Source organism: Centruroides vittatus, unplaced genomic scaffold (genome assembly GCF_030686945.1).
Source record: "Centruroides vittatus isolate TY-2023 unplaced genomic scaffold, ASM3068694v2 contig_551, whole genome shotgun sequence".
Lineage (NCBI taxonomy): Eukaryota > Metazoa > Arthropoda > Arachnida > Scorpiones > Buthidae > Centruroides > Centruroides vittatus.
Genome location: NW_027122328.1, coordinates 36,501 through 150,678, shown reverse-complemented (window position 1 = coordinate 150,678; position 114,178 = coordinate 36,501). Strand labels below are relative to the sequence as shown.

The window sequence follows — 114,178 nt, the reverse complement described above, 5'->3', positions numbered from 1 at the left end:
CTTTCTCATTTTGAAACCTGAACCCAAAAAGTAGAAAAACAGAAAAATTTCGTGTATGCGCGCTCGTTGTGTCTATTTCATTTAATATCTCAGAATGGGGTAAACATTAAGTAACGAAATTTGACACGGTAGCTTGTATGTAAGTGGCATTGATGCTAGTAAATTTTGGACATTAAAGGTTAAGAGGGTGGGAAGATAGAGGAGGTCACGTATGTGAGACCGCGGATTTTAGCGGGAAAATTTGTGTAAATGAAAGAAAACTTTCATTTTTTTGTTCAAGAACTTTGTAAACAATCAGCAATAGAAAAAACTCCTGCGGAGAAACGGAGCAGAGGTCTGCAGTAACTATCAACAGTTAGGTGGGAAAGTTGACACTTAGCTGTCAAGAATTCGCAAGTCATCGTCAACAACCGACCGCTTTCCACACTAACACTATAAAAGCTCCCGCCACCAGAAACGTAGCGCGCTCGCATAGGAAGTTATTATTGTACTCCGTCTCCATGCCCAGGAACGAAGTCCCGTCGGAGAAGACCTACAGCAACTCTTTCATATCGTCGGCGACCGCCATTCATCGAATTATATCGTCCAATCTCACACCAAGAGGTATTTTGTTAGGACCTTTGTAAACTCTCTCTCCCGCAACGGCAATAGGCTTAGCTTATAGCCACCTGTTTGTTTAGAACTTGTAGAGCTTTATATCTACTTGCATATAACCGCATAGTATCGTAGAATCGTTTGTAATCGCCTTGTATGTTATTCTAGTTATTCAATAAATGTTTTATTTGTTCACCTGTCTCCTGTCAATCCAAGACGCCTGTCGACTTACCGACGCACCTCCCCACTCACTTTTTTGCCCTCCTAGCCATCCGAAACGACAACGAGATCGGGTTTTGCCAACCCGTGCAGTGTAAGTGGTCAGCGAGGATAAACCCCTGACCCTCTGCATATCTCACACGTATCATATCTGCAGAGGGGTCAGACTTAATGAAGATTTTACTGGTTTACATTAACATTAGCATTTACATTAAAAAATAAATAAAATAAAATAAAACTACACTTTCCATATAAACCGAGAAAGAAAGAAGAAAATAAAACTCATCACTACTCCAAAATTAAAGTTATCATCATTTTATAATAATTAATGATATAAGTTTTTATAACAAAATCTCACAACAGATGGTGCCACATGCAACTTTATTCATTATAATTAATAATATAAAAGTTATTTTTAAAATAAAGTTTGATAACAGCCGGAAAGTTACGCAAAACGTTTCTGGATATTTTAAAATAAATTTTGCACTTCAACTTTCCAAGTATAGTGATGATAGTCGCGCGATTACGTCATCATCCTATTTGTAAAGCAGTTTCAATACTGAATACAATTTTTCTGTATGTTTGATATATTTAATATTTTCAAATTGATACAATAGTTTAGTTTTAGACAATTTTTCCTTATTGTGAATACTCTCTTTAAAAGCTGATAAATATTAGTCAATGCGAATAGTACGTTTATGCCATAATACGAGAACAAATCAGTAGTGAAAGCAGCTAGTCAGACTATTTATAGCCAAAAAATAGCCGACAATTCCAGCTGATAAAAATTTCTGCGGAAGTTTTCATAAAAGTTTATTAAATATTTTTTATGAAAGCATTGGAGCTGTAATAAAAAAAAAAATGATGATGGCGAATGGTGTGAAGTAGCGCCATCTTTGAGAAAGAAAAATAAGAAATGAATCCACTAACAAACAGACTTTAGTTATATTAATAATAATAATAATACCATTCATACTGACATTAAAAGTCAATCGTAAAGTTTGTAAGAACATATTATGGTGAAAAGTCGCAGTAAGAGCAAGGGAAACGAATAACGAGGTTGCGGCCGAAGTTTTCAACACGAAAACGTGAACGTCGGACGTTCACGTTTTCGTGTTGAAAACTTCGGCCGTAACGTCGTTAATATCAGGCCGGATGGCCGAGCGGTAAAGGTTAGCAGCCTTCCGCCCTGGGGGACCCGGGGTCGAATCCGGGAGAGTCGAAAAATCCCCAGGAATTTTTCGGGGGCGGTCCGTCCGGATATGTCGGTCCCCGTCCCTCACCACCCGGCCGCCCCATTGTGGGCCTGGCCAAATCCTTAATGGGCTTGTTATAAGAGGCCCTCTTAATGCCCACAGGGTGGAAAGAGTTACATAAAAAACCTTGCTAATATCATCGTATTTTTGCAAAAATTTTTTTTTGAAACGAATTAATAGAAAGTTTGGGTCATGACCAAAATACTAAATCACACGCTTTGTAGAAATATATAGATTGTAAAGATCTGTACGGTGATTTATTATAACCAAGGAGCATTACAGACAATATTGTATTTATACAGTTCATACTATCACGATGATATCAATTACGTAATATTTATATCGCAATAATGTAAAGGATTTGTTAGAGGTGACAACCGATGTGACTTTATTTGTGAGGAGAGCTTTCTCATGTGACAATGAGTGACACGGGAGAGATGTGGAAATTTAGCGTGACATGATTACTGGATGGACCCCTACTCCAAAAACTCTTCTCTTCACTCATTCTTCTGTTTAAGTCTCAAAAGCAGCTTAGAAAACAAACAAACGCAATTCGATGCAAACAGAAATATTAGTTTCCGGGTATTTTCTGATGGAATCATATGTTATTGTTAAGCCCCCTAGGCTCAGTCAGTAGTGCCCATATGCAGTACAGTATATATATATATATATATATATACAGTAGAACCTCTATTATCCGGACTAATTGGAGATGAAGGTAGTCCGGATAAGGAAAAATCCGGATAATCGAAAAAAATAATAATTGACAGTGCATATAGTATAAATAATTTTTATTTGTCTAGATTTACATATAGCTTCAATATTAAATTATTTTTTTATTAAGAAATTCAATTAACGATTTTTGTTTAAAGCTAGCTGCTCTTTTTGAAGCTGCTAAATCGCGAATACTTTTAAGACATATAAGTTGTCCTGAGTTACACTTTTCTTAGCTCTCAAACCACTTCATGGCGACATCTAAGCGCTGAAAAGCTTCAGAATGTGTAGGACCAATATCTCTTACTTCGCAAATCTCTTCGTCTTTTCGATCTTGTTCATCTGAGGCAGATATTTCTTTAATTATTTCCTCATCATTCAAAATTTGGAATCCAGGATCGTTCGCATCGCAATTTAACCAATCGGTTGCATCTTCTTCGTCACATTCACCACATATTGAAATTTGTGCTATTGCTTCCGCAAGGTCTCCTATACCACTTTCTACTTAGAGCCCTATATAAACAGAGTATGGCCACTCTAACGTATGGACGCCATTTTGAGGCCAAAGTTGCAGTGTCACAGTACTGCTTAGCATTTAAATGAGCAATGTTAGTTAAAAACAGAAATTCGATTCAGAAAGAAGTTATATTAAGTTAAACATTTTTAGAAATAATTTTTAATTATGTTCGGAATAATTGTAGTTTATAAGTGATAGACAAAATATATAACAATAACAGGGCTAGAAGCAAAAAAGTGAATACATTAAAAAAATATATTTAGTGGATCACATTTATTCACAGCACTATTGCAATATAAATAATCTGAAAAATATGTATTTAAACTTAAAAATATAATAACTAAAGACAAAAATTATAAAAAAAATCAATAAAGTTTATTTTTCAACAAGAAAAACTCAAGTAACATAGTGTAACATAGTAACAAATAGTGATTCTCTGCATTTTTTGCAAGGAATGCAAATAATTACTAAATATCAATCATTTATTAATTAATAAAAAGGTTAATTTCCCTGTTACAGGGGGTGTTCTGTAGTCGTCTTTACAATGTCCGTAAAGAGGGAAGAGGCAAGCCTTGTTCAATTAACATTTCATAGCCTGATCTTCCACAAGCAAATTTTAACTGCAGAGCCTTTCTTATTGTATTATTTTGCCATTTTATTTTCCGTGTTGACACGTTTCCAAGGGCTGTTATTTGATCAGGATTGAAAATTAATTTTATGTTTGTACTCTGTGTGTCGACTCTAGACTTCAATTTTCTTATCTCATCATAGAGATACTTATTCTTCTCTGCACTCTTTTAACTCTATGTAATGCATTATGCAATTGAGATTACAATTCATTAATTTGTTTTGATTTTGGTGACAGTGGCTGGCTAACAAGATTACCGGAGTCTTGAAATACTGGACCAGATGTCTCATTGTCTTCATCTTCATTCGTGCTTTTACATTCTTCAGCATTTTCTTCAAAAAGAATCAAAGTATGCAATAAAAAAATAAAATATTTAATAAGAATATTTTAAATTTATATTATAAATATACCTGTACTGGGCTGCATAGATGTCATAGGAGATAATTTGTAGCATAACTGTGGTCCAAGGTCGGATCTATACGCTCACAATTGTTTCTATGCCCTGTTTTTGATTCAGAGCATCTTCTCTTAGGTGCAGGTCTGTGAGAAAAAAGTGTAGGACGGCATCAAGCTTCAGAAATCTTCTTCCATCCTTCCTGTGATTCTCACACTGATCTTTCTCAAAATGAACCTATGAGAGTTAATTGTAAATATTCACATCACTAAACCAATATACTTATAAAGGTTAAAATGTATTAACAGACTTAATACTCTTTAGCTTTAGTTTATTAATGTGCAATGTACAATTAAATAGGTAGGCAAAGCAGAAGTCCTTTCTCATAAAAATTCTGATTCTTTCTCATAAAAATTCTGACAAAATAATGCATGTTTTCCAGGAATCCATAATTTCTTATTTTCATCCAGCCTGTTTACTTTAATCGCCAATGCTTTTTTTCCTAGCTTTATCACTTAGAAATCGATGCAGTTTGAATTTAGGAGCTCTATTTTGAGCAATTAATGGCTGATCAACCCGGCATGATCTATTTTTATGTGGTAGCTTTAAGAGCGATATAGATGTATAGATAGATCTAAAGGCTAAAATAATAATTTCTAACGTCAATATAGCAAAGTAAGAACTAACTTGATGTTTAGAATCTATTTTAGATTGGAACTACCTGGTATATAAAGTTTCGAATCCTGTTATTTATCGTAATAAATAGCTGATTGACACTCACTTGACATAAGCGGATCGGAAGCTGGCCTCATAATGGCGTCCACAAACCACGTGATCGGCAGTGGCCAATCATATTTTGACCCCCCAGTTGACCGTACTCTGTTTATAGAGGGCTCTATTTCTACTGTTACTGGAATTTACTAATGGTCTTTTCAAAGTTTTGTTCCATGCATTCCATCACGTACGTACATAAACAGTGTCGCAATTCGACAAGTGCAAATCAGCAAATTCGTACAATTTTTGTTTATTTTGAACAATCCGGATAATCGAGGTTCTACTGTATATGCTTCGCTTTTATCGTGTAAACTTAGGAGGTTACTTTTTTACACTCGGACTGTAGCTAATGGCCTAGTGTTAGTCGGGAAAAAGAAAAATACCAGTTATTTTGTTACGCTCGCTCCTCTAAGTCCTCAATGATTTATACCTGGCTACTGAACCGCTCGATAGACAATAAAAAATGATAATATCTGTATATGTAATGTGAAATTTAATGTCCGGATAGCCGAGCGGCTAAAGTGCCAGCAATCTCCGAAAACCCAGGAATTTTTCGGTCCATTGTGATATGTCCATTCCCGTCATCTCATTATCCGGCCGCTCCACGTGGGCTTAGTCGAATCCATAATGGGGTCGCTAAAAAGGCGGAAAGGGTTATAAATATATTCTTTACATAAAAATCCAAAATCAATTTTTATTTAATGCAAATTTATTATAGGAAATAAATATTAAACTTATAAGTTATTTTAAAAATCATAAAAATTTTGCATTTTCCTTACGTAATAATTAATTGGGAATTTTACAGTGACGTCATAAGAAGGTAAGTAAACAAACGTGTAAGCCAAGTGAAACGAGAGAGGTAAATTTAATTTCTCAATCGAACTGTGGAAGATAATAAAGTCGTAAGTAGAGAATTTGAATATGTTATAATCTCTCTTTTCGTTTCCTTATTTAATATAACAATTTTAAATTTTTGAGAATTATTACTCCTTGTTTTAACCTATAAATGTTAGTATTCGTATGAATGAAAACTTTACAAATTATATTTGATGAATCACGTGTTTACAATTCATTAAGTAGACTGTAATGAGTAACAGAAAATTCATTCATCTCAATGTTTTTGTATCAAGAATTTAGTGTTTAAATTCATAATTGCAAAATCATATAATGTAACTTGAACTAGTCTCAATGGAATAGAGAGGAATTTAATGTCTTCGGTTGAATTTCCTTAACTCTAATTCCCTCCGTGTTGAAGGTTTTCGTGGTCTCCTGGTGGTGATTTATGTTACTTTCAAAATCTCTGACTCTAATTTTGACATTTATTCTATCCAAAGTGATCTTAATTATTGGATTTCCACAAAATTTTCAGAGAAGCATTCCCTTCACTCCAAATGCAGTTGAACCTGTCTATGTGGTAGCAAGAAAAATATTTGAAATAAACAGGTTTTGAGATTTAGAGGTTCCTGCACAGTAAACGATAATAGGGTTGATTACAGATATGGTTTTTTTTATTAATACAATAGCAAGTACAGTACATACCTGTATTAAGTATAAACAAAACATTTTTGACATATCTGAACAGAAATAGTTGGTCAATAGTTTCTAATGCCTGACTTTCTTTAACCGATAAGAAGCAAACCAAACTTGTAGCCTTAGCTGACCAGTGGCTGATTGGATAAAACTACTGAACACTGGTAGTTGGTTGTGGGTTTGTGCCTTGCTGGCAGACTGACCATGTGGAGTTTTCTGGATTTTCTTTACGTTTGTAGCGTCTAAATAGAGACTAGTTTCCCATAGAAAGTCCTCCCGGGAGACATCCCCTCAGCAGTCACCCATGTGTCGCATTGCCAAAACAAGTAAACCAAACCAAGCTTGTAGCCAATCATAGAAAAACAGCATTAATTACAACTATGTACAGTATTGTATTGCAAGAGATGTTTCTCAACTACAATTTATGCTATTAAAATGTAGTCGCTGAGCTTTAAAATTGTAATTGACACTTCAGTCCGTAATTTGAGATATAGAGATTTTGGGAGAAAATTATTTGATTATAAACATGGAAAAATATATTGAATTTAGACTGAAAATGTGGAAAAAATAAATAAATTTTGAGATAAACATGTTTCAGATACAGATTCAATTGTATAAAGTACCCAGGTAATCCCAGCTTGCAAAAATTACTGATGATATATTCACAGACATGAAAGAAAATATTTGAATAAGGTTGAATATATAACAATTTCTTAGACTTGTGAACTAAGGTGATGTTGGATCTTTTTTGGCCTGACAACTCATTTCATCAGGAAAAAACATCACAAGAAACGTGGCATGCTACTTGCTGCCTATTTCTTTGAACATCCTCAAACTGGGCTCAGATTTGTGAACTGATTGAGAAAATTCTGGAAGAGTGATCCATTTCTATTAGGAAAGTTCTTTGAATTTTTCTCGATATAGTAACGCAACATAGTAACGGCTTTCAAGAATGTCCATGACGAGACTATAGTGATGACTTTAACTCTGAATCTATAGTTGTTGGTTTTGAAGAAGAGAATATGATTGTTTGGAGTTATAATATTTATTAGCATTCAGAAATAGCACAATTTAAGTTGCTTTGATTATTGCTTAGATCTGGTGGCTTGCAAAGCAGATCTAGTTGCATGTTATATGCAGCTCTTAAATAGGCTGAGAAAGCAGTAAAAAAACCAAAACCATTTGTTGAAAGCTAAAATGATGCAGAAGAAAAAAGCAAGAAGAGTTATAAGAATGCCATGTTCCACATGTCTACTCAAAGTACAGGTAGGCCTCCTACAACGTGGTACTTTTACAATGCGGTTTTGGGTATTTAGAAACGAATTATCTTTTACATAATAAAAAAATTGCAACAGATCACATAAGTGCAGTGGAACTTGATGGAACAAGCTCAGATCTTGAAATAAGGCCAGTCAAACATTCTCGAACAACTATAATAAGTGACGACGAGGACTGAATTTGAGCATAACATTGTTTCTTTTTGATTTTGACTTGAAATCATAATCTTTTTAGTTTTTATATGATGTTGAATTTTATTGAAGCTTTTTATGTACATAAATTTAAAAAATGATGAAAATGTTACACCATAAAAGGCAGTTTTTCTCTTTTTAGAACTGAATCCCAGTTTTTGTATTAAGTTGGTGTCGCCTATAACGCGATTTCCCACAACGTGGTATTTTCAAGGAACGTATCTACCGCATTGTAGGAGGCCTACCTGTATCTATTTATTGAGTCACTGTTATCAGTAAAAAATGAACTTCATGAAGATTTTAATGAGTTAAGATGGAATTGACTGTAGCAGAGTGAAGTATACAAGGTAGAGAACTTCAAAACGTTAAAGCAGGGGTCACCAAACTACGGCCTGCGAGGTCAGTTTATCTGACCCATTGCCGCACTGTGCCACAAATGAGATAAAATGTAATTATTTATATGGAAATATAGTAGTTTATAGATAAACTTACTATGTAGAAAAAAATAAAAATAATGTAAGTAAAAATACCAGAAGTGGTCCAATATGATTTTTGCATCTGAAAGTAATATAATTTTTAGGGAAAATCAGTAAAATAAAAAATTTGGCAACTTTTTGCGAGTTTGGATATCAGAGTGCTTTTTCTATAAGTACCTGCAATGAAGTTTCTAAGAAAGAGCTTACAAACTGACTGCAGCAATTGTGTTTCTGTATTGGTTAAATAAATATGTTGTTGTGTTTATTTTTTGTGTATTCACTATACTATATTGATCAAAATGGTTATGTAGCCTGTGCTCGTCATTCTCTCAGTTATCTGGCCTGCCATAAAAAAAGTTTGATGACCCTTGCATTAAAGGAACCATTTGCTATTGTGAGCCCGCAGGTTTTGAGGGCATGAATTCGAGAGTTAAAAGGGGGTTCATGACCCGCAAGTTCGATAGGAAATCGGATCTTTCTGATCAGATCGGATGTGTAATCAACATCCGATCAGAAAGAGAAAACAAAAGTCCTAGTCATCATGAGTCAGCAAATTAGTCATCGAACATTGAATAATAGACTGGCTCAGTGCCAACAATGATGGGATAAAAACACTGATCAACTCTGGAAAGGGGGCAATCATCCAGGAAGGTCTGCATCCAGTGTCTCCAGTCCCGGACATAAGACTGATGCCAGCTTCCATCGTCCAGGAGGTCGTCGCATACGGTCACCAGACCACATATTAAGGTATATTGACTTTGTAAACTCTCTCCCACTAGAAGTAGGCATGTAACCACTTTATTGGTTAGATCGCGATTAGCGATAGGGATATTATCCGCACTTTAGCAGTAGTTATCTTTATATCTTTATTGTATGTGTCTCTTTATTGTATGTTCGCTTTTGTTGTTTAATAAACCTTTATTGTTATTTGTAAACCCTGTCTTCTGTCCAAGTAAGGATGCCTGTTGACTTATTGACGCACCTCACCACTCACTTTTGCCCTCCTAGCCATCCAACGACAACGAGGTCAGGTTTTACCAACCCGTGCAGCGTAAGTGGTCAGCGAGGTTTTCCCCCTGACCCTCTGCTTATCTCACACTATGTACACCCATCACTAAAGGTGAAACATGAACTACTATTTCACTTGTCTTGTCCAGTTGCAGAGTTGAAATATCACTTACAGAAACTGAAATCTGTGCCAATCTTAAAGAATTTGTTATAAACTGGAAGATGACAAATCAAAGATCCCAGGTCTGGTAGGAAGAGAAAAATCCTGCATTTGTTCCTGTTTACATAACTGCAGTAACTCTTGACCCTTGTTGATTAAGAGCTGCTGCAGTTATGTTGAAAGATTCCCATACAAACTGTGAAATGCCTTAGTAAAAAATTTCATGTACATCAAACTAATTAAAATTATAAAAGTTATATAAATTTCATGTTATTAATCCCTCATTTCATGGAGATAACCCACTCTGATCTAGGTTTCCTGAATTCCACAATCCAATCAGAGGATGGAACAAGTCTAGTTCAAAATAATTCAAGTTTCTGAAACAATATTGAAGAAAACTAAAGAAAAGGCAGATAAGAAATTCTGGAAAACTTGAGATATTCAGCAGAATTGAAATTCCAATGATATCTGGATACCATGTATGAAATAAATGATGAATTGGATCCAACATCCTTCTGGAAAGATCAACAAACAAAGTTCTCTACTCTTAGTACTCTATCATCATTAGTGACATCATTAAGCATTCCAGCCAACTTAGCTAGCACAGAGCAGATTTTTTCTAGTCAGTTTGGCTTGCTCTTGCCAAAGGAACAGCTTGACTGAAGAAATTTTGAAAGAGGTTAAGCTAAAAGAAAGCAACCTTTATATAAAAGTGAAACAATAGACTGATTTAAGTTTGAAGGAAAAGCAAAATTTAATCGGGTAAGATGGATCACCAAATAAACATTATGATTATGTAATTTAAATTTTCAATTGCTTTTTGTATTTAAAGCTTCTTAGAGTTGTTAATGTATTTATATTTTCTATTTTGGTATAATGTTATAGTAATAAAATACAGCAACGAGTTGCATAACTTTTCCAGCAATATTTAAAATTGCATGTGTGGTGCCATCTGTTATGGTATTTTATTTTAAAAATTTTTTATATTTTTAATTTTTATAATGACAAAAACCTTAATTTTGAGGGTAGGGATAGGTTTTATAAAAAAAAGTATAAATGTTAATAATGAGTAAACTTGTCATTAAGTATGACCCTACTGAAGATACACATGACCTGCTTTATTTCCCCATCTCCTTGACCTTTAACCACCAAAATTTAACAGTGTCAATGCCCCTCACATACAAGCCACCATGCCAAATGTTGTTACTTAATCTTTACCTCCTCCAAAGGTATTAAGTGAAATAGATGCCCCCACACAACACACACACACAATGAGTATTATGTGAAAGAAATATACAGAGGAAACTTGACAGGACCAGGGATATTTTGGATAATTCAGAAAGTCATTGGTTTTGTGATTTAGGTTCATCAAGCACTGTGCATTTAAAGTTTCGTGAACTATAAATAATGCAGTTACAGTATTTGAAAGTAAATTAATTTACTCAAAACCTAACATTTGTATGTTAAGTTATATATGACCTGGTTTTGTAGTGCTACAATTAACAGATAACTTACTAATTTCCAGTTATGTGAGGAATTTGATCTCTGTGTACACTGATATATACAATGCTACACATTCTAGTTTTTCTTTCTTTAATCACTTCAGCTAATTGAGTTTCTACTGTATATAGAAATTAATATAAAATGCATACATGCATTATAAAACATTATGTCATACTAATATATTTCATAAATGACCAAACTTTGAAAATGAATAAAGAAAATTTCCAAAATTTTCAAAAATATGAATAATAAAACTAACAACATAAAAGTATTATTTGCTTTTGATGAATCATTTTGGTTAAATATTTTTAATTTTGTAATTTGAGATACCGTATTTTACGTACTATAAGACGCACTTTTTTTCTTCGAAAAATTGCCTCCAAAATTCAGGTGCGTCTTATAGTCCATAAAATACGGTAAATGAAAAAATTTAAAATACTACTATTTTTTTTTATTATTTTAGATGGCGCATTTTCAACCCCCGTCTGCCTGCAACGGGCCACCACCTACAATGTGTGTAACTCAAGTCGAGATTTTATGCAGTTGCCGTAATTTACTGGACAAAGATATTATGTCTAAATCTGATCCAGTTGTAGTTCTTTATTTGTATCAAGGAGGTGGATATATAGAAGTGAGTTTTTTAGGTTTTGAAAACTATATCTTACTATTTATAAGAATAAAATAACTAATCATTTAAAGAAGTGGAATGATATATAATATAATGTTTTCATTTAAACTAGCTTGGTGATTGTTTTCTATGATAAGAACACACAATTAGAAGCTTAATTTTTATGGAATGTCTTAAATATTGCTGAATTTTGATGTAATTCCATTTCAAAAGTGAAATGCAATTAAAAACAGTTTAGTATTAAACTAAGTATATATTTTAAAATATTATAAGATATAAAAAAATAAATTGCATGCTTAATGAAAATTTTTAGAATTATTCTGTAGTGAATAATTTTCCTAACCATATATTTCTAAGAATATAAGCATACCATACAGAACATCTCAATTAATATTAATATTTTCCTGGTAGATCATTTTTTGGGTTTTAATAGTCAAACTTCATAAAGTGTATGTATTAATACCTCTAAATATCTTTCAGTCAATGTTTATGTAGGAAATATTTATAGTTACATCCCAAAAATCCTGATACAACATTTCTAATAAAACAATGTACAGAAAAAGATACAATTGATAAAACATCAGAATCAGATGTAGACATTTTGAAAAGTTGATTATCAACAAAATAGATATGTATCTTGAATGTTGCTACTACTGAGAAGGCATTACAGCATCAAGCCAATTTATATAACAGGCCAACATGCTTTTTTGTGATTTTCATTAACAGTAGTCAATCAATTCTACAATTTACAGAAGTGTTAGAGACAATATAACTCGTTAATGTTCTTTAGCTTCAGCTGACGGCTTTAGTTTTCTAGATGGAATACTTTAAGAAATGTTCTGTCTAGGAAGCATTTAAGATGGCCTTTAAGAGGTTGAAAATTTTTTGATTATATGAGTTGTTAGCTGAATCTAAAGGTATGTTATAAATATACGTCTTCAGTTTGGAAAGTGTTGACAATGTTGGAGATGGTTTTTAAAATGTGTTTCTATTTATTTATTTGTTTTTTTTTTTTTATACTTTTTCAAGAAATTTTTTTCTTACAGACTTTAGGCTTTAAGCCGGGTAAGTTTCAAAATATGCCATCATTGCCAATACACTAGGTGCTAAAATAATATAAGCCCCTGATATGAAAACTAGTAATATATGATTTATTCTTATCTATTCACTAGTGAAGTTTAGTTCTTCATCGCGAGTATCAGCTTAATAAAGGTTACATAATGGCAAGAGACAGAAAGTAGGAAAATAAAATACATTGCCAAAGCTCCAGGGCACATTAGGACCTCTTAGGTTGTATGTGATCCAAGGACCACAGATTTTTCATGACTGATTTAATGTTTTTAAAGTTGAAACTTCAAGTTTAGAGCTCTGAAGAAAATTAACTACTACACCAAAAATTTTACATTGAAAACTTACAAAGTTAAAGAAAAGAAAAAATACAACTATATTAAATACTAAAAGCTGTTTTGATTTAACCTTTGCTTTACAAACAAAGATTGTCAATACTGCTGTGCAAATTCTATGTTGTGTCATTTAGTTCATTATGATTATATATTTTGATATAGTCTGATATTCTGTAGAGTTTAGAAAATAAAAATTATGACTTCAAAAACATTAAGCACATATTTTCAGATTTCTAGGAGTTGTATTGTTTTTTTAATTTAAAAAAGCCAAAACCAAATACTTAGTATTGAACTAGCAACTCAAATTAGAGAGAAAAATATTGCAAGTAATGAAACAACCTTGTCTAATTCAATTATAGAAAAAATGTGTGTAGTTCTTTCAATAAATGAAAATCTACTTAGTTTCCAAATTTCTTCATTAAAAGTTCAAACTCTTTCAAGTGTAACTGCCTGCCTTCCTAAATGTGACAACATCAAAGAAAATATTTTTTGAATCAGTATAATTGCAAATAATATATATATAATATATTTATTATAACAAAGTTACAAAGTAAACAAACCGAAAATATGAAATAAAATAATCAAAAATTAAAAACTAAACTTTAAATAAAAGTAATATATAACAGGATATGATTTTCACATTTGTATATATTATAAAACAGACACGTTAATATTATAAACAGATTTTTAAGTTTTTGTTTGATGATAACATACAGGCATCTTTGCTTAACATCAGTAAGATATTCCTGAAAATCAGACATTCTGAGAGAAAACCTTAACCTTAACTGGACGTTAATGATGTTCTCATTTATTGTAATGAGAATAATTGTAATATGTTACAACAGTCCAAACTTCCAATCGATATCCTAAATTCTAACTTAAAATATAGGATGTCTCAAAAATACACAGCATAAGCTCAGGAATGAGTTCCACATACATAGATACTAAAAATAGTTTATGTGAACATACATCTGGAAATGCTTGGTTTCTGGGTTTCTGTCTATGACACACAACTTCGAAGCCAAGCATTTCCCAGACTTGTTTTTATATAAACTATTTTTAGTGTCTACATATGAGAACAAGGACATCGCCAGGGGGAGGGGCAGAGGGGCAGCTGCCCTCCCCTAGAAATTCGAAAAAGTTATTTAAATGCTAAGTTTTAATTAAAATAATCTTCTTAGGCTTCTTGTAAATTAAAGAAAATGTTTTATTTGAGATATTTCTTTTCCAGTACATAGTAAATGATTAAAACTTTATGAATCGTTTCTATTTTACCTACATACAATTCATATCCTCTATCAATTTACATCATCTTGCCCCCCCTTACCCATTGGCTGGTGTCGTCCTTGTATGAGAAACTCTTTCTTGAAGTTATGCTGTATATTTTTGAGACATCCTGTATAGTGAACAGCTAATATGTAACAAACTATTATATTAGAATGTATAATGCTTAAAATGTCACTTTATGATCATCAAACAATTAAGATGATTGCTAACAAACATTTACTTTGTATACTGCAGCCAATACAGTTTACATACTGTAACATGTTATTCCATACAAAACATGTACTGTTTAGGGCACAATAGGTAAACATTACAACAGAGCACAGAAAATAATACATAGCGATAAAAACTGTGCAGTTTCTGTGTGTTTGTATGGTTCTTGTGCATCGGAAGCCTACAAAATTTCTGTGTGATTCACATCCAGAAAATGTTGCTCATCACTGCATTAAATATGTACTTTATTATTTTCAGTTTTCTGGAAATTATATTATTTTTTTTACTTTTTTCATTCTTTCTTATAGTCTCTATAGGACCTTTTATTATATTATGAATTAATATTCTTATATAACTTTGGTTGTTATTGAAAATTTTCATTTTATCCCTTATTATATCATGACATTACATTATTTATTTCGTAAATGTCAAATCTTTTATCATAATTTTCAATAAAGTTTAATATAATTTCAGTTAAATAAAGTTATAGTTTCTAAGATATTAGCATAGTTTCAGTACTAAAATTAAAACTTGGGAAGTAACTAAAATAATAGTTTCTACAATTAAATTATCACATATGATTATCAGATATTAACTATTATGATACTGAGATAGATAGATTAATTATCCTAATAGATAAAATCTTAATAAAAAAAATATAATTATATAAATCTAAAACAATAGAATTTTTTATCAGAGAATATTATTGTATATATTGGCCATATGATTATACCTTATTTATTTATTTTCAAATGATAAAAAAAATAAATTATATTATCATGTACATAAAAAAATAAAAATTATTGTTAAAAGTAAAAATAGTAAAAATAAATTATAAAGTTGTTTAAAAATTCATACGATTATATCAATTTTTAATTACTGCATTATGCATTTATAAACGTTTTTATCTTAATTTCTTAAGCTAAAATAAGAATGGTAATCCAAAAATAAGTGTGAAACACTTATCAATCATCAATCAAGTTATGATGTGATACCAGGATGGAACCAAAAAGTCATGTGCGTTCAATCAAACTATTGACATTTTAACAACATGAAAGCAAAGTCAATAACAAAATCAATGTCGTTCAATTTAGGCATTTTATACAAGAAAGTTAAGCAAAAAATTAATAAAATTTTCTTCTTTTTTTAGCATACAGTACATAAGATGTCACACGAGCATAAACTGAAGTACTGACTGATGATCAGTGCATCAGTCAGTACTTCTGAACCAGGTAGCTGGAATTCAATCTCCTGTACTTAGCAACATAATATTAACTGCTGCTCTGGGGCCCACTCAGTTTTCATTGTAATGAATACAGTACCTTCTCAGTAGTAAGAACAAGTGGAAGGTGGTGACAGACTGAACAGCAACAGCTGGCAAGATTTCCAACTTTGATATCTGATGCCAAAAACTGGCCAGTATCAATACTTTAAGACCAATATCAGTATCGATATTTTAAAATTACTCATAATTCCGATATTGATATTTTTATGGTATCAGGACTTCCCTACCCTTGTCACCAATGTGGATCTGGCCAAACCCATAATGAGCTTGAGGAAAGGCTCTCTCGATGTCCACAGGGCAGAAAGAGTCAAATAAAAAGTTTAATGATGATCTGATTAAAAGAGCAAAATCTTTTTATATAAAATATTATTATTATATAACATAAAACTATATTATTTTTGATATTTACTTTTTACGTTTTATAAATTTTAATATTTAATACTTTTTTATATTGCAGAAAGGAAGAACTGAAATAATAAAAAACAGTTTAAATCCTGATTTTTGTAAACCAATAAAAGTAGACTACTTTTTTGAAGAAGTACAGAAACTGAAATTTTGTGTTTATGACATTGACAATGAAACAATTACATTAGCAGATGATGATTATCTTGGAGGTTTAGAATGCACAATGGGAGAGGTAATATCAATATAATTATTTTAAATTAAATAAGAATAATTAAGTTTTCAAACAGATGAGTTTTACACATAAAATTGTTCTTGTAAGTCAATTGTTGTAAGTAAAATTGTTATTCAGATTTTGATTGGGCTGCAATTTGAAAAAAATTGTAGACTCTTGAATTTTCACTGTTATCTGTCTGCCTGATGTCTGTCCTTCCTTAATCTTGAGAACAGCGTTAAATGAAAGACAAGATCAGACATGGAAAGCTTAGGGGCAGGAGGCCTCGATTAACTATATACAAATTTCTGCTTTGGGTCAGAAGTCATGTTATTTCAATTCAAAAATTTTCTCTTGAAAGGAGTTAAATAGATGACAGGTAGGACTTCATTGTTAACAGGAATAGTATGATGTGTTGGAGCGAGACACCATTGAACTTAAGTGCATAATGAAAAAAAATTGCAGCCTGGCATTGTGATAATGTCACAGTAAATAATTGCTCATTACATATTACATAAATTGAATAAAAAATGTAATGTATTTCATAATATAAAGAATCAAATATAAACGGATGGAAGAAAAGTAAGAAATATGATTTAGATTAATATTAAGAATTATTATATCTAATTTTGCATTTTTATTTATTTAAAAAGTGCATGCAGACTATTGAATGCTAATTCTAATTAAGAAAGGGAATGAATTAGGTAGATAAAGAACTTTGGAATTTTTTATGGGTGGTCTGTTTCAGACTAAAACCCAAATAAAACAGTTAAAGGCTGACTTTTTTTGTCTGAAGCTTAGTGAGTAAATAAGCATTAATGTGTAGTGACATCATTTTTGATTTTTAGGAGTAACTATGTAAAAACATAACGTGAAAACACTAATATTTTTAAGGAGCATGCTTTAATTAAGTTCTAATGTGATAAAGATGATTCCCATTAGAACTTAAAGAAGTGTATACTTAAAAATTATGCACTTGAAACCAATATATGGTGTGATAACATCAAAAAACATTGAAAAAACAAATGTTTTCGAACCCCTTCTGCGCTCTTCTTCAGGTTCTTAACAGTTTTTTACATGGAAATTCTATAAACAAATGCCATTAACTAAGAGTTTGATCTTGAGTTCAAAGGATTTACAAATACAAGTGTATACTGTTTAAAAAGTTTAGTGTTTTTATGTTATGTGATTATTAGACAGAGTTGATAACAATGAACTAACTGTGCAATGTATTAGTAATTAAATTTGTTTATTAAGCACAGTTTTTGTATTAAACTTTTCATTTTTAATTAATTTTTTAATACGTCAAGTCAAAAATATTTTTTCAGCTGTTCAACAGTGTCTTTGAGAAACAGAAAACTTTCAATAGTTATCATTGATAAAGGAAAGAATCGCATGAACAAGAATATGGCAGTGTGACTTCTTATTGCTAGAATTGTTGAGGATCCTAGTATGAGTGCAAGACAAATAGCCAGATCAAGAGGCACCACTCATTGAAGTGTATGGTATATTATTTGTAAATATCAAGTGTATACATACCATTAAAGTGAATGCAAGTACTTGTACTATTCAATTCACAAGTATAATTTTGTCAATGGTGTTTGTAAGGGGTATTAATCATCAAAATGATGATTAATACCCCTTGCAAACACAAATGAGAAATATACTTTATACAGTGAAATGATATTCAATTGAAATGAACTGTGAACTTTCACAGCAAATGTGTGTGGGATTAGGAAAATCCTAAAGCTATTAATTAATCTTATTATCAGCAATAGTTTAGTTGAACCATTTGGACTAGAATAATTGGTGATTATTTAATTGGCCCATTTTTTCTGCATTACCACTCACAGACCAGAATTACAGACATTTCTTAAACGAAGAACTAAATATTCTGTTAAAAGATGCTCTATTGGATATTTGACACTAAATGTTCTTCACACATGTTGGTGTTACAACATATTTTAGTCACCATGAACAAGAATACTTTGAAATAGATGGATTGGAAGCACCGTTAATTTGGTCTGCATGATCTTCTAATTTAAATTGTGATGGCAGAGAGCATAGTCCTGGTGAGAGGAAGGTTAGCAACACGAAAAGAAAAAAACAATGTCACAAGACAACAATGACGCTTCTCTTACTCTGACTTGAGGACAATGGATGCAAGTCATGTGTTTCTCCCCTTTTGGTGCAGAACAAAAATCTAGATGCCTACACCGATGAACAGGGTTTACGCACTTCACTCTTTGTGTAAATGATTCTTCAGATACCAACAAACATATCACAAAATTTAGTGAAGAATTCACTTCAAAGAAATAAAGTTAGTTCTGAGTAAAGATTAAGTGTAGTGGAAATCTTTATTGTAATAATTGAGATCAATCCCACTTCAAAATCCTTTAGATGTTTTCTTACGGAGCATTTAAAATCAATGATTTGTGAAAATCTACTCCTATTATCAATGTACAAGTTTTAAGACCTTGTTTGTCGAAAGATTGGAAACAATCTGTAATACTCTTGACATATTTGAATGTATTTGACAATCAATGATGTTTACAGACCTGTGTGGATGCTCATGGGGAATTATGAGCACTTGTGGTGATGTTCACAATTTGGATTTAATAAATCAATTTCTTGATAAATCATTATATCTAAAAAGTAGAGATTAATTAAAAAATGAGCTGAAAAAATAAGAAATTGTGATTAAAAACAAATCTAATTACTGATACATTATATAGATTTAAAAAAATAGAAATGATATCACTGTACATTGACACTAAATAATTCACTAATTAAACTTTGGGTCAAAAAGACTTCGAATTTTTTTATATGAAGTTTTCCTTCTATTAGCCTGTGAAATTTGGTTAAACACATTGTATATTATGCTAAGTTGTAATTATATTATATATGTATATCATTCTGTACTCATTTTTTCATAATAATGAGTTAAATAATTATCAATGTTCAATTGTGTACTCACATTGCTCTCACATCACTGGTTCTCAATCAGTATTGCTGATTTGTTATTCCTTCTGTTTACCATTGCTTCAGCAAATAGCTTCTCTGATACTGTGATAGACCCAGCTCCTTTCTCCTGTTGTAGTGGTCTGCGGTAGCCACTGACTTACTTCCTGCCTCCTTCAACTGGGCTAAATGATTTGCAAATGTTCTCTTAGTTTTGATTAGTTAATTTTAAATTATATTGTTTTTTATTTGGATCAAAGCTGAAGATGGAACCAAAAATGTTTTTTTTGGCATAATTAGTAGCCTGCTTGCATTTTTATATAATAGTGTCAAGATTTGTTCTTTAAAAAAAAATTTAAGAATGACAAGACATTGTCTATATTTAGGAAAGAGTTAAAAACATTGGTTTATACTGTGTTGGAAAAATTTTATATCATATCAGTTAGATGATTTTTATAATGTTCCATTATTAACAAGCATTTAAAACTTAACAAAATATATAAAACAACAGTAAAATTTAAATATCCATTGTATTTCTTCTTAGCATCACTTTAATAGAATGAAATAAAGTTATTATCTATCATTGATGATGCTAGTATTACTATTTACTAGAGAATTCTTGAATATTCTTTTGCGAATCAGATAAAAATGTATTTTAAAAATTACTTTCAGAATAAAAGTGCTAAAAAATGAAAAGAATCAACAAATTTATAGTAAAAAAGATGATAATATTAAAACCAGAAATATTAACAATGACAGATGTTCATTACAACAAATCATTTCAATAAATAGCATTTAAAAAAGTGTCAGCTATTTAGGTTTCCATTTTATTAACAGAATTCTAAATATACAAATATAAACATCCAAACATATTAAAGTCAAACTAGTGCCAAATTATATTAGGTTATATTAGAAGTAATATAGCCCAATATAATTCAGCAATTGTTTAGCTTTAAGAACTCTAAATTTTACTTGATATATATATACAGTGGTGCCTCATATAACGTACTTAATCCGTTCCAGGTGCACGTCCGTTAAGTGAAACGTCCGTTATACGAAATGCATTTTCTCATAGAAATACATGTTAAAACATCTAATTCGTTCCACAGCATAAAATAACCGTATTGTATCATAAAAAAATGAACATGGGGTGCGTTCTTTTATTCCCCCGCGTAACTCTGCGTGAGCGACATCCATTTAAAAATTCCTGTGGAACGCGTTTCTAAATTCCGGTGGGAGTGCACGCTGTCGAACGGCAAAAACGGTCACTTGTAGCAGTAGTTTACGGTGGAAAGCGACATGGCGTCTTCCGTGGCTCAGATAGTTTCGTTTCCAGGTCCATTACGTGGTTTTATGAATGAGAATTTAGAAATTGTGAAAGCGCGAGTTAGCGCACGCGGTGATGTAAGTGTCTTCTTTATGAATTTTTTTTCGAGGCTATTTTGAATGCTCTTTCAACAAATAATCCATTTTATGGTTAAATTTTACAATTGGGACCCTTCTTTTGCCTTTTAAAGCTCATAGTATGGTGATGGAGGAATCTATAATTCTATACTATCGATAGTGCGGGCACCGCCATCTTTCTTTCTTTCACCGTCGTTTCTAAATGCCTACAAACAGCAGCGCACTCTCGTAGTAGCGGAGTCACATTAAAGAACGCACCCATGGAGCAGTCACCAATTATGCCGGAAAGTCCGTTGTTCGCAGCGTCCGTTATTCGAGGCGTACGTTATACGAGGCACCACTGTATATATATATATCAGATTATTTTTGTGTATACTATTATGATTATTTTCTGGTTATTTTTGCTTTGAGATAAATTTATATGCATTAAAATTTATAACTATTTATGAAATTTTGAAGACTGTCTTTGAACTTCCATAAAGTTACTTAATTTTTAAAGAACTTTAATAACCAAATATTTTTTTAGGTTGTTTCTTCATCTCCTTTTACAAGAAATTTAATATCAAAATTTGGGCAGAGATTGAAAAGCACTATAACAGTAAGCTTTGTTGTTATTTTATATTGCAAAATAATAATAATAAATGCAAAAATTGTAATGCTCTACATGGAATGTAATGTAATTAGTATGGATCATATTGCATTTACTTCATTAATGTTTTTCTTGGATTTACAACTAATTTTTTTGTTTTATTAGATAAGAGCTCAGGAAGTAGGCAAAGAGGGAAAAGATCTTCTTTCACTCTCCTTTCATGCAAAAAATCTTGATGATAAGGTTTGCTTAATTTTAAATATAAAATCATCCATGAAATAATAATATAAACTAGTTTAATATAAATTTCAATTATTAGGATTTCTTCAGTAAATCGGATCCATTTCTTGAATTTCGTGTGAAAAGTATAGATGGAAACTGGCATTTAGTTCATCGGACAGAGGTGAGCGATTTACCATTTTTAGACATTTACCGTGAGAAGTAATGTTACAAGATTTAAACAATTAGAAATATTTCAAGAGTTAAAATGTCTGTCAGTGCTCTATTTAGGCATCAGATGTATTCCTGAGGTTATTGAATAAGTAAAGGATTGTTTAAGTAATAAGTTAAAGATTGAATCCTGAGCAACTTTATTTCAGAATTTGTGTTTGAATGCCAAATTGTTCAAGTACCAATATACCACTGTATTTCATTTGTCATTTTTACGAATGAAGTAAACATTTGTAAGTGATGTCTGCAGTTTAAAAAAGTTTTAACGGCATTAATCTTCATATTTGGTAAAGTTTATTAATCTATTAAAAGAAAACACAGTGACATTCTTAGAGGCTAAAGTCTGAAAACAATGACAACAACTGGTTGATAGGAAAGTTAGTGCAATTTTTTTCTTCTTGTCCTATCAGTTTTCATTGAAATAAACCTGTCAAAAAGCACAAAATAATTTGAAAATTTCAATATTCTAAAATCTGAGGGAAAATTTGAGACAACATACATGCTTACTTGAATGAAAAAAATCAATAACAAAGTTTACACTTAAAAATTGTGAAATTTTATACAGGGGATTTCCCAAATTGTGTTGGAGTGAAACCGGAAGTTATGTTGTACGGGGATTTCCTCAATTTTCAACTGTGTTGTATGGAGGGATACCTGTATATGCGGACTATGAAACAAAGCCAAATGATAGACATATCTTTACATTTCTACCATGGGTTTTGTGATGTTCCTTCTTTTCTTAATTAGACATGACTGCCTTAAATGAAATAAATAAATAATAAAAGTTAATAAGGGGTTAAAGAATCTGTGGGTCTTTTGTATAGAATAATTTAGAAATTTTAAAATAATTCAAACTAACTAATATGAATTATTTTACTGTTTTATTATTCAAGCAATTATCATAAAAAATGTTTTGTATGACAAATAAAATAAAGTTGAAAAGATAAAATATAGGAAAATATTATAACAGTGATTGCTACAATACATTAAAATGAATTTATTTTTAGCTCAATATTTTTTTAAAATGTTCTATAATGTATAATCTGTTATATTTATGGGTCTAGTCATGGTAGAAAAGTATGTTATTGCATATTTGGTAGAACCACATACTTACTTCAATGACATCACACTCAGAGTATGGTGCTATTCATTATAAATATACGAAGTAAATTTCCTTTTCTGACATATTTAGAGTCATAAAAGAATTATTAACATAATTTTATGGTACTTCTATATATCACTATACACATTTTATTTTTAAAAGTTTTGTTAAACAAAATTTAACTGTTAATAGCTTCAATATGTAAATTAATTAATAGGTGATCTCTCAAATTAATCATTATGATATTTATATCCTACACTAATGCAATTTAATGTTGTAAAACATTGATGTTAACTACTTAGATGTACTTTTAAAGAAATTAATCTAATTCTTAGGATATTAACTTTAATTTAACATCCATTGAAAGTTACGATGTTACTATTTATAACTTTTAAACTTAATATTTGCACAAATAAAAAGTAACTTTTGCATGTAATTAAAATATTAAACATTTAAGTGTTAAAAAATCAACAGATACAAAAAATGAATATTTCGTAATAAATACATATTTATTAAGTTAAATAATTATGCTTAAATCAGAAAAAAATAATTAACTTGTAAGTTTATTTTGAATAAATTGAACATTTGTATTGACTACATAAGATTATGAGAGTTAACAAAATACAGCACAGAAAATATACTGTATTATTATATATCAGTTGTGAAAAGTAACAATCAGATTACAAACATTAACCTATAATGATCAAAATTTAACTTTTTTTCTTTTGTATAATGTGTTATCAGAATTATTCAAGTAAATTAATCAATGGATTTTATTATACTTGAATTGATTTTAAACTTTAAATACAATAAAAACTATAATAATGAAAAGTTTAATTAAAAGAATGAAAGTATGCAACTATATTCTATGTTAAAAATATCAGCTTGTCAACAAATTTTAATCCACTTTTTTGGTCATGGTCAAATTTTTATCCTTTTGATAGCTAAAGTATCTAATTCCTGTTCCTTTGGTCTTCTTTGAATAATTTAAACATCCATAAACTTAACAACCAGGCATATTTATTTTTGAATGTACATTCAAAACAAACTCAAAGCTATTAACTCTTATGGCAAATTCTACTGTTCTACTCTGAGTATGATGTCGTGTGCAAGACTATGAAATAAAGTCAAGTGATAGACATATCTTTATATTTCTACCATGGGTTTTGAGATGTTCCTTCTTTTCTTTTATTAATTAAATGTGACTGCTTTAAATCAAATACATAATAAAAGTTTAATCTTATAAGGAGTTGAAGAATTTGTGGGTCTTGTGTAGAGTAATTTAGAAATTTTACAATAATTATACTTTATTTAAAAACAAATAAAATATATTGTTAATTTGATTTTTAGGTAATTATGAATAACTTAAATCCTGTTTGGAAGCCTTTTCAAATTAACATGCAGAGTTTTGGAGGAAATAATGTTGAAACGTCAATTTTGGTAATGTCTTTCAAATAAACTATATATTTAATAATAAATAATATTGTTTTTAAAATTATTTATTTTAAAACGACTATTAAAACATAGTCAGTTTTCATTGCTATTATGTCTTAATTTAAAATTAATTTTAAAATGTAATATTTTGTTTTTAATTAAAATAACAAAACAAATTATCATTCTGAATTGTTGCGGGTAAAAGTAATTATATAAATGTAGGTAATTAGGTAAGTTTTATATTTATTTGGTATAGATTTAAAACTTTTAATAAATGCAATATTTTGATTTGACTTGAATTTTAGATAAAGTATTAGTACATTATCTGATGTTTCATCCATTATGGATAATTCTGACCTGCAGTTGATCAATACAAATAAAAGATAGCAATAATGCCAATTAAAATTGCATGAGTGAAGATCACAAAGGTCTATATAAATTTTCTTGCAACAGTAAGATGCATGATAGAGCAGACTCAACATATATAAATTTTGAAGATATAGAGAATTTAATATTAATATTTAGAAGTTGAAAACTAGAAATTTGAAAGTTGCTATTTCTGAATTTTTATTTCTGGAAAAACATTCATATTTCTTGATATCAAAATATTTGCTATAAAATTTATATGATGTTTACAAACTTCAAATATTTTGTTAATTTTATTCTAAAAACAACAATAATTTTTATTTTAATACAGTTAATTTTCTGTTCTAAAATAAACTTAATCTTGAATACATTGATCAGATATTGTGATAATTACAAAATTTTTAATCATGTACACATAATAAGATATACACATAATTATAAATTAAACCATTTTGTTTTTTATGTTTGAAATTTCTTAATCTGTTCTTTATTATTATAATCATTAGAAAATGTATATTATTTTTATTGTTTTTTTTTTCTATTTTACTTTTTCAGATCAGTTGTTTTGATCATGAAAGTGATGGCAATCATGATTTTATTGGAAAATTTACAACAACTTTTGCAGAAATTTTAGAAGCTCAACATCGTCAAGTATGATATTTTAATTCTTTAATTTAAAAGCTGATTAATAAATTAGTGAAAACAAAAAGCATAATAACTGTTCTATATTCTATATACTCAAATACTAATAAATTTTCTTTGTGGTTGACTACACCTAATACACTATACTTATGGAAATCAAAATCATATATAATCACAATGTTTGTGTCAACTGTGCCATATAGGTGTAGTCTAACCACAAAATACTGTGACAATTCATTTATAATTAGCATTTATGGAAATTAGCACACTTCCGTTCATGCCATAATCACCTATATTATAAACTAATTGCATAAAATACTATTAAGATATATTTATTTCATTTTCTCACAAAATAAATAATCTGTTCCAATTTAACAATGTGATATATTTTTAAATAAGTAATTAAATTTTAGATTTTTACTATATTAAAAATAAAAATTTTTCTATCAGTTTCTATACAATGATACATAAGACTAGGGATGTTAAACTGGTGGCCCCAGTGGGATTTTTCGTGGCCCACGGCCATGATGCTCTGAAATTAAATAAAATGGCTTACAGATTAAGAGTAACATAAACATCTGTCTGCCATAATGATTGTTTGTTCTCAGTCTTTAAATCCAGATTTTGGAAAACTAGGAGGAGAAAGATAGTGCTGGCAAGTTTCTGGTGAAAACAATTAATTTTAGTTTTATAAATATGTACATTAAATAAAATAAATGTTTAAATAAAAGTAATTCTATAGCAATTACATATTGTTGAGTTGTATTTACTGAACTACATAATGTGTTTTAATTGCCCTATCTCTATTCCTGCATTCTCGCTTCAAATTATAATTTTAAGAAAATTTGTGGCCCGTGTGAATTTTACCAGTCACATTAATGACCCATTGCTTAAATGAGTTTGACATACCTGCATAAGACTATCTGTTGTAATCTAATTGTTAACTATTTGTAGAAAATTATTCTGGTATTAGTTTTGAACATAGTTGATCTGATATAACATATACAAACAATTTCGTTTGTATACGCAGCCTATTTTGTTGTAGATAAAAGCCGAAACGACCCCAAGAAGGTATGATGGAAGAATAGAAAGACGTCCGTATATCACCAGTAACTGCTTTTTAAAAATGTTTATATTTTTAATTACTTTATATTTGTGTTTTTTAAAGGAATGTTTGGCGGCCAGTAGCCTCAAAGGAAAGGTCAGTTGCCAAAAATGTAATGTCCAGAACACAATGGTGTTCCTTATTTTGGGAAGGACTTTGTCTTCAAATAATTAATCATAATTATCGCCATCGGACGAAGATTTACAAAAACAAATATACAAACAAATTTGATTATTTATTCAAGATTTTTTCTAAAGGAAATGACATTTTAAAATATTTGTATTTTTCAGCTAGCATTAAATTGTAAAAAACTATTGTATATCTTTATTTATAAAATTTTATTTAATAGCAAATACTTTTCAATGTATAAAGTAAATCTCTGGCATTCTGTTAGAATATGTGCTATTTTGTTTCAGTAAACTTTTTTAATCATTGAATATAATTAGAACTGTTTCTCCAAATTGAATGTGTCTGTTGATGTCTCATAGGTGACATAACTGTTTGATTAAAAAAAAAAAATGCTTATCAAATATTGAATACCAATCGGTTTTATTCAAAAAAAATTTCGAAAATTCTTAGTAGTGTAAAGAAAAATTATAATTTCATATACCGTATATCTCTGCGGATAAGACGATGTATAAATTTTCGTCGAAGTTTTATAGTTTTAGCATATATCTGTCCTATAAGACGACCCCCAAACTATCAATGGCTTGTGAATTTAGTTTAGATCAGCGATCATCATCTGGATAATAATACTGTATAGCGTATAAGCGTTCGTAATTTTTTGAATGAACAAATTTTATTTTCTTGTATCTGGCGATTTTTGCAAACATTCATACTAATTCAGACATTCGGGTAATGACCATGACTATTCACTAAAACATTGTATGGACTATCCTGTTTTGTGCACATTCTGTACTCTCTTCTAGTAAATAATTATGGTTTGTCTGTCTTTTTATAATGGTTTTAATTTATATAAATTTCAATCTAATTTTTTTTGTATCTGTCCTATAAGACGACCCCAGATTTTCGGGGCCATTTTTTATGGTTCAACTACCGTCTTATCCGCCAAGATATACGGTATGTTTGTTTCTGTTAGAATTCACCAATTGAAAATTTATAAGTTGTGACCAGTGAGTTTGAGTTGATATTAACATATTCAAATTCACTAACTACTACAAAATTTGTGTTAAAATTAGGTGTATTTCTGCAAATATGAAACTGGTTGTAATCATTCATTTTATTGTTTTAGAATTTTTTAAAGAAAAATCAACCTAATAAGTTAAAGTAACAAGATACCTTTTAGAGATGAACTTGGGAAACCTTTCACCATCTAGTGCTCAAGTGCTGTTGAGCTGGCCAGGCTCATCTTCAGGGCTTCACCCTAACTGTAACTTTCAGTTTTGAATAAATGCTTGAGGAATTGATATTATACTTGTATCAGTAACATTTAATCCTCTGTGTGTAGAAGATGAAAGGTTTTCTCAGGTTGTTCTCTGAAAAGTGTTTTGTTACTTTAATGTATAAAGTTCGTGTAGAGACTGATTAAAGATTGAAATATCAACAATTTGCCATTCTTAATGGTTCCATTGGTTTTGTAGTGATTGTGAACAAACACATTCCATTATCTTTCAAGTTGCACAATGCTAGAAATATATTAATCTGAGAGGTGTGCAGAAAATACGGAATGTTTGGTTATAAAAAAGGAAAAACTAGAAATGATAAGACAAAAGTTTTATTAAATAATTAGTACAAGACCAGTTACTTTTCTACATTATCACCATTATGATTAAAGCACTTGGCATGGCACTAGTTTTTGAATTCCTTTGTTGTAGACTTCCACTGCCAGTTCTTCCAACCAGCTTCTTTTACCTCTCATCCATTCCAAAACATTTTAAATTTACCCAAAAACTTTTTCAGCTTGGGAAAGAGATGAAAGTTATGTCAGGACTGTGTGGTGGGTGATTGAAAATGTCCCAGTCAAATTTCTGAAGCACAGCTTGACTGGCTGCAGTAGAATGTGATTGTACATTATCTTCCTTGATTAATTAAACATTAAATACTATTTTCTCAGACTTCTTTCATTCATAATGTGATCACCAACTTTCTTTGCATTTAGAAATTGAATAACATTTTACACTTTGCACAATTTTCGATTTTTGTACACATTTTAACCCTTGTCAAAACAGCCAATAATAAGCCTGTCATTGAAATTTTACACATGCTAAGCTAACATATCAGAGAGCAAATTGACTTTGAAGCAATGGTGGTAATTTATCTGCACAGAGTGCTGTGCATAAACATTTTTTATTTTCTGGACATCTCTCGTAAATTAAAGTATTAAAATTTGAATAAATCTTATTTTTATAATATGTTTGGCATGTCTGTCTTCTTTAGGACTTAAATTTTGATATTAAATATTCGGTTTTTGTGAAACTGACAGAAAACCATTTTTATATTAAAATATTACATGTAAAATACTGAAAGTTTTTATAGCAAGTATAAGTTATTTATTATTATTTTTTGTAACAGGCAACAAGTTTTATATTGAAATATATCTTAGCTGTTACATATGTAATTTTTTTTATTTATAAATTTCTTATAAAAAAACACTTGAAGTATTTATATATTTATTTTTGTGTTTACAATGGTATAAATGCAGTAAATGAAATTTATTGATGATAAAGCTATATATTGTATAAACATTTAAAGTGTAGTTTTTTTATGTGAGCACCACAACTAAACTTTGTCAGTGTTCATAGCAGGCACACCTTGCTGTGCTGTCAAAAAACAATTTTTTTTATCAAAAAACTGCAGCTAATAGTAATAACAAATATTAAATGATTAATAGTACTAGTAATAGTAATAATGATAACAATCAAGAGATTAATTCTACTAATAATAATTAATTAATTTGACAATAGTTTATCAGTACACCATTGTGTAATGGTTGTTACTTCACAATTGGTTACAAACAATAATTCAAGGAACAAATAAACAATCAAAAAAAGTACTTTGTCCAGGTTTTACAGTTCAAACTCCAATCAAACAACTGGTAATGCTAGAATACTCTTCAATTTCAGTTGCTAATTTAAATGGCTTGTCATGTTATTCCTTTTGGTATAGCAACATCACAGCCACCTACCTCATTTATGCAATCTTTTGGGGCTTACAATTTGTGCTTTTCTTATTGTTAGTAACTGTAATTCTAACAAATTGTGATATTAATTTACTGATGAATAAATTAGTTTTGTAGTACTTTTTATCTTTTTGATATTATTTCACTTGTCAGATGATTTACTGATTGTCTTCCTTCAGAGATTCTATGGCCCGCATAGACTAATGGTAAAATCCTTTTTAATGTTGTTTTTCTAATAGTAGTTCCCCTAAACTAAAACTTCCCAAAGTAAACATAACTAAAGAAAATAAGTGGGCAAGAACAAAATGAATTCAGGTTTTCCCTCACAAACCTAACATATTTTTTAGGTTAAAATTTTGTTATTTTTATAGTAACTAACTGTTTTTACACTGAAAAATAATAGTATTTGTAGTCTCATAATTTTAAAATTTAATTAACATATTATCAATTTATATTATTTACCTTTAAAAATAAAAATAAGGAAATTTGTTGTATTATATCCTATATGAGACAATATATTTTACTTTTATTTTTAGGTTGAATGGCCATGTATTAATGAGAAAAAGATGAAAAAGATGAAAAAGAAAAATTATAAAAATTCTGGAATAATATATTTATCATCTTGTAAGGTAACTTTTGATACCATTTTAAATAATTTTAAACACTGAAATGTTTTTATACGTACAATATGAGAGATTAATTCTACAAATAAATGAACAACATTCTAAAGCCTAACATTTAATTCCTATTATATTTATTTATCTATAGAAACTAAGACTATTTTTATTTAGTTAAATTAGTACAAGGTTTTTCATCAGTGTATGGGGAATAAAGCGATATAAAATAGACTAAAAATATATTTAACTTAAGTTAGAAGTTGTATTAGAATAAGCATAGGGTATCCAAAAAATAAGTTTTCTAGTTTAGAGCAGTCTCTTTTCGATCTCTTTATACAGAGTGGTCTACATATAAAATGCTATATAGTTTCAAAGAAATTAGCATATAGCACTTTACATGGGTTACTCTGTACATAAATAAATCAGTTATCAAGTAAAATATTTAAATTAATACATATTAAAAAATAATTTACTAATTACTTCAATAAAATTTGAAACCTCATTATTTCCCAAGCAGAGATGAGTTTCAGGATAAAATGTAATATTCTGAGTTGCTTTTATCATCATCATTGTTGTTGTTATTTTAAATTACAATAATTAATTTTTCTTTTTTTTTTTAGATTATCAAAAATTACACATTTTTAGATTATATTTTTGGTGGTACTCAAATAAATTTTACCGTAAGTATACAAATATTTTTATAATTACTTTTATATAAAATTTCTACAAAAACAGCAAATTTCTCATATAGGTTGCAATTGATTTTACTGGATCAAATGGAAATCCAAGAGATCCTAATTCTCTACATTACATTAGTAGTCACCCAAACGATTATATGAAAGCAATTTGGGCTGTAGGAAATGTAATTCAGGATTATGATAGGTAAGCTAATATGGATCTTTCAAAACATTTATTTATCCAGTTATTACAGGTATTGCTTAAGAACATTTGTTACCACTGGTTATAACAAACTTTGATATATTAAAAAGAATAATCAAATGAAATACATTTATAAAAATATGACAGAACAAATACGTTGAAAATGATAATATTCTGTAGGTGTTTTTATATTTACAAAATTGTAGATGCAGTGCATCCTCAAGCCTTTCCATTAAAAATATACTATGATAAAAGCAGGTTCTTGGGACAGACTTAAACAAAAAGGAAGAATGTATAAGCAACTAGAATTCTGTATAGTTCTGGCTGGGACATGGTGACAGAGTCTGAAATGATAAAAACTTAAAATATAGAATTATTTTTTTTTTACTATTCTGAAACCGTGTCATTAATCTTATTTGTTTCTTAAACACAATGTAGCGTAATTAATCGATTACTTGGCATTTCTTCGTCTCTCTATTTCCAATTCAGTTGATACACATTTTACATACATGTTTTAGGCTCAAATTGCTCCTCTTCAGTCAACTCTAGATCACAATATTTTAAACCAGATTCTATTATGTATGTACATACACAATAGATATATGACTTATTATTTTTGTCTTCATGTATTCTTCCTTTTGGACTACCATAGTTAATGCACATGAAGGGTAAGTGTATGGCTATTACAGAATTTTATGTCAGCCTGATTTAGCAGTTTTATACTCATGTTGTTAATGTTCTTTTATATCCTTCTTTAGAAAAGCATTAGAGCATCTAGAGAAAGATATAACTTTATTCTGATGTGAAAATTTTATTTTAAAAAATAGTATTTCAATTCTAATTTTTAATTCATTTTAACTTTCTTGAAAATTTAATGTTAAAAAGTTTCCTTAAGTTAAAAAACAAAACATGATGATTGAGATTTTGGCTAATGTCATTCATGTTCTATAAATTGAACTTAGTATCTGATTTCATTCAAAGCAAATACATTTTGTAGACAAAGAAACAATTATCATAACTGTTTACAAAGCAAGCACAGTTATTTTATTAATATACATATGGCATTCATAGTTTCAGTTTTGCTATTAAAAATATAAAATAGGAATTATAATTGATTTATATGGAAAAAACATTTATATAATTTATTTCATAGTTAAAATATTGATTTAATACTTTATACTTTAATTTGTTTCAGTGATAAAATGTTCCCTGCCTTAGGGTTTGGAGCAAGAATACCTCCAACATGGGAAGTGTCACATGAATTTGCTATTAATTTTAACAATAGCAATCCATTTTGTTCAGGTATATGACAAAAAGAACATTTAATACATATGTCTAAATTATATTATTATTATAAATTAAGTTATTAAAGACTATTTAATCTACAAGTTTAATAAGCAATTATTAGCGAGGTTGAGGCCGAAGTTTTAAATGCGAAAACTGTACGTCAGACGTTCAGCGCCGCTTTCTTGTAAGCCTGGAAGTTTGACAATGGTGTTTGGAAAGTCAGTGGAATCATGTTCGACATTCCAAATGCCATTGTCAAACTTCTAGGCTTACAGGAAAGCGGTGCTGAACGTTCGACATACACATTTTCGCATTTAAAACTTTGGCCTCAACCTCACTATTAAAAACTTATTCTGGTTAATCATTACATAATAAGCATCTGAAAGAATTCTAATATCTGTGTAAGAAATGTTTGTGTAATCTTAAAATTACAGTTTCACTTTTTTAATGCAAATGTGAAGTTTACATTTGCATTAAAAAGGTGAAACTGTTTAATATTATTTGAATAAAAAAAATAAAATTGTGAATATTACTTAAATTGTTCAGAGATTATAAAATTATTCATAAAATTTAGCTTTGTTAGCATCTTGTGTTATTTTATTGTGCATCAAATGTAGGCAGTTAGGCTGAATCTTGTATTAAACAAATGATTTAGTCTATTCTTATTTTAACTCAAAAGTATTTGTCATTATACACTACTGGTCATTAAAATTGCTACACCAAGAAGGCAGCACGTCACACACGTGAAATTTGGATGACAGGTAGAACTTGCTGTGATATGCAAGTGATTAGCTTTTCAACGCATTCATGCAAGGCAGGCAGCAGTAGTGGCACCTACAATGTGTATAAAAGAAGCGATTTGACAGCAGGTTTCTCATACAGAAATTGCATTTGAATGTTGTTTTCTGATAAGAACATTGTTGTTATGTCTCGTGTAAGAAGAAATGCTTACCAGCATGTGTCTGACTTTGATTGAGATCAAATTGTAGCCTACTGGGATTGGGACAGTCGTAAGGAATGCCATGCAGGATCTCAGCGGTCCCCCATCACTAACAGCCGAGAAGAGAGACATATTCACATGGCCTTAAGTGATTGTACAGCCATGTCACAAACTCTTAGACAAGAAATGGGGTCATTTGCAAGACAACAAGTGTCTGCACGAGAAGTTCGACAACATTTTCAGCAGCATGGATTGTCAGCATGGCAACCATGGTTTCAACTACCCTTGAAGCTGCATCACAGACAGGAGTGCCTCCAATGGTGCGTCATCAATGACGATGTGATGCCATTCCTGCATCAATGGATGCAGGAATGGCATCACATCGTCTTTTCAGACAAATCCTGGTTCTGTTTAGAGCACTATGATGGCCGCATCCGTGTTTGGCAGCATCATAGAGAACACACATTGCCAGTATACATTCGACATCATCATACCGGCCCATCACCTGGAGTGATAGTATGGGGTGCCATTGGATACATGTCTCGATCACTTCTTGTTTGCATTTCTAGCACTTTGAACAACAGCCGTTTCTGATGTGTTAAGGCCCGTGGCTCTGCCATATCTTCAATGCCTCCATAACGCTACATTTCAGCAGGACAATGCACGACCACATGTTGCCCGTATTGTCCTAACCTTCCCTGATACAGACAGAACATGTCTGACTGTTGCCCTGGCCATCACGTTCTCCTGATCTCTCATCAATTGGAAATGTCTGGTTCATGGTTGCCGAGCAACTGGCATGCCACCACTCGCCAGTCACCACAGTTGATGACCTACGGCATAGTGTTGAAGCTGCATGAACTGATATACCCATACATGTCATCCATCCCTGTTCAACTCCATGCCCAGGCGGATAAGTGCTGTTATTGCTGCGAGAGTGACTGCTCTGGGTACTGATTTCTCAAGATCTGTACCTCCAAATTTCCTGAAAATTTAATTACTTGTTCTTCCATTATGATATATGTGTCTAATAAATATCAATCTGTTATTTGCATTCCTTCCTGATGTAGCAATTTTAATGGCCAGTAGTGTAATTTAGTATAAATACATGTTACAAGATAAAAATAGAGAAAATAAAATATTGCTTCTTGTTTCAATCCTAATTTCTTGCTGATATCTAATTTGATATTTCTATATTTTAAGATAACTGTCTCTAACAAATATTTTTATTGATCTCTAACATTGTATTTTATATACAATGCTTTAATTAAATTACCATTTATGATTTTATAATTATTTAATGATGATTTTCACTTGAAAAACTTAATTCAAAATTATGTTTTCTATTTAACTGTGTATATAGTACTTAATTCTTTAACATGTTTAAATTTATATAAAATAATTGTATATATTTATTTAGGTGTTCAAGGAATAATTGATGCCTACAGAAATTGCATCACTCAAGTACAGTTGTACGGACCAACAAATTTTTCTCCGGTCATTAATCATGTTGCCAGATTTGCTCAGCATGCTCATAATACATGTGGTGTATGTAATTGAATAATTAAAAATAATAATTTTGCTATTTAATAACAATTATTGCATATTTCGTAATTTTGATTAGTCTGATTTTCAGAACTACTTTATTTTGTTAATTTTAACCGATGGAGTTGTGACCGACATGAACGAGACACGCAGAGCAATAGTTCAGGCTTCCAGACTTCCAATGTCTATCATAATTGTAGGGGTTGGTCGAGCAGATTTTGAAGCTATGGATTTCTTGGATAGTGACAACCAGAGACTGTGTGCTCCTGATGGGACTTATGCAGAAAGAGATATAGTTCAGTTTGTCCCATTTTATAAATATGAAATGGTATTTTTCATCTTGGCTTTTTTTTAAAATTAAAATTGACTTAATTAAAATATTTTAAATTTTTTACATCATAAGTATTATACAGTAGAGCATCGATTATCCGACTCAATTGGGGACTGGGGTTGGTCAGATAACTGAAAAGTATGAAAAATTACATTATTAGTATATCCCATTTAATTAGTATATTAGTATATCGCTATTAACCTACTTCGTGTTGAATTTTCGTCAATGTTAAGCCTAACAAAATTTTTTTTTAAATAATTGTCGCTATTGTATCGTTAAAAATTATTTCTTTATTTTGCACAAAATAAATACAGTACTGTACTGTATATTGAAAAATATAAAACAAAAAAAAAATATATATTTGGGTTACATATTTTACATAAGGTAAGCCTATACATTCAGTGGCATAGCGTAGTGGGGGCGGCAGGGGCGGCCTGCCCTAGGCGGCACTTTTAGGGGGCAGCAAAATTTCACAATAAATAATAATAATACAATACATCTGTACAATACACAATAATGATGATTGTTCTTGCCAAAAATTTCTTTAGAATTACTGTATATTTTAGTCTTTTAAATTGAAATACCTAAATAAGGGGGTGGCGAAATTTTCCTCCGCCCCGGGCGGCTGACACCCATGCTACACCACTGTATACATTAGAAAAAGAAGTCCAAAATTTTCTTTTGCTTCACAGCTGACACTCGTTTTTATGTCACTAAATCTTTCACATGTTTTAAAAACACCAATTGGATAGCGTCATTAAATAAAATTAAGTCTCGTTTAAATACTGGCCTCCCTTTCATGGTCGAGCCAGTGTTGCCAGCTAAAACACGCAAAAGTTTAACAAAAATAATATTAAAGTAGCCAAGACATAGCCAAATATTGTAGTACCACATCACTAGCGGACATTTGAATTTGCCGACTAGAACGCGGTCGGTTAACCGATGTGACGGTTGATCGGGGGTCAGATAATCGATGCTCTACTGTATAAGCATTTATTTTCTTATTAAACATATAATGTTAATACATTAGATTCTTGTTTTATGTGGGATTGATACTTGCTGATTCATGTTTTCACAGAGTGCAATTGGTTAGGTTAACCCTTGGATGTACAGTACTTATTTTAGAAGAAAAAATTAAAATTCTAGACTTAAAAAGAAAAAGTCTGTTTCTGAAAAATTTTTAAAGTTATTTTTATGATTTATAGTATTATTACACTATTTATTATTAATACAGTGTTTATTTGTCTTATTTATGCAAAACATGTATGATAGATATGTTAGTACAAATGCTAATGGGATTGCTATTTTAATAATTAATATTTCATACTATTTCCCTATTCTACGTAAATTTTCATTTATGTGAGAAGTCTTGGAATGTGTTGGTTGTGTATAGTGGAGAACCATTATGGTGATATTTTTATTACAATATGATATGAAATTTTATAGTTAGGTTGATGTGGATTTCCTAGAGTCAAACAAAGCATATTTTTCAGATGAACTTGCCTTGTTTAAATTCTGGTCACTTGCTACTTTATCATAAAACTTATCACATTATAAGTCTCAGTTTTGTTTTATAATTAGCTTTACTTTCATGGCTTCATTTTGATTTCTCTTTTGACTGCAGGGAATTCATGAGTGAAAATACTCTTTCTACAGAAGCTGTCTTTCCTGATAAAGAAAGGACTAATTTTATCAAATTAAAGTCTTGGAATTCAAGATTCTTTTCATAAATTTAGTTAAATATTTTGACTCATCTGTTAGCTAGATTGATTTTTCTTTTCTTTCATTTTCTTCAAGTGTTTGGTTATTAAGGAATATCCATTAATCCAATTTGTATATTAATGTCAAATGATTGCCAGATTACATCAGGCTATAATAATGCTACTGTATTAAAAAGTAGCAAGTAATTTGGCTGAAGATAGATAGGCACCCTTGATAAATTTAATAATTGTATCCAGCAATCATTTGGCATTGATTATTAAAGTCTTTGTTAGTGCCCGTCAATTGAATTGTTGAATTTCATCTGTTTCTGTTCATGTAATATGTTTCTTAATTTTGTTGAAACTATTCTGTAAGCTATATTTCATTCCATTTCTTCCTTAGCAGCATTCATTCAGAGAGTATTATTTTTTAAAAATAGACACATTACTGTATTTTTGCAGAATGACCAGTATACTGGTCTATCTGGAGAAGACCACAAAATCAGATATTTCTGTATGATAAAAGGTGGCATGCTGATTTATCTGGGGGAATGCCAGCATGCCAGTTTAAGCGAGGTTATACATCCCTCTCTAGAGAGTGCATTAAAAAAAATGAATGAGTTACATCATGTAAAAACAAACCAGCTTTTATTCTAAAACTGTGAAACTGTCAGCATTACATCAAATACTATGATTATATGTTTAATTTCTTCATTTTGTCTTCTTTCTAATGATTTAATACTTGTGGAAGTCCAAAAGTGCTTTTTTTGTGTGTGTATTTTGTTATTTGATTCAAAAATGCAAAAAATGAATGTATTATAGTTAAGAAACTCACTGTAAATTATCTCATCTTACACCTATTAACATGGGCTTTGTGTGAATTTTAGAAGGTGTTATTTTTAAGGTGGGGGTAAATGGTTAGTGTAGCCCACACTGACTAACTACTATTTCAAATATCAATAATTGTTTTGTTTTATATCAATAATATCGTTAATTGTTTTATTGTCTTGTAAATGAAAACTCTCTTCCTGATCTTAAGTTTATATTTACATTTAACTCACAGTTAGAGGCAGTTGCTGGTTTGATTCCCACTCTGGACCAATTCTTTTCTTCCAGTTTAATCTAAAATCATTTAATTAAATTATAATTATTAAATTTAATATGAGATGGCACCTAACACCTCCCTCTAAGGTCAAATTTATTAGTAATTTATAATTATTATCTCCAAATTATAGCCCGATGTTATACATCAGTGTTATTGAAACTCCTCATTTTTGTAGAATATTCCATGTAGAATGCCCTTTTCATTGATATCCTCAAGATGATGGCCTTGTGTCTTGGGATGGGCTGTGTAGTTCCTTAACCCTGTCCTTTCTGCTATTTGTTTTTGAAAGATCTTTAATTTCTCCCTCATTTGAACCTGAATTGCCACTCACCCCCTCCTCAGCTTTTCACTGCTTTAATATCTATGTCCATGTCTTTGGAATTTAGATTTGTTTTTAATGTAGTCTTTGTTTTCTCAGAATAATCTGTCCTCTGTGGGATCAACAGTGATAACTTCTGATTTAAGTGGGGATGTTCTTCCTCCCATAGATTTGGCAAAACTGCTTGCTGGTCTAGCCACTTGCTGTACCAGCATTTTATCAGATTTCTTATTACTGTTTGTTAAAAGTCTCTTGAAGTGAATTATTGTCTGCTACTCTAATTATATTAATTAGTTCTTTTACCTTCTGCATTAATAAGTTATGATGTTCCTTTGTATCAAAGTGCCAATTTGGCATCTTCCTTATGTACTCACTCCGTTCAAGTCTAATACTTTCAGCCAGATCGAGCTTTTCTTCTACAAGACTAACAAATTTCATTTCTTCACAGCAAAACACAACTTTTCATGGCTTGATCAAGCCATATGGCAACACAACACAGCTCTTCAGTATGATGTGCAAATGACTGTGTGGTGATAAAGAGGAAGAAAGTATAAATTTGCAGAATTGAACAGGTTACTAAATGTGGATTTGGATGAGGAAACAGTACTACTACTTACTCCTCAAAACAAAGCAAAGAAATGCAAACAAAAGTGTAGATTCTGTCAACATATAGCATGTCAACATGATGTGTCCCATTTGCACAGCCTCTAGACACATGCCTCTAGCAACAGCAAGTAAACCTCTGCCACATGGCAGAGTTTTACTTGCTGTTGCTGTGGCTCTTGTGTGGCTAGGACCTGGTTATTATGCTTGGGGATGGAATATTCATTGCAAAGTGCCACATCACCACAAAGTGTCCCATGTGTCTTAATCAACATAAAATTGTATCAACAGTTTTATTAAAGCTACAATGCTTGGGCCATTTGTCTGCTAAAGTATATGTATCTACTGAATCTAGTATAGAAATACAGTATTCACTGTATGGCAAAGTTAATATTTTTGAAATTAGGCAATAGTATAACCAATAGTAATTATTTATTTATCTTTAAGCTAAATTTGTCAAATTATACAAATAAATTAACAATTTGAAAACATTAAATCAAAACTGAATTATTACTAATTTTTATATATATATATATGTATATTTTCATAATTTACACTTATATTTTTTTCAGTCATCACCAGAGGTTTTAGCAAGAGAAGTGTTGGCCGAACTTCCTCAACAGGTCACTCAATATTTCATGTCAAGAAATATTCCACCTAACCCACCCCGTCAGGCATCTGCACCATTGCCTATGGAACCAGCCGTATAGTTATTTCAGAATTTATTGCATTTACCAAGATCGTATTTCATTTTGTTTTGATGTTATTGGCATTACAAAATCACATTCTTCTTTTTAGTTAAGAAAAAGAGTTTTATCAATTTTATTCTGTAAATATACTCTTTTAAAGTGTTACATTTTAAAGATTTTTTATAAAAAGAAAAGAATATATTTACAAAAAAATTTATGTAGAAAATTTTATTGATACATTTTAACTGAGTATAATATATTTTTGGTTACATTTTATATTTTTATCAATCTTAAAAAAAACTTTAAAAATTATTTAATAAAGCTTTGAGGAGGAAAATTGTACACAGCTCCTAAATAAAAATGTATAGATTAGAATTCAGCCATCAAAACAAATATTTATATAAATTTATCACTTCGCTATATTGTATAGTGTCAAATTTATATATTTTTACTACTGTAAACACTTTAAAATTTAAATATTTTATATTTATTAAACAATACACCTCAAAAACTAGATAGAATTTTATCTTCTAATGGCAAATTGTTGGAGTTAGTAAACATCTTGTCTTATTATTCAAAACTCATCAAATTTATTGATATTTGCTAATATTAACTCACTGGGAAATTTATTCATAGCTTTTCTATTCTTATAGTTGTTAGAGATTCAAATATAGCTTATAAAATATCACTCAACATATTTTTATGATGATATAATTGAGCTTCAGAACAACTGAAAAAAAATCATAAACATATTTAATTATACTTTATCTAAATATAATTTAAAATGCAACAAGTGTTACTGTATTGGATTTTATTTACAGATTAATTTTCAATTTGATACTATATTTATATATTATAATTCGAAATTATATAATATAGAGCAATCAAAGTTTTGATAAAATTATTATTACAAAACATAATTGATAGCTTTAACAATAATTATAAGTGCCAAGTTTTACGGTAGATTATAATAAGTATACTTCCATATTTGCATAAATAGTAAAATGTAAGATATCCACTATATCTTGAGATCATTAACAGTTCATGAAAGTTTAGGTTAATGTGTATTATTTTGTTGAAACGCTTACAAAAACTATTTACTTGCAAAAGTTGTATCTTTAAAGCCATGTACAGACCAAAATTAGAAGTTTGAATAGTTTGAAAATTGTTTGAGAGCTTAATATCTTTATCAAAAGATTTGTATGTATTGCTCTTGGTATTTTATTTGCAAGTTTATCAAGAGTTCAAGAACAAACTTGTCAAAACCTACTGCCTTGAGAGTGAACTTGCTATGAATTCTAGAGCCATTCTAGAACTGTTTGCGAACACCTGCTACAGTTCACCAGGTTTGTGAATTTTTCGGCTTTCAAATTTGTTTTGTATGTGGCTTAAGATTCCACGCAGTCAAGCAATGAATCAATTCACCGTTTTCAATTGTTCAAAAGTGTCAACTTTACATTTTTTTACCCTATGCTCCAAACTCAACCATGTCGTAAGAACAAATTTATAGACTTTTATGTACTCAAGTTATAGTGGATACATGGTGTATATTATTAAATCATTTGGTAATAATTAAAATTTAATGAAATTATGCAAATTTATACTCTTTATAAAAAATAATTAATATTTTAAAATTCAGTTGTTATATTTGGAAGATTAAGTAAAGCTTTATCAAATTAATTCAATATCTGACAGCTGTCTGATATCTAAAGTGAAGAATTTTAAGTCTATTTAGTATATAAATCAAATTTAATCATTCAAATGTATTATTAATAATATGCATAAGATTACGGTTTAGTTTTCTAATGATAATTCCAAAGATTTTGAAGTATTCAAAGAATTACTTTCAAGGTTCATTTTCATCCTCTTGTATTTGTTTTCCATAATATCTTCGAGTCGTGTTAAGCTGATTTCTGACTTTTACAAATATTTTAGTGTTGTGTGATCCACTTACATATACGCATTTGTAGTTTTTGTGTATCCGAACTGAAAATATAAATTGAATATTTCCATTTTTATTTAGTTTTAGTTTAGGGCAATTTTTATTGCACAAAGCAAAATTTACAGTAAATCAATTTTATAACCTTATATATACACTGAAAAGCATACTTAATAGTTAAGATATGCATATATTCATTCCATAGATGACTTATCTCTTTGTATTATATTATGAATGAACTGCCACAAGCTCTCAAGTTTGTCCATTTATCATGTTAAATTGCCAGTTGGTGTAATTCTGCATTGTGTGACCTTCGTGCTGCATCACACGAATTGTGTGTTAAATTGATGAAATTATAAAATTTTAATTATTATTAATAAATATTTATATAAAATAATTGATAATTAGAATAAAAATCTATCGAAAGTTGGTAATTACATTTATTTTTCTGTTGAGACTGTGTGTTCTAGAAAATTTTGTGGATTATACATAAGAAATTGCAGTAGATTGTCTAAATAAATTTTTGTACTGAAGCTGTTATTTATTTTACTCAATTAAGTATTATTTAGAAAAAGATAAGCTTTAGAATATGTCAAAATGAAAAATAATACAGAAAATTCAGTTTTTTTACATTTATCAAGTAGTAATATATTGTATATTATTACTACTTATTATTATATATATTATTATAATAATATTATTATATATATGTATATTATTATATATTATTATTATATTATATATTATATTTAATATTATTATGTATATTATTATAATATATTAACAATTCTTCTTAATTAGAAAAATTGTCTTATTTTATGAAGTGAGTCCTCTAAGTTTAATTTTTTGTAAATGATTAAATAGGATCCAAAAAACCTAATTATTTGATGGTTTCTAGAAATTGGCAAAAGAATTAACCTCATTTATAAGTAAATATCATTTTTGAGGGTTTTACACAATATTATTTTCAATAACCAAACTTCTTTGATACAAATCTAATTATTTAATTCTGTTTAGTGTGTTTTTTCATCTCAGGTTTTGTATATTGTTGCCAATCTTCCAATTGCTAAAATTTTCTAAACAAAACTTCAATAATATTAATAATAATAATAATAATTTGAAATGTATTCTTTCAGAAATTTTAAAATTTTTGTTAAATGGTTGTGTTTTACAGAAAGAATTAATAATGATAAATGTATATTAGTATAATTAATATGCTATTTTGTAAATTGTTATACTGCTTTCAAAGTGGTACACACAAATATTTCACATCAAAAAGCTATATTTTCAAGTATAAATCAAATTTTATCTGTGTTATGCCATTTGTTTGCACAGAAATCTTATAACAATTGTGTTTTGTTAGTTTTTCAATTCTTTCCTCTCCCTTGGGCATTACCAGGGTCTTTTTTCATTCCCATTATGGATTTGGCCAAGTGGCGAGGGTTGTGGCCTTACATATGGGGACAAACCACCCAGAAAAGCTTTGTGAGGTCCTGACCCAGATTTGTCGTGGCAATGGGCTGATTCTTTAAGCCATCTGCTGTAAGATTGCGAAAATCAGAAGATATACCATGCGTACTAATATCTCCATACACAGAACAATGCACATGTTGATATTTATATTCTTGTGTTATCCTGGTAATTTTGGCCTTACATATGTTTTCAAAACTGTTTTAGATGAATAAACTTTCACTACATTGTAACTTTTTGGCAGTGCAAAGGCAGTTCATATTCTTATTCAAGAATTTCTCTGTTCCAGGACCTAAGGTTCTGGATGCTGAGAAGACTATAAGTAAATATTCACTAATGAATAACAAATTATGCAAAGTATTCATTATTAATGAGTTTCTTAATAATAAACACTTTGCTTTTCTCTAAGTTGGCAGGACCTTTATTGGGTTTAACCGAAAGAATATTAATATTTAAGAAAATTCCAGCACGGAAGAATCCCACAATACATTTACTTTTCGAGGCCGAGAGTCGAACAATACCCTATATTTAAATGTTGATTATCGATATATTGCATAGATTAATACTGTATTGAGCATAAAATAAATTTATTAATGTTTACAGAAAAATTTATATCTTTCATATTTTGAAATTTTAAATGTATTTTATTCCTAAGAGCTGAGTACTTGAGGTAATATTTTGTATTGTGAATTTCATTCATGTTTATAGAATATATTTCACGTTGTATTAAGTCAGTGTTATGTTATGATGTTTATATAACTTAAATGTATATTTATGAAAAATAATGAATAAAATGAATCATGTAAACTTAAATGTAATTTTAATATAATTTTCAAATGAAATGATTCTTTGGAGTAGGAATGCCCTAGTTTTAAGGACATTTGTGCTAGATAATAGTGGAGAGAGTAATAATCTAGTACAAACCTTCTTAAAATTGGGACTTTTTGCATTTCAAAGGATCACTTCAAATAAAGTGACCAGATCCCAAAATTTAAAAAGTGGGACCTAGGCTGGGTGTTTCAATGTCATGTTAGATGTGTGATCAATTTATTTGATCACGTTATCATTTGAATAGAATTAGGAAACAGTTCAAAATCGAGACAGCGTATTAAAAAGGGTGAGCATCTCAGCTAATTTGGGCAGTCTGGTCACTTTAAATATAATTGTATTTTCACTTCCATCTTTTGACATATTGAACTCTTTAATATATTCAAAAATCAGTTGTGAAATGATAGTTGAGAGATAAATCTATCAATTCATACTGAGAAATTTATATATATAGTTTGTATGTTCAGGAAATAGAATATTTTATCTGTTAACTTTGAAATCCTCTTCCACTATGAGTGTTCTTCAGCCATTTTGTATCTTTATTTTAAAAAAATGTAACTAATTAACAATACAGTATTTTATTTCCTTGTATAAGGGCATTGTATTAAATTCGTTAGAACTTTACATTTATTTACTTTTATAAATATAATACAATTAAAGCATAAAACGATTTAATGTAGCCTTTGTGTGTTAAAGAAGTCACATAATCAGTTATACTGAGAGTGATTTCCAATGTATTGGCAATATAGTAGTGATGTTTAAAATTGAAATGTTGTTCGTTATGATTTCATTGTATATATTGTTGATTATTTTAATTGTTGAATAAATATATAAAAATATTTTGTATATGTGATTAGAAGTAATATTACATTGACATTCACCTGCCTAATATACCGAAGTGAATATTCGTGTTGCACTTTATTTTCTACTTCACAGCAATCTTAAGTAATGAAACGTTGTATTTTCCTCCCTATAAAAGTTGTGAAGTTGTCAAGGGGTAAGAGGAAACACTCAAGTTTCTTAGCGAGGGTATTTGATGACCCATGAAATACTACCAAAGGAGGACCAAAAATTCCCAAATTTAGGCCAAATGGATTGTGGATGGCCTAATAATAATAATGATTCACCTTTCCTGGTAGGATGAACGGCCATGTTTATTCCATTAATCCATTCAGTACTTGCAGGCATCGAAATCCGTTTTCGTTCGTTAGAGCCTTTAATAAAATTGTAAATTATATTTTTATATCTTTATATTATCGCGTTATAGCAATATGTATTACAGTACTTTATAATGTCATATTAACACTTACATTTTCTAAGTGTTTTCTGTTGAGTTCGTAACACACACTGGCTTTATTGAAGAAATCACTTACCTAAAATGAAAAAAATATATTTAAAATTATATATATTTTTTATAAGAAATTTAATAGACATATATAAATTAAAGTCTGTAAGCAACCTCTCCGACACGAAGCGAGCAGATTTTTTCAAAGTAGTTAAATGAAGACGATAAATCGAGGCAATTTACATAATTGTGCATCTAAAAATGAATAAACAAAGAAGATTAATTAATGCTATTTAAATTAAATAATAATTAAATAATGATGATGTCTTACAGCATTTCTGACTTCTTCACCCATAGATTCTTCTATGCAATCCGCAAAGTCACTTAATTGGTTTGTAGATAATCCTGGAGTCAGCAATTATTAATTAAAAGTGAAAATAAATTTAATTTAATTTATTTTTCACTTTTAACATTAAAACTAAATTAACAATTTTCTCTAAAACATTTGTATTTATTAATTTTAAGCCCGCCTATCAGTTTTTTAAAATTGTTATATGTATTTGTGGTAGGACACTGAAAATTCTTTCTCAGAACCTGTAGTATCTGGAATAATTGCGTCGATGCTGACTTAATTTTTAACCATGCCCAGTAGCTTCAATAACCGCATTATGCCAGGTTGTGCGAATTGGGCAAGGATACAAACGAGTAAGAAGTTTACACAAGTATGAAGTTTTTCTTCATAAACCCTATTATTAAAGCCAAACGAACTGCCGAATTATCGGGCTATAAGCTCGATACTGCTATTAAAGCAGCCGAGGTAGACAAATCAAGAATACTAGAGAGCAAGAAGTACTACAAGTCATCTCGAAAGCAAACTAGAAATCTTCGAGGCTACGGATGAAAAAACACGTAACGTTTATCTTCTCTTAAATGCATTGAAGATGATTCCACCCACATCAATTGAACGGGAAAGGGCATTTTCGGTAGCGGGACTTTTCATTAAAATAATACCCAGATTGGGTGATCGGAGTATCGACCGTCTTTGGTTTTCAAAATCTTACAAAATATTATTGTAAATTTTTGTATCATGTTTTATTTAAAAAACCAAAATTAGATCAAACTTCTAACTTAGAAGGTAAGTTTATTTTCTACGTAATTCAAATCTAATTTTTAATACATATTTTACACAGCATAGTTAATATTATGATTTTGGAGGTTGCAGAACGTATTAAATTACTTTAAAAAGTGAAAAATAATTATATCATTCGATTTTAAGATTTATTTTATATCTTAAAAGTATTTAATTCTATCCCGGGAAACAGTTCACTTTTATCCCGGAAACCCGGGACAAGCAAAAGACCGGGAAATGAGAAACACTAGTTCTATGGTTTCCATTGTCAGCTACCGCCGATCCCGATCGGACATGCTAAAACACGTGACTCCACTAGGTATCTTACCCCGACAAATGGGAAAGATGCCATATTTTTCTTGAGATAACATGCCTATTTTTAATAAATTTTTGTTTTTTTTTTTCGTTGTTAAACGTTGTTAAATATCCCGCAATAAATTTGTTTTTTATTGTAGGATATGCTTATAAATTATATAAGGACTTCTAAAAAGGTTTTTCGACTGAAAAAAGCTTTCGGCTAGCTATAGAGCACGTTAGAACGGGCGGGAGCTTAACAATACTTATATACTGTGCTGTTACACTTACTATAAAGTACTTTGTACGACACATGCAATAAATTAAATTTGGTTAAGATATTCGAAAATGATTCTATGCAATTATATTTGTTATTTTACCCCAATGGCATTTGGCATCTCACCTGGATACTCGGGGTGAGATGCCTAAAATGCAGACAGTGAAAAAGTCGTCATTGCAAACACAATACATAACTATTTTTGATACATTCCAAAGTTTTATTTGAAAAACATGCTCAGGAATATATTTTCGTTAGAGGCCCCCAAAACCCAAATTATCGCTATAATTTCCTTCGTAAGCAAAATGTTAGGCATCTTCCCCCGATCCACTCTATTAGTAATGAACGTTTGTAATATGCATAAGTATATAGTCTTATAAAAACATTATTGTTTGCATTAATTATAAATTCATTACTCGCATGACACGCAATTATAATATTGTCTTCATAAGTATATTTTGGAAAGGAGACTTAAAATAGTTTTAGAAAAAAGACAGGGTTTTTGACACTAAAACTCCTCTCACTCATAGGCAATAATAGGCGGAGGGGACGTAATGTTTGCTAGGAAGAACTAAATTCAGTACATATTTTAAATCAGAACACAATCTCTAAATTCAGTGTGTCTGGTCACTTTAGCTCTTTTAGAAGTACTTTAAGCCTGGAGGAAAGCCTAACATAAAAACTAAAAACTGAGGGAAATCCAGTTGCGCTGTTCTCCGTAGAGGCATAATTTAGAACTAATACTCGCTCGGGGGCTGGACAATAGTGTTGTTTCGAGGCATCATGCTTTTAACAAAGTCTCTATATTTATTAAACTCTTACAAGAAAAACAATTAAATTGCTTAATTGGTACAATCGCGTTGAGTCTATCACATGGTAAGTCATACTTTAAGATCTGTTCGATTATTGGAATAGAATTTACGTAAATTTGACATCATCCGTTACAATATTTCATTGTCAAACTGAAATATTGACGTAATAATGTATCCCATCCCGATCAATCGAGCAGATCCGAAAATCATTAACTCTAGCTCTCTCTTGAATTTCGATCACAATAATTTAAATAATCTTATTTTACAAAAATTCGATAATAATAGTAATAATACAATATAAAGGAAACGAAGCTATTAATCTCATTAAACTGAATTAATATAAAGATATAAACTGCACTCACCGCATACGATTTCTTCGAAATTTTGCCTTTTGCTAAAGGACTTAGCCGAAATGCAAGTAAAATACGCTAGAAAAATGGCGGACATTAACATCTTACTGGCGATTTTCTCGATTCAATAATGTATAGAAGTTAATCTAATAATTGGATGCGAATGGTAAGTGAACAAACAGCCACTGGAAATCGACAAAGATGAGTAACTGCATATACACTTGCAGTCTGTATATTAATAAAGCAACGAACTGAGGAAGTTTTTATCTATAAAAATAAATTTCCTTCCTTTAATTTAAGTTTATCTCGAATATATCTATTACCTCTTAGGGGTGGAAAGAGGCTTGGCTCGCATACTATTCGAGGCCTGCGTAAATGCCAGGTCCTAACAAAATGATCCCGCTGGACCCCTCGATAGAGTTTGAATTAATCACCAGATAAAATTCGGTGAAAAATTATTATTGCTGCGTTTTTAATTCATTATTGGTACACTTAATTTCAAAATACAGTGGGCACTCCGATAACGCGATCGTCGCGTTATCGGAGTGCCCACAGTATTTACGTTGTTATTACGTCAGAAAATACTAGTCTACGTAACACTATAGTTTATTGCAAATAATACAAAAATAGAATAGAAAGTTTTACGTGGAAATGAAATTTATATAATTAATAGTTAATCGAGGATATAATGGATTAGTATTGGATTCAATTAGACGCTTTGTAGAACCAAAGTAGACTATATTAACGAAAAAAATCACTCTTTAATTTATCCATTCTGATGGTCTGATGACTCCTTTTTTTTCGGCAGAAACAACCAATCTTTTAATAAAAAACAGAATTTGTAAACGAAGATGGTGTTTGAAATATATTACAATCACGGTTAGTGATAACTAACGTATTTTCTTTAGAGGAGATCGAGGGTTCGCACCCGATTCTGTCCTCCTCCATAAGTTTTGGCTGGCACACTACTCCATCCCATTGTGGATCTGGCCTACCTGCAATGGGCGTAACTATAAACCTCCTGCAAACTCGTAATGCACCAGTAATCAATCAATCTTCTCATAAAATATAAACTAAATTAGCTTGCGTTGTTTTAATGAATTATAAAGAAAATCGTAATAAAATTAACACAAAAACATTTTAATTAAAACTTGAATTACAAGAGACTTTTTAAAAAATCAACAGTTTTTTAAAATGTATTTTAAAATTTTCGAGGAATCGATTTTCCGTGCGACGTAACATTCCACTGTCGAAAAATCTTCTTCTGTAAACATAAAAAACTGAATTTAATAACTCTATTAGGACACTAAAAAAGAGGAAAATTTTATAAATTACGTAAAGAAATAAATAGTCGTAAAACGTTATTTTTGAAACTGGTTTCAATTAGTAAAATATAATTTATGAAATTCATATGTAAAATTGAAGGTGAGATGCTTGGAAAATATTTGGAAAACTTCTGGAAGATGTCCTCCAGCACTTTTTAAATGAAAAATGTCATTAATTAATATAACGTGGAAAATATTGGACACTGAGGTATGACACCGGTTTGGGATCTAAACACATTAAAGCCGCCATGATCGCTTATGTCACGTCTGTAACTTAATTTACTACTAGATTTATTTATCTTGATTGTACATTGGGCCGTAAAAGATAACGAAAAGAATTATATTTACCTCTAGAGATTGTAAAAGTTCTTGTTCATTCCACTTTTCCGGCTCTCTCCAGGCAATTACGTTCGTCTTCTGCCTTTACACCCTTTAAGAAATATAATTACGCATTCTTTGTGTTATTTGTGTATATCTTACTATACTGTAGCATTAAGCATCATTAACACTTACAGTGTTTAAATGATTTCCGTATTTCTCAGCACAAGACAGGATTTTTATGCCCATATCTTCCGCCTGAGATTTTAAAAAAGTATATAAAAATTTAATAAATTAAAAAAATATATCATTTTTAAAAACTTCTTTACGGCATCTTGGTTATCAATCGCGCAGGTGGCTTCTAAATAATCGAAGGGCGTATAGAAACCGAGGCATTCTATAAAATCACGCGCCTAGAAATAAATATTAAAGATAATTAAATTTAAAAAATAAATTTAATTGATTTAATGAGACAACTTACAACGACTCTGATTTCGTCACTCAAGGAATCATCTAAGCAGTCGGAAAACTCGGACAACTGATCTCTAGGTAATGCTGGAGTATTCACATTTTAAAGATTAAATTCTTTAAAAGTTATAGATTAATTAAAGTTATATAAATATCACTTCTTATTCACGCTATAATAATTAGAACTTGCTGCCTGAGTGAAGCCATATAACAGTAAAAACAATTGTAACGTGTATAGGGAATATATTCCTAAACTTCGAATGTGGTTTAAAATGGTTTCGTTCAGGAAAATTGGATTAAAGGATACAAAACGTACGGGGGTACTCAAAAGGTGTCGACAAAGAAAAATTGCAGAAAGATATTGTTGAAAATCGACGAATAACACATAATACTTTACATGAGTAAACACACCAAAAATAAAGCGAAAAAAGCACCGAAAACAAGCAAGCATTACGCAATTTTTCAAAGCGGGCCGCATACAAAGAAAAAAAATAGAAAGGTGTAAATTATGCTTACCGCATATTTCGATAAGTGATCTTTTCACAAAGGAATTAGCCAAAGTGCAACTAACATACACCAGAAGGATGGATATTACGATTTTCTTCATGTTTTTTCGACGTAATAACACAGAAAAACTATTTTAATAATTGGAGACGAATTGAAAACGATGAAAGAATCGATGAAAATTATCCTCTTTAAAAAACAAAGAGTAAAGCAATTATATATATACACGAATATGTTAATACCGATAACGAGTAGAGGAAGTTTTTATCTTAATACGTTTCCTTTCCTCCTTGTAGTTTATAGTTAAATCTGTCGTTTTATACGAATTTTAATTGTAATCTATAATTCTGTTCTATAAACTTATTTATTAATAAAACAACTGTGACAACTTGTTAACTGTGACGTGTAGTAAGAAGTAATCGATAGTAAGACAGAAGAAAAAGTTGTCATTTAAAATAATGTAGAAAAAATTAATAATAATAAACATTTCAAAATAGGTAAATACTACTTTAATTCGACTGTTGGCGTAGAGTTTTGTTCTGTGAGTTGTGGAAATTTTTGATTTTTCTAATACATTTGTCATCGTCTTTCGACTGTACCATTTCGTGTTTTTTAAATTAAATTTCCTATACATTTCCTACCACCGGTGAGATAAATGTACAATATATATATACATTGTATAAAGTATATATTAGACATATACTACGTATACTATATATGTTTAATTAATTAATATCTTGATATAACCGCATAATTATGAATTAAAATTTAAAAAGAAACCGAAAAGTTTCTATGAGTAATTTTTTTGATCAATAAACATCTTCGCATATTATTTTTAAAATCCTATTTACATTCAGGAAAAGACATTTAATTAGCACTTTCGATTTTAAGGAACGCCCAAATAAGTCGTATATATTTATCTAAATAATTATCATTAGCTCTATGGGAACTTTGACCTATCGACCCGGAAGTTTCGCCAGTACCTCACCGATAACGGGAAAGGATTAAGTTTAAAATCTGAGCTTTCTAGACCCAGTAGTTTTTCTCTGCGTGCCGGATGAAGAAAAATGAGAAGAAAATTAGCTTTTTTGCAGATTTTAGCGCTTTTCGATTGCTTGTGTTTCGGCAACCGCTTTATACAAAATCTTGAAATTTTGCACACTAAAAATACAATTTTCCTTCGAACGAGACGAGATATTGAAAGTTACTATAGATATTCGGGGAACAGAGAAATCGACCCCGAAAATTGGAAACTTCGATTCCTGTATATGTAGTCATAGTCAGTCAGTGTCATTTTTACTTCCCGAGGAGTCACTACCGTGACTCCTGATATAAGACACTAGTTTATTGGATGAAATTTCGTCTGTTATTATTAATAGTTGTCAAGTATGTAATAAGTTCGCAAGGTCTTTACTTTGAACTTCTCTTTGTTCTTCTAATCGTTTGATTCTTTGTACTGTCAGAATGCAGTCAGATTTTGGAGTTGCAGATACAAGTAATCCAAGAAGTTAAGTCCGCATCGGATGTAGTTCGAAGGATCGTCGCTCGGGTTCCGGATGCTGTCGATGTAGAAGATCCTTAGCCCTGAGGCGGGTGTGAGAAAGTTGCAATCCCACAAACTAAAGTGGGTGGCGTCAAACGGTACTTAGTGTTCACAGAGAGTTGGAGCGAAGCGGGGGGCGGGGCGCGGCTCCAAGAGTAGCGCCCAGGTAACAGTTTCACAGTTGAGTCTCCCGATTTTGAAATCACAGTTTTTATTGTTAACAATAAAAGTTTGTTTCATTGGACAGATTTGAATATATGGTGGTTATACTTTTAAGTTAAATTTGTTTTCTGGCCAGAACTGGTACACTGGCCAAAACTGGTACATCTACCCTATTCAGTAGTTTTTCCAAAAATCTCTAATGGATTGTTTATCTGCTCCATCTGTTTTATCAATCAGTTGTCGGAATGTCCGCCACAGATAATGAGCTTTAAAATTTGATATTACGTCTTGATCCATTGGTTGGATTAACGAAGTTGTATTTGGCGGCAGGAAAACAACTTCTACTGCTATGCATGTTGTTAAGCCAGACAAATGCGTTGGATGGCTCGGAGCATTATCGATCAAAAGTAGGGCTTTCGGTTCTAGCTTTTTAAATTCGCAGTATCGTTTAACAGACGAGCAAAAATGTTAACCAATTCTGAAAAATTTTCATAGTGATCCAAGATCTTTTACCGGACTTACAAATTACTGGTAAAGATGATTTTGAAATTTTCCTCATTACTCTTGGGGTTTTGGAACGATAAACAAGCAGAATCTTTAATTTAAAGTCTCCATTAGCGTTACCACCCAGTAGAAGTGTTAAACGATCTTTTGTAGCTTTAAATCCTGATGCTCGCTTTTCTTCACGGGATAAAAATGTACGTTTGGCATTCTCTTACAGAAAAGGCCCGTTTCGTCAACATTGAAAACTAATTCAGGAGGATAATTCCCTCGTTCAATGATTACTCTTGATATTGCTGGAAATACTGCAGCTGCTTTTGTATCTCCACTTGCCGCTTCTCCAGTAACCTGTATGTTATAAAGATTGTTTCTGTTTTTAAAATCGATTAAACCACCCACGACTAGCTACAAAATTTTCACTCGTGTCGCCTTTTTCATTCTGAATATGGTGGTTTAAAATATTTCTCGCTTTTTCCATTATAATTGCTCGACTTAATGGCATATTGCGTTCAACTTCATCGTCAATCCAGATGGAAAGTCGTTTTTCCATTTCCTCAAACACGTTGCTTCTGGTACGGGTAATTTTTGTTGCCGAAGTCGTTGTGGTTGTAGTTGCTGATGATACGATTTTTTGTTTATTTTTTAAAATTGTCCGTATTGTTGAAGTTGACAAATTTAATGCAGTGCCGATATTAGATTGCCGTTCACCTGCATCTAATCGTCCGAGCACCTGCGTTTTAGTTTCCAGCGAAATGCTTTTTCTTTGCAATCACCCATTGTATAAACTAAACCAATGCCGTATTTATCACAATGAAATAAAATAATGTTTATATCTTCATACACACAATAAAGTTGATGACCGATCATAAATCAACTGTGACGTTCGGGGAATTCCAACGCTGCGTGCAATTTCGGGAATACCGCGTAATACCGAAACAGCGTTAAGCGGGGTCTTACCGTAGTTAGTTAGTGGTGGGTTCGAGCGAGGCAAAACGGCTGGAGTTTCCGGGTTTTCTTCACGTTAGTAACACCTAAATAGAGTCCAGCTTCCTATAAAAGGGGAATGATTCCCAGCTTCCTGGGATGAATTCCCCTCGGCAGATCGCTTACGTGTCGCGTTACCCTAACCAAATAATTCAAACTAATTCTAATGAGCGATTATTTTGTGAGATTCTGAATATTTGGAGATTAATTATTATAAAATATTATAACAAAACATTTTATTTCTTTGATAAAATTTTAACAAAAAGGATGTACATTTTTCGTTTCCGTAATAGGGAAGAAGCGAACTTCCTTTTTGTTACTGACTAAAAATTACTCACTGTCCTATGATGCTGAGTCAGTCACTCAGCCATCCCTATAAAAAGGAATAGATTTCCCGCCTTTTCGCGCAGTTCTCGGAACCCGAATTAGCCACATAAGCGCAGTTCTTAGAAGACAGAGTTTGCCGCCGATCCTCGAGAAGAGGAGATCCATTCCAAAGCGGGAAGTCGTCACTCCAGTCCGCTGTTGAAGATATCCGCCGTTTCTCTAAAGACTCCGACTGAAATTCCATCGGAGTCTTTAGAGAAGATCCATAAGAACATACTTCATAATCATAACATTTTGATGAGGTAGTAGTAGTATAGGTTTGGGCCATACTGATCACAAAATTAATTTTTTAATCACAAATTTGAAGTAAATTAATTTTATTTTAACATTAAAGCAAAGTTTTTGTATTAATTATTAAGATTACAAATAATTCTTAAAATCTAATGAAATAATTTTTTTGAAATTATGTTTTTAAATTAATTATTTTCTCAACTCATATTTATTATAAATATTTATTGAGTATATTAAATTAAGGTTACAAATAAAAATTTGTCGAATAGATAAATTCAATTCATTGCTTCAGTTTTGACATTTAGAAAACTTTAAAACTAAATATGAAAACTGAATTGAATATAAAAGTTTTTTAAAAATGTTAAAATAAATTAATTTAATTCAAATTTATAAAAACATTTAATAATTAATTTAAATTTGTGATCAGCATGTCTCATAAAATTAATTTTGTGATCAAAGCTTCTCAAACCTGTACTACTAATATAAACTAAATTAGCTTGCGTCGTTTAAATAAATTATAAAGAAAATCGTAATAAAATTAACACAAAAACATTTTAATTAAAAATTGAATTACAAGAGAATTTTTAAAAAATCAACAGTTTTTTAAAATGTATTTTAAAATTTTCGAGGAATCGATTTTCCGTGCGACGTAACATTCCAATGTCGAAAAATCTTCTTCTGTAAACATAAAAAATTGACGTCGTTACATAACTCTGGATATCTTCTGTTTCGAAGTTAAGACAATGAAGAAAATATACATTTTCAAGTCTATGTTTTAATCCATTTTTTACACCAACCACAGAAGTAACAGCTAAAAATACATGAAGATAAACTTCACGAAAAAACAAACAGTAAGTAGTGTGTGAATTTTCTACTTACTGTTTGTTTTTTCGTGAAGTTTATCTTCATGTATTTTTAGCTGTTACTTCTGTGGTTGGTGTAAAAATGGATTAAAACATAGACTTGAAAATGTATATTTTCTTCATTGTCTTAACTTCGAAATAAAAAAATTGAATTAAATAACTCTATTACCACACTAGAAAAGGGGAAAAATTTATAAATTACGTAAAGAAATAAATAGTCTTAAAACGTTATTTTTAAAACTGGTTTCAATTAGTAAAATATTCAATATAATAATAATAAATTCATATGTAACGTCTGTAACTTAATTTACTACTAGTTTTTATTTAACTTGATTGTACATTGGGCCGTAAAAGATAACGAAAAGAATTATATTTACCTCTAAAGATTGTAGAAGTTTTTGCTCATTCCACTTTTCCGGCTCTCTCCAGGCAATTACGTTCGTCTTCTTCCTTTATACCCTTTAAGAAATATAATTACGCATTCCTTGTATTATTTGTGTATATCTTACTATACTGTAGCATTACGCATCATTAACACTTACAGTTTTTAAACGATCTCCGTATTTTTTAGCACAAAACACGATTTTTACGCCCATATCTTCCGCCTGAGATTTTAAAAAAGTATATAAAAATTTAATAAATTAAAAGAATATATCATTTTTAAAAACTTCTTTACGGCATCTTCGTTATCAATCGCGCACATGGCTTCTAAATGATCGAAGAGCGAAGAGAAACCCAGGCATTCTATAAAATCATATGCCTAGAAATAAATATTAAAGATCATTATTATAATTAAATTAGAAAAATAAATTTACCTGATTTAATGAGACAACTTACAATGACTCTGTTTTCGTCTCTCAAGGAATCATCCAGGCAATCGGTATACTCGGACAACTGATCTCTAGGTAATGCTGGAGTATTAAAGATTAAATTCTTTAAAAGTTATAGGTTAATTAAAATTATATAAATATCACTTCTTATTCACGCTATAATAATTAGAACTTGGTGCATGAGTGAAGCCATATAACAGTAAAAACAATTGTAACGTGTATAGTGAATATATTCCTAAACTTCGAATGTGGTTTAAAATGGTTTCGTTCAGGAAAATTGGATTAAAGGATACAAAACGTACGGGGGTACTCAAAAGGTGTCGACAAAGAAAAATTGCAGAAAAATATTGTTGAAAATCGAGGAATAACACATAGTACAGTCAAACCTGTTTTTATGCGCTCTTTTTATGTGCGATTTTTATTTGTGCGATTTTTTTAATGCGAATTTTTAATTTGTGCGGTATAGTTGGCGACTAGTCTCGTGCGATTCGTCATGTCTTACGTTGACTTATTATAGCTAAATAAACTTATTATAGCATAAATGCACTTATTATAGTAATATTATTGCATGAATATGCGAAAAATGAAATAATTTACTTTTTAAGTCAACAAAACACCACCTTGACAAAAATATGTAAAACAGACGATAGACCAGACGATGCAGTCAAGTGCTGACATCTGTTGTCAATAAATTCTATTTTGTACGGTTTTGAGTTATTTTCTATGTGAGACTTTTTTATGCGGTCCCTGTTGACCGCATAAAAAAAATATTTTTTTAATTGTGTTGCGAAAACTATTATTTACAGCCATTCGTGAAGTTTCGTGAGATTTTTTTATGCGGTTTTTTTAATGCGGTCCCTATCCCCCGCATAAAAACAGGTTTGACTGTACATAAGTAAACACACCAAAAATAAAGCGAAAAAAGCACCGAAAACATGCGAGCATTACGCAATTTTTCAATGCCGCAAAGTGCGAACTTCGAAGCATCGTTCGAAATTCTGTCGAATTTTGCGTTCGAAGTACGAGGTACCACTGTATTGCAGTGTGTCTTTCGGGAGAGACCACAATTCAGTCTCCTCTTCGGCCGAATACGACACCCTTACATTTTTTAGATACCTCCGTTTTATTTTTTACTCGCTTCATTTATACTTGTCTTTTTATGAACTGTATTCTATTTTATATATTTGCATTCCGGGGGGAGTTGGCAGGTAGTCGGCGCTGTTGGTGACTTTTTGTCAGAGCTCAGTGGTACAGTTCGAGTGTTTCAATGCTTAAGATTAAAAGGATGATTTATCAGATAATCTTGATAAACACGAATAGACTTTGTTTTAGGCTAATTAGATGCTTGTTGATTATCGCTGGGATAGAACCCAATCCAGGCCCCTTGACTAGATCACCTCAAGCTACAGAGTGCGAAGATATGCAAAAACGAGGGCGTGGAAGACCCCGAAAAGGTAATAAGAGTAATAATGATAAGAGCAATTTAATGGAATTTGTAGAAGACCACGAGCAAGATGTAGAATCCTTGTCGAAAGGAATAACCAGGACAAAAAGGGACGCGAATATCCAGGACTATTTTGTGAAGACTTCGGAACTGGAAGAGCATGAATCTGATGAGTCGAAGTATACCATTAAAGCGGTTTACGACTTGATACAGGAAAAGTTTAACCAACTAAATTCTGAGTTGTGTACAATTAAAGCCGAAGTAATATCATTGAAGAAGGAAAATAAAGACTTGAAGGAGGATTTGAATCGGGTTTCTCGAAGAATGGATACGCTAGAACAAGATATCAGGACGGGCAAACAACTGAGAGGTATGTTAGAATTTCAGATCGATAAGTCTATTAATGAAAGAAAGTTAAACAACATTATAATTTTGAATTACCCGTTTGAGACAAATGATCTGGCCGATGAGATCTCCCATTTTATTAAGAATGAGTTAGATCTGACAGATTGTTCCTTGGAAAGTTTAGTTAACATTTCAAGATCTGATAATAAATCAATAGTCAAAATTACGCTTAATTCTATAATTGAGAGAAATTCAATTTTACGAGAGTTTTGGAAAGCAAAGTCAAAGAGACTTAAGAAGTTTAATGGGAATTTGGTGTTTACTGCCGATTTATGTAAACGGTCTAGGTTTAGGAGGAAAAAACTAATACCCATTATATCCCAAGAAAAATCTAAGGGATGCAAAATTACTGTTAGAGATGACTATTATATAAAAGAGGGTAACGTGTTTACCTACGATATCAACTCGAATGAAGTTATCCTGGTAGATCATTTTTTATAGGGAAACAATCTTCTGGCAACTTTGGGCCTACATTGGATGAGGAAGATAATAATGAAAACTTTGAAACGACTATTAATAATAATAGGTTGTTGAGGTGGAACTTCCATGCCCACGCATTAATAGTACCTGTACAGTACAAGATTTAATAAAATATGTGTGTCTCTAAAACAGTCAGATACTAAATGATAGGGTAGCTGGAGATTTCCCAGCTAAATATACATTCATAAGTCATGTTGGTATTTCAGTAATGGATTACTTCAATTGCTCAGAAGAATTGCTTAGATTACAAGTTAAGATGACAGTGCTTGATCTGGAGATGTCAGACCATTTCCCAGTTCAGCTGGCTCTACTGGGTTATGGGGAGAATAACAATACTTCACAATTTATTATACAAAAATACAATGTGTCCAGCGTAATAAGGATCAAAAAATTTAATACACGGAAACTATCAGAAGAAATTCCTAATATGTTGAATGTAATATTATATCAGGAGAGAGAACTTGGTCCGTTAAGAAATTATAAAAAATTAATTGTGATGTTAGAAACTTGTCGCGTCAACTATTGCCCTGACAATTTACGACAGAGATACAATCAGTCATGTTATGCCAACAGATGTTGTTATTACAAGATTACGAAACAGAGGAGATTATCATGTTTTAGGAAAACTAATCGCCAATCAGGTTGGAAAAGATATGTAGAAAATAAAAAATAAAAATCTATAGAAGTTTTTTGAAGGCCAAAAGAGAAGATTTTTTCTGATCTAAATAACAATCTGATAGACAATAAATTATATGTGTATACTAATAATTTGTACCCAAGATGTAACATGGTCTTCTCAAAATTTCATTTGTTATGTGTATGTGAAAAGGCTAACGATATCAGGAAAAAATTTGATCTCGTGTTTAAAAAAATGTTGTACGGAAAGTGCGATGTACATTATGTTTCATATGGCAACATTAAGTATAATCTAAAATTTGTATAATTATGTTAAAAAATTGTATTGATTAATTGAGAAGAGCTGATTGTTGACAACTTAACCCCCTTTGTAACAGGTTATGCCTATTACGATTAAAGAATTAAAGGATAAAAAGGATAAAGGATATATTTGCATTCCACTGTTAAGCGGGGAAGGAAATTTTACTTCGTATACATGGCATTTTCAACTGTAATTGTGATAAATAAATACATCACAAACTTTACGGATATTCCAACGATATTATAAAGCAAGTACCATCAAACTCGCACACTGTAGTATTTGCATATACCCAAAAATGACTATAAACACATCTATTAAGTACAGTATTGCATTAAATATTAAATTAATCAAATTTAAAAGCCGATCTGGATAGTTCGTACGTTTTAAGGAATCGTTAATCTTATTAAGTTATTATGTGTTATACATGGGTTGGTATTCTTGATATCTAATGACATCATTCTAATTACGTACACAGAACGCTATTTTCGTTAATTAATAATTATTAATAACAATAATAATATAAATAGACTGCAGGCAAAAACAGTACGCATTCTGTGAGAACCTCACGGGTTTCCAGATAGATTTTATAAAAAGTAAAGCGGAATTCCTCGAAACGTACCCTAGATTATTTTTAAAGTGACCCAAATCTAGTATCGTAGAGCCCTACAAATGTCTGGATCTGCTAATCTTAGCCCAGCCCAATCTCGCAATCCCGAAACCAAGCCGCATTTTACGAGATAAGAGAAAAAAGGGTAGTCCGTATGTAAGGTGACACCCGAAAATGTGTTAATGTAAAAGCAAAACCATATTTACCAGATTAGAGTTGTTCTTGATCTATTGTTCTATTATAGTACGAAGGCACTTCGGTGTAAACGAACCAGTTAACATACTCTTATCTCGGTTGGAACAGAATTTTCACTTCGAATTTCGAAATAGCCGAATTCCTTAACGCAGGGATGGGCAACCTTTTTCTATGTAAGGGCCGCATTTTAAAACTTTTGAACTGACGCGGGCCGCATACAAAGAGAAAAAATAGAAAGGTGTAAATTATGCTTACCGCATATTTCGATAAGTGATCTTTTCACAAAGGAATTAGCCAAAGTGCAACTAACATACACCAGAAGGATGGTTATTACGATTTTCTTCATGTTTTTTCGACGTAATAACACAGAAAAACTATTTTAATAATTGGAGACGAATTGAAAACGATGAAAGAATCGATGAAAATTATCCTCTTTAAAGAACAAAGAGTAAAGCAATTATATATATACACGAATATATTAATACCGATAACGAGTAGAGGAAGTTTTTATCTTAATAATACGTTTCCTTTCCTCTTTGTAGTTTATAGTTAAATCTGTCGTTTTATACGAATTTTAATTGTAATCTATAATTCTGTTTTATAAACTTATTTATTAATAAAACAGTTGTCAACTGTGACGTGTAGTAAGAAGTAATCGATAGTAAGACAGAAGAAAAAGTTGTCATTTAAAATAATGTAGAAAAAATTAATAATAATAAACAATTTCAAAATAGGTAAATACTACTTTAATTCGACTGTTGGCGTAGAGTTTTGTTCTGTGAGTTGTGGAAATTTTTGATTTTTCTAATACATTTGTCATCGTCTTTCGACTGTACCATTTCGTGTTTTTTAAATTAAATTTCCTATACATTTCCTACCACCGGTGAGATAAATGTACTATATATATATACATTGTATAAAGTATATATTAGACGTATACTGCTAGTACCATATATGTTTAATTAATTAATATCCTGATATAACCGCATAATTATGAATTAAAATTGAAAAAGAAACCGAAAAGTTTCTATGAGTAATTTCTTTGATCAATAAACATCTTCGCATATTATTTTTAAAATCTTATTTACATTCAGGAAAAAACATTTAATTAGCACTTTCGATTTTAAGGAACGCCCAAATAAATCGTATATATTTATCTAAATAATTATCATTAGCTCTATGGATAACCCGTGAACTTTGACCTATCGACCCGGAAGTTTCGCCAGTACCTCACCGATAACTGGAAAGGCTTAAGTTTAAAATCTGAGCTTTCTAGACCCAGTAGTTTTTCTCTGCGTGCCGGATGAAGAAAAATGAGAAGAAAATAAGCTTTTTTGCAGATTTTAGCGCTTTGCTTGTGTTTCGGCAACCGCTTTATACAAAATCTTGAAATTTTGCACACTAAAAATACAATTCTCCTTCGAATTTCACAGCCTGCACAAATTATAATTTGTGCAGGCTGGTAAAGTCGGAAAGACTTCGTATGAATTGTTTAAATAAAAAAAATCTTGTAAAATTGCGAAAATAATTGGTCTTATGTGAGCCCGTAAAAAACCGTGAAGCCAGGTCGAAAAAGTAAAGCTCAGCGAAAACATCCAAGTAAAGAAAACTTTTGAAACTTGTGGCATAAGAATAGAGGAAGCAGATTTGATAGTAAAACTCAACGTGTAAATAAAGTGCACATTACACAGACTACAACTACAGGAAATTTTGAATGAAACAATGTCGCCACGATCGTAAATATAAAAAAATAAACATCGGCACAGCAAAAGACTTCGAGCTGTACTTTGTGACTTAATTTTACTAAAATGCGTTTCGTGTACATCTGAGATAAAACGGTCATAATTTGAAAAATATTAATCTACGCGTGCTTGAGGGCAGTTTCTGTACCTGTAAGGCTTACAGGTATGTCTTCTGGGAATATCATTGGTTTTATGAAAAGTTACAACATTGCATTTTAAGTTTATGTAAAGGAATACGGCTATTAACTTCTAGTAAGAACACAGAACGCGGTGATTTTGCTAGGACGTTGTCAAAATGGAAGAAAAAATGCAATCTTATATATTAGTTTCCTTATCTTAATTAGCAGTTGGCATACAGAGATGATTTGAGATTAGTTTGTCTCTAACGGCTGACGAAATACGCGGTGTTTTATATGTTTTAAACGTAGACACTCTGTAAGAGTTTAACCTATCATTCAAAGCGAGTGTCAAAGGTTAAATTATTCCAACATCACCTTTAAATGGTATCTGAGGAAAATTTTCTAATTTATACGAATTAAATATTTTCGATAAATGACAGCGCATTTGTCCGCGGTCATATCGAATCGTATTGTGTTTGATACCAAATGTTAACGAGACGGCAAATGCAATTACATATACACCGCATGTCGTCGTTGTTGTACTCTCGGAAAGCTCAAAGATCTATCAATATTAATATCGGGATACAACGTCTGTTAAAATATTGTGTTCCGTAGATATTTCGTCATAATTCACAATACACGAATGTCTTTTGTGTGGTAATATGAATGAACAAATCCAATAATCATTGCTACACAAAATTTGTATATGATGAATATCGGGGCTTACAGGAAAAATAAGTGGTAACGTCGAATAGTAAGTGAACTTTTAGGGCGAAACAAGTCATGTGCAAATCCTCTAGTTTTCCGTTACAACCTGTGGTGTAATTGCCCTTTAAATATAAACACGTTGTGATTCTTCGTATGAAGAAATCAGTTATAGAACAATAGCTTTAGTCATTTTTCTATATATATATATATATTATTTAAAATACATTAATTAATATCTTACAGCATTAAGTGGATGCAAAATTTAAAGAAATAATTTCCCAATTCGTCTGTAAATACACACGCGATTTTTAACGTTATATATTAAAGTTTCTTAAAAACTTTTTAGACGCTTATTTGAGAAGATCTTAAAATAGCCGAAGAAATGTTTAATGTAGGATGAATATCATTTTGTCATTATTCTCGACTGGAGATAGAATGAAATTTTTGTGAGAAAAAGAAACAAACACCCATGTAAAGTAAACGAAACTTTAATTTTATTAATTATGTTTAATTAATTTTGTACTTCATTAGAAGATTAATTTATATCGATTGAACAAATCATAAATTTTAAAAGAGGATAATTAAATTTTTGTAATAAATTTAAAATAAAATTATTTGACAATTGATTAATTTGTCAATTTCTCGAAATGTGTTCGAGTGTTGATTCGTTCATTCGAATCTTTTAGTATCAACCGCGTTAGTTTGGCGGTTTCAAGCAAGGAACGACCCAAAATGGCAGTCGGCGAAGAAACTTCAGCAAACTCTGCCAACAAGTTCGTCTTTCCTAGAAAAAGTAAAAGTATTTTTAAATATATGTGATGAAATATTACACATAATTTCAATTCTAAAACAATAATCAAATTAGTGAAAGGTATTCAATGTAAGTTCTTTAATTGGGATGCAATTTGAAAACCTTGTAGAACTATAAATAGCCACTGTCGTCCGTCGACGTGTCTGACCGTCCTTCCTCGATCTCGAGAACGGCGTCAGATAGATAAAAGCCGAGACCAGGTATGCAACGTTTGCGGGAAGCTGGATTAACTATACACAAGGCTTACGGTCAAAAATGAGAGTAACGTGCTTTCAATTCGAAATTTTTCCCACAATGGAGTTACATAGATGATCGGCATGATTCCCTCATTACAAGGAAAAGTATAATGTACAGGGGCAAGACACTACTAATTTGAGATCGAGAAAATAATTTTTAAATTAAATAAATTTCAATACGATCAAAAACGGCATGGCAACATTGTGAATAAGTCGCGATAATTTTTGCTCGTTTTGAAATAAATTTCTTCCGGAATAAAAACCTTTGAATGATGGATGACAAATAATAAATGACATAAATCAAGGAAATATTAATTTAATATTTTTCCGAATCGCACGAGTAGAAATGGTGTATTTAAACGAAAATTTAAAAAATTCCGATTAAAAAGAGGTAAATTGTCGTCTGCAATTGCCTTTAACACGTTCACTTCTAACAATGAATTCACAGTTAATTTAATAAAATGAATAAGCAATATTTAAAACATTTGTAATTTTACAAATAAAATTTAAATATTTACAACCCGATCAACTGTATTATTAATGCTTACATTAAAACTAAAAATTTATTTTGCTAATTTAAAACATTATTTCGTCCATAGTATAGAAAGTGTAAGTCTTGGCGTCAGAATATGATTGTGAGTGAAAGTTTAATACGAAATGTTAATTATATTTGTTGTATAATCCGAAACCGTCTCTTCTTTTCTTTGATTAATTTGCTATCGCTACTAGGTGCATAGTTGCCAAGTGTCTGTATATGCACCTAGTATTGATAACAAATTAATTAATTATATTATAAATCTAAACTAAGAGAAAAATAAAATATTTTCTAACCTCTTTTTTATATTCCGAGGTGAATTCGTCTCCAGATGAACATTCGTAATCATCATTTTTCCTATCTTTTGATTCGATCAATTCAATTATGAATTCTGTTCTGTCGGTTTTCTTGTTGTTTTCTAAAAATAATAATTTCATAATTTAAATTCTACTTTTCTAACTAAAAATATAATAAATACGCCATTAACTACAAGTAAAAACTAAAAATATAGCGGGTTATAAATATTCAATTATATTTCCTCTCACAAATTAATACAATAACAAATAATTGATGTATTTCAAGCAGTAGTTAGACCCATAGATATTAAAACTGCGATGAGTCATTCAATTTAAACTATACAATTATCATTTTATGCAATTATATCAAAACTATAACCTACAAAGAATATCACAGAGCAGTACAGATATGTAATTATAACATAACTGCTATAAAACTACTTAGAACACTGATTCCTGTCCACAGCGACCGGATTAAAGAATCACAAGTATAATTCACTTGCTATTAATATAAAAATGTATAGTAATTTCCTGATATATTTCACGGATTGTCTGCTTTCAACCATAGTTTGAATTCAGATGCAGAAAATCCGTTCTATTAATACTTTGCGAATTATGTACCAGACATTAGTAATACGCTGCTGAGTTGTGTGCACAAAATTACTTTATTATTCTGAATACAAAATCAAGTAATTTTTCCTTCTAGTTCATGTCTAATATGCATTGTAAGTAAACACTTAAAAATAAAAATAGAATGGTGTCGTGTCTTTTTTCCCATTGGACAAGAACATTCGAAAGACGTTGTGCTGGAAAACAGGAAACCACGCTGTCATATTACTAAAACATGCGTGAATAAGAATAACGATTGACCATAGTGCATGCTGAATGTTTATTTCTGAATAAATTCTAATTATTTAACACTAAATAAGTAATGTCGAAAACCAGAGGCTATCACAGTGACTTGTCATTTGTTTCTGTCCAGATACGTGAACATTTTCAAGCATTTTTCATTGAATATATAAAATATTTTCGTTAATAAAACAATATTCGGAAATTAGTTCTTTATTTTGGGTTTTTATGAGAATAATAAACATCAACCCACTGAAAAACTATGCATGGAAAATTAATGCTAAACTCGACAATGTACTAATAACACATCGGAGTGACAAATATCTGAATATAATTGTATTTTTTTAACAATATTTCAATAAATTACTTTGAAAATTTAATAATTTTATTTGTAACATTACCTTCATCAGATTCTGTTATCACTGTTGATAGTTCTTCGAGCGTCATCGATGTAATAACAGACGGATCACAGTTTTCATCTTCAATATCGTCTGTCATGGAAGATGTTGACAGATTAAATTCAAATCTTTCCTCTTCCAATTCATTTAAGTAATGAGACGAAGAGGCGTTTTCTCCCGATAATGTCGTTGGGTAACCGAGGTTTTCGTCTTCGGATACTTCGTCTTCCTCCTCTTCGTAGATTATCCCCAAATTATGAGAAAGAACGTGTAAACTCATCAGATCGTCTTTTAATGAGCGGTAATTTTCAGTTTCCATTGCCGAAATTTGTCTCGGGGACAATGGAGCATAAATATCCTCCTGGTGAACAGAATTATGAGAAATAAGATATTGAAATGTTTCTTGAAAGTTACGTAAACATAAAACAATAAAGTTAAATTTATGTTTAAGAGTTTTATCATAAATGAACGTAATGCTAATTAAGATTTTATTACACGTTCAATTGAAGACAGAGGCGATAGAAAATGAACCCGATTGCCATCACAAACTTCAATTGTTTTCTCTTTATTAAGCAAGACTAAATTTATGTAATAATATAAAACATGTAGAGCAAATTTAAATAAACATTTACATCTGTGCATTACCAATAATCAGCTTTTAAGCGATGTAAGGATTAATAAGTTAGTTTCAAACAATTTAATTGAATTTAAACTTACGAGTGAGAACAATTCCGTTTCATCTGAGTCGTCCTCACACATTATATTTTCGATTGTCTTCGTAATATTAGAGATCTTTTCTTGTTCAGTATTTTTGTCTGATTCTTCTCTGCTGATGTCATTGAAATTAATTGGGGACTGTTGATTCGTATCACGAACACCAGTTTCAGAATCAAAAGCTAAAGTATAAAAGAAAAGCCATTCAGTTAATTTTTAACACAGTGAATTCAAGTGTTATATAAAAATTTGAATGAGTAAAGCTACAAATAGATTACACGAAATGAACGGATCAAATGCAAACTGACAAGAAATGTATCGAAGATTTACTTAAAAATATTGCAGTTACGTTTAATAATTTTACATTTGAATTTATTTCATATGAAATGTTCAGAAATACAATAAGTTTATGTTTACAAATTTGTTGAAAATTCATCAAGACATAAAAGCATAAATGATTTTACGGTAATTAATGTCTCGAGTGCAAATTATCAAACACATAAAGTCAACTTAAGCTATAATATTACTGAATGTTTATTGTGTGTTGACGTGAAATGTCTGCACGTTTACTAATGCATAATGAAAAACGCTTGAGTATTGATAGAATTTAAAGAAAAAAATCTATATGAAAGGTGCTATATATATTGAATTTAAATTTTTAGCTTAAAAATTATTTTGCTTTTAAACAAAACGTTTGTTTACATATTAACATGAACGATGCGATTGCTCGTTGCTTTGTTCTGTCTTCTCGTTTAGTCTCTCTCTTTATCACATTGGATTTTAATCTTTATTTATACGCTTTAAGTATTTGTATTTAAATTTCTTTATGTATATTTTGTCTCGGCTGCTGTACAAGACCGGACCTCAGGGGTAAAGCCTCTGCTTTTTTCCCTGTAGTGGCATAGATGTTCATTTACGGAGATATGTAAACATTTTTGTTTTTAATATTTTTATTTGTGCGATTTGTTTTGTGCGGTATATGAAAATTTCAATCAAATTGGAACATAATTGACTCCTGTAAAATTTTTAAAAACTCTATTGGTTGTTTTCTATGACATCAGCAGGTTTTTTCATTTTTTATTCAGTAAAATTTTTTTCTCTTACGTTTATTTCGGTCCCCTCTTATTTTAATAGCATAAAAACCATAAATATTATGTTATATTTGAACAGATGCGGTAAGTTAGCTCCCCTCCAGCTTTAGACTGCAGGTGTGAAATTTCACGCCTTGTTAAATGAAATAACACTTCCTGCAGCTATATTTATCAAATAAAATCATTATTTAACGATTATTTTTAACTTTTTAATGTTAGATTCGTATTTAAGTGAAAATAATTAATTAATATAAAAATTAAAATTCTTAGAGGATTTTTTCCCCATTAGGTGTTGCAGAAAAAGGCCCAAGGAGTTAAAAAAGCAATTCCTAGTTATTTCGTACGGTTTCGAGTTATTTTCTACGTGAGACTTTTTTTATGCGGTCCCTATTCACCGTATAGAATTATATTTTTTTAATTGTGTTGCGAAAAGTATTTTTTATAGCCACTCGTGAAGTTTCGCGCGATTTTTTTTATGCATTTTCTTTTATGCGTTCCCTATCCACCGCACAAAAACAGGTTTGCCTGTACTAATAACACATCGGAGTGACAAATATCTGAATATAATTGTATTTTTTAAAACAATATTTCAATAAATTACTTTGAAAATTTAATAATTTTATTTGTAACATTACCTTCATCAGATTCTGTTATCACTGTTGATAGTTCTTCGAGCGTCATCGATGTAATAACAGACGGATCACAGTTTTCATCTTCAATATCGTCTGTCATGGAAGATGTTGACAGATTAAATTCAAATCTTTCCTCTTCCAATTCATTTAAGTGATGAGACGAAGAGGCGTTTTCTCCCGATAATGTCGTTGGGTAACCGAGGTTTTCGTCTTCGGATACTTCGTCTTCCTCCTCTTCGTAGATTATCCCCAAATTATGAGAAAGAACATGTAAACTCATCAGATCGTCTTTTAATGAGCGGTAATTTTCAGTTTCCATTGCCGAAATTTGTCTCGGGGACAATGGAGCATAAATATCCTCCTGGTGAACAGAATTATGAGAAATAAGATATTGAAATGTTTCTTGAAAGTTACGTAAACATAAAACAATAAAGTTAAATTTATGTCTAAGAGTTTTATCATAAATGAACGTAATGCTAATTAAGATTTTATTACACGTTCAATTGAAGACAGAGGCAATAGAAGATGAACCCGATTGCCATCACAAACTTCAATTGTTTTCTCTTTATTAAGCTAAACTAAATTTATATAATAATATAACACATGTAGAGCAAATTTAAATAAGCATTTACATCTGTGCATTACCAATAATCAGCTTTTAAGCGATGTAAGGATTAATAAGTTAGTTTCAAACAATTTAATTGAATTTAAACTTACGAGTGAGAACAATTGCATATCATCCGAGTCGTTCTCACACATTACATTGTCGACACTCTCTGTAATATTACAGATATTTTCAAGTTCCTTAGATTTTACAGTTATGGTATCAGTGTCTTTAACTGACTCTTCAGCGCTGATGTCCTCGAAATGAATTGGGGACGATTTGTTCGTATCACCAACACCAATTTCAGAATTAGAAACTAAAGTATAAAAGGAAAGCCACTCAGTTAATTGTAAACAAAGTGAATTCAAGTGTTATATAAAAATTTGAATGAGTAAAGCTACAAATACATTACACGAAATGAACGGATCAAATGCGAACTAACAAAAGATATTTTGAAGATTTACTTAAAAATATTGCAATTACGTTTAATAATTTTACATTTGAATTTATTTTATATGAAATGTTCAGAAATACAATAAGTTTATGTTTACAAATTTGTTGAAACTTCATCAAGACATAAAAGCATAAGTGATTTTATGTCAATTAATGTGTCGAGTGCAAATTATCAAACACATAAAGTCAACTTAAGCTATAATATTACTGAATGTTTATTGTATGTTGACGTGAAATGTCTGCACGTTTACTAATGCATAACGAAAAACGCTTGAATATCGATAGAATTTAAATTTTTAATTTAAAAATTATTTTGCTTTTAAACAAAACGTTTGTTCACATATTAACATGAACGATGCGATTGCTCGTTGTTTTGTTCTGTCTTCTCGTTTAGTCTCTCTCTTTATCACATTGGATTTTTGTCTTTCTTTATACAATTCAAACTATATTAAGTATATTTTGTCTCGGCTGTTGTACAAGACCGGACCTCAGGGGTAAAGCCTCTGCTTTTTTCCCTGTAGTGGCATAGATGTTCATTTACGGAGATATGTAAACATTTTTGTTTTTAATATTTTTATAACAAGTAATTTGTCAACGTTTTAACACGGGCATTCGAAAAATTTTATTATGTAGCAAATTTTCTGCTTTATCAGACACCCTCGGTCCGAATCAGTACGTTAAATCAAAATTTTACTGTATTATATTTCACTAAATGAACGTTCCGATGTAAATAGCCAGAACTGTGAACATCGGAAACAGAGTGACTTGTGTCCACGGCTCTGCCTATTTATACCGTTTCTCTATACCTGTTTTTTTCTATTGATGGCTACGGTGTATTGCTTTTACTTTTAATCTATATTTATGTACTTGTAATATATAAATTACCTCGGCAGCCTTAGCTGTAGAGATACAGCCTCGGCTTTCTTTTCATTCAGTTATTTGAATTACAGCTGTTCATACAGGTGCATGATCATTAACATATAAGTTTGTATTATATATTTAATATGTTATTATTATTTTTATTATGCATTTAACGTAATTTACCATTAATGTGTGGATCCATAGAATTCGATATAACTTGACATGTTTCAAATGAGGAATGTAATTCGGGCTTAGTATTTAGCAACACATTTGGTTGCTCCGAATTTTCTGCTATAGAAGAAAATTCTGATATGTGTGTTTGCATCTCATCTTCGAGAGGTTCACTTCCGTCCATTTCTGTTTGTGCCTGATGCTGAGATGCCTGCAAGCCGTAATCCACGACTCCGGATGGCGGTCCATAAATACCATCTTCAGTTGGAACTCGATAAGCAATCATTGTGGGGGCTTGCTGATGTGGAAAATATTGAACGTATAGTTCGTATCCTTGTGGCAGGACATACTAAAAAATTAAACATAGATTTGATTAGTTATAAAAATATCAAATATTGAAGTTATTTTTAATTTCTAATTGAAGAAATCTGATGTCACTTGTATAATTTATTTTCAATGAATTGAATATTAATTTTTTGCTGGGCAAAAGAATAACAAGTGATAATATTTACTGAAAGAATTATTATCAGAATTATAATATTTCTAGTTTCACGCTTAGAGAATTTCTTATAATTTGTTTTTTGTCAAGTAATAAATAAATATTTGTCTGAGTATCTTTTACTAACAACAGTTATTTTTGGATTGCTTATTTTATTTGCACCAAAATTATTTCGGCAAATAACCTGAAAATTTGCTCTATAACATTTAATATAACATTTAGATTGTTGTATTGTTTTATAAGCAGTTTAAACAAAAAGAAGAAACACTGTAATCTTGATATTAAAATCGTCCATTGAAACACTATTTTTAACGGAATCATAAGTTTTAATTCATTTTAAGCTTCTGTATCTAGAAAATACTTTGTCTAACTTAAATATTGTTATGTTTAATCTTTGTGTTTTGTTGCATGAATTTTTATGTGATTAACCCAAAATTAATCAAGAATTTCTATTGAGATAACATTATAATTGCTAAATCATGTAACTTTCTGCACACCCTCTAAATATTTCTGCATTCGCTGTTGTGTGAATAATATTTAGAGTATTTCAAATTTCTCTTTTCACTTACCTGATAATCGTACGTTACGTAGAAACCATCTTCGTACGGGAAAACAGTTTCGATGCAAAAGCAGTCAATATCTGTAAATGGTAATTTTATAATTATTAAATGTATTTAATGGCAGTCGGTCATTTTCTTTTTTTAATCAATTCATTGAAATGAATAAATGTATTAAAGATATTCATCGTAGTTTACAACAGAATATTTTCATTTATATTAGCTACCTGCGGTCATCTAATGAATACAATTATAATTACTGTATATATAATAGAATAAGGTAAACTTACTTATTGAATTCATATTATTAATAAAATAACTATTTCGCATTAAATGAAATGACATCGAATAAACTCTTCGAAAATTTGCTTAACTCGCTTCGACAATGGCCAAAACTAGAAGCATTTATTGTTAACGCGACAATAGATAATAAGTATTGTTGCGCGGCGCGTCCGACGCGCGTCACGCGCGCCATAATTAGTTAATTACTTATTTCAATATAAAAAAAACTAATATAAGGGATTGGAGGTTATTACTACTTAACATTACTATATTTGCTGCATTTTACTGGTTTTTTTGTTATTCGTTCGTCAAAGAATTGGCTACGAATCTCGATTTAATGTTTTTCTTCGGCGTGTCGCGTGGAGTTGCGTTTCTTTATTACAGTAGTTTTTATTTATTACAGCTTTGTGTCCACCGGGCGGAAAGAGTAAAATAAATTGCAGACAATAAGAAAAATTAAAGTAATGATGTCAGAAAATAATTTCCAAACCATATTCCTTTGGCTTATTACGTTGATATGTCGTATGTTGAATTTGTATGAGACAGGTAAATTATCTGTAAATTTATCTCTTTACTTAGAATCGTAGAAAGATCATATACTTTTTTTCCCTGCTTGTTTTTAATCATTAAAAATTTTAATTGATGACGTAGAATCTTTTTCAACAAAACGGATTACGAGGTAATAGTTTTGAGCGTAGGGAATCCGTTAAATATATGGTTTGGTGCATTGGTGAGGCACTGCTGTTTCAACACGTTTTTGAAATTTCTCACGAGGCTACTTCTTCAGCTTGTCAATTGAGAGTTTTCTTTAGTTATTTGATTTGAAATTCTTTTTCATACTAAGGCTATAAGTAATTCTCTGCAAAATAGCACATCCACCTATGCTAGGAATAGAAGCAATAAACGGTTGTATTCTGTTTTTAGTGAAATACAAAGAAAACACTTTCGAACAATCTATTTCGACTGCTACTGAACCTGCTAATCCACTAGAAGTCGAGCCTGAAGTGTGAAAAGAATAAAATATGATAACTTAGCATAATTATGAAAGAAAAGAAAATACACGAGACAATTCGAAATCGAATTTTTCAATATATTGCTCGACACAAACGTAACGTCCAGTGGCGTGCCGTGACATTTGATGATAGGGAAGCTGTGTTTCTGTAAGAAGCCGACTTACAGGGGCAATCAATTAATTGCGCGTCAGGGTCCGTTCGTATTCGTTTGTTCTATAAGCCAGTAAAAACCGTATACTTCTTTAAATGTATTTTTAATAGATTATCTGACGTACTTAATAAAGTTCAATATAATTACCTCCGTTATTAGATTCAATAAATTCCCCATGCCCTCTAAATGCCAATTCTCGCTTTGAGAAAAAACACATAACGTCTATTAATTTAGATATATCTATTAATCGTAATTATCTTGTTATAATTTTCAATATTTATTTTATATTGAACATAAACGTACTCAGCAAAAATATATATACTCCAATAGTCACCACCTTATAAGTTGCTGAGGGAATTTTAATTAAGAAAACTAACGTTTTCGATCTATTCCATAGATCATCCTCAGGTTCGAACTGACGAACAAAAACAAAAATAATTCCAAAGAATGGAACACAAAATATTTAAATTCAAAAAACCGACAACGAAGCAACTAATTAAAATTAGAATTGAAGCGCAAAAAATACATAAATATAAACTAACAAACATAAAACAATACCAAGGTTATTAGTACACGCTAACATCATTTAACAGATAATAAAATATTAAAATCCTCCAAATATGAAACACATCGCAGGTCATGAGCCATTTGTAAGTCTCTTAATTGCAAACTTCCAAGCCGACGGTAATCCCTCAGCGTCCTTGGCGTTAATGCATCTGTTGTCGAGTCTACTCTTATATATTTCTATTTTTTCCGCCATCCTTGCTAAAGTTGCAGAATATATTTGCTTGACGATATCCGCTTCTTCCCATCCAACGACGGATCCTTTGGCTGGGCCATCTGGGCCAGAACAGTTGCGTTAGAACTTTTCCTTACATCATATTTATGCTCTTTGATTCTTACACCTAGGTTTCTCGTTGTAACCCCTATATACTCCTGTTTTAGACCTAATTGCTGGTTTTCATAAGAGATCCTATAGACCCCAGCTTTATCCTCTTTCTTCATTTCCTCTTTATCAGTTCTTAGAATTTTGTAGAGGTTCGGGGCTCGTTTTAAGATCAATGTTGATTTTTTAATGTCGGCTATCTCCTTTATAATGCCCCGTGCATTTTTGTTGAATGTAAACTTAGTATATCCACTAGGCCTTTGTTTAGAGGTTCTTGCATCGTTCTTTTCAAACTTCTTCACGATACCATTAATTACGCTTCTTCTGTATCCCAAGTTCTCAGCTATTTGCATGATCCTGTCGATTTCGTTAACCCTGTCCATAACGTTATCGCAATAAGTAAAAACCCTCCTGACTAAGGTACGAAAGGCTGCCAATTTATAACGAAATAAATCATTTGACTGTGGAGGGATGTAGAGTGGGCTATGCATCGGTTTAGTATACACTTTAGTAGATAAATGCTTTCTCTTAATAGGTCTAAAACAGGAGTATATAGGGGTTACAACGAGAAACCTAGGTGTAAGAATCAAAGAGCATAAATATGATGTAAGGAAAAGTTCTAACGCAACTGTTCTGGCCCAGATGGCCCAGCCAAAGGATCCGTCGTTGGATGGGAAGAAGCGGATATCGTCAAGCAAATATATTCTGCAACTTTAGCAAGGATGGCGGAAAAAATAGAAATATATAAGAGTAGACTCGACAACAGATGCATTAACGCCAAGGACGCTGAGGGATTACCGTCGGCTTGGAAGTTTGCAATTAAGAGACTTACAAATGGCTCATGACCTGCGATGTGTTTCATATTTGGAGGATTTTAATATTTTATTATCTGTTAAATGATGTTAGCGTGTACTAATAACCTTGGTATTGTTTTATGTTTGTTAGTTTATATTTATGTATTTTTTGCGCTTCAATTCTAATTTTAATTAGTTGCTTCGTTGTCGGTTTTTTGAATTTAAATATTTTGTGTTCCATTCTTTGGAATTATTTTTGTTTTTGTTCGTCAGTTCGAACCTGAGGATGATCTATGGAATAGATCGAAAACGTTAGTTTTCTTAATTAAAATTCCCTCAGCAACTTATAAGGTGGTGACTATTGGAGTATATATATTTTTGCTGAGTACGTTTATGTTCAATATAAAATAAATATTGAAAATTATAACAAGATAATTACGATTAATAGATATATCTAAATTAATAGACGTTATGTGTTTTTTCTCAAAGCGAGAATTGGCATTTAGAGGGCATGGGGAATTTATTGAATCTAATAACGGAGGTAATTATATTGAACTTTATTAAGTACGTCAGATAATCTATTAAAAATACATTTAAAGAAGTATACGGTTTTTACTGGCTTATAGAACAAACGAATACGAACGGACCCTGACGCGCAATTAATTGATTGCCCCTGTAAGTCGGCTTCTTACAGAAACACAGCTTCCCTATCATCAAATGTCACGGCACGCCACTGGACGTTACGTTTGTGTCGAGCAATATATTGAAAAATTCGATTTCGAATTGTCTCGTGTATTTTCTTTTCTTTCATAATTATGCTAAGTTATCATATTTTATTCTTTTCACACTTCAGGCTCGACTTCTAGTGGATTAGCAGGTTCAGTAGCAGTCGAAATAGATTGTTCGAAAGTGTTTTCTTTGTATTTCACTAAAAACAGAATACAACCGTTTATTGCTTCTATTCCTAGCATAGGTGGATGTGCTATTTTGCAGAGAATTACTTATAGCCTTAGTATGAAAAAGAATTTCAAATCAAATAACTAAAGAAAACTCTCAATTGACAAGCTGAAGAAGTAGCCTCGTGAGAAATTTCAAAAACGTGTTGAAACAGCAGTGCCTCACCAATGCACCAAACCATATATTTAACGGATTCCCTACGCTCAAAACTATTACCTCGTAATCCGTTTTGTTGAAAAAGATTCTACGTCATCAATTAAAATTTTTAATGATTAAAAACAAGCAGGGAAAAAAAGTATATGATCTTTCTACGATTCTAAGTAAAGAGATAAATTTACAGATAATTTACCTGTCTCATACAAATTCAACATACGACATATCAACGTAATAAGCCAAAGGAATATGGTTTGGAAATTATTTTCTGACATCATTACTTTAATTTTTCTTATTGTCTGCAATTTATTTTACTCTTTCCGCCCGGTGGACACAAAGCTGTAATAAATAAAAACTACTGTAATAAAGAAACGCAACTCCACGCGACACGCCGAAGAAAAACATTAAATCGAGATTCGTAGCCAATTCTTTGACGAACGAATAACAAAAAAACCAGTAAAATGCAGCAAATATAGTAATGTTAAGTAGTAATAACCTCCAATCCCTTATATTAGTTTTTTTTATATTGAAATAAGTAATTAACTAATTATGGCGCGCGTGACGCGCGTCGGACGCGCCGCGCAACAATACTTATTATCTATTGTCGCGTTAACAATAAATGCTTCTAGTTTTGGCCATTGTCGAAGCGAGTTAAGCAAATTTTCGAAGAGTTTATTCGATGTCATTTCATTTAATGCGAAATAGTTATTTTATTAATAATATGAATTCAATAAGTAAGTTTACCTTATTCTATTATATATACAGTAATTATAATTGTATTCATTAGATGACCGCAGGTAGCTAATATAAATGAAAATATTCTGTTGTAAACTACGATGAATATCTTTAATACATTTATTCATTTCAATGAATTGATTAAAAAAAGAAAATGACCGACTGCCATTAAATACATTTAATAATTATAAAATTACCATTTACAGATATTGACTGCTTTTGCATCGAAACTGTTTTCCCGTACGAAGATGGTTTCTACGTAACGTACGATTATCAGGTAAGTGAAAAGAGAAATTTGAAATACTCTAAATATTATTCACACAACAGCGAATGCAGAAATATTTAGAGGGTGTGCAGAAAGTTACATGATTTAGCAATTATAATGTTATCTCAATAGAAATTCTTGATTAATTTTGGGTTAATCACATAAAAATTCATGCAACAAAACACAAAGATTAAACATAACAATATTTAAGTTAGACAAAGTATTTTCTAGATACAGAAGCTTAAAATGAATTAAAACTTATGATTCCGTTAAAAATAGTGTTTCAATGGACGATTTTAATATCAAGATTACAGTGTTTCTTCTTTTTGTTTAAACTGCTTATAAAACAATACAACAATCTAAATGTTATATTAAATGTTATAGAGCAAATTTTCAGGTTATTTGCCGAAATAATTTTGGTGCAAATAAAATAAGCAATCCAAAAATAACTGTTGTTAGTAAAAGATACTCAGACAAATATTTATTTATTACTTGACAAAAAACAAATTATAAGAAATTCTCTAAGCGTGAAACTAGAAATATTATAATTCTGATAATAATTCTTTCAGTAAATATTATCACTTGTTATTCTTTTGCCCAGCAAAAAATTAATATTCAATTCATTGAAAATAAATTATACAAGTGACATCAGATTTCTTCAATTAGAAATTAAAAATAACTTCAATATTTGATATTTTTATAACTAATCAAATCTATGTTTAATTTTTTAGTATGTCCTGCCACAAGGATACGAACTATACGTTCAATATTTTCCACATCAGCAAGCCCCCACAATGATTGCTTATCGAGTTCCAACTGAAGATGGTATTTATGGACCGCCATCCGGAGTCGTGGATTACGGCTTGCAGGCATCTCAGCATCAGGCACAAACAGAAATGGACGGAAGTGAACCTCTCGAAGATGAGATGCAAACACACATATCAGAATTTTCTTCTATAGCAGAAAATTCGGAGCAACCAAATGTGTTGCTAAATACTAAGCCCGAATTACATTCCTCATTTGAAACATGTCAAGTTATATCGAATTCTATGGATCCACACATTAATGGTAAATTACGTTAAATGCATAATAAAAATAATAATAACATATTAAATATATAATACAAACTTATATGTTAATGATCATGCACCTGTATGAACAGCTGTAATTCAAATAACTGAATGAAAAGAAAGCCGAGGCTGTATCTCTACAGCTAAGGCTGCCGAGGTAATTTATATATTACAAGTACATAAATATAGATTAAAAGTAAAAGCAATACACCGTAGCCATCAATAGAAAAAAACAGGTATAGAGAAACGGTATAAATAGGCAGAGCCGTGGACACAAGTCACTCTGTTTCCGATGTTCACAGTTCTGGCTATTTACATCGGAACGTTCATTTAGTGAAATATAATACAGTAAAATTTTGATTTAACGGACTGATTCGGACCGAGTGTGTCTGATAAAGCAGAAAATTTGCTACGTAATAAAATTTTTCGAATGCCCGCGTTAAAACGTTGACAAATTACTTGTTATAAAAATATTAAAAACAAAAATGTTTACATATCTCCGTAAATGAACATCTATGCCACTACAGGGAAAAAAGCAGAGGCTTTACCCCTGACGTCCGGTCTTGTACAACAGCCGAGACAAAATATACTTAATATAGTTTGAATTGTATAAAGAAAGACAAAAATCCAATGTGATAAAGAGAGAGACTAAACGAGAAGACAGAACAAAACAACGAGCAATCGCATCGTTCATGTTAATATGTGAACAAACGTTTTGTTTAAAAGCAAAATAATTTTTAAATTAAAAATTTAAATTCTATCGATATTCAAGCGTTTTTCGTTATGCATTAGTAAACGTGCAGACATTTCACGTCAACATACAATAAACATTCAGTAATATTATAGCTTAAGTTGACTTTATGTGTTTGATAATTTGCACTCGACACATTAATTGACATAAAATCACTTATGCTTTTATGTCTTGATGAAGTTTCAACAAATTTGTAAACATAAACTTATTGTATTTCTGAACATTTCATATAAAATAAATTCAAATGTAAAATTATTAAACGTAATTGCAATATTTTTAAGTAAATCTTCAAAATATCTTTTGTTAGTTCGCATTTGATCCGTTCATTTCGTGTAATGTATTTGTAGCTTTACTCATTCAAATTTTTATATAACACTTGAATTCACTTTGTTTACAATTAACTGAGTGGCTTTCCTTTTATACTTTAGTTTCTAATTCTGAAATTGGTGTTGGTGATACGAACAAATCGTCCCCAATTCATTTCGAGGACATCAGCGCTGAAGAGTCAGTTAAAGACACTGATACCATAACTGTAAAATCTAAGGAACTTGAAAATATCTGTAATATTACAGAGAGTGTCGACAATGTAATGTGTGAGAACGACTCGGATGATATGCAATTGTTCTCACTCGTAAGTTTAAATTCAATTAAATTGTTTGAAACTAACTTATTAATCCTTACATCGCTTAAAAGCTGATTATTGGTAATGCACAGATGTAAATGCTTATTTAAATTTGCTCTACATGTGTTATATTATTATATAAATTTAGTTTAGCTTAATAAAGAGAAAACAATTGAAGTTTGTGATGGCAATCGGGTTCATCTTCTATTGCCTCTGTCTTCAATTGAACGTGTAATAAAATCTTAATTAGCATTACGTTCATTTATGATAAAACTCTTAGACATAAATTTAACTTTATTGTTTTATGTTTACGTAACTTTCAAGAAACATTTCAATATCTTATTTCTCATAATTCTGTTCACCAGGAGGATATTTATGCTCCATTGTCCCCGAGACAAATTTCGGCAATGGAAACTGAAAATTACCGCTCATTAAAAGACGATCTGATGAGTTTACATGTTCTTTCTCATAATTTGGGGATAATCTACGAAGAGGAGGAAGACGAAGTATCCGAAGACGAAAACCTCGGTTACCCAACGACATTATCGGGAGAAAACGCCTCTTCGTCTCATCACTTAAATGAATTGGAAGAGGAAAAATTTGAATTTAATCTGTCAACAACTTCCATGACAGACGATATTGAAGATGAAAACTGTGATCCGTCTGTTATTACATCGATGACGCTCGAAGAACTATCAACAGTGATAACAGAATCTGATGAAGGTAATGTTACAAATAAAATTATTAAATTTTCAAAGTAATTTATTGAAATATTGTTAAAAAAATACAATTATATTCAGATATTTGTCACTCCGATGTGTTATTAGTACATTGTCGAGTTTAGCATTAATTTTCCATGCATAGTTTTTCAGTGGATTGATGTTTATTATTCTCATAAAAACCCAAAATAAAGAACTAATTTCCGAATATTGTTTTATTAACGAAAATATTTTATATATTCAATGAAAAATGCTTGAAAACGTTCACGTATCTGGACAGAAACAAATGACAAGTCACTGTGATAGCCTCTGGTTTTCGACATTACTTATTTAGTGTTAAATAATTAGAATTTATTCAGAAATAAACATTCAGCATGCACTATGGTCAATCGTTATTCTTATTCACGCATGTTTTAGTAATATGACAGCGTGGTTTCCTGTTTTCCAGCACAACGTCTTTCGAATGTTCTTGTCCAATGGGAAAAAAGACACGACACCATTCTATTTCCAATTTTAAGTGTTTACTTACAATGCATATTAGACATAAACTAGAAGGAAAAATTACTTGATTTTGTATTCAGAATAATAAAGTAATTTTGTGCACACAACTCAGCAGCGTATTACTAATGTCTGGTACATAATTCGCAAAGTATTAATAGAACGGATTTTCTGCATCTGAATTCAAACTATGGTGAAAGCAGACAATCCGTGAAATATATCAGGAAATTACTATACATTTTTATATTAATAGCAAGTGAATTATACTTGTGATTCTTTAATCCGGTCGCTGTGGACAGGAATCAGTGTTCTAAGTAGTTTTATAGCAGTTATGTTATAATTACATATCTGTACTGCTCTGTGATATTCTTTGTAGGTTATAGTTTTGATATAATTGCATAAAATGATAATTGTATAGTTTAAATTGAATGACTCATCGCAGTTTTAATCTCTATGGGTCTAACTACTGCTTGAAATACATCAATTATTTGTTATTGTATTAATTTGTGAGAGGAAATATAATTGAATATTTATAACCCGCTATATTTTTAGTTTTTACTTGTAGTTAATGGCGTATTTATTATAGTTTTAGTTAGAAAAGTAGAATTTAAATTATGAAATTATTATTTTTAGAAAACGACAAGAAAACCGACAGAACAGAATTCATAATTGAATTGATCGAATCAAAAGATAGGAAAAATGATGATTACGAATGTTCATCTGGAGACGAATTCACCTCGGAATATAAAAAAGAGGTTAGAAAATATTTTATTTTTCTCTTAGTTTAGATTTATAATATAATTAATTAATTTGTTATCAATACTAGGTGCATATACAGACACTTGGCAACTATGCACCTAGTAGCGATAGCAAATTAATCAAAGAAAAGAAGAGACGGTTTCGGATTATACAACAAATATAATTAACATTTCGTATTAAACTTTCACTCACAATCATATTCTGACGCCAAGACTTACACTTTCTATACTATGGACGAAATAATGTTTTAAATTAGCAAAATAAATTTTTAGTTTTAATGTAAGCATTAATAATACAGTTGATCGGGTTGTAAATATTTAAATTTTATTTGTAAAATTACAAATGTTTTAAATATTGCTTATTCATTTTATTAAATTAACTGTGAATTCATTGTTAGAAGTGAACGTGTTAAAGGCAATTGCAGACGACAATTTACCTCTTTTTAATCGGAATTTTTTAAATTTTCGTTTAAATACACCATTTCTACTCGTGCGATTCGGAAAAATATTAAATTAATATTTCCTTGATTTATGTCATTTATTATTTGTCATCCATCATTCAAAGGTTTTTATTCCGGAAGAAATTTATTTCAAAACGAGCAAAAATTATCGCGACTTATTCACAATGTTGCCATGCCGTTTTTGATCGTATTGAAATTTATTTAATTTAAAAATTATTTTCTCGATCTCAAATTAGTAGTGTCTTGCCCCTGTACATTATACTTTTCCTTGTAATGAGGGAATCATGCCGATCATCTATGTAACTCCATTGTGGGAAAAATTTCGAATTGAAAGCACGTTACTCTCATTTTTGACCGTAAGCCTTGTGTATAGTTAATCCAGCTTCCCGCAAACGTTGCATACCTGGTCTCGGCTTTTATCTATCTGACGCCGTTCTCGAGATCGAGGAAGGACGGTCAGACACGTCGACGGACGACAGTGGCTATTTATAGTTCTACAAGGTTTTCAAATTGCATCCCAATTAAAGAACTTACATTGAATACCTTTCACTAATTTGATTATTGTTTTAGAATTGAAATTATGTGTAATATTTCATCACATATATTTAAAAATACTTTTACTTTTTCTAGGAAAGACGAACTTGTTGGCAGAGTTTGCTGAAGTTTCTTCGCCGACTGCCATTTTGGGTCGTTCCTTGCTTGAAACCGCCAAACTAACGCGGTTGATACTAAAAGATTCGAATGAACGAATCAACACTCGAACACATTTCGAGAAATTGACAAATTAATCAATTGTCAAATAATTTTATTTTAAATTTATTACAAAAATTTAATTATCCTCTTTTAAAATTTATGATTTGTTCAATCGATATAAATTAATCTTCTAATGAAGTACAAAATTAATTAAACATAATTAATAAAATTAAAGTTTCGTTTACTTTACATGGGTGTTTGTTTTTTTTCTCACAAAAATTTCATTCTATCTCCAGTCGAGAATAATGACAAAATGATATCCATCCTACATTAAACATTTCTTCGGCTATTTTAAGATCTTCTCAAATAAGCGTCTAAAAAGTTTTTAAGAAACTTTAATATATAACGTTAAAAATCGCGTGTGTATTTACAGACGAATTGGGAAATTATTTCTTTAAATTTTGCATCCACTTAATGCTGTAAGATATTAATTAATGTATTTTAAATAATATATATATATATATAGAAAAATGACTAAAGCTATTGTTCTATAACTGATTTCTTCATACGAAGAATCACAACGTGTTTATATTTAAAGGGCAATTACACCACAGGTTGTAACGGAAAACTAGAGGATTTGCACATGACTTGTTTCGCCCTAAAAGTTCACTTACTATTCGACGTTACCACTTATTTTTCCTGTAAGCCCCGATATTCATCATATACAAATTTTGTGTAGCAATGATTATTGGATTTGTTCATTCATATTACCACACAAAAGACATTCGTGTATTGTGAATTATGACGAAATATCTACGGAACACAATATTTTAACAGACGTTGTATCCCGATATTAATATTGATAGATCTTTGAGCTTTCCGAGAGTACAACAACGACGACATGCGGTATATATGTAATTGCATTTGCCGTCTCGTTAACATTTGGTATCAAACACAATACGATTCGATACGACCGCGGACAAATGCGCTGTCATTTATCGAAAATATTTAATTCGTATAAATTAGAAAATTTTCCTCAGATACCATTTAAAGGTGATGTTGGAATAATTTAACCTTTGACACTCGCTTTGAATGATAGGTTAAACTCTTACAGAGTGTCTACGTTTAAAACATATAAAACACCGCGTATTTCGTCAGCCGTTAGAGACAAACTAATCTCAAATCATCTCTGTATGCCAACTGCTAATTAAGATAAGGAAACTAATATATAAGATAGCATTTTTTCTTCCATTTTGACAACGTCCTAGCAAAATCACCGCGTTCTGTGTTCTTACTAGAAGTTAATAGCCGTATTCCTTTACATAAACTTAAAATGCAATGTTGTAACTTTTCATAAAACCAATGATATTCCCAGAAGACATACCTGTAAGCCTTACAGGTACAGAAACTGCCCTCAAGCACGCGTAGATTAATATTTTTCAAATTATGACCGTTTTATCTCAGATGTACACGAAACGCATTTTAGTAAAATTAAGTCACAAAGTACAGCTCGAAGTCTTTTGCTGTGCCGATGTTTATTTATTTATATTTACGTTCGTGGCGACATTGTTTCATTCAAAATTTCCTGTAGTTGTAGTCTGTGTAATGTGCACTTTATTTACACGTTGAGTTTTACTATCAAATCTGCTTCCTCTATTCTTATGCCACAAGTTTCAAAAGTTTTCTTTACTTGGATGTTTTCGCTGAGCTTTACTTTTTCGACCTGGCTTCACGGTTTTTTACGGGCTCACATAAGACCAATTATTTTCGCAATTTTACAAGATTTTTTTTATTTAAACAATTCATACGAAGTCTTTCCGACTTTACCAGCCTGCACAAATTATAATTTAAGTGTTTTTCCAGGGTGCCGAATTTAATTATTTGGTCCATTTTTCGCGAAATTTGATTGGTTGGCAGATCGCCATTTCATATTCGGCTGTGAATAAAACAGTTTGTTAGCGCTAACATTAGAAAAATTTAAGATATGGTATTTTTAATTGGTATCTATTTGACCAATGGAATTGTGCCATTTCGTTCCATTCGAGTATCGCTATAAACGTGAAAATGGTAGCCAAACTCTTTATAGGGTTTTTGTTTTAATGTTTGTTATATTATATTATATTTGATTTATATAACTACAAAGGTTATCTTATCCTCGATTTAATCTGAAGAATTAAAGGTAATGGTAACGATTATTAAAAATGAAAAGGAAATTTTTATTATAAGCAAATTTATTGAAAACAAACATTCCCTTGTCGTTTCGCTGGCCCAATTAATGCTAGCCCAATTAACCAAACTTTTGATATGGTTATTATTTTAATGTTTGTCCTTATTACTTCTCGATCTGGCAGCACGGGTAATTCGTTTATTCGGTGCTGCTTGATCGAAAAGTAATAAAGACAAACATTACTGAACAGAGGCCTCTGAAAGACGAAAAGAGACCCGGGCCATTAACCATTTAAGGTCTTTGTAAATGGGAGGCCCTACCGAATGGTCCTGCCTGACTCTTTGGTAGGGATTGAATGTATCATTCGTTAAAATTCGCTGTAAAAAATTATTATGGCTGCGTTTTCATTATTGATAGGCTGTGGATATACTTAACTACCGTCCTTCTCCCGAAGGCCTTGTACATTTCTAACGTTTCAAGTTGTTTCGGCCGAGACAGTATTTTCTCTCCGTGGCGTATTTTTCGTTTCTAAGGAGTGAGGAATTGTAGGGTTCTTGTAAAACCCTGCAATCTCCTCACTGCTTAGACCGATGTAGTAAGCACAGAATTCTATCTCCTTATACATAGAACAGAGGGTCTTGTGGTAGGTGTGATAGAACTGCCTCGGCCGAAACATTCGGAAAGGATAGATATCTACAACCTGTTCGGATAGTTCATTTATATGTTACCGTAGGCCTGTAATCAGACAATTTAGCAAAATCGCCGTAGAGTCAATTGCCGCCAGCTTTGATGTTAGAAACAATAATGTAAGGAACGCCGTTTAGTAATTTTAGCTTTTTAGTTTTGAGTAACATTTTAAATAAAATTCATCCGTTTCCATCCAATTTTCTTATTATAAGCATAAAATTAAGCCGTAAAACTAGATTAGTTGTATGCGAAACCCCCGTGAACTTTCACCTATCGACCCGAAAGTTTGGCCAAGTACCTCGCCGATAATGAGAAAGGCTTAGGTTTCGAATTTGAGCTTTCTAGACCCAGTAGCTTGTTTTCTCTACGGGGGGTCTGCAGTGCGGGATGAAGAAAATGAGCTTTTTTGCAGATCTTAGCCCTTTTCGATTGCTTATATTTGGGCAACCGCTTTATACAAAATCTTGAAATTTTGCATACTGTAATGGGCGCAATTATGGCCCTTGTACATACCCGTTATTTGCTAGTAATAAAGCAAATTTCTCATAGAATATAAACTAAATTATTTTGTGTTGTTTTAATCAGTTATAAAGTAATTTATAATTGAATTAACTCAGAAAAAAATTTAATTAAAAAAATTAATTACAAGAGATTTTAAACAAGTCGTTAACTTTTTTCATAAATGTACTTTAAAATATTTGGATGGATCGATTTTTCGTGCGAAGTAACATTCGAATGTCGAAAAACCTCGGGTTTGTAAATATAAAAGAATTACATTAAATAACTCATAATTATGACACTAGAGACAAGAAGAAATTTATAAACTCCTTCCTATAAGAAAAACGAAAAAAATGATATTTACCTGTAGAGATTGTGCCACAAAAGAAAGCTCTTGGTTATTCCACTATTGCGGGGGTTACTTTCTCCAGGCATTTATTTTCGTCTTCTCTTGTTACAACCTTTAACGAAAGTAATTACGTATTCCTCGTATTATTTATATATATTTCATTATATTAATACGTTACATATCATTAACACTCACAGTTTTTAAACGTTCTTCGTATTCGTAAGAACACAAAAAGGCTTTGAGGAGAGTCTCATCCATCTAAGATTTAAAAGAAAAACAAATAGCTTATTTATAAAAGTTGAATAAATAAAAAAGAATTATATATTTATTTTAAAATTTTCTTTACGTCATCGTTATTAACGCATGATTTTTCTAAAAAATCGAAGATTGAAGAAAAACCGATGCAGCCCAAATAACCATGTATCTACGATTAAATATTAAAGATCATTATTATAATTGTATTTAGAAAATCATTTTAAATGATTTAATGAGAGACAACTTACAATGTCTCTGCTTTCGTCACTCAAGGAACCATCGAAGCAGTCGGAAAACTCGAACAACTGATCTCTAGGTAATGCTGGAGTATTCACATTTTAAAGATTGGAAAGTTTAAATTTTAAGTTCTATAAATTTCATTTCTTATTATTTACGCTACAATAATCATATTACACTAAAGAAATTAAGTTAAAATTGATTGTGTTTACTCAAAAATGTCTGGTACAAGAAAGGTCCACAATTGCCCGTGTGAATAAAACTACTGAAGATTGGTAGCGGGTTCGCGGCTGGTCACGTAGTGTTTTTTGGATATTTATCGCGTGTCTAACACCTTAGTAGGGCGGTTTCCTTCTAAAAGTCTTCTCTGGAGGCAAACCCGCCTTTGATTCCCATGGTTACATTGTTTGTTACCATCATTCTAATCCTCATACGAGAAAGGAAAAGACGAACGATTTGTGTGTAAGGTGTTCAATAAATCACGCGTTTTCTGTCATTTTTTCTTGTCGACCCAATTGTCGAAATTCAGATTTAATTGATACCGTTGTGGAAATTCGGATGATCGAAAATCCCAGGAAATTTTTGAGGGTAATCGGGCCACCTCCTTCACCACCCGCTCGCTGTCCATTGCGAGTGTGGACGAGCCAACGATAAGTGTGACTAAAAAAGGGCCCTGCTAATACTCATAGGGCGGAAAGAGAGGGAAAAATAAGAAGGTGTAAATTACACTTACCGCATAACTCTGCACGATTATTTCTCTTCAGAAAGGACCTGGCCGAAATGTAACTAATACACATCAGAAAAAGGATGAATATTGCAATTTTCCTCATGATTTTTCAATCTAATAACACAATAAAACTATTTTAGTAACTGAAGACAAATTCAAACCGAAAGAATGGATGAAAATTACTCTCCTTTCAGAAGTAAAGCAATTATATATAAACACTGGTACACCTATATTAATGCCAAGTACAGGAAGCTTTTATCTTAATAACACGTTTCCTTTTCGTTGTTGACGAACCGTTTCTATACGCATTTTAATTGTAATTTATAAATGTTCGTAAAATTATTATTATTATTATTTATTTATTTATGAAACAGTTGTTAATTGTGACGTGTAATTTTAGTAAGAAGTAATCGATAGTAACACAAGAAAACGTTGTCGTTTAAAATAATGTCGAGAAAATTAATCATTATAAACAAACATTTTCTCAAATTATCCTTTATAATACTAGTAGTAGTCAAATGACACATACGAATCACAAAAATTGTCAAGTAAATAATTTTACAAATAATTTATTAATACTTATCTTATGATTGGTTGAATTTTGATATAAATTAAATTTTAAGATATTGTAGAATTTATTTTAATGCTAGGATCGGTCATGGAAGCATACGGTTTTATTATTACCTACGACAGTAACAGAAATTATTCTGTTTCTCCCCGTTTGTACAAGTCACTTGATAGTTGCATTGCTGCGGTAAATAATTTTTCTTTCGATATTCCTGATAATTTTCCTATTGTTTTGCGTTATTTTAAAGTTAACGGAGAAATATGGAAAGGTAATGGAAAATTTGGTTTTGTAATTGTTGATGATGACGGTAGAATTAACGAAGTTAGTAACAACTTATATCATTCGTTTGAGGAATGTTCAGATGTTATGAGGGAAGTTTATGTTGAAAAGAATAAAAGGAATATATTAATATTTAGAGAGATAAATTGTGGATCGAAACATTATAAATTTACTAAAGTTCATAAAATCGATTGATATGTATTTTAAACATCCAAGTAACTGCATAATTGCTGGACCGTCACAATGCGGAAAGACTACATTAGTAAGAAAAATTATTCGTTGTAAAATTTATGATAAACCATTTAAGAAAATTTTATGGTGTTATTCTGTATATTTGCCGTTTTTTCGAGATGAAAAAGAAATTACATTTATGTATGGCCTACCTGAATCTGTACAAGGATGGGATTTGGTAATAATTGATGATTTGATGCACGAACTTGGTTCAAAAACTGCGTTTCTGTTTACAACAGAGTCGCACCATTATAATGTAAGTGTGATCTTGATAATGCAAAATTTGTTTCCAAAAAATAGAATTATGAGAGATATAACATTAAATACGCATTATTTGATTTTATTTAAAAATAATCGGGATGAAAGTCAAGTAAGTTGTTTGGGCAGACAAGCTTTTGCAGGAAAATGTAATTTTTTAATGGATGCATATAAAAAAGCAACAGAGAAGGATTTTGGTTATTTGTTATTGGATTTTCATCCCAAAACGGACAAGAAACTTTCGGTGCGGGATTCGTGTTTTCCGGATGAACAAGGTATTGTTTGGATATACTTACCGATAAAATGAAAAACGTAAAGAAAAATTATCATATGCTAGCATTTTTAGCCAAAACTACTCCCTCTCAACGAAAAGCGATATTGAAAGAGGCCACTCCCGATCAAGTTAAAGTTTTGTGCGAAATATGTGATAATTTGCGGAGGGGAAATATACCCGCTAATGTTCATAAATTACGAAAATATAAAAAAATAATTAGGAAATTAAGTGAAAAACAAGTCCCTTTAAATACCAAGAAAAAAATTTTGGTTAATCAATCTGGTGGATTCCTTCCTCTTCTATTGGCACCACTTTTGTCTATGGCAGGAGGATTAATTGGTAAAGTAATAGGAAAAAGAATTTAATGGCAAAGCAAATGGCACTGGTTCCTCCCGAATTGTTGGCTGCGTATAAAATTAAACCTGAAATAAGAATTGGAAATAATATCGAAGAATTACTCGAGAGTACTGATTTATCTGACGATAGTAAAGTCAAATTACTAAGTCAGTTGATTTCGAGATATCAGAGAACCGTCCATGCCCCGAAAGAGCCAGTCAGAGTATCTGTTGTGTCCGATGAAAATCAAGAACTGCTCGATGAAAAACCCTCTGCTGACGATAATGGTGAGGATGCATTTATTAAACAAATAACTATATCTGTACCGCAACTATATCAAAAATATATTCCTCACTTAATTGATAAATTGAGACAAAATCATTACGGATGGAATACAAAGGGTGAATTAACAGTTAGTGGCAGCCCCGTGGGGGGCAGTAATATGGTGGATTTAATTTCGCACTTAATGAGAAATCGAAAAACGCCGTTATCTCCAGTGGGCTTTAACGTTTTTTGGGAAGCTGTAAGAAAAATAAATGTTCCCAGAGAATGGATAGGAAATAAAGGTTTGGCAACTCTACCCGAAATCGGCGAAAAACCAAGATATCAACCGACGCCAGTCGAAAGTCCCGAAGAAATTTTTTCTACAATTTCTCCAAGAGTATTTTACCAGTGGAAAAAGTCATCGAAAAAGAGGAAGAAGAGTCCCGAATGGAGAAACTATTGAAATCAATATACTATAACCCGAAATCTTCGGCATCGTTCGGAGGAGTGAGTAAACTAGTTAAAGCTTCTAATTTATCGAGATCTACTGTCAGAAAATGGTTATCTTCTCAATCTGTTTATTCTCTACATAAACCTGTAAGAGTTAAATATTCTCGAAGAAAAACTAAAGCTTTTCATCCTAATGATTTATGGCAGGCTGATTTAATTGTGTTAAAGCAATTTTCCCGATATAATAAAGGGATAAAATATTTATTAACAGTAATTGATGTATTTAGTAAATATTGTTACGTTGTGCCAATAAAGGATAAAAAACCTAAATCTGTTTCGGAGGCATTTCAGATTATTTTTAAACGAAATATTCCAAAAAATGTACAAACTGATAAAGGAACCGAATTTTATAATAGATTAGTAAAAAATTTGTTTAAAAAATATAAAATTAATCACTATTCAACTCATTCAGATACTAAAGCTTCTGTGGTTGAGAGATTAAATAAAACTTTACGAAATAAAATATATAGATTATTTACTTATCGTAATTCTTATCAATATATTGATAAATTAAACGATATTGTAAAAGGATATAATAATAGTTTTCATAGAAGTATCGGGATGGCTCCATCTGAAGTTGGTCCATTGCATTACGGTACAATTTTTGGCAGGCTATATGATATAAAAAGGAAAAGTAAATTTAAATTTAATATTGGTGATTTAGTTAGAATTTCGAAAATACGTAAAACATTTAGTCGCGGATATCTGCCAGGGTGGACAAAGGAAATATTTGTTATTCACGATCGATTTCTATCGCATCCTCCGACTTACGTATTAAAAGATACACATAACGAGATTTTAGAAGGAAGGTTCTATACCGAAGAATTACAAAAGGTAACAAAATGATGCAATCAGACTTTTTCGTAACGTTAATAAGTAATGCAAGTATGGACTTGTTTCCTGAGAATACACAGTCTCGTTTTATGGTGAAAATGAGCCCTCCTATTAATTTACATGGAAATTGGGGAGTTGGACTTACAGAAGTTATTATTCCAAGAAATTGGTTTAATATATCTAATCACAATAATGATTACGTTGTTACATTTGAAGAAACTGTAAAAGAAAAAGATGAGCTACTGCCAGATAAATCGTATATGATTCCATTAACTGCCATTACAGATGATAAGAAGAAATTGATTAATATAATAAATGAAAATATAATTAAAATAACGGGTTCTAAATTAGCTGAATTTATTTTTGACGAAAATAATCAAACTGTAAATATAAATATAAAAGATGCGCACGAGTTGCATGTTACTGTAGATCATTCGTCAAAATTACTTTATATGCTAAATTTACCCAACAAAGATATTGTATTAAGGGGTAGTTCAATTTATAATTTTCGATTATCAACACAGGATTACTCTGGACAATTTTTTACTTTTGTGGAAAAAAATAGAAAAAAACAAGTAATTAAGAAAACTTATAGAGATGAAAAAATATTTATTCCTATAGGGTTATATTCGTCTCCTGAAAAATTTCTGGGAATTTTTAAACATGTAAAATTAGCATTACTACCAAATAATAAGGTTATTTTAAAAGTTCCATTGAATATTTCTGTAAAATTTGGAAATGAATTAAAAGATTTTCTTGGGTTCACAACTGTAAAATTTCCACCCGGTGAATATATAAGTCGCTATCCTATTGAAATGTCTGCAGGAATTTCGGAAATTTTTATTTATTCGAATATTATTGCTTCTCATCATGTCGGAGATATAACTGCACCATTATTAAGAGTTATACCGGTTATGACTGAGAAAGAAGAACAGATAAATAGAGTTTACCCGACACCTTTGTATTTTCCGTTAAAGAAAAATTATATTGATATTATAGAAATCGAACTGAGATCTGTAGGTGGAAAAGAAATTGTTTTTTTTGGAGGAAAAACAATATTAATTTTATCTTTTAAACAGTTATAAATATAACATAGTTTTATTTGTTTGCATTAGTTTGTCTTTGAGAGCAGCAAAATGAAGCTCGATCCAAAAGTTTGTATAAATTATTACTGCAATCAAGCAGGAGGTAGCGTATTGACTCCCGATTTAATATTCAGGCACCGTTTGGGAATGGGAGGAAGAGGTTATTTTTCAGGGCCCCAAATACAGCGTGGTTATGGATTTTTTGGAGATTTATTTCGTCAATCTATACCTATCCTTAGGAAAGTTGGAAAATATCTTGGACGAAAAGTATTAAATCTTGCCACGGGTGTTGGATCAGACGTAATTGCGGGAAAATCATTTAAAGAGTCAACAAAAGCGCATTTAAAAGATATCGGCAGCGAAATCAAAGATGATATAGTTAAAAAAGTACAAAGCGGATCGGGTATAAAAAGAAAACGATTGAGAAGATTAGTTCAGTCACAGAATAAAAGACGGAAAGTACAAGATATATTTACCGAATGAGAAAATGGACCCCCATTCGTGCCCCTGCACTAAAAGTGAGTTGGATTTATTTAGTACCGTTTCGACTCAACTCGCTATCGACAGTACATCGGAAGTTATAGTTCACCCAATTGCGACAATTTCTGACAGTCGTGCACCTATTGAATTTTATGTATCCGGTTCTGGTGAAAATTATATCGACTTACATTCAATTTATCTGCATGTTCAAGTAAAAATTGCCAAAAAGGATGGAACAGATGTGGGAGCTGATGAAAAAGTTGTACCTGTTAATTATTTTTTAAATAGTTTGTTTTCACAATGTACTGTTTTTCTAAACGACAAGCAAATTATTTCAAATGTTAATTATCCATATCGGGCGATTTTAGATGCCTTATTATTTTATTCAAAGGATGCTCAAAAAACATTTTTAACAAGTGCATTATTTTATAAAGATACTGCACAATATATGGATTCGATAGAAGAAAATAATGAGGGATTGACTAAAAGATTTAATGTTGCTAAACAAAGTAAACTAATAGATTTAGTAGGACGATTACATATTGATTTGTCGCATCAACCTAAATTGTTAATTAATAACGTAGATTTAAGAATTAAATTGGAAAGATCTAAGGATAATTTTGCTTTAATGGCATCTAATGATAACTATAAAATTATTATTAAAAATGCATCTTTAAAAATTAATAAAGTAGATGTTAGTTCATCTGTTCAAATAGGCATAGAAAAAGCATTGCAAACGGGTGTCATAAAAATGCCATTTCGAAGAGCAGATATAAAAGTTTTTACTTTAAGTAGCGGAATACAGTCTACTAATATCTCAAATGCAGTAATTGGGCAATTACCTTATAGAATGACTATCGGTTTAGTTTCTAATACCGCATTTAATGGAAATGTAAAATATAATCCTTTCAATTTTAAAAATTACAATTTAAATTATATATGTCTATTAAAAGACAACCAAATGATCCCATCAAAACCGTACACGCCCGATTATACAAATAGCATATACGCAAGAAATTTTATATCATTATTTGAAGATATAGGATGTATTAATCACCATAAATTTACAAATATATCCTACCGGGATTATAAAGATGGCTATACTTTATATTCTTTTGATCTTTCTCCCGATCGTTCGGCATCAGAATCGCATATTAGTGTAAGCGAACAAGGAAACATATCAATTGAATTAAAGTTTGCAACCGCTATATTAGAAACTGTAAACGTTATTTGTTTACTTGAATATAATAACACTCTTGAAATTGATCACTCAAGGACAGTATTTGTAGATTACTAATGAATACTATTACGTTATGGAAATTGGCCTCCAGTGACCAAAAAATTAAAAGAACTTTTGGAGGAGTTTTTGCATCCGATGATTTACCCGTTTGCATCGGTAAATATAAATCATTTATAATTAATCTAGACGAAAAAAATAAGCCTGGAAGTCATTGGGTATCCGCATTTTTCGATGGAAAAACCTGTTTTTACTACGATAGTTATGGAATGAAACCAACTAAACCGAAAATTATTACATTTGTTAAACGAAATTCCAGAAATTGCTGTTGGAATAATATTGTTCATCAGAGTTTATATTCGATGAATTGTGGATTTTTCTGTCTGTATTTTCTATATAAAATGAATAGAAACCAATGTTTAAAAGAACTGAGTAAAACTGATAAATTTTATAATGATGAATTTGTAAAGAAATTTGCCGAACAACATCTATATTTGGCACGCCCACCGACTATAATGTATAATCAATGTTGTAATTCAATGAATAAAAATATTTAAAATATAAAAAATTGTTTTATTTTTCAAAAACATACAGTTATTTAAAATGCAGTTATTGCCAGAAACCTGTACAAAATAAATAAAAAAATATATATAATCATATTTACCAATTTTTATATAATAATAATAATAATAAAATGTACTTACCTTGCTCGATCATAAATGCTTTATACGAAAAAACATCGCATAAGCTGCAATGTTGTGTAAACCGGGTGTGGAATGGGCAAATTTTCCCGTAAAATAACGCATTTGGTGGCATACATATATGCGGGTATATTTCATGATGATGAGGACATGGCCTCTCTATATTCCAGTTCTTCGGAGCATGGCAATAATGCGGATATATTTTAGTATGATAGGGACATGGAACTCGAATTTTTGAAGATTTGGGCACTCCCCGTTCTTCAAGATCAAAATACGGAATATTCACATTGTATATTTCTGAAGTTAAGTTCAAGTAATTTTTTTCAATTTCTCCTCCTTTATAGTAAAAAAATTTATATTTTAAAAATAAATTATATAAAATTTTGCACACATTATCACTTTTTTCCCAATTTCCGAAATATTGTTTTTCATATGCTAAATATAAACCATGTAAATAATTGCCAAATCTTACATTTTTTTTATTAGCAAAACTTAAATCTTTAAAAGTAATTATTTCATTATAAAATTCAATTTTTTGATATTCATTCGAGTTTTGTGCCACAAAACCAAGTTGTCTGCATAACGTATTAAACGGTAGGTCCATGCCATCTATTGTGAAAGCTTCAAAGTCTATAATTACTCCGACATTATCCCTCCATACATTGCAAGGGTTGAAATCTATTTTATATTAATATGAATTAAATAAATAAATAAATATACATTATTTTTAAATATTATATTTATTACTCACATCTTGAATATGAAGTATTCCAATCTAATGCACCCGAATCCAAAGTACCGAAATCTAAAATATTTTCTCTATTTATTATATTATTAATTAAATATAGATATATAAGAAAAATATACTTACAATTCATTTTTTAAGTCAGATTTCTTATAATGTTTCCGGATGCGTGAATGAACATTATATAGGTAATTTCAGGGGGGGGGAGTTGGAGGGGAGGGGGGAGGTTGAAGGAGAGTCTATGAATTTCCTCCCCCCTGGCTGCTCATACCGCTTTCTTCTCTTTCCCGTCTTTTCCTTTCTTCCCATCTTTTCCTTTCTTCCCTTCTTTTCCTTTCTTCCCTCATAAAATGCAAGTAACCGTCTAATTCTTCTTTATTTTCTTCCCCCCACTGAATATATTCGCTGTCTTCTAGTTTTTCTTTTAAAAATATTTTTTCCACAGATGCCTGTATATAAGTTACCTTGTTATACTTTTTTTAAATTTTTTTTTTTTTTAAAAAAAAAAAAAACTTACTTGTTCCTCTCTCATCCGTATGATTCTGTCGCATTCTTCCTGCTCTTTTTTTTCAATATAATCATCATCATCTTCTTCTTCTTCTTCTTCTTCTTCTTCTTCTTTCTTTTTTAGTTCTTCTTTCAATCTAGATGCCTGTATATAAATTACTTTGTCATTTATCAACAATTTTTTTTACCCCCCTAACTTGTATTCCCTGTTTGTGAAAGAGTTCACTTCGATTAATTAAATCTATTATACTCTATATTTATTTAAAATCATAAAAATTAAAATCTAAATTATAAACTATATTATTTTAAATACTACATACAGGAGTAACTGCATCAACTTCACTTCGATTAATTAAATCCATTATACTCTATATTTATTTAAAATCATAAAAATTAAAATCTAAATTATAAACTATATTATTTTAAACTACATACAGGAGCATCCATAGTCTTGTCATAACTATCTCCTGATGGCTGTTAAATAAAATATATTTAAAATCATAAAAATTAAAATCTAAATTATAAACTATATTATTTTAAATACTTACTTGGGAATCTACATCAATTACATTATCTTCCTGTTAAATGAAATATATTTAAAATCATAAAAATCTAAATTATAAACTATATTATTTTAAATACTACTTACAGGAAAATCACTACTTCCTGCTTCAAAATTTGAATTTCCTCCTGTGGCCTGTTAAATGAAATATATTTAAATACTATAAGAATTTAAATCTAAATTATAAACTGTTATTTTAAATACTTACCATTGCTTTGAAATTAGTATATCTTTCTTTTCTGAATATCTTTTCTGAGATTTCCTTTACTTTTGCTTGTTTGATATGGTTGTTTTCTTAAGTTTATCGCAGCTTATATTGTGCACGCTTGGGTTGTTTTTTTCCTGTAAATTCAGTACACACCCAACATTCTTGACCAACTTTCTGCAGACCCCACCCAAGATATAAATCTATTTCATAATTTAGGTCACAGCTATTAAAAATGTTGACTCCACCAAAGATAGAAATCTATTTCGTAAGTATAATTTATGGTCATATAATTATTTTAAATTCTCAACCTGCTTTCTACAACTGCCACACCCGAAATTAAATATATTTTTCCTTCAAAAACATGACCTCGCCCAACTATTTCGTAAGTATAATTTATGGTCATATAGTTATTTTAAATTCTCAACCTGCTTTCTACAACTGCCACGCCCGAAATTAAATATATTTTTCCTTCACAAACATGACCTCGCCCAACTATTTCGTAAGTATAATTTATGGTCACATAGTTATTTTAAATTCTCAACCGGCCACGCCCGAAATTAAATATATTTTTCCTTCATAAACACGGCCACACCTAAGATAAAATCAGTTGACCACGCCCTATTATTTTGTATAAAAGCTGTAACTCCAGATTGAGAAAAATATCTTCTACAAGACTTCCAAAGACAACGAATAAAGCATCATGTCGTCTGCTGATGGTAATATTATAATTTTTATTTAAAATATTTTTAAATGTTAAAATTACTTAATAAGTTAATATTACTTAATAAGTTACTTAATTACTTAATATTTATATAGAATGTGAATTTGATTTTAATATGAAACAGAATGTGGGCAAAAAAAGAGGTCCAAAACCTAAAAATGTCGAAGATGAATCAAAAAAACAAAAGTTTGACCTAGACCTGTCTACAGATACTGCAAAATGTTCTAAAATTCGGCCATTTAAGATAAAAGTATGCGACAATCAAACAATGGAAGTCATCGAATTCAAGTCAGTTTGGTATATATCATTAACAAAAATGAAAGGGAATTATCCGCCCAACAAGTATAATATCAATGTTAAGGACTTTAAATTATATAAAAAAGCTTTCGATGCAATGACTGAACATTTAGATCAGAATGTTTAATTTAAGGAAAAAAGCTTTTAGAGGGTATGCCAAAACTTATAGGGCTTTTATTTTAGAAAATATAGATCCAGCTGTCTGTTTTGAAAAAATAACATCAAATATTTATGATATTTTAGTTAATGATAATTTTGTTTGTAGAAGGAAATTTTTAATTAATTTAAAAACTAAATTTTTAAAATATAAAGAAGATGATATTATAGAGTATCAAGATGTATATTTTTCTAGCCATGTTGAGCATATTTTGTCCTCATATATGATTGGTGAAAAATTACGAAATGCATTTGATACAATTCTAAATTATATTGAAGAGTTTATAAAATATGGATCAGGGTGGATACTAAAAGAAATTATATTTATAGATGTCAATATTGGGATATATAAAAATGAAATTGGTGGCTGCGGCCATATTATTCTTCCTAAACATCTAGTTCTCAAACGTTGTGTATTAAATATAAAGTGCTCAGATAACCAATGTTTTTTATATTGTATAGTTGCACATTTATATCCCTCAACTAGTAGTAACAGAAATTCTATTTATTTATATAGAAAATATTTAAAATATTTAAATTTAAACCGTTTAAAATTTCCCATAAATGTGAAAAATATTCCCACATTTGAGAAAAATAATTGTCTAAGTATTCATGTATATGGGTATGAAAAGAAATTAATTTATCCAATCTATATAAGTAAATTTCAATTTGAAAAAGAAATTAATTTGTTATTGTATAAATCTCATTTTTTTCTAATCCGGAATTTTAATAGACTAATGTCTGATAAATCATCAGCAAGAAAATTTTGTAAACTCTGTTTAAATGGTTTTGAAAGAAAAACTACTTTAAACGATCATATAAAATTTTGTTCTAATCATAAATATCAAAAAGTATCTACTCCAAAAGGAGACAATACAATTGTAAAATTCCACTCACATGAAAAGTCATTATTTCATGCAATCTGTATATATGCAGATTTTGAATCAATTTTGGAACAGGTATCTTCTGATGAAATAGACCCTAAAATAAGTTGTACTAAAATTGTTGAAATTCATAAACCTATATGTTATTCCATTATAATTATTGAAAATGAGGATAAAATAATATATGCTAATTTTTATTGTGGAGATAATGTTGTTAATAATTTTTTAATTGATATTCAAATGCAGCTGAATAATTTGTTAGATAAAATAAATCGCAATGTTGAAATTAATTTAAATACTGTTTCCAATAATTTTAAACATTTGTGTCATATTTGTAAAAAAAAATTTGGTGATAATGATCTGCGTGTAATGGATCATGATCATCAGACAGGTCTTTTTCGGGGGTGGGCCCATAATTGCTGCAATTTAAATTACCGACTAAAAACGTTTATCCCCATTATATTGCACAATTTTTCAGGTTATGATTCGCATTTAATTTTTAAAAATATTCCCTCTAAATTATTTTCAAAAATCAAAATTATTCCTATAAATTCTGAAAAATTTACAACATTTTCATTAGATTATTTTAAATTTATTGACAGTTTTCAGTTTTTAAATTCTTCTCTTTCAGTTTTGACTGACAATTTAAAAAATGCAAATTATAATTTTCCAATTTTTAATCATTTTTTTCGTCGCAGCAAATATAGAGAATTATTAAAAAGGAAAGGAATTTTTCCGTATTCCTATTTTAAAAATAAGCAAATATTAAATGAAATACAACTACCCCCAAAAAAATGCTTTTATAATGAATTATTAGGAGAAAATATTACAGATGATGATTACAATCATGCTCAATTAGTTTGGGATAAATTTAATTGTAAAACTTTCAAAGACTATTTAAAATTATACCAATATGTTGATACAGTATTATTGGCAGATATATTTCAGAATTTCAGAAAATTAAGTTTAACATATTATAATTTGGATCCTGTATATTTCATAACTACGCCCGATTTAACATGGAACTGTGGTTTAAAAATGACTAAAATCCAATTGGAATTATTTAATGATTTAGATATGTACCTTTTCATTGAAAGTGGAATTAGGGGCGGAATAAGTTTAGCGGGAAAAAGATTTGCAAAAGCAAATAATCCATTAATACCCGACACATATGATAAAAATCAACCTCATAATTATATTCTGTCGATAGATGCGAATAACCTTTACGGATTCGTAATGAGTGCATATTTACCCGTAAATAATTTTCGATGGCTGCACAAAGATGAAATAGATGCTCTAGACATACCTAATATATCAAATAAAAATAGTATAGGATATATCTTAGAGGTTGATTTAAAATATCCTGAAATTATTCATGACAGACATGATAATTTGCCACTCGCTGCTGAACACACACATATCCCATACAATTTATTATCCAATTACCAAAAAACAGTCTTAAAAAAATTAAATTTAAAATATAGTAATAATAAAAAACTAATTCCTACTCTTTTTGATAAAACAAACTATGTAATTCATTATAGAAATTTAAAATTTTATCTAGAGGAAGGTCTAATAATAACCAAAATTCATAGAGTATTGGCATTTTCCCAAAGTGCATGGCTTAAAAAATATATATATTTTAATAATAAAAAACGGCAAGAATCGACTAACGATTTTGACAAATCATTTTTTAAATTAATGAATAATAGTTTTTTTGGCAAAACGTGTCAAAACGTAAGAAAACGTATTAACCTAAAAGCAGCCACGACATTAAATCAGTATCGCAGATATCTAGCTAAGCCATCTGTAGAAAATTTCAAAATTATAAATGATAACCTTACTATTTTTAAAATGAAAAAACCTAATTTAATTCTAGACAAACCAATTTATATTGGTTTTTGCGTATTAGAATTAAGTAAATTGCATATTTACGAAACATTTTATAAAATATTTAAAAATAGATATGGCAAAAACGTACATTTATTATATACCGATACGGATTCACTAACACTTCAAATATATACAAATGATGTATACGAAGATTTTAAATCATTCCCGGATATCTTCGATTTTAGTAATTACCCTAAAAACCATAAATTATATAACGAAGCGAACAAAAGTAAACTAGGATATTTTAAAGATGAAACATTATCGAAACCTATAATTGAATTTTGCTCATTGAAACCAAAAATGTATTCCTATATTTTCGATAAACAAAATAAGAAAACTGCCAAGGGAATTAAAAAATCTGTTGTAAAAACATTTAATCATGATAAATATAAAGAAGTTTTGTTTAATACAGAATTATTAAGGCATCAACAATATGGAATTCAAAGCAAAAATCATATAGTAACAACATATCTACAAAATAAAATTTCCCTTTCTCCATTTTACGATAAAAAATTTATTTTAGATAATGGAATAGATGCACTATCATTTGGGCACTACAATTTTTACTTTTAATTTTGCAGATTCCTCATCATTTCCACAATATGGCTTTATAATAGTATACAAAAGAAAATGTAGTTATATAATACATAGTATTTGTAGTAAAACTTACTCGTGTTTAAAACAAACATGTAATAAAGCAGCATCATTAAAATTACCAAATAATAAAATATACGAATGTAAATTTTTTGTAATAAATGATAAAATAACATTACCAATATTTAACAAATATTTCATAAAATGTAATTGTATGAAATGTAATATTTTATAAAATATAAATTTAATATTAATGTTTATAAATGTAATAATAAATATTTTATTTTCTAGAATTTGTATATTTTAAAAAATTAAGCGAGGCTGCTAAAATTCCCACTAAAGCTTCAGAGGGAGCAGCAGGATATGACATTTTTTGTGTCAAGGGTTTTGAAATAAACTCGAATGAACAAAAAATTATTTTTATTGATCTGGCCATCGAAATACCTAATAATAAATGTTATATCAGATTGGCTCCAAAATCTTCTTTGTCGCTAGATAACATAATAATAAATGCAGGCATCATCGATTCCGACTATCGTGGAAATATTGGGGTGATGATGTACAACTTTGGCCCCAAAAATATTGTTATTGAACGTGGAACTGCCATTGCACAAATTATCTTCGAAAAAATCTCACATCCAGTATTTTTAGAAATGGAATCATTAAGCGAGACAGACAGAAATGAACAAGGGTTTGGCGACTGTACCTTTTCTCAAAAAATAAATTTTGATGATTGTAAAGAAATTCTGTCTGATTCTGATACTGAAGACTATAATATTACTAAAAAAGTAGTTTTTGAAGACGAAATTACTGTATCTGAAAAAAAAGAAGATACTGTATCTGAAAAAAAGAAAATTTTGGAACTCATAATGATCATAACTACTTGTAACAAAAATTAAATATTTGATATTATTTTGTAATGTACTCAAATATAATATATGTAATCCTCATTTTATACTCAAGAATGTACACTCTTATATGTATACATAATATGTACTTGAATAAAGCAGCAAATAATATAAAATGTTTTATTTCTTTATAGACGCTACACAACCCAATTGACTGGAAAGCTTTCTCATCTTCGGCCATAGACGAAACCGTTATTCGTCAATTTCAAAACTATGTCCACTGGGATACAATTAGTCGACGACGTAATTTATCTGAAGAGTTTATTAGGGAATTCGCGAATAAATTAAATTGGAACCACATATGGAAAAATTACAAATTTCTACCCTCATTTATTATGGACCATATTAACTATGCAAAATGGGATTTAATATGTCAATATCAGATATTAAATGATCATTTCCTTACAACTTTTTTCGACCATCTTGATTGGAATAAAGTAGCCGAACACCAAATTCTTTCGGATGCTTTTATTATTGGCTACGTACATAAATTTGATATTAAAAAACTCTTAAAATACCAACAATTAAAAACCTCAACTTTACGTCAAATACAAGACTTCCTAAACTGGAATTTTGTTTCCCGTTATCAAAAGCTTGACCAAGAGTTCATTGACGAATTTCAATGTCAGCTTTCTTGGTGTTACATTATAAAATATCAAAAATTAGATCGTAATTACATCGTTACCCATCGTGAAAATTTATACCTATACTTAATGGCAGAATTGTGTCTTAATTTAGAAAAACTAAAAGAAAAAGTGGACACACTTAAATTGTAAAATTTAAATGATTTCTCTGTATTAATGAAAATAAAAATAAAAAATCTTTCAAAATACTTTCAGTGTCGCATTATTTCAAAAATTATTAATAACATAGAATAATTGCAAAAACACTAAACTTATTACTTATAACACTTATTTACCTAAAAATTACTTATAAATACAACAAATTGAATTTACTTGACAATTTTTGTGATTCGTATGTGTCATTTGACTTACTACTGGTATTTTGTTCTTTATTAACATAGACAAAGTGCAATTTGAATTATTGGAAACTTAATGTGACTTAATTGTGATAGGTCTATCTTATGTTTTGAATCATGACCCAAAGAAATTTCAATGTCGATGACATAGTTCGTTGGTGATGTTAATTCGTTAAAGCAGTAAAGCCTTGATCAGTTTTCTAATATTTTGACCACTTGGTCTTCGCAATATGATGAAGTTATAATTATGGGTAATTTCAATGTCCATATAAGTGAAGAAGTCGATTTATGCTTGAACGTGGCATTGCCAAACATTTTCGATGTCATAGGGCTTAAATGTTGATACGGCTTGTAAACAGCTTTTGCGATGGCGAATTGAACAAGACCTAATTTTTGTTAATGGTCCAACTATGAGAGACTATCCGATACAATTACCTTTTCTGTCAAAAGTAGGAAGCTCTGTTATTGACTATATGGTCATCTTTTAATATTTTGTCTTTGCGTTAGCGTTGTATCTTGTTGAATTTCTTACATTCACTGAACATTTCCCAATGTGATTGTATTTATCTATTGATAAGAGACTTCTTTTAATTGAAAACGTTCCGTTATTCTATGCCCCGTATTGTTTGAAAAGATTTATAAGTTGAGATAATCGAAGATGAAGTTAAGTAAAGTTTTTAGAATGAAAATTTTAAATTCCAACTTGTTAATAATTTTCACAACTCAATTATATCTTACTTACATTCTAAAGCAAAGAGTATTAATTGCAGGCGTTCAATATAATAGGAGTATTCGTGCCGCTTGGTTTGATGGTTTTTTTATAAGCGGAAAGAACGCGAAAGATTACTCTTTAAGCAAATATGAATGCTATGGAATTACGTAGAAAACGAATGCAGTTATTAAAAGAAACAAAATCTGGCAAATATAATTTATTGCCAGAGCAAACAACGTAAGTACTTTTGTAATTTTTCATTATAACTGGCAAATGTTAGAAGCTCCGGAACGTTTTGGTAACGTGTAAGTAGGCATCAGAATTTTAAGAGTACTCCAAACCATAAGATTTTTTTGCAGATTGGTTTAATTATTATAAGTAGTCATTCGGTTTATATGCACAAAATTTAATCCAGATCCCACCCTCTCCCTATTTTTCAACGGAATTTTTTGGAATTTCTTATCTTCGCCTCAGAAGTGAATATTGCTATTCAAAAGAAGAGATTAAGTTCTGATTGCGATGTAGACAATATTTTCACCATCTTTAATTACTTATTGTAATGGTCCATTAGTATTTCACTTGGTTAAATTATTTAATCGGGTTTATAACTCTGCAATGATTCTGAAATGACGGTTAGAGGTGAACTGGAAAACTTCCATCGCGAGCATTGCAGTTCTCTTGGACTGCAACAGAGACGTATACATATAAAATACCTTAGGTTAAGAGTGAAACTCATTCTAAAATTAAAGCTGTGATTGACATACTAAGAAAGATATGGTATAATCAGATGGTTTTCTGCATGAAACTGCCCGCTTTTTTATTTATTTATAGTTGATTTTACGGTTTACCTTTTTGAGGCTATTTTGTTTTGAGAGACATCGACTCGATAGCGCTGATATTCTTCTGTCGCCTTTTTAGTTTCGAGAGGTCGATCCAGTCATACGCATAGATCTGACTTGGGTCTAGAATCTTTCCGAAAACGTTTCGTTAAAGTTTAACAAAACGATTTGAGGAAAATTCTTTTAACGGTTAAACGAATTTTTCGATTTTTGAGAAACTTCAGATTTCACACTATTACTTTGGAATGTGTGGCATACTCTACTCTGCAGAAACTTTTATCGAATAGATATTAATAAGTTGTTGATATAATAAAATAGACGGTCTTTTTAACGGAATAGGTGTTTACTTACTATATCATTTAAAAACAAAAAATTATCCTAAATTAATCACTAAACTTCTAATTTTCAATGTCATGTATATATGGGTTTCTTTCTCGGTTTTTACGAGTTATATTTTCAACGTTGTTTGTCCTATTTGTATACATGCCAAGCTATTAAATTAGTCACAAAACATATTTCGAAAACTTTAATTTCTTTTTCTGCTGTATACATCCAAAGAAGTTAACATTTATGTAGTAATAATACACATAATTATGAACTATATACACTTGTCAAATTTCAAACACTAGAAAGCCAACCGATTACGTACAAGATGCAAGAATGTCCTCTTCTTTTAACCAAGAAACTATACAACTATTAATCAATACAAAAGTAATAGTGTGTATTTGAAACAATGAAAGAAACGTATGTGTAACAAAGAGAAAACACCGACTTATATTTTAACAGATAGAAATAATTATGAATTTATTTACAGTATATTTTTGGGTCATTTGTAACTTATTTAACTTTACTTATGAACGATTTCAGACTGGTAGAAAGTTTCATTTTGATTGTAACGTACTATTGTCATTTTAAAAACCATAGAAAATTGCTATGAAATTTAAGTCTAGACTGTTCGCTTGGCTGTTCGAGAAATTGAAGTTTAATTCTAGCAATATTATTCTATTGCATTCACAGTATGGATAACGCATTATAATTGCAAGATTCCTTTTTTTACTGCATGTAAAAGATTTTCAAAAAAATAAAAGATGATAATAAACACTGTGATTGGCAAATTGTTTTTCCTTCAAAACATAAATGCGAGTAGCCCCGGAGATAGGACGAAGCCGTACCTCTTTTCGTCGGCAACAGGTCGGAGAAAACCTGCCCACTTGTCAGAGGATGGCTGGTTTACGTTTATGTTTAATTAATGATCCCGAGAGGTCGAGATTCTTTTAGTCAGGTCAAGTAGAAGAGGAGAGAAGGGTCGTCGGTAAGGTGTAAGCGATAAACGAGTAAATAACACCATTTAACAATGAAACAAATATTTATTAGATAACAAACAGGCCAATATAATATCTAACATCGAGAATTTATCGACTTTCATCTCTAGCTTTCTAATACAGGTAGGGGACCAAGAGTGAGTTTATATGAATTGATATCATATTTTCTGGATAATTCCTAAGATGTTCAGTTTCGTTCCTGCTTAAATATTTTTCACAAAATTATGAAAATCGCGACTGAGATAAGGATCGCTGTTAGTAATATCAGGCTCGAAGATGCGGCCTTTCGGTAAAGTCTCCTAAAAGTTCCTGGATGTCGTTGGGACTGCTAGTTGATGAGAGACCTTCTGAAAAAAAAAGAAACGGGCTTCTATAGATTTGTTTCTGGAAATCTACGTGATATGACTAATTGTTATTGGAGATAAAGGTTATTGTCTGGAGGTTAAAGGTGTTTTCGGGACCAAAACAAAGTGATGAAATCAGATGTTAATTGTAATCTTATGCTGTAATACTAGCTTTAGGATAATGGAACGAAAAAATTGTTGACATTTATAGAGAAGTATATTTTCCAAGCGGAGTATCTTTATTTCACAAATTCTGTAAGAATTAAAAGGTAAAATAATTAAAGATTTTATGTATAAAAATTCTGGCTGTCACATCAAGATGTGTTTTGACACCAAATAAATTGTACAGAACCCTTCTCCCATTAGCTGGCCACAAGCAGTTTAAGCCTATTTCGTTTAAACGTGCGAATAACATTTAATGTCTTTAGGGTCATTGGAATTGAATTTGTTTAGATCCGAAAAAACAGAATCTTAATTTTTAACCTTGTTTATTTTCGCGAATGATTTCGGAGCTACTACATATTTGAACTTTGATTTTCATTCAGACTGTCTTATTTATGTTCTAATCACGAATGTACCTTTTCACTGGTCATACACAATAAGCAATGTTAAAACTTTATTTGCAGAGAATTTACTTTTGAAAACGTGTAAAATGCCTTGATTTAGCTTTACCTGTAAACTTTGCTGATGTTTTTAGTTCCTCTTTACTAACCCTATGATCTGTTAATATTTTATTTACATTTTCAAATATTTCTGTAAAAGCTACTATTTTACTTTGTTTTTTTTAAGAACTTGAAACCAAATCTATAAAATTCCTACTTTTCTCTATCTTTCTGCATTTAACATCATTGAATTTACTATCGTAGGCAATATTAACATTAAAATTCTGTTTTTATTTTAATAGTTTAACATTACTGTATTGTGTGAAGAATATTCATAAATTCGTTTGCATACAAATCCGTAAAGTTTAAACTCGAATATCTGATTACATTCCTGCTTTGTAATTAGTTTCTTATGAATAAACGAATAATTTTTTTAGTAGAAATACTTACTTAAATTTCAATATGCATTGACGTAGTAAAATTTGTATTGATATTTCGTAGATATCTAATGTTTGATTTTAGTAATAATAAGCAATAATTCTTGTTTATAAAATCTTTTTTCTGCATGCACTGTAATTAGCAGATGCTTTCGTGTAGATTTTACACATATTTATAGTCATACAGATTAATTATTAAACGGTATGTAAAAAAATGAGTATATACGTTTATTGTATAAAATACACAATGTTTATGTACGCAAAGTACGTTTATAAATCAATGATAATAATTTTAAAAATTTATGATTAAAAATAGTATTAATTATTTTACAGGTCAGCAATTCGTCATATTTCGTGGAAAAACAGGAACATGTTTTGTTTTAGATGCTTATTGCCCTCATTTGGGCGCTCATTTAGGAACGGACGGCAAAGTTCACGAGGATTGCATCGAATGTCCTTTTCACGGCTGGCGATTTTCTGGACAGGATGGTTCTTGCGTGAAAATACCTTACGCCGAAAAAAGTGAGGATTACTAAAAATTGATATACTTAATACACCATGCCAATAATATCTGCTGTTAACTCATGCTCAAAACTGATTTTTTTAGCATTGCAAATAGATAGGGATAAAGTGCATTAGTTCCATTTCAACGATCACTTTTAAATTTATTTCCTGAACAAAAATATCTGCGTAATTAATGCAGTTATTTTTCGGCAGTTTTCAACGATTAATATGCTCTGTAACAATTAATATGATAAACCACACAGCGTCAGACATTGTCAATTATGAAATATGCCACATCAAACAGTCTGAAAATTGTAGAGCACATAAATCCTGTCTTATATGTATAAACCATCTTTAACTGGTCTACACGTAAAGACAAAATAAAAAGTACGAAAAGCAGCACGATAATTTACAAACAGTTTATAACTACACAAACAGCATAATTTACATAGACCGATTGTCAGTGTTAGAGGTTGTTTGACTAAAATCGATAGCACAGATAATTTCACCTTGATCTTTACTGCTTTTCTATGTTAGGCATAATTCTACGCATGTGAGAAGAAGACTGCAACATACACAAATGGCTGAAAGATTAAGACAAATACATAACAGGGAGCTGTGCAACTCGTACTTGCAAGTGGCACAATATATAGCGTTTACGCACTGAGAATGTATTGTTGTGTACGAGGATATAATACTACATTGTGCCAACATAGTGATGAATTTACGCCAGTTGTCACAACAAGAAATGGATAAAATTGTGTCAACCTACTATGCATTTATTTCTAAAATAGCGAACTGACATGATGTGTACCACTTGGAAGTGCGTTACTTCTGCGTGAAATATGCTCTAGGTAAGAAAGCTTTTCGCTAAAGTAATGGTGTGTTATTTTGCGAGGGAATTGTGATAGTCTTTTATACCTTCACGTGTAACTCATATTTATAGCTTATACGATATTTATATCTTCGAGAGTTAGCAAGTGGCTGTATAACTTGATACTAGGAGCAACTGCAGCATGTTTGCAACCAAGATTACAGCTCAGCAGCTGATTCACATTTAGCCGTGAGACAACGACTTAAACAGTTGTTCGATAATCATTAATTAAAAATAAAATCTTGTTTCATAACCATTAGTTTTTATTCGACTTTGATAACTCATTCCTGCAGGTTTACCGAAACACAGTGAAGGTGCTCTTCAGGATCACTCGGGGCAGCTATTTTTCTGTCGTACATTTCAAGCCTGCGTTGTGTTCATATGCGAAGTAGGAAATTTGAGATCGAAGATGCCAGATATGCTATGTGACATATACATTGAATGTTTCAATCGTTTACGTCGTTGTCTGCTGCTGGTGGCAGTCTTTTTACACATGTAGTACGGCAAAACTAAGGTTGACCGTTTGTCTATTTACTTATGCAATGCTTTTATATTTTAGGATCAAGCTTTTTGTACGTAATAATAAATATTATAACAATTCTCTTACGTCGCCTTTGCGCTCGACAGAGATATATAATTCTACGTTTTACTGTGAAATTGCAGTTCGATTTACTCGTGTGTTTTTATTGAATAACTAATTTCACTTTAAATGTTGTTCTAAAAGCAATCAACCACACGCTTATATTCTTCTAATGCTGGAACGATATTGTTTTCTTTTGGAGTAATACAGTAGAGCATCGGTTATCTGACTAAATTGGAGACTGAGGTTGGTCGAATAACTAAAAAAACGGATAATCGAAAAGTATGAAAAAATACATTAGTACAGTGTATTAGTATATTAGTATTTCCCATGTAATAAGCATATCAGTGTGTCGCTATTAACCTGCTTCGCGTTGAATTTTCATCGATGATAAGCCTAACAAAATCTTTTATAAATAATAATCATCGTTAAATTATTTCTTTATTTTGCACAAAATAAATACAAAAATAACGAAAAAATAGAAAATTAAGCCTGGTTTAAATACTGGCCTTCCTTTAATGGTCGAGCCTGTGTTTCCAGCTAAACCACGCAAAAATTTAACAGAAATAATATTTAAGTAGCTAAGACATAACCAAATATTGTAGCGCCACATCACTAGCGGACATTTGAATTTGCCGACTAGAACGCGTTCGGTTCACCGATGTAACAATTGACCGGAGGTCGGATAACCGATGCTCTACTGTATTTAAAAAATCACCTATTACCCAATGTTTTTAAATTTAGTTCAAGAAGTTGCTAAAATAAAAAGTTGGAAAACGATTGAGCAAAACGGATTCATTTACGTGTGGCATCATGCAGAAGGACAACCTTTTCTGTGGAAACTTCCAGTAATACAAGAAATAGAAAATGGACGAATGCTGTATAAAGGTCGTAGTGAACAAATTGTAAACTGCCATATTCAGGTATTTATAAGTTTGTCGATATACTATAACCTTGCCAAATGAATAAATGTATCGTTTACGTTTTTATTTAAATACTGTAGGAAATTATTGAAAATCCAGCAGATTTTACTCATTTCGATTGTGTTCACAAATTTGGGATATCGTCCAAAATTATTCTTCATCCCGAAAATTGGTGGAAATTCGTTCAGACTATAATGAATATCTCCTCCTTTTCAGTATGTGACAAAAAATTGTACTGTTACGAATGGGAAGGCATTTGCACTTTTAAATTGTTCGGGATACCTGTACCACAGTTACCGTTTCAAGTTTAACAGGTAATTTATTAATACTATAATATACGTGTTGACTCATACACTACGGCACAGAATATTCGTGAAAATTTCACAAATAAATATTTTCGTTTATTTTTACGAGTTTGCCGTAAATGATCTGTAGATTCTACAAATCGAAATTAATAATGCAAAATGACACTTCGAATTATATATTTTTTGTTATTCGATTTTTATTCCATTGTATTTTTCATAGTAGTTTTTATGTATATAACACAGCAACAGATTTTAAAGTAAAAGACAAAGACAGAATAAAAAGAGCAAAAATATTATTGAAATGTTTAAGACGAATAGACTCATCATCAAAACAGTCTGTTAAGACTGTTATATACCGTCAAAATGTAATTAATTACTTTTGATGATATTAAAATTTTACTAACAATGTACACAAAGAAATATTTTTGTTTATATATTCTCTACTTGAACCTCGTTTACCGCTAGAACCTATTATACGTGTACAGTTTCTGATTAGAAAGTCCATGTATTATGATTTATTAAAACACTAAATCGAAGTACATAATATATACATAAGCTTGTAAAAGACTAAAATAATGGAGGTAGAAAAAACAAATTACAAAGATATTGTCTTAAATTCAAATAATCAAGCTTAATACTCACCTGCAAAAACAGATGACAAAATCTGTCGGTGGAAGCGATAAGATAAAACTTGTTATTCTGTCTTATTTCCGAATTGCGTGTACAAATGTAAGGATATTTCAGTGCCATTGAAGCGCCTGCCATCTAACCAGCCGTAAATATAAGCATCTACTGCATTACGTGAGCCATGGGCCAGTAGTCGAATATAGTGTCGACCGAGATATCAATTAAACTTTCCAAATTTGTGTATGATCTTAACGCAATGACGCAAATGTTTGAGCACGGCCAAATTCTGATTCTAGTCCAATGTTCTATACAATTTTATGTAGCGTAAATGATGTTATATAAAATTATTTGCATTTTTTTCAATCTGTAAAATTCTGTACTTTTCAACTTTGGTAGTGCATTCTGGAACCAATATAATTATTGTAGCAATAATTAAGATAAGTTTAATTAATGAAATTAATGAAATAACGGAATGGGAATATTAGTGTAAATATCTTCTTAGGAGCTACGCTAATGCATGTATTAGTGCTAATAAGTAAAATAACTTACTATAAATTTTAAATACGTGTAAAAATAATTAATTTTTTTGTAAAATTATTAGTTGTGTGTTATTATCAAATGTATTCAATTTTTCAGATTGGTCCAGCAATAAATCGTGTAGATTTCAAAGGTATATATGGAAATGTAACGAGTGTATTTGCCTATATACCGGAAGGACCGTTTCGACAAAGAATAATACAACATTATTACTTTCCTACTCGATTTGCAGCCATACTTAATTATATCTTCTTTTTTATGGCACATTTTGTGGTGAGATTGTGTTATTCTAATTACAGAAATCTCAAAATATACATGGAATAGTTGTATTATTTATTAGAAATATTTATTTTTATAGATTGAGCGGGACGTTCGTATATGGAATTACAAAATATATTTAAAGAATCCAGTTTACATGTCAGAAGATAAGACAATTGCGAAATTTAGGAAATGGTACTCTCAGTTTTACAGCGAAAACAGCCCGAATCTTGAAGACCAAAACCTTAATTGGTGATTAGAAGTAATCTTATAGTTTATAAATCTTTCGACTGAAATTACATATATTTGTTAAACTTCGGTTTTTATAATTGATTTCGAATTGTAGTTCGCGTTACAAGTTAATATTCATGCATTACCTTAAAATTACTATAACAACGTTAGTTATTACGTGTAAAATCTACTATTTATTTTGTATTTTAATATATAAATTTTTGTTTAAACTAGAAAATTTAGAATAAAGATAATTGTGTGTTTCGTTGATCGTTGCTATTGTTTACATATTTTAAACTATTTTGCTAATCATTATCAGAAACCATTTGAAAATGAAATGAATAAACAAAAATTTTACTTTTTATTTAGCTTTAACGTTAAATTGGTATACCATAGAAAAAACGCCACTAAAGTGCAAAATAAGGATAGAAATCACATTTTAAAAATTAATTATGTCCACAAAAATTTGTTTATAGGTATTATCTGCTTCTAAGAATATATTCATATACGTTTGTTTTGGAACCGATTGTAACAAAGTAAATGTTCATGACAAACACTTTTTATCAACAGAGTCAAACTTCAAGTTAATAGAAAATCAATTATGACTTTTAGCGGGCTTTTTGTATATTGTTTATATTGTAGCAATATAGATAAGGAGATAAATATCAGAAAAAAATACATTTTTATTGCTTTATTATCGATATGTATAGTAGTTTCGCTGAAATAAAATTTGTGCTTAGGATATTTCAAGTGTTTCTGTAAAAGGCTAATGGATACGCACTTACTAACATAAACAGAAAATTCTCTTGATAATTTATTGATTTGAAAAATAGGAATTTTAAAAAATCATTTATATATTCACTACAATATAATTCACAAAATGTAATATAATAATAGTTAATCAACTAATTAAAAAGATGTGAGAAACTGCTTTGTTTTAATGAAAACTTCTCGACTCAACCAAATACACATATATCCTTTTAAATTTTTTTAACGTGTTAAAAGAAAAGTTTATTGTAGACTTAATACTTTAAAACGATTAATAAAAAAGTCAGCGTTTTAAAATCACTTTTCGAATTTGAATTGCGTACAAAAGAGATGTAAAAACACATGTTTACACGCTTCGTAATATTCATGATTAATTATGTATAACAGTAAATGATGACAAAATATTATTTTTTTCTGATTTTCATGTTCTTCATCTTGATTTAGTGATATAGGCGATCAATTATTTTTCAATTTTATTCTATTTGTCTATGGGATACATATATGTTCGAAGAAGAAGATTTAACTAATATTGAGCTCTCGCAGCTGAGTAATTAATTAACATCGATGTTTTTTGGTACAAAAAACTGCCGTCTACTTAAAGCTACCTTTTTTAAACGTGTGAAGATCACTTCCTACCCCCCTGATCTTTCAAAAACGGTTAAAAATAATATATTTTATTATTGTAATATTTCTAAAATTTTCACCAAAATTTTTGTGGTGATATGAACGGATGTTCCCCTTCGAAAGAAGTTTTTTCAACCAGCGTCGTAACTAGCCATTTATGCGCCCAGTGCGAGCTTATGTAATTACGCCCTTGAAAAATGCTATAATCCTACTCGGCTGTGACAATAAAATGAAAATGTCTATAAATATAAATCTGAGAACGAAATTTTTATCTATAGTTACCTACTTTGTAAGACTTAAAATATACTTAGTAAAAAAAACCTTTATTTGAAAATATTTGCCAAAATTCACAATAATACAATACAATAAATGACACCAGACAATAGTTAGTAGAGATAGTAAAGACCCAAGGCTAAGGCAAACCATAAATGCAAAGAAAGTAAAAGCAACTACCTAGATACTTATAGGTTTTCTTTTCGCGCTTTCCTCATTGCAAAGTGTTTGATGACATTGTCATATGAGAGAAGCCGTGCTGTGTAGCGTTCAATCGACAAAATTGTTAGCCCAGACAATCTTTCTTGGCCCATCGTCGAGCGCAGGTAGGTCTTTATCAATTTCAGCTTACTCATTTAGTAAGCTGCAAAATAGATCGCAGGAAGCTACATCACTGGCATCGTTAAAAAATCTTTATCACGACTACTAAGTTGGTAATCATTTATTTTAAATCCAG

The 114,178-nt window shown here is 30.4% G+C and overlaps 8 protein-coding genes and 1 long non-coding RNA gene across 10 annotated transcripts; 3 read left to right on the top strand and 6 right to left on the bottom strand.

Annotated features, from left to right (window-relative positions):
- The first annotated feature begins 5,899 nt into the window (after window positions 1-5,899).
- On the top strand, window positions 5,900-40,497 carry LOC136978829 (copine-3-like). 2 transcript variants are annotated; one of them, XM_067274649.1, is made up of 15 exons: window positions 5,900-5,998; window positions 11,706-11,873; window positions 16,513-16,692; window positions 21,563-21,634; window positions 21,791-21,868; window positions 21,945-22,028; window positions 24,528-24,617; window positions 25,533-25,628; window positions 30,400-30,492; window positions 31,101-31,160; window positions 31,232-31,362; window positions 32,555-32,661; window positions 35,007-35,134; window positions 35,223-35,459; window positions 39,762-40,497. In XM_067274649.1, exons 2-15 carry the CDS (start codon window positions 11,706-11,708, stop codon window positions 39,897-39,899), a joined length of 1,662 nt encoding a protein of 553 aa, XP_067130750.1. In that variant the 5' UTR covers window positions 5,900-5,998; the 3' UTR covers window positions 39,900-40,497. The 2 variants fall into 2 exon arrangements, with proteins under 2 accessions (XP_067130750.1, XP_067130749.1); XM_067274648.1 differs by having other exon boundaries at window positions 35,211-35,459.
- A 4,627-nt stretch (window positions 40,498-45,124) lies between these two features.
- On the bottom strand, window positions 45,125-48,453 carry LOC136978820 (uncharacterized). The gene is made up of 5 exons (XM_067274639.1): window positions 48,275-48,453; window positions 45,732-45,805; window positions 45,575-45,655; window positions 45,426-45,488; window positions 45,125-45,329 (listed from the first exon to the last, which is right to left on the bottom strand). The coding sequence occupies exons 1-5, from the start codon at window positions 48,363-48,365 to the stop codon at window positions 45,270-45,272; spliced, it is 369 nt and encodes a 122-aa protein (XP_067130740.1). The 5' UTR covers window positions 48,366-48,453; the 3' UTR covers window positions 45,125-45,269.
- Window positions 48,454-49,386: 933 nt separating this feature from the next.
- LOC136978819 (uncharacterized) lies at window positions 49,387-51,105 on the bottom strand. The gene is made up of 6 exons (XM_067274638.1): window positions 50,890-51,105; window positions 50,387-50,460; window positions 50,235-50,318; window positions 50,101-50,163; window positions 49,936-50,017; window positions 49,387-49,526 (listed from the first exon to the last, which is right to left on the bottom strand). The coding sequence occupies exons 1-5, from the start codon at window positions 50,978-50,980 to the stop codon at window positions 49,961-49,963; spliced, it is 369 nt and encodes a 122-aa protein (XP_067130739.1). The 5' UTR covers window positions 50,981-51,105; the 3' UTR covers window positions 49,387-49,526; window positions 49,936-49,960.
- A 4,118-nt stretch (window positions 51,106-55,223) lies between these two features.
- LOC136978818 (uncharacterized) lies at window positions 55,224-60,917 on the bottom strand. The gene is made up of 6 exons (XM_067274637.1): window positions 60,702-60,917; window positions 56,386-56,459; window positions 56,225-56,308; window positions 56,091-56,153; window positions 55,926-56,007; window positions 55,224-55,363 (listed from the first exon to the last, which is right to left on the bottom strand). The coding sequence occupies exons 1-5, from the start codon at window positions 60,790-60,792 to the stop codon at window positions 55,951-55,953; spliced, it is 369 nt and encodes a 122-aa protein (XP_067130738.1). The 5' UTR covers window positions 60,793-60,917; the 3' UTR covers window positions 55,224-55,363; window positions 55,926-55,950.
- Window positions 60,918-85,992: 25,075 nt separating this feature from the next.
- On the bottom strand, window positions 85,993-87,651 carry LOC136978815 (uncharacterized). The gene is made up of 6 exons (XM_067274634.1): window positions 87,457-87,651; window positions 86,735-86,808; window positions 86,578-86,655; window positions 86,427-86,489; window positions 86,247-86,343; window positions 85,993-86,131 (listed from the first exon to the last, which is right to left on the bottom strand). Exons 1-5 carry the CDS (start codon window positions 87,551-87,553, stop codon window positions 86,281-86,283), a joined length of 375 nt encoding a protein of 124 aa, XP_067130735.1. The 5' UTR covers window positions 87,554-87,651; the 3' UTR covers window positions 85,993-86,131; window positions 86,247-86,280.
- A 4,925-nt stretch (window positions 87,652-92,576) lies between these two features.
- LOC136978806 (uncharacterized protein F54H12.2-like) lies at window positions 92,577-93,866 on the top strand. The gene has a single exon (XM_067274627.1). It carries the CDS (start codon window positions 92,577-92,579, stop codon window positions 93,864-93,866), a length of 1,290 nt encoding a protein of 429 aa, XP_067130728.1.
- Window positions 93,867-94,358: 492 nt separating this feature from the next.
- On the bottom strand, window positions 94,359-95,385 carry LOC136978805 (uncharacterized). The gene is made up of 4 exons (XM_067274626.1): window positions 95,375-95,385; window positions 95,259-95,326; window positions 94,511-95,185; window positions 94,359-94,429 (listed from the first exon to the last, which is right to left on the bottom strand). Exons 1-4 carry the CDS (start codon window positions 95,383-95,385, stop codon window positions 94,416-94,418), a joined length of 768 nt encoding a protein of 255 aa, XP_067130727.1. The 3' UTR covers window positions 94,359-94,415.
- On the bottom strand, window positions 95,385-96,699 carry LOC136978814 (uncharacterized). The gene is made up of 6 exons (XM_067274632.1): window positions 96,530-96,699; window positions 96,409-96,456; window positions 96,308-96,337; window positions 96,195-96,233; window positions 95,770-95,904; window positions 95,385-95,701 (listed from the first exon to the last, which is right to left on the bottom strand). The coding sequence occupies exons 1-6, from the start codon at window positions 96,530-96,532 to the stop codon at window positions 95,492-95,494; spliced, it is 465 nt and encodes a 154-aa protein (XP_067130733.1). The 5' UTR covers window positions 96,533-96,699; the 3' UTR covers window positions 95,385-95,491.
- Window positions 96,700-110,351: 13,652 nt separating this feature from the next.
- LOC136978813 (uncharacterized) lies at window positions 110,352-112,108 on the top strand. Its single transcript, XR_010881292.1, has 3 exons — window positions 110,352-110,412; window positions 111,667-111,840; window positions 111,926-112,108. It is a non-coding gene; the product is annotated as an uncharacterized lncRNA (long non-coding RNA).
- Window positions 112,109-114,178: the final 2,070 nt, after the last annotated feature.

Bases quoted from the DNA above. Each gene is read 5' to 3' on its own strand.
- LOC136978815 (XM_067274634.1), bottom strand. From the start codon at position 87,553: ATGAGGAAAATTGCAATATTCATCCTTTTTCTGATGTGTATTAGTTAC. The intron at 86,656-86,734 runs GTAAGTTGTCTC...ATTTAATCGTAG, and splicing joins GTGACGAAAGCAGAGACATT to ATACATGGTTATTTGGGCTG. The intron at 86,490-86,577 runs GTAAAGAAAATT...TTTAAATCTTAG, and splicing joins CATGCGTTAATAACGATGAC to ATGGATGAGACTCTCCTCAA.
- LOC136978819 (XM_067274638.1), bottom strand. From the start codon at position 50,980: ATGAAGAAAATCGTAATATCCATCCTTCTGGTGTATGTTAGTTGCACT. The intron at 50,164-50,234 runs GTAAAGAAGTTT...TTAAAATCTCAG, and splicing joins CGATTGATAACCAAGATGCC to GCGGAAGATATGGGCATAAA. The intron at 50,018-50,100 runs GTAAGTGTTAAT...TATTTCTTAAAG, and splicing joins ACGGAAATCATTTAAACACT to GGTGTAAAGGCAGAAGACGA.
- LOC136978814 (XM_067274632.1), bottom strand. The intron at 95,905-96,194 runs GTATGTAGTTTA...ATTTATATACAG, and splicing joins ACAAGACTATGGATGCTCCT to GCATCTAGATTGAAAGAAGA. The intron at 95,702-95,769 runs GTAAGTTTTTTT...ACTTATATACAG, and splicing joins TACGGATGAGAGAGGAACAA to GCATCTGTGGAAAAAATATT.
- LOC136978806 (XM_067274627.1), top strand. From the start codon at position 92,577: ATGGACCCCCATTCGTGCCCCTGCACTAAAAGTGAGTTGGATTTATTT.
- LOC136978820 (XM_067274639.1), bottom strand. From the start codon at position 48,365: ATGTTAATGTCCGCCATTTTTCTAGCGTATTTTACTTGCATTTCGGCT. The intron at 45,656-45,731 runs GTAAGACATCAT...ATTCATTTTTAG, and splicing joins GTGAAGAAGTCAGAAATGCT to ATGCACAATTATGTAAATTG. The intron at 45,489-45,574 runs GTTGCTTACAGA...TTTTCATTTTAG, and splicing joins GCTCGCTTCGTGTCGGAGAG to GTAAGTGATTTCTTCAATAA.
- LOC136978805 (XM_067274626.1), bottom strand. The intron at 95,186-95,258 runs GTGAGTAATAAA...AATATAAAATAG, and splicing joins GAATACTTCATATTCAAGAT to ATTTCAACCCTTGCAATGTA.
- LOC136978829 (XM_067274648.1), top strand. From the start codon at position 11,706: ATGGCGCATTTTCAACCCCCGTCTGCCTGCAACGGGCCACCACCTACA. The intron at 16,693-21,562 runs GTAATATCAATA...ATATTTTTTTAG, and splicing joins TAGAATGCACAATGGGAGAG to GTTGTTTCTTCATCTCCTTT. The intron at 31,363-32,554 runs GTAAGCTAATAT...AATTTGTTTCAG, and splicing joins GTAATTCAGGATTATGATAG to TGATAAAATGTTCCCTGCCT.
- LOC136978818 (XM_067274637.1), bottom strand. From the start codon at position 60,792: ATGAAGAAAATCGTAATAACCATCCTTCTGGTGTATGTTAGTTGCACT. The intron at 56,309-56,385 runs GTAAGTTGTCTC...ATTTATTTCTAG, and splicing joins GAGACGAAAACAGAGTCATT to GCATATGATTTTATAGAATG. The intron at 56,154-56,224 runs GTAAAGAAGTTT...TTAAAATCTCAG, and splicing joins CGATTGATAACGAAGATGCC to GCGGAAGATATGGGCGTAAA.